Source organism: Bacillus rossius, chromosome 2 (assembly GCF_032445375.1).
Source record: "Bacillus rossius redtenbacheri isolate Brsri chromosome 2, Brsri_v3, whole genome shotgun sequence".
Lineage (NCBI taxonomy): Eukaryota > Metazoa > Arthropoda > Insecta > Phasmatodea > Bacillidae > Bacillus > Bacillus rossius.
Genome location: NC_086331.1, coordinates 31,830,667 through 31,974,845, shown reverse-complemented (window position 1 = coordinate 31,974,845; position 144,179 = coordinate 31,830,667). Strand labels below are relative to the sequence as shown.

Genomic DNA, 144,179 nt, shown 5'->3' with positions numbered 1-144,179 from the left:
TTCAGGTTAATTCTGGGATGTTGTTTAAAATGACCAGTTCACAAAAGCTTCTACAGTTTCCCTGAATAATTATATAAAGGAAAGATGTTTTTTTTCGGATTCATTAAGTGATAGGCAAAAACTTAAAGTAAAAACTCTCTAAGATGATTTTGCTATTGGCTCACTACTCATTTGGACGTGTCTGGGCCAATGAGAAACCCTCAACCAAAGAAGTATCGAATAACCGACAAACGAGCTGAGAAGACTCACAAGTCCGCTGTAAATAAACTGGTGTTATTTACCCGAGTATATAGAGGACTGTGTGTTCGCTCCTGAAGGTTATCGAAACCACGACATTTATAAGTATCTATGAATACAGGAAAAATTTGCTGATATTATTCGCGATACGCTGGAATTGAGATACGTGTACCAGTTTACTATACCTGCTATTGGTTCACATTTTATCTGGCGTACTGTGAACCAGTGAGAAACTCTTAACCAGAGAAGTGTCAAATCAGAGAATAACAAGTATAGAGGTCTCATAATATACCAGCAAATGAACAGGTGGCATTTGTTCTAATACGCAGAGGACTGTGGAGTCTATCCTGGAGATCACTGAAACCGCGAATCGTTTCTGTACCTACCTATAAATAAGGGTGTTGCATGTATCCGTTCCTAATTGCCTGACTATTAGAGAAATTTCAATATACCCATTATTTAAAAATATCTCATCATTTTTATAACATTATTTAACGTGTTCTATGTTTAAAATAGTGCAAACGCCATCAGTTTGTGGTATTTTCGGAAGACAACCACTGTTTTTAATACCTTCTTAAAGCGCACTTTAGCCTTAAAGATCTTTGAAAAGTAAATCTTAAAGATATCTGCATATTTGTTAACTTTCCTAATAGTTGCAAGCATCCCCACAAAATCGCTGATCCATCTTTTCTGGAAATGGCGAGTAGATTGCATCCTTACAAACATTCTTGTTACCCTGTGATGTAACAGAACAGGGTTCACTGGGCTTGCCTGGGAGTATCTGTGTTGTCGTTGGGTTGTCCATGTTATCTGTTCAGTATCATCGTTGGGTTCTTCTGTTTGTCGCTGTTTTGTACAAGATTGTTTTTGTCTTTTTTTATTGTTCTTTCTGCTACTCTCTTGTCGCTGTTTGCCCACTATGTCCGTCTATGCTGTTAATTTTCTGTGTGTATATGTGTTTAATTTCTTGACATCTGCCAATTTTGGTTTTTTATCTGTGTGTTTGCATATTCATGACAATGGGATTTATTCAAAAAAATCTATAAACAGATTTCTTACTTTGGAAATTATTTTTTTTCCTTGAAACAATACCATAGCATACCATTTTTTATGCATAGATTTCCTGCAAGAAATTATTTAATTTAAAATGTAATTTAACTACAATTAAAATGTTTTCGTATAATCTCGATATAAATGGTCAAAACCTACATTACCATACAAAGCTTTCGGCCCTACTCATTCAACTAACATCCAGGAGTAAAAAAAGAAAATCTTTGAGGAGAGAAAAATAGTGTTTAACCTTTAAAATATTTTGATGAAAAAATGTTTTTAATTGAATAAGTTCAGTTTTATTAGAACTAATACACTGCTTGGTCAATGCCGTACATATATTTTTAATGTAATTTTTTTGGTAAGAGATCATAACACTTTATTAAATGGTATTATTTTTTTAACTTAACGTATTATTTATAATTATAAGGTTTTTAACAGCAAAGATTTTAAACACTAAAAATCAGAGTTCAGTGTTTAAATTCTAACTGACCGGTAACAATTTATATGTTAACAAACATTCAAACATTTGATACACTACAAACTTTCTTACATCCCTTTGATATCATTTTATTAAAAAATAAAGCAAGGTTTGAGTTAGAATATAATATAATCAGTGCAACCATTTTCAATGCTACGTTGAAGTAACGGAGCATCAAAACCTAGCAAATGAACGCCTTTTTAAGATAAAACAACTACCGCAATAATAAATGATATATTTTTAATTTTACCAAAAGTTCATATAATGTCTGCATATACAATTTATTAACTTTCCTAATTTGTTATTAAAACACATTTCTTCCTTTTCCCTTATGGTATATCAACATAATTGTAATTTAATTTAGCGTTTGCATTTGGTTTCCACAAAGTTTGTTATTGAAAAAAATTTAATATTAATTCTTAAACAAATGTAAGTTAGCTTAGAATTTTTCTGAAAGAATAATTTATTTGTACATTATTCTTAACTACAAAAAAAATTATTTCATGTCATTTTACATAGGCTATTAGTAGAGACCTGTAAAATTCGCGGATTCATTTCGCGATAGGATAGAGTCCAATTACTTTTGACATTGTTTTACTTCAGTGATTGGGCCACAGTTTATCTGAAGGAATCTGGGCCAATGAAAAATCTTTAACAGAAGAATTAGCGAATCACGATCATTCCAGTCAACAGGTGTTACAAGTCGGTAACCAATTAGCAGATGTAATTTGCACGAGTGCATAGAGGATCATGGAGTCTATCCTTTAGGGATTTGAAATCGCGAATTTTACAGGTCTCTGGCTATTAGTTGGTAGAAGTTTGAAATACCATATTCTTTACAAAAAATAAAATTGTAGACTGGAAAAATTCGTGGTTTCAATGACGTCTACGATAAACTTTACGATCCCCTAATACTCGGCCAAATGCCACATACTATTGGCTACTGACTTGTGATACCTGTCAAATTTGATGCTTCCGATTGGATACTTCTTTGGTTGAAGGGTCATCATTGATTCAACATCCTTCAGATAAACTGTGATCCAATCACATTTAAACAATATTAAGGTACATATGTTTGGATTCTAACCAAATTTTAAATGAATCCGCGAATTTTTTGGTCTCTAAATATAATTAAAACACGGAAGTACTTTTTTATTGTGGGTAAGGAAGGAGGCACGGAAAACAAAATCTTATATGTTAATACCCTCAATTATTAAGGATAAAAAACTGAGAACATTTGTAATGTGTAGAGACCGGAAAAATTCGCGAATTCATTTCGCAATAGGCTAAAATACAAATAGTTATACCTCAGTGCCGCCTCTGTTATTGGCTCACAACTCACCTGGATGACTCTGGGCCAATGAGAAAACCCCTGACCAAAGCTTTATCGAATCACAGGCTGCTACAATGGGACGTCTCACAAGACAGCAGCCAATGAGTGGGTGACATTTGACCGAGTGTACGTAGAACTATGGAGTTCATCCTAGAGGTCATTGAACCCGCGAATTTTTCCGGTCCCTAGTAATGTGTTAATACTAAACGATAAATAAACTAAGCTATATTTTGGCATGAATACTTGGAAATGCATTCTAAAAATACACAGCTGAAATATTTGTAACTATGTATAATTTTTTTCACTTCATTGAAAAGAAATAAACGTAAGAAATTGTATTTTTGATTTAGTATACAAGCTATGCATTGCTTCGTAAGTTAAATCGTTTCGCCAAAGAGAAAAAATATATATAAAATTTGCAATTTGTACAAATATAAGAATTTTTAAGCTCACTTATGTCTGTTTTTCTTTACCTCTATTAAAACTTCGTATTTTTCTTTTTCTTTTTTTTTAATGCTTTCAATAATTATATTTTATTATAATTTTTCCGAATGAGAAATTCATTTTTTAGGTTTGAAAAAGTTTTTTTTTCACGTTTTGATAATGTTCTTGCTCTAATATATTCCCAATTTGTTTAGTTATTTAACCCTTAGAATTTAAGTGAGAAAATTTTACATTTTCTTTTTCAAGTATAATTTCCTTTGCACTCTTTTGATACAAGAAGCCAACTTCATAACGATTCCATAACCTAAATGGTATGTGATAAGAGCGTAATTTTTTTGTGTGATCAGCTGAAATAACTACACTGTGTTTGCAGAAAAAAGAATTAGAAAATCATTAAAACGAAAAATATTTTTTATATTTATTTTTATATTTGTTCATATTTCTCAATGAATATATTAATCAATATGAATGACTACATAATAATTTTTAAATAATCATGAAAATGTCTTTTTTAATATTTTATAAGTATTTTATGAAAACCTACCTAAATAAAGAAGTAAATATAATATATACAGTTCAATCTAAATAATGGACCAAAATTTACTGTTCTCAACATAAAAACTTATTATTTTTATGAAACTGTCTGCTATTTCAAACTGTAAATCTGAAATGTCACTTAAGATGGTGAAAATTCAAATGCGTTTCCAAAATACATTTTATTTTCTTACAAAGTTCAAAATTTAAATAAACATTTTCAATAAAAGAATATTTGGCTACAAACAATCGTATTAAATAACACTAATTATCAATTATCATTAAAAAAAATTAGTAACAAGTCATTGCATAACTGAAATAGTTTCATAGACAGTGTCAGTTATCTTAAAACTATTCATAATTTACTGCATTCATTTTTTAAATTTTAATCTCACTATTCGTGAATTGGGCTTTAAGGCAAATTTTCCAAGATGGATTTCATGAATTGAGAAAAAAATTTCCAGTATGTCTGCGTACAACTAAAACATTATAAATCCGACCAAGATGTTAAAAAATTGTTTGGTGTCATAAGATTTTCCTTCTTATGACTTTTCAACAATTACGTAGAGAAACTTGTTTTGAAGTTATTTACAATAAAACTGCAATATTACAAATAAAATATTTAGTTTTTGTTGCCTCCACAAACAATTTTTCCTTCAATTAAATGTGTTTTCTGACGACAGCATTTCACTAAGGACTCGGTCTCCTACACTTCAGCTTCTGCATGTAAGTAATTTTGCAGTTAGAAAATTTTTGGACTAAAGTTCTAACTCAAATGAATATAATGACAAGCAAAAGAAAAAGAATCAAACTAAAAAATATCAAAAACAATTATTACTAGGGACCGGAAAAATTCGCGGGTTCAATGACCTCTAGGATGAACTCCATAGTTCTACGTACACTCGGTCAAATGTCACCCACTCATTGGCTGCTGTCTTGTGAGACGTCCCATCGTAGCAGCCTGTGATTCGATAAAGCTTTGGTCAGGTGTTTCTCATTGGCCCAGAGTCATCCAGGTGAGTTGTGAGCCAATAGCAGAGGCGGCACTGAAGTATAACTATTTGTATTTTAGCATATCGCGAAATTAATTCGCGAATTTTTTCCGGTCTCTAGAAAATCATAACAAGTAAAAAATATTTTTTAAAATCAATATAATGTAGTCGACATGTCTTCTGCTAAAATAATTTCCGAAATTGCATTTGATCTCATGTCCTAGAAGTTATAAGTAGAGTCACGGAAATTTCGCGCATTCATTTAGTCGCAAGTTAGAATGCAAACCTTCACACTCTCGCACTGTGATCATGATTGGCCCGCAGTTACTTGGACACGCCCCTCTATGACCTTGAGCCAACGACGCCCAGCTAGGAGAAAAGTAAGCGAATCGGGTAGTGCCAATTAACGAGGATAAACATGCTCTCGCTAAGAAATCAACCAATGGGAAAGCAAACATGGGTTGAACACACCTACTACCTTACATTCTTCTCTGAAGCCAGACGAATCTGCGACATTTCCGGGTCTCTAGTTATAAGTCATGCAAGCAAACACTATGTCAACGGACCGGTGTAACATCTTGATTTAAGCTTGATTTTTTTAATAAACACAATTTCATCAACGACTTACAGACCGGAAAAATTGGCGGATTCATTTCGTTATAGGTAGAGACCGGTAAAATTCGCGAATTCCTTTTGCGATAGGCTAAAATACAAATAGTTATACCTCAGTGCCGCCTCTGCTATTGGCTCACAACTCACCTGGATGACTCTGGCCCAATGAGAAACACCTCACCAAAGCTTTATCGAATCACAGGCTGCTACGATGGGACGTCTCACAAGACAGCAGCCAATGAGTGGGTGACATTTGACCGAGTGTACTTAGAACTATGGAGTTCATCCTAGAGGTCATTGAACCCGCGAATTTTTCCGGTCCCTAGTTATAGGTAGAGACCCGACAAATTGGCGGGTTCAATGACCTACAGGATAGACTCCAATATCCTCTACACACTCGGGCAAATGCCAACTGTTCATTGGCTGCTGACTTGTGAGTCGTTTCGACTGGGTGGCCTGTGATTCGACATTTCTATAAGTGAGGGTCTCTAATTGGCTCTCAGTCCTCCAGATTAACAGAGAACCAATGACAGCAGCAGCACTAAGGTATAATTATTTGACTTTTAGCATAACACGAAATGAACCCGCTAATTTTACGGGTCTCTAGTTAAAGGCCAAAATGATAACACTTGTACCTCTGTGCTGATTGTGCTATTGGCTCTCAGTTTGTCTGGAGGACTCTGGGCCAACACTGAAAGAAATTTTTGTATATTTTACAAGGAAAATCCTTGGAAACCCTGTTGCCAAGGATATTACTTGTAAAACTACAAGGCAGAGCTTTGTACCATGTGCGATTTTGCAAGGCTCTGCCTTGTAGTTTTGCAATAAATATCCTTGGCAACAGGGTTTCCAAGAATTTCCCTTATAAAAGTACAAATTTTTTTGAGAGTGAATGAGAGACTAGCAGCCAAAGAAGCATAGAATGTCAGGTTACCCAGCTGGCACTTCTCACAAGTCAAAAGCCAATGAGCAGGTGGCATTTTCTCAAGTAAGCAGAGGATTGGATACTCAGTTGTAAAGGATTAACATTTGTAATGAATGGTACAAAACTGTCTTTAGTTGACCACTGAAATTCCAAGGTTTCTCCTTTTAAAAGTACAAAAATATTTTACACTGCAGTGATCACAAGCATTTTTCCAGTCACTATCAAAGACGTAAATAAAAATGATAAATTTTATAGCTATCGTAATCTAGTAAAATGGCGGAAGGGTCTGCAAAAGGGTTCATATGTAGAGACCGGGAAAATTTGCGTATTCAATTCATTATATGCTTAATCGAAACACCTGTACCAGTTTATTTCATCTGCTATTAGCTCAAAATTTATGAGGAACATTGTAGGCCAGTGAGAAGCCTCGACGAGAGAAGTGACCAATCAGAGACTAACCAGTAAAGAGGTCTCACAACACACCAGCCAATAAACAAGTGACATTTGCTCTAGTATGCAGAGTATTCTAGAGATCATTGAAACCGCGAATTTCCACAGTCCCTATTCATATGTGGTTTTCGTACAACTGCTACCACACTGATGAGTAAACCAAAATCAAGAAGCACACAAAATTTAAAAACAAGTGTTGATTTTAAATTTAAAAAAAAATTGAAGTGTCCGATCAATGTGATGAAGAAGGCTGTTACTTACTAATACGTTCAAAGTTTTTCCTACCAGTAACTTCATATTTAGCCCATCAAGCTGTCCATATTCAGGCGGTTATCGCTAACACTGCAACCCATATTTGCCACAAGAATTGCTACATTTTCAAGAGAGTTATATGGCTTAACTTTCATTCCAAGCTCATGTACAGGAGCGTGCATATTTTGCGAAGAGATTCCGAGACTAGCTGAATGTCAAAACACTGAGGCGTCGTCTTGTTTTTCGTGATTGGGAAGGGTTTATTTTAGGTGCAATTCGATTGTTACACCAACCAATCACAGTAATTAAATGCGAAAGCAAACGCGTCCAGAGTGGCTCGGTCAAATAAGGCAAAACATCTCTCGCAGACGGCTGCCAATTACAAGGAAAAAAAACCGCGGGTGAGAGTGTACATTTTTGCAGTCTAATAGGAGTTCAGAATTTTTTTTTCGCGAAACACCTGTCCCTACTTATGTATGTTTGCCTCTGAGAAGTAAGTATTTCGGAAATCCACTCCGCGTTTATCTGTTGCACGTGTGTAGTCCCTTGCAGGACCAGTATTAGGGCAGGACAATATCGGGGTGGGTTACCAGGCCACAGGGCAACGGTCAGCACACAGTGGCTCGCGAGCCACATGAGGCTCTTTTCCTTCCCTTGGCGGCTCTGCCAATCACTGCGCTGCCACATGACACACAAAAAAACAATTGCCGAACGAAATGAAACGGCCCAATCACAAGGCATGTCCCCAACCTGTGCTCGCACCTACCATCGTACCGCCCGTTACCGCATTCGCCCAGATACTTGTTTATTTTAATAACTAGAGACCTGCAAAATTCGCGGTTTCGATGGCCTTCAGGATAGACTGCGCATACCCCTGTACACTCGGGCAAATAACGCAAGTTCATTGGCTGCCGACTTGTAAGTCGTCTCAGATGGTTTGTCTGTGATTCGATCCTTCTTTGGTTGAGGGTTTATAACTGGTTGAGATTCGTCCAGATGAACAGTAAGCCAATAGCAAAATTATCTAAGAGGTATATGTGTTTGAATTCTAGCCTATCATCGAATGAATCCGCGAATTTTGCAGGTCTCTAGTAATTAATTAAAATAATTCAGGTTTCATTGCTTTATCAGTAAAGCTCTACCAATGACTACCATAATTTTTTTTACATTAACTTGTTTTTTTCCTTAAGTAGCCTTTATTTTTAGGACTATTTTGAATTTGTGAATAAAATATATGGAATTTATTATCTTAAAATTCCATGTGGAGACAGAGAAAATACATGTTGCGGCTCTCTCTAAAAAAAGGAGTATCTGTTGACTTCATATAGGCCTATGGCTCATGTCACTCGAAGGTCTGCCGGCCCCTGGCACAGGGCAGTGGACACGCCGTTTCGTCGCGACTTGGAGGAGTTCAGGGAAGAGCTGCAAGGAGAGGCTGAGGCATCATTGCCACCCATTCATCCTTGACCCTTCGGCTAACCTGGGATTGACTCTTGAGAATCCCCAAGCTTAGAAGTATCAGAAGGCATTTACCCAGGTCTGTGACTCCTCTGAGACCTCTCAGATAACCCAGGCAGCCAGTTATCTGGCCGAAGTACATCCAACTTATTCTTAGTTGACCAGGCCAGTCCTCCGAGAAGCAGCACAGTAGAGCAACTCAGAGGAGAATGTTCGAATCCTTGGGAAGACACCGGTATACTGTCTCACCAGTTCAAATTTAACTAATGGTTTAAATAACTAGGGACTGGAAAATAAATCGCGATTTCAATGACCCCTAGGATAAAATCCACGATCCCCCACATATTCGGGCGAATGCCACATGCTCATTGGCTACTGACTTTTGAGACCTGCCAACTGAGATGCTTCCAATTCGATACTTCTTTGGTTGAAGATTTTTCATTGGCTTAAAGTCGTTTATATAAACTGTGAGCCAATCACAGAAGCAATATGATGGCACGTGTGTTTGAATTCTAGCGTGACGCTAAATGAATCCGCGAATTTTTCCACGCTCTACAAAAAAAAAAAAAAACATTTAAAAGTCAAACCCAAAAAAGTTACGATCTGTAACATTTTTTTTATAATTTCATTTTAAATCGACTTCGGTCTAGAATATTTGACATATTTTCTTGTGAGTGAATGTTTGTGTTTAGATCGACTATTAAGAAGACATAATCTTGCAAAAATAGAACTTGCCAATAGCCTACTTGCCAAAATTTATGGAGTTTAACACCGTTATTCAAAAAATATTTATTTTTTAAATAACATGTACGTTCGATAAAACACTAGAAGGACCTCGTTTGAAATATGCTCGAACTTTATTGACAGGATGCGTTTCAATAAGTGAAACACGTTGATTTAAAAGCAAACTACTGGATGTATTCACAGTTTACATTTCGATACTTCATTCACTCTGGAGTACATTTATAAAATAGTTTTATTTTGATCCACTTTGTTGATGTTCCTCGAGGTTTTAAACTTAAATAAAACACCTTAGCTAACTTGTTTGATAATTTTTATATAGAGAGGCTGGAATGCATATCATTATGATTGTTAATTGTGTACTCATTAAACCTCTGGTGGTATTGACGCGCCCCGAAGGTCAAAGAAACCAATAACAGCATTACAAAATTCAAATGACCCAACCACATGCGATTCGTTCGCAAGCGAAATGTGCCAGCAGCAAAGTACAATAGACAAGACTTATTGTTATCCAAGTGTGTGGAGTTAATCCCGGTACTAAAAAGACGCGAATATTGCAGATATTTACAACGAAAATAACTCTTTCCCCCGCAATACTTTACTCTCTGTTTGGCTTAACCTAGGCTTGTTTTGAAGTCTACCAATGTTTGTTATACACACAATAAAAATTGGTTTATTTTACACAGCCAATGGTTTGTTGATACAAAATTAAAATCTGTTAAAAATTTGAGCCACTGCTAAAATATAATGGCGTAAAGCAGAATTTTTGTTTGGCGTGTACACTTACATAAAAACATTTTGTAGTGTCATGAAAACAATGTTAAACATTTTTAATGAAGAAGTTAGTAACTATTGCAATAAAAAAAAGTTGTTCTATAAGACAAATATTGTTACCTTTAATAAATAACCATGTAAAAAATTACCAAGAAACATTTACTAGCATTTTTATATGATTATTTATATTTTTTTTCGCTGTTTTATACTTTATATATATATATATATTGGAAACCTTTGTTGTGTTATAAAATGTGGCGTTACACTTGAAAATTATTGTAGTTCGTGGAGATAATTTTCAAGATGAAAATCTGGAACTAAATCTTAAAAATTAAGTTTCACTTAAAGCCATATAATTTAAGTTTTACTTAAAGTCATAATATTTTGTTTTATATATTATGATGTTTTATAAATTTCAATAAAACAAATTTCGGCTTTCAAACCAAGAGATTATTTTTTTCGAAAAAAAAAAGTTTAATTTTATTGGTGCTTCCATAAAACATCAAATAAAAATTCCTGAATGTGTTATTCACATTCTTGAATCCTCAGGCTTTAAACAAGCACATACGAATGTGGACATAAGCTTTCATTTTAGTTCTTGGTTTGTGTGTATTTCAGCTTTGCATGATGATTCTGTTGATAGTTTCTCTTTTCTGACAACTTCCTCTGGTATCAATGTAAATTATTTAATGTTTTCCAAACTCAATAATACCCAGCATGAGTCTTTTAATGATAGTTAAGTAGTTCAGAGAGCTGCTATAATAATGTATCTTCCATAACCGTTTCAAGTAAAAATTTTATATTTATATTTACATTTCTGTAGTATCCAATTAGTGTACCATGCAAAACGTTTATGCCAAGAGAAAAAACATCATATTTTTAACCGATAAATATTCAGTATTTCATGACTCCAAAATTTGCTACTATGGTAATCTAAGCGCTTACTTAATATTCTTTTTCCTTTACCCTCACTGCATGAAATTTAACATGCAATTTTTGACAAAATATCATCAGACAGAAAAAATCATTTATTCAGTTAGGTACCATTAACGTCATGGGCTTGAAAATATTCTCAATTTAGTGCCGATTATATCAACCACCTTTCACCACTAAAAATGTATATAGGTATCGCCAGGAGTAACATTCATTATCTACATTTCACTTCAATATTAGCTGCCATCTCATAACCTAAAAAAGGTTTTACTACTGTAGCTTAAAACTATTGACAGTTTTCTGGTCGTCTTGAATAGGTATGGACTAAATACCTATGTTTTGTTCAGCTACATGCACAGAAATCGCAAGTAGAACTTCTTAAGTGTGATTATATTCTCAAATGTAGATTTTAAAAAAATTATAAATATTTTAAGAATACATTTTTTACTGTCATGTCACTAAGGTATTTAAAAGTTTTCAAAAATTTCCAATATTGTTGGATGCACGTATAAGGAATTTATATTTTCGTCGAAACTAACTTGTTGTTGGCTCAGTTACAAAAAGGCATTTATTCGAAAAAAAATTATGAACACTTTTTTCATATTCTGACATTGTAGAATGAACCAAAAAAAAAATTAAATGAAAAGGGTATAGTTTTTTTTGCTGTCGTAAAATAATTTAATTTAAAACTAAATTTTTATGTCAGATAATATGTCACTTTGAAGGGAAAAAAAATTAATTCACTAAAGGTATTCGGTATGGTCGTTATTGAAAAAATAACTGCCTCATTTACGTATGTTATTTTTCAGTTTCTAAAAACTTTAAAACTGAATTCCAGTAATTTGTTTGGATAATAAGTACATTTATCAATGTATTATTTTCATTCCAAGAAGACATATGAATATTTATGACATAGGTTGCTAAGTATATATACGATAAACAAAAATTTAATACTCTCAGTTACCTGCTTCTTATTTGCTGCTAGCTTTATTCTAGACGTACACGAGACAATTTTTAAATTAAATACCTTGCAGTTACGTGTAAGAATTTATTTATTTTTACATATAAATGTGCATTTTTGATAAATAAGAATGCTATGTTGAGCCTTAAGTGACATCCAGTAATAAGTGGAATTTTATTTTGTGCATGAAAGTACACGAATAGCCAACTTGTAAATAATATTCGGATTGGCGCAAAGAGTAAGAGAGATAGTGACTACACGTAGTTATTATTAGAGACCCGTAAAATTCGCGGGTTCAATGACCTCCAGGATTGACTCCAATATACTCTACACACTCGGGCAAATGCCAACTGTTCATTGGCTGCTGACTTGTGAGTCGTCTTGACTGGGTGGCCTGTGATTCGACACTTCTATGAGTGAGGGTCTCTAATTGGCCCTCAGTCCTCCAGATTAACAGTGAACCAATGACAGACGCAGCACTAAGGTATAATTATTTGAATTTTAGCATAACACGAAATGAACCCGCGAATTTTACGGGTCTCTAGTTATTATAAACGCGCTATATTTTTTCTTCAGAATATTAGTGTTCGGTTATAGAAGGTTTATTAAAAGTATCCAAGAAGTAACAAAAAAAGTCAAAGAAATTATTTTTTCAGTTGAGAAAAAAAAATCTTTCCACTTTTTTATATACATATATTTTTTTTTCTTATAACTGTGTAATTTAAAATGTACCTCTTTAATTACTGCCACAGACTGGTTTTGCCAACTTAGTCATCAATTTTCCATCGTTTTCCTTTTTGCGTAAAATATTTGACAATTTTTTTGTTGTAAATAATAACGAAAAATCGTTTGAAAATATATTTTTGTTTCCACTTAACTTACGATTTCTTAGATTTTTAATCCTCTGCATTTAGTCTATCAACGTCATATCTTCTTATCTCTGCCTATATTTTTTCAAAAGCCTTAAAAACATCGTATGTTACATTAATAACTGAAATCATGTTTTAAATTAATTTTGTTTTATATATAGTTGTTAAAATAACTTTGACCTTATAAGGAAATTTCATATTCACACATAAACAAATATATGTGTGTATTTTAATTTCGCTACGTAAAAAGTCTTTAAAAAGATATTTTATAGAAAATATATTTTATAGACTTTTTACGTAGGGAAATTAACCACGTAAAATTTTACAAGGTAAGTAGGTGCCTACATGTAAATTGATTGTCAAACACAACTAAGTTTACAATAATAATAATAGACTTAAAACCAAGAAGATAAAACCAATAACAAATGCATTATAGTACCAATTAAATAAAGAAATCACTAGCAAGTATAAAACATAATCACGAAAATAACGTATTTTATAGTAACATGATATAACGTATAAAATATTTAAAATGAAATTTTAAAAAATTACATTATTACAAACAAATTAAAAAATTAACCTTTTGGATTTACTATATTCTACGCATATCGTACTGCTGGAAACAAAAATTTATAAATCTCATTTTTATTTATTTTCTTCTATTCTAAGACAGTTAATTTCTACAAGAAATATTCTTCCCGTAGGCTAATGGCAACGGGATTTCCTACGTCGTTGGTGAAAGTGCTCATAAAATGAGTCGTGTCAGGGGATTGTGGTTCGAAACCGCAACCTTTGTCAAATGAGCGTGACGCAAAAAGCGAGCAGTGCCTCCAAGGAATACCATTGGGACGGAAATAGTTTGCAATTTTTATTCAATAAACTCAATGTATTCCAGAGGACACAGTCTCAAATACACTATTTCGATTATCCGTAACGGTTCCCTGAAATTACTCTAGTCAAATTATTTCCACAGTTTCCCTGAACTGTGTTGTGGCGTTTATCCGTGTCTTATGACTTCGCTGACCATATAAATGTTAGTAATTAGTGTGTGTGCTCTTAAGTAATTGAGACCATAACGTGAGTTTAAGCTTGAAAAATATAATTTTTTGTCGTCTATGTCCGCTGTAGACCAAATTACGTCTTTAGGTCGGGTTATAAACTACGCAGAGCGCTATAGCGCAACGCAAATTTAGTTCAACTTCCAACATTCTTGCATTTTGGCATGCGTTTCCGACGGCCATATTTGATAGCAAGCGTTCCAAAAACGTTTTGAGATACAGACATTATGTGTAATTTAATTATGTTGTAATTTTTTTTTAGATTTTATACATCAAGTTTACACGTATTAAAATTTCACACCGTGATAGAAAATAACTTAATAAAATCAAATAATTTGAAAATTTTATTTTTCGGGATGAATATGAATTATAAGAAGAATCTCAGGAGGAAAAAAGTATTCTAATGTTTTAATTAATTAAGTTAAAGGGTTGCGTGTTCCGCTGATGAACCCGGCATCTGAAGTCTCCGCAGCGAGTAAGTGCGTTTTGCCGCTGAGGCGCCGGCCAGCGAGGCGGCCATTCCTGCGGAGCTAGTACCAAGCGGCGCCGCTAGGTGGCAGCACCGGGCGGTGGAGTCGCGCTGCACAAGTCCGCGCTGGCGGGCACAGTGGCGCCAACGCCGTCGTTGCAGCGAGCGACGGTAGCTACCACGCGTCTTTTCGTGCCCGTTTGAAATAACCGTAACCAGAAGCGTAGCCACAGCCGTAGCCGCAGCCATGATGATTTTTTTTCCACGGTACGATCGACGTGATGAATAACGGATGTTTTCGTTTCTTTCAAAATCGGACTTACCTTAAAAGTTATTCTAGGAATACCCGACTAAAAAAAAAAAAATATTTTTTTTTTTTAATGAATAAATTGTTACAGAGTATATTTTATTAGCTAAATTTTTAAGGAGATTTTTTTTTAGGTTTAGCTAATTTTCTCGCGTGTTGTAATATAAAATACAAATCCATCCAACGCATGGGAACTACTAGGGTGTGGTCAAATAAATTTCAATTTTATTTCTTATGTATATTAGTTACAGTTACGTGCGCTTATGAAAGTGAATTGAATGTTTAATGAATTAGGGGTGAATCTTGTCATTATAATTTTTAAAGATATTTTTATGGGTGTTTGTAGCAAGAAACAGTGTATGTAAGGTAATCAACTGATTTTATTTATTCATAAGGTTACGTAATATTGCAGTTTTGAAACGACATTTTAGAGGTAAAACAACTGTATAATTTTACTTCGTCTTCACTAAGTTTACTCATATGTGTTCACTTCGAACTATACTCCATCTAGGTAGCCTACCTGCCGATTTATCGTGCCGAGTTTGATTATTAAAATCTGCTTCAAATGACTGCTGGATAATATGTTCTTTGGCATGCAGTCATCCTTGAATCGTGAGGCCTGTTATTAATTGAAGGTAGTACGAAGTCTCCAGCTGTGGATAATTCTTAATTAAATTATATGATAACTAGGGAAATATGCAACATGAAAAAATTTTCCATGTGACATGTTGCAGCATGTTCGTATATTGCTGATATATTGCTCACATTGCGAGGGTAGGCCTAAGTGTTTCATAAAAAACAAATGAGCTTGTTACCCAAATGCTGTGAAACACCAAAGCGAATTTACTTAAAGTAGGCCCTAATCAAGATCGTTTAGCGAAACAAAACAATATGTAAAAGCTATGAAAATGATTAGTTATAAATAAATAGCGAGCTTAACTATAATTAAGAAACGATTTTTTGACAACACATTAGATGAACAGTAGATTTGTATAAACAACTATAACATTTTTTTTTCTACAAGCTGCGCAGTTTGATCATAAATGTACATAGATAAAGAATTACATATCATCTCTTTTAAGTGGTGTAAATTGATTACATGATTACGTAACGCACTTGGACGAAATCAACAAATATAACGCACTCTTATTTTATGTTTGTTGAAGCCGTTCCAGGAGTATGCTATGCTTTATTGAAGGTGATAAATTTACTCTGGGTCTAAGTTATATTCTAATTTTTCGTTAATTTCCACAACACGTATTATTTTAATATAAACATTTTGATATGCATATATATATATATATATATATATATATATATATATATATATCTTTTGAAATGATGATAAAACAAAACATACATAAAAAACGAGACTTTCAAGACCACAGGACTCCGAACCACTGGGTTACTGACTCACCAGGTCACCACTCATAGACATGAGTTAGCCGAGTTGTTTGCATCGAACCCATGAACCTTGCCACGCCTTAGTAATCAAAGCTACCGAGGATCCCCAGTATTTTAGCTTAACATTTCATTGACACTTTTTTTTAGTTTTTTTAGGATAGGATTACTATTGTGTTAAGAAATCTTACCTATATAATTCATGCCCTAAGTATAACGTATTTCTATATAAATTTTATTTATGTATTCAAATATAATTGAACTCAAATTTTGGGCCACAGTTATTAATATGTTATTTTAATGATTAATGCAATAGGGAATTTTGATTAATACAATTTCTTGGACATACGCATTTGCAGTTTCGCACTGTTTTTCATGGGAAAAATTCTAAAATGCTAAATAAGTAGAGACCTGCAAAATTCGCGGATTCATTCGGTGATAGGCTAGAATTCAAACACATATAAGTTACCTCTTAAATAATTATGCTATTGGCTAACTGTTCATATTGGCGAATCTCAACCAATTATAAACCCTCAAGCAAAGAAGGATCGAATAACAGACAAACCAGCTGATACGACTTACAAGTCAACAACCAATGAACTTGCGTTATTTGCCCAGTGTACAGGAGAATGTGCAGTCTATCCTGAAGGCCATCGAAACCGCAAATTTTGCAGGTCTCTAAGTTACGCAGCCGATTTTTCTTTTTTTTTTAAATTGAAAGTAATACATTTGGTCCAAAGGTTTTTTTTGAGTCGTTGTAGACTTTCTAGAGTCTTAGGTTTCATTGGTTGCTTAAAGTTGTTTCGTTCTCAAGACGATGGCCTTGGGTTCGATTCAAAACCCTATCTCTCCTCAGTTTTTAAACACCAATTCTATTTACCGATTTGTTCAAACTCCTAGAAGCTACATCTCCTTGAGCGTGAGAATGCGACCTGAAACCATACCTATAGCTCATAGCGAAAGATCGATAGTTTATTCGATACATATGGTTGGGACTATTTAGTTCTCTAAAGGAATGGGCTTCTTACATTTATCCAAGCCAGCAATGACAGAAATGTGAAAAATAATTTTTTTTTATAAAATCTTAGTGAACAGCCATGATTCCTAGCGGTTACTAAATTTTACTACAATATGAGTTTTATTGTAAAATAGCTTTATACTTCCATGCCCTTTCGATTAAATCTGAATTCCTTACTCAGTTATTCATCAATAAAACAAGTTGCAAAATGATCAATAAAATTAATTGTGTTGTGGTGTGGCGGGTGTGGTGAAGAAAAATAATAATTTTGCGTACTTATTATTGGTTATATTGCTATAAAACACAGACAATTGTATATTTTCAACACAAACTAATAATTGTTTTAGCCTATATGGCTAAACAAATCTTCACTTTTCTTACAAAATATTATGTTGGCCTAATCGAATCATACAAAATTAATTTATACACCTTATGAGATATAGGCCTATAGTTGAATTGAAACCATGTATTTTTCAGTCAACGAAACAATTCCTACTATAAAATATTTGTTTGTGTCAACGTTATGTTTTTTTTCTGCCATATACAAACAAATTTAATGTAAAGGCAAATAAAAATATCTCTTTGCATGGAAATACGCAACGCTTTACCGGTGGGTACGTAATTTCACGTCAGTAAATTGGAGGTCGCACTTAGCTCGTCCAACTGTGGTGACTCTGGCGCGAGCTACAGCTTCTGTAAAGGTAGTCTGAAGTACGCAGGTATAGTGCGAAAGAAAGAGGGTAGGTTAAATGGTGGGAGTAGCTGAGATAATTGGCTAGCGTGTACACTTAAAAAAAAAATCTCTACTTTTACAAAAGATTCCTTTGGAAACCACTTGCTTGAGTATTTTTTTTTTCTTTAGCTTAAGGAAAGTTGTTATTACAGCGCTCACCGGAAGGGTTTTTGGTGAACGGCTAAAAAACTTATTTCAATAACCCTTAACTTCACCATACAGTCGTTAATAAATAAACATTGTCCTGCGCCCTGCGTGAACACGCGAACTTCAAACTAGAAGTAACTTACGATGACCAACACACCACTGATGCCGACGAACGCGCTATTCATGGATGCATTTATTCTTATATAAACAATAATGCATCATAGGACAAAATAATCCAAAAGAATAATAATATTGTTATAAAAGGTACCTAACTGATGAATAATATACACAATTTATTTTAATATGCTGGCGTTTATAACGGCAAAGCTGATATTAACATACATCTAACTTATTTTAATAATATTAGGAAACAATTTTTTTGTGTACATTTGTGGTACATGAATAATTTTAAACACAAATTACTTGAAATATAGATAAAAGTAATTTAATATAGAAAGTAAATAAAAAAACGTGTTTGAAATATTCAAATAAACGGCGCTGTGTTAAAAGTACGCAGCAAAAACCTTTTTCTATTGTATACTGTATAGGCCCTACTTAAAACCTGTGGGGATAAAAACTTATTAAAATCACCGTATTTATCGTGAGTCAAAACCATATAATTAAAAGTGATGAGAAGAAAGTTATAACTTATAAGCCATTGTAAGGCCAATACGGAACAATAAACAAAATTAACAGACCCTTATAGTTGGTGGAGTATACAATGCAGCATTTAATAATGATTATATTTTGATATTTAAATGAAAGGGTACATTGAAATGCTTGTTCTCAAATATTTCTTATTGAAGGGCGTTATTGCTGAAGCCTGCAATAATCACGTTGGGAAATAAAGCATATGGCATGCTGCTTGCTGAATTTCGTCTCGCTATCCAAGACAAACGACAAGTCCGGGCCAACAAGATGTCGCGCAGAATGTACACGAGAGAAGAGAAATTGCACAAGACGTCCCTTGATGAATGTTTAATTTTTCTCTCCCCCCATTTCTTTTTTTTTTTAATTTCCCCGAGCGAAATGGAAGGTATATGAAAGAATTATAGCAGGATAAAGAGGACGGTGTTGGGGGAGGCAGAAAAGACTTCTAGAAGCGATAGTTGAGGGGGACGAAAAGAAATGAATGGGGAAGAGTAAAAATGGAGGGGTGTAAGGAACTCGTAGAAGGGAGAGCCGAAGGAAGGGAGAAAAGAATTATAAAAAAAAAGTTAAAGAGTTCAGTTGAAAAGAAGGTTGTGGAGGGGGTAAGTCGAGTGGGGTGGGTTCGAAAAAAGGGGGGTGGGGGAAGGGGAAGAGTCGGAAATGTTTTTATTGATTGGTGTCGTCAGAACCGACGCTCAAGAAACAAAAAGAGAGGGGAAAATATCGCGCTAAAAGAAGAAAATATGAGATTAAAAATAGCGACCATCTTTTGTATGATTTGCAGCTCGGTGCTAAAACGACCAACGTAGCCAGTGTGTGCTGAATTACATACTATACTATTAAACAAAACTGGTGTACTTATTACGCATTTAAAGACTTTGGGAGATAAAGTTTCGTAAAGAAATATTTACGTGAGAAATATAATTTATTTTTCCTTTAGGGTAGAAACAACAGTACACAGAGCATCCACAACTATCTATGAACTTCAACAAATAGCTTTTAAAATTTTTTGAAGTAAATGCGTACTTACTACCAAGAGCGAGACGTGTGTAAAATAAATTCAGATGGAACGCTTGCCTGATTTGCAACCCACAAACAAAAAATTTTTTTGTAGTAAATGCTTTCGTATCAACTAATGATCACATACATATAATATAATATAATATTAGAGATATTAAATTCATCTAAATAACAACAATCTTGCTTAGATAACATTTGCTTTAGCTGCCGAACCAGGTAAAGATCAATATAGGTAAACTTCTGACCACTCTGCAGGGTATAAAACAACTTTTTTCATCGTCAATTAATATTTTGTAAAAATATTCTCTAAAAAATATTTAGAAGTCTGAAAAAGACCAATTATTTGGTAAAAATAATTTGGCAATCAATAATAAACTACTTTATGGACAGACATTAGAAAGCATTTTTTGTCAACACAAAAAAAAAATTGTTAATGCTATAAATGTGCTGACAACAAAATGTTTTGTAGTGCCCGTAAAATGCTTATTATAAACAAACAAATATATATTTTTCTTTTACTAATAAAGGTCTTGTTGAGATTACGAAATGTATTTTTTTATAACCACAAAATAATTTTTAAGATAATATTGTTTACAAAAACATATTTTTGAGAGGCCACATTTCTTTTTTAGCGTGACAGAAATTCATCGCTGGCATTCGCCCGAGTATGTAGGGGATCATAGAGTCACTGATACAGCGAATTTTTCTAGCCCCTAGTCATTACGCGTGCATTAGGTTAGCTATGAAATACAGTATATAATATATTAAATAAGGGTGGTTACAGTTATTTATAGGGACACCTGTATTTCGCGAATACTTTTCGTGTCAAGGTATTTCACAAAATAAGGTAGCTTTTCCCCTGTTGTTATTGGCTGAGGTCGGTGAGAGGTGTCGTCCCGCTCTTGACGGGGCCAATGAGAATGTGGTCACCGTACTGCTGCACCCTCACAATTTGCCATGACTAGAGACCTGCAAATTTCGCGGTTTCGATGGCCTTCAGGATAGACTGCACATACCCCTGTACACTCGGGCAAATAACGCAAGTTCATTGGCTGCTGACTTGTAAGTCGTATCAGCTGGTTTGTCTGTGATTCGATCCTTCTTTGGTTGAGGGTTTATAACTGGTTGAGATTCATCCAGATGAACAGTAAGCCAATAGCAAAATTATCTAAGAGGTATATGTGTTTGAATTCTAGCCTATCACCGAATGCATCCGCGAATTTTACAGGTCTCTAGCCATGACTCTTAGAAAAAGCTACAGTGTTTGTGAAATACCTTGACATGAAATAAAATCGCGAAATACAGGTGTCCCGAGTTATTTATATATACCTGAGAAATGCGTTTTATTTTGGAGCAACACAATGAAATCCACACTCTTGTAAACAAACAGGTTGCTACCACATTTACCATTCCCAAAGGATTGTATGCGATTGGGTCATTTGAATTGTGTAACGATGGTATTGGTTTATTATCCTTCAGGGTGTGTCAAAATTACTTATGGTCCAAATAAAACGCGGTTAAATTGTATAATGGTATGCTCTTTATACCCTCTTTCCGAATTATTAATGTAAATATTGCAATTCTCTATAATTTCTAATTTTTTTTTTTGGCTGCTAAGTGAAAAATTATCTTGATCACCACAAGCTCATATCTCTTTGTAATGAGTCTGTAGTTAAGGCTCTGGGTTAAATTAATCTCTACGTCAAGTGTTTACTTACTAGAATAGTTGGTAAAAATGTTTTATGATTTCGTTTCAAAAATTAATTTCCGATTTTTATATAGCTCACCACAATTTCCATGAAGTGCAATTGTGTCTTATTTTATTTTGATATATTTGTTGTTTCGCGCAAATGGAATCTGATGGTTATGGCTTTACGTAAGTAAAAAATAATTGTTAGAAATATTTGCAAACTATGGAAGTTTTTCGCATTATTTTCAGCGTTTTACATTATGTGGATTCTGTTCGCAATGTAAAAACTTTCGGTGCATTTGTAACTATTTGTCATGCGGTTTTTACGTACATGGAGCTATACATAAAGTTACTACGGTCGTGATTTAAACATACGGCTTAAACATTATGACAACAAATCTCTAAACGTGTAGATAGAGCCTGGGCACACGTAACATATTATACCGTTTTCCAGTATAATTTTCTAACAAAGAATTGTTCACAGTTATGTTGGCCTTCAAACTTGAGAAATTTTTAGCTCATTTTTATGTCAACATTATGTTCTGTTGGAAGTCAATGAGAAAAAAAATATACGATATTTTATAGGAGTAAAATAGGGGTACCTTTTTGTTGATGTATGTTTTTGGTACCACGAAACTCACGGAACTCTTTTGTAAACTACGTGTTTATAATGTTTCATGTTCGAAAAATTTCTCTTGCCGGTTTGTAATTTTGGTGACTGCTTCCGTGTAAACCCATTGCAAAACAGCCTGTGGCAAGTTTGCCTGAGTGGGATTCGGAAGCCAAACTAAATTTGGGGGAACGACGAACAACAAAAACCTAAATCTAAACAGTTAATTTTTAATTACATCTTAATTTGTGAATACTTCTTAAACGAATTAAAATATCTACAACCCCCGCAAGAATTTTCGCAAAATTTAATTTATTTCATTGAATTATTATGGTTAGAAAATTTATTTCCCATGCATAAATACACGACAACTACAAGTTTAGCGGTGGTTATAGAAAATTGTCAGTTTATCATTAGCCTTTCGCTTAGCGTTTCATCATAAATATTTTCTCTGTAATTAGTGGTAAAAGAGTTGTTCAGCTTCAACTTCAGAGCACATTAGACATTTTTAAACTTAAATTTAAGTGATGAACATACATCAGAAAATTGTTGGTCAAACTCTGAAATATTCAGAATAAACATGTAGATATAAATATATAAAAGTAAAAAAAGGCTTGACTACAATTCATTTATAACTCCATAAACGTGAAACTGTCCATCGGTTACCACTTGTGTAGTTTTCTGTAAAATATTTTGATTTTAATTGAATGGAGTTAGCACACACAAAATCAAAACGACTGAGTACCATCAATAATAGTTCTTAAAATACGTCATATTAATAAAGACCCGCATACTTCGCGTTGATTTGTGGCTCCAGGTTGGACTCCAAAAGCGTATGGATATTCAAGTCGATGTGCACTGTTCATTGGGCGCTGCTGTCCGGGCCGCAAGTAATTTGGCCAGCTGTCTGGTTGGACAGCGGAGTCTGGCGTGAGCAGAGCTGGCAGGTGGGGTCGAGCAGCTTCGGCCAGCGCGGGGGAAGGACGAAGGACGAAGGACGTAGTAAAGGACACCTCGTCTGTGCGTGTCGCCTTCGATTGCCTGGCCCGCTATCCAACGAGTGCCTCTCCGAGGATTCTCACCCCGCAGGACACATCCCCAGGGACGGGTGTTTTTAGCGTAATAGAGGAGGGGGGAAGAAATCTCAACTTTCATTAGACTGCTGGAAGATGCACGAGCGCCAAAAGATTCTTCCTTAGAACTGGCAGCCGGCTGCAAAATAAGCCGTTACGCTCTTTGTATGTTATATGGAACTCTTTGGCTTACGCGCATATGTCAGGCCTGCCTTGGCTCGTGCGCAAATAAAGGGGCGTGAACCGGAGAGAAACAAAACCAATCACTAGAGACCGGAAAAATTCGCTGATTCATTTCGTGTTGTGCTAGAATCCAAACACATATACTTCCTACTTGATACTGTTATTGGCTCAGATTTTACATAAAGGAATTTTAGCCAATGAAAAACCTTCAACCAAGGAGTATCGAATGGGAAGCATCCCAGTTGACAAGTCTTACAAGCCAGTAACCAATGAGCGTGTGGTATTTGCCCTAGTATGTATGGGATCGTGGAGTCTATCCTAGAGGTCATTGAAAACGCGAATTTTTTCAGTCCCTACCAATCACCGAACACAAAGTTTTAAAACAATGATATTGTAAATTTTTTTTACATGCACAAATTCTGGTTCACACTCTATTTACTATTATAAAGACTAGATTTTATTGTTTGTCTTTTTTTTAGCCCAATTTTGTTTTTAAAACCTAACAATTGGGTGTTAGTGTTTTATTTTTTAGTTTTAGAAAAAGATGTTTTGAATTCTTACTCCACAAAAATTTTGTTAAGACCTATATATGCTGCAGTTAAACGATAAAATAATTTGTTAAATTGTTCTAAAACAGATATCTACATTCAGAGCAATAACAATAAATAAACAAGCATTTGTGGTTTAAAAGTTATCTAGTAAAATATGCTCAGTAAAAGCAATTTAATTAATTAATTTTTTTTCATCCAAGCACTTTAGTACAATTTTTTTTGTTTGAAAATAAAATTCCTTCAATTCAAACATTTAATGATCACTAGGGGCAGGCATTGATCGCGAAAAGATATGAACACTTATTAGACTGCAACAAGGTATGCCCGGACCTGTGGTTTCTTCCTTGAGATTAGCGGATGTCTGTGAGAGAAGTCGTTGCCTTATCTGACCGAGCCACTCAGGACGTGTTTGCTTCCGCACTGAATCACTGTGATTGGTGTTGTTACAATCGATATGTACCTGGAAGAAACTCACCCAATCACGGAACACAGACGATGCTACAGTGTTTTAACTTTCATCTGGTCTCGAAATCTTTTCGCTAAATCTGCATGCCTCTAATTATTACTTGTTTATAATTGGAATGAATCTTTAGTTAAATGCTACTTTAAACAATTATATAATTTCCACTTCGGTGCTATATGGTGTATTAACTTGCATTTCGGTGATATGCGGTGTTCTGACATGCTTAGAGATTCGGAAATTTCGCGGATTCTTCTGGCCTCAGGATAGAATTCAAAGTTATAGATGTGCTCGACCCATGTTTACTTTCCCATTGGTTGATTTCTTAGCGAGAACATTTTTATCATTGTTATTTGGCACTACCTGATTCGCTTACTTCTCTCCTAGCTGGGCATCATTGGCTCACGGTCGTAGAAGGGAAGGTTTGCATTCTAGTTTGCGACTAAATGAATCCGCGAAATTTCCGGGTCTCTATCTATAGAGAAACCTCAAATACGGTCAAAGAGATGAATACGCAAACACACCGAAAACACGCCAAAATCATTTGATGTCAAAAGTTAAATACAAAGACAGCACTAATAACACAGTAAGTTGACAACGGGGAGACAGTTGCGTGCAGATGTCAGTTCCCGAAAAGTCGTAGAGGTTTTCTCTTAGGTAGCGTACTGTGTTCATTTGCGTTGTCAAGATTTTCTGTTTAGTATATTCGTCGGGCTCGTATTTTTTTCCGTTGTGTTGCCCAAAGTCGTTTTTAGTGTTTACTTACGAGTTTTTGTTGCTACTGTCTCGTAGTTGTGAACATACTGTGTTTTTCTGTGCTGTGATTTATTTTTATTCCTTACACGGAATTATCTGTGATATATATTCATTCAACTTTTGAAATTAGCTGATTTTGCTTGTTTTCTGTGTGTTTTGTAAATTAATATCACATTTTGTCCTTGATTATTTCTAGGACATACAGTGTAAACTGGCAATGGCGTAGGTGTCTAATTACTAGGAAAAGAATGAAAAAAAATTCTGCTTCTTTTCGGGAAAAGGTTAAAATTTAAAACCATGTTTTCATTTCTTAAATGTTTAATTTCCTTCAGTAAGGACTGGAGAAATTCGGTGGTAGAATGGCCTCCAGGATAGACTCCACAGTCGTCTGAATTACGTGAAAAAATTCACCTATGTAATTAATTATTGGCTGCTCACGTCAGCAATATCTTTTTCCATTGGCCCAGAGTCCTCCACGAGTAATATGGGCCAGTTACAGAAGCAATCTATTAGTATAGGTGTTTATATTCAAGTCCATCGCGAAATTAAAACATGAATTATTCCTGTCATTATCCTTCAGTTAAAGTGGTGACTGCACCGATAAAAAAATCTTCTACAAAATATAGTTAAATCACATGCTACCCACCAAGAGATCCTCATAATATTAACAGCCAGTTTTTAGGTACCAGAAAAATTCGCGGTTTCAATGACCTCTAGGATAGACTCCACGATTTTCTACATACTCGGGAAAATGCCACATGCTCATTTTGTAATCTAGCATATCGCGAAATGAATCCGAAATTTTGTCAGCTCTCTACCAATCATCGCTTGACGTCGGTTGGGCCGAGTTTACAAAGGAATGTGTACTCAGTTCCTCAAGTCATTGGAAATGCGAGACTCTACAGTCACTAGCAAGTATGGACCGAAAACGTTCGCGGATAATTCGTGACATGCTACAATTAAAATAATTGTACCTTTGTGCTGCTTCTGCTATTGGTTAACTGTTAACCTAGAGGACTCTGGACCAATACAAGACCCTCAATGAAAAATCTATCGAATCACAAGATAGCCTACCCAGCTGAGACACCACACGTCAGCAGCAAATGATCAGAGAATATTGCTCAAGATCGCAGAGGACTTTGGAATCTATCCTACAGGTCAGTTAAACCGCAAATATTTCTAGTCCCTACTAGTAGGAATTGTCTTCGTGTCTTTGAATATGCAACAAATAAAAAACTTATTTCCAATTTAGTCTAATGTATCGGCTGTTAAAAATTGACGCCTAAAAGCTTTTTTTCTTTCAGTCTTCTGTAGAGACGAGTCCAGGCGGTAGTGTTTTGCAATTATTTGGCGCGCCAAAAAAATTCTGAACACACATCGTGGCTCATTCTTACTCCTTAAGTTGACGGGAAAATTCTTATAAGGCTGATTAATGTTTGAAAGTTGTTCACAAACGTTCTTTATAGGATAGTGACCGCAATCCTATTGGGCGAGACAATAGTGGGAACAGCTACTCACGTCAATCGTAGCCATTGAAAGAGCAAACACAAAGTTTTTTAAGTCTGAAAGGCAGTTGAACGTTTCAAAGGAATACAACTGTCTCCATGCATGAATAGGGAATAAAAAACTTTATGGGTTCAAAACCGTCGAGAATACAGCATGACCATTAAAGAAGGTCCCAGATATAAAATTTAATAGTATCAACTGTAAGCATTGTAGAGTTTTGGTTAAATGTCACAATTAAAGAGTAACTCGAACTTTGAAAGATTTGTGCAATGGGAGTGCATGACTTGATGTAGGCTTTTGGACATACGCCATTGCTTAGCACATGTATGTCTGCAGAAGAAAACTACAAAACAACACAAATGACAATAAACACAAATTAAGCAAAAATTGCTGTTGTCAGGATTTAACGCCACACAATATTCAACAACAGGAATATGGTCAACAAACAAGGAAAAAACAAAGAAAAATGGACTAACAGAACGGAAAAAAAAACCACAAATGATGACAGCACAAAAATTCCGAACCCAAAAAGATTCAACAGAACAGTTGAAACGAGACAAAAAACACAACAAAACGAAAAGACGAAACAAACACAATAGTTTTCCAAAAAAACAAAAAGAGAAACGAAAAAACCCCCACAAATGATGACAGCACAAAAAATATTGAACACACCTGTGTTTCCGTGCCATGTGCGTCTCTGCCTGAGGACGGGAGCAGATAGCAGTTCCCGAAACGTCGCTTGTTTCTGTTTTAGAAAACTGTTGTGTTTGTTTCGTCTTTTCGTTTTGTTGTGTTTTTTGTCTCGTTTCAACTGTTCTGTTGAATCTTTTTGGGTTCGGAATTTTTGTGCTGTCATCATTTGTGGGGGTTTTTTCGTTCTGTTAGTCCATTTTTCTTTGTTTTTTCCTTGTTTGTTGACCATATTCCTGTTGTGGAATATTGTGTGGCGTTAAATCCTGACAACAGCAATTTTTGCTTAATTTGTGTTTATTGTCATTTGTGTTTTTTTGTAGTTTTCTTCTGCAGACATACATGTGCTAAGCAATGGCGTATGTCTAAAAGCCTACATCAAGTCAGTAACTCGAACATTTTTAAATACGCGCATGTGCGAGTATTGCTTTGTTGTTTTCTCGCCTGCAGCGCCACCTGCGCACAACCGGTGACTCCTGAACGTAATGCGTTTTGTGTTTCGAAATTTGCTAAGAGTCCATTTGTAATTTCAGTTAAACGTTCGTTTCTTTTAAAGTTTAATTGTGATCCCCCATTTGGCAAAAACTTCCGCCGATGGTCGAGACGACAGAGCTCTTTTTCGCTGGCCTCCACGTTCACCTGACATAACGCCATGCGGTTTTTTTCCTTTGGGGCTTTATAACAGATCCTGTGAACGTTCCACCGCTACCTAATTATTTGTCAAAGTTGAGACACAGAATTGAAGAGGCTATTGCTTCCGGAAGTTTTAACCAAAGTGTGGGAAGAATTGGACATTTGATTGGATGTGCGCAAAACTAACATTTTGAACATTTGTAAAAAAAAATATGTAAGTGTACCTTCAATTTGATGGACGATTTGTTGTAAATAGTCTAAATTTAAACTGTTATAATATACCATTTACATTGGGAAATTTTTTTATTGACATTCAGTATATTCGCACAACCCTGTAGTCTGTTACACTGAGAATTACAACTGCAGAATTTGTGTTTTGTGCTTGTCTAGATTGTAAAGTTTTGTACTTTTGTCAAATGTATCTCGTCATAGAATAACGATTTGTGTGACACGTCTTGAAGGACTGTAGTCCATTGCCAAACAACTAAAAAACAGCTTACCGAAAGTGAAATTATAGCAGTAGCCAAAGAACACAAGACATTGAATGGATTATGCACACCTTTTTGAGGTCCTGCCTCAAACAAACAAAAAAGTGTGGATTTTGCACATTTAACTCGAGAGTCCTTAAACCAATACAATTGCTATAACTAACTACAGCATGTCAAGATTTAATTTATACGGTTTCCACACACACGAGGCATGGTTAGGGACTGGAAAAATTCGCGGTTCCCTTTAAGATAGACTCCACGAGCCCCTACATACTCGGGCAAATGCTACATGCTCATTGGCTACTGACTTGTGAGACCTGTCAACTGGGATGCTTTCGATTCGATACTTTTTTGGGTGAAAGTTTTTATTGGCTCATAGTCCTTCAGCCAATCACAGAAGCAATATGAAGGTACATAGGCTATGTTTGGATTCAATCATAACGCGAAATAAATCCGCAAATAAATATAACTTTTATTTATTTTTATTTAATCTGTCATATCATAACCAAAGCCGGAAATGTTCGCGGTTTCAATAACCTCTAGGTTAACTTCCACAATCCTCAGCTTTCTTGAGAAAATGCCACCTGCTCATTGGCTGTTTTCTTGTGAGATCCCTCAATTGGCTAGCCTGCGATTCGATGCTTCTTTGGTTGATGGCTTCTCATTGGGCCAGAGTACTGCAGATAAACTTCGAGCCAATAGCTGAAATAAAGCAAAGGTACACACATTTGTATATTAACCACTATGTTTTTGCGACGGCACGTAGGCGGCCGCGAGCACGGACTCGCGCCGAGCACGTGTCACACGACGCGGGCGACAGGCCCCGCCCACCCCGCGCGGCCGCGGGACAATGGCGGCGCGACCCAGGCGTGCGTCGAACCGAGGACACACGCGGCCGGGCGCCATGCCGCGCGGCCCACGTTGCTAGTGGCAACAGGCTGCGGCGTCTGTGCAGGATCCCTCGGGGAGGGAGTGGCTGGCGAGCGCAGGATGACGGCATGATCCTCGTGGTCGGTCACCGGTTGCCACCGCCCAATTCAACACTTCTGTACACCCTTCTGAACAACTTTACTTCACACGCCTTTTAACCGCACATGAAAAACTTTCTATTTAACCTTTTTCTTTCCTTTTCACAATTTTTCCACGAAATGTTTCAAAAACGAAACCACGCAAATGTTAACATTTGTACGCATAGTCCATCACATAGGGGCAGGCATTTTTCGCGAAAAGATCTGAACACTTATTAGACTGCAACAAGGTATACCCGGACCTGTGGTTTCTTCGTTGTGATTGGCAGCCGTCTGCGAGCGAAGCCGTTGCCTTATTTGACCGAGCCACTCAGGACCCGTTTACTTCCGCACTGAATCACTGTGATTGGTGTTGTTACAATCGAAATGTACCTGGAAGAAACTCACCCAATCACAAAACACAGACAATGCAACAGTGTTTTAACTTTCATCTAGTCTTGAAATCTTTTCACGAAATCTGTATGCCCCTACCATCAGTAGGCACTGGAAAAAAAAATCACGAATTCATTTCGAGATATAAGCTAAATTAAAAATATACCAGAACTAAAATTAAGAATTTAAAATGAAAACATAAACCCACAGAGAACAAGCCTAAATCAGCTATGCCAAACAGATAAACCCAGCGATGTGCCTAAACAGTTATTTTGGACAACACAACGACGACAGCACAGACGAACACTTTCAAATTTAAATATCTGACAGCACAAGGATTTCGTAGAAGGAATTTAGTCATGAAAAACATAATAACAGCACAGATGAACACAGTGGGCTAAAAACGACGACACAGTTACAACAATAACAGTAAATACAGGCATACAACAAAACCTGTACAACGCAGCAAATATACGAACACACCGATGATGATAAATAGATATTATCTATGGACTATAAACACAACTACAAAAATTTTGACGAACACAGTAGGTTTCCTATGGCAAAACAGTGCAGAACTGCAATGGCGTGTGTCCAAGAAATTGCATTAAATCAAAATTCCCCATTGCATGAATCATTTCAATAACAACGTAAATTTCATTTACCTTCTTGTACCTTTGCACTCATCTTATATTGGCTCACAGTGTATCTGGAGGACTCTGGGCCAATGAGAGACCGTCAACCAAAAATGGATTGAAAAACAGGCTACACAGCCGAGTTATCTCACATGTCAGCAGCCAATGATCAGATCATTAAACTAGCGAATGTTTCCAGTTTATACTAAGATAACATAATTATGACAAAATGATTTGAACAAAATTTTTTCACCAATTAATATTTTTCTGAGGATTTACCTATGCTATAGGAAATAATGGGGTTTCATTTGCCGTGGAGTTGTTAGAAAATAGATTTAAGTCTAGTTTCAATAATATGGTGTTATTTAATAATAACCAAGACAAATCAAACTGTTTCTGTTTCCGGAATAAGTCAGTAAGTTATTTTATTAAGTCGGGAAGCATATTTTAAATGGATGTTTCAGACATCAAAATATTTTTGGCTTGTACAATTTTATATCCTTGCTGTAAGCTCAATACTAGTAGATATTTTTACCTGTTAGTAACAAACTGTTTCCAGTAACTGAATGATATCTGTGGGAAATATGTTCAACAACATAGCTATTGAGTACAATTTAAATATATCTTAAATCCAATTCTCTAGAAATAATTTAATGATATTGGTATTGAAATCCAATGGCTCAATTTGTGGTTGAGAAAGAGCCTTAACTATATCCATACTTAAAGAACTATTTTTCAATTTCACAGTATTTTAGATACATATTTCTATATAGTCGGACGTTTAAGATTAGTGTTGGCATTAGATTCAAATTTCACTGACTAATATTGTAGTGAGAATCTGTATTAAATTTATATCTGATTTCAGCAGTATAATAAGAACAATTTAATAGTCGATATAATTATTTACAGTACCTATTATTTGTGACCAAATGACAAGCAACATATTTAGGTTTCTTTCAACTAAGTGACATAAATATTAACATAAAGTTACGCTCTCTAAGCATGAACTGGCGTTAATATTATTTTCTTTAGTAAGAAAGTATTATTTTTTACGGGAAAAGCAATTTATAATAATTAATAATATCTAGCATGGATAGGTATATATCGTGATTCTGTGGCTTTATAGCTTGAAATTCGCTTGAAACTTATTTGAGAACCATCTTTGAAGTGAAGCTTTTTTACGCCACGTTTTGCTTCAAAGCTTTAAAAAGTTTGTAATTCAATGAGAAAAGGAAACCATTAATTAAAAATTTAGATATAGGCTTGTTATAAAAAAAGGTTATTTAATCTTCTATGGACAAATATTAATTTTTTTATTAATTATAAATTTTGTAATAGTAAATTATAATCGATCTGAAGAATAATAGAATCAACATGGTTTAAGGTTATGTGATGCAACTTGCTTCATATTCAACAGGTCTCAAAAGCTGTCACTTGCAGCGCACCTAATGAATGAGTAATGATGTTTGCCTACGAACACGGAAAACCAGGTGGCGATGTTTGAAAGCAACGTTGACAGAACAACGGTGTCACGGGGAAACGCAGACAATTCATGAATGACGCATCAGATTCGAAGGACCACCAAACGCGAGACTGGTTGGTTCGGACTGTTTTTTTTTTTTTTGCCGTTGGCATGACGCCGTGAGGAGACCAACTGGAGCGCGTGTCCGAGCAATGCGACGTACGACCGACGGGCTAATGACGATCCCCGCTAATGAGCGCGATTGGAACCCGCGAGGCTTCGCCGAGGCCTCTTCATCTGCGCGTCGGCGACCCTCGAACGTTGCAAATGCAGTCCGTCCGCAGAAGAATGCCCCAGCTATGGAATCTAATGGCATCAACCGGAAGCGTTGCGGAGTGCCGGTTCGAGGTCACAGTCGAAGAGTAACACAAAACAGTTTTCAGATGAGCGCGTGCTTGCAGTGCCACCTGCGCAAAATGGCGACTCCTGAGCGTAAAGCGTATTGTGTTCTGAAATTTGCTAAGCTCAGCATACGTTTCGTTTAAAGTTTAACTGTGATCCCCCGTGTGGCAAAAAAAAAATTAAAAAAAAAATTAAAAAAAACTTTGTCGATGGTAGAGGTCGTTAGCTTATTTTTTGCTGGCCTCCACGCTCCACCTACACCTGACATATCGCCATGCTATTATTTTTTCTTTCGTGTCTACGTTCTAATGATTTGCCAGTGGAGACACAGAATTGAAGAGGCTATTGCTTTCATTAGTCCGGACGTGTTAACCAAAGCGTGGGAAGAATTGTACTTTAGGTTGGATGTGTGTTATATAACTAAAGATGCACATATTGAACATTTGTAAAAAAAATATTAGGTTAGTTTACCTTCAATATAATGTATGATATGTTGTAAATAGTCTGAATTAAATTGTTATAATATACCTACCATTGAAACTGGGACATTGTTTTATGGACATTCTGTATCTATGTCACGTGCATTGCTAGAAGAAGAAGTAAACTAAGGTTTACCCGGATTAACTTAGCAGTATACAAGTTTGTTGGGTAAAGTCCGAATAATCATTACAATAAATTTGAATACGGCGTTTGCCCGTGCACACCTATGTCTACCCATCGCTGACTGGGCAATGTTAGGTGTTGCGTAATTTCCGAGCACGTGGCACACGACGCGCGGCTGCCGACATCTGCCACGCCCTCAGTGACAGCATGGCGTCCGGACAGTGCGCATGTGCGGCGCTCCGTCAGCAATTTATTAAAAGTTTCAAGATTTATTGTCCATGAATTCATCGCATTGCTTTTACCTACTTTAACAACGGACAGTATTTGCAACTAAAATTAACGTAAATGCAATTATCGAAGAAATGTTCTCAAGGAACCAGTTTCCTGTTTGTCAAGATAAACGTAATAAGACTTCAATTTATCACCCGAAAAAAAAGTTTACGACGACTTTAAAATGAACTACAAAGTTGGGTAAATGCAAGGCTGCCATAAAATTCTGCAATTTGGAGTATCACGGCATTTTTATGGCTCATAGAACCATTTCTTTGTTATTAATAACATAAGTACAATTTTATGAAAGTGCTATTCTGTGAACTATTAACATAATTATAATTTTGATTAGAGTTTATCACAAATTTCATCATTCAAAATTCTTTAAATAGCTATGGTTAGTTAAGATAAATGTTTTGTCGGTCATTAAATTTATTAATTATTACATTAAAGAAAAGTTATCAATCATTTGGATTTTCTTGGTTTTTCTAACATTACCCAGACAGCATTGATTAGACCTAGGTGTAAACGGGTAAACGCCGAATTAAAATTTATTTTAGTGATTATTCTGACTTTACCCAACAAATTTGGATAGGCCCTACTGATAAATGGTAAATTTAGGTTTACTTCCTCTAGTATTACTCTTAACATATATAGTGGTTAATCACGACAAAATATTTTGAAAACACTTAGGTATATGACTTATGGATGGTATAAAGTTATGACATCTGAAAAATTCGCGTGTTCATTTCGCGATAGGGTAGAATCCAATTAAGTTTGCCTTTTTGCTGCTTCAGTGATTGGGCCACAGTTTACCTGAATGACTCTGGCCCAATGAAAATCCTTCAACAGAAGAAGTATCGAATTATGAGCATCCCAGTTAATGGGTGTCACGAGTCAGCAGCCAATGAGCAGATGTCATTTGTCCGCGTGCATAGAGAATCATGGAGTCTATTGTTCACTTAAATCGCGAATTTCTCCTGTCTATTCTAAAGTACTTCCCATGGCTGGTGTACGCCTTTAAAGTTGCAACGCAACAAAATTGTTATTGTATATAAAACAGAAAGTATTTAAGATGGAACACTGAGCGTCTGTATTACGTTTAATTGAATAAAGTTCTTCAACGGCTGTACATTTTTTGGATATAACCAATTTATTTTATCAAAATAATTTTGAGTAACATTCTAACTTTTCATGTATATTTGTGACGTGTTACTACCCAAAATTATTTAACTAAATATTTTTTTTTACAGCTACGATTAAACATAATCAAGACGATCGTCGATCAGGTTCCATCTTAAAGAGTTTCTCTATTATTCAGAATAAAAATGACGTTCAGCCCCAACTTGAAAGACGTATACACGACCTGGGAAGCACTTCAGACCGCAAGTCATATAGCGGTTCCCTACTTATTTGGCTGTGATGAACCTGCAGCCAAAGTTTATCAGTCGAATTAAGAATTATCCTATTCATTATTAGGGACTGGAAAAATTGGGGGTTGATGACCTCTATACGCTTGCTTCAACTATCCTCTGTTAACTCGGAAAAATGCTTCCTGTTTATTGGCTTTATCTTGAGTGAAAACGTTTGGTTACTTTAACCATGATAACCTTTACAGCGTGGTGTTCAAACGCTAAAACTTTCGCAAACACAGCCGCGTATTATTCCTATTTTAATCAAAAGAATATATATATATATATATATATATATATATATATATATATATAAACACAGCACAGTTGTTACCATAATCTTAATGGAAGTTCTAGTTTTGTATGGATATTCAGGAAATTTCACGGGTTATTTTGGTGTCACGGTTAAATTCATAGTACTATACCGACATAAGATTTCCTAATGGCTGGTATGTTTACGCAGAAACTCTCTTTAAAGTGGTTCGATGTGATTCGGCCACTCTACTCCTTGTTGGTAGTCGACTGGCCATAATCGTACAGAGGTGCGTCCAAACATTGGTGATCGAGTCATCAGTGCAATGTTAAGGTATACAGGTTTGCGGTCTCGCTTGTGACAAAAAGAATCCGCGAGATTTGCGGGTGTCTATAGTTATGCAGTAGTTGCGGTTCCATTGGTCCATTCAAGATCGGCAATCTTCTCTCCCCGGCAGGGCCAGTGATATGGTATATTTTACAGACATGACACAAGAAATTAATCGAATACCAGTTTAAGGTATAATTTTTATTTTGTAGGTGTATCATCTCTAGCGACATCAAGACTATAAGGACAACTATTTGTTTGGCAAAATAAATATCATTAATGTGAGTCTTAAATTAATTTCGTTGCTGATTTACTATTGGCACAAATCCCGTTCCTACTACGGGAAACATTTTTTTTAATGTGCTATCTTTTTACTTGTGTATTTTCTCTGATCTATATATAACTAAATCAATTTAAGTTATTTAAAACAGGAAAATTTTCTGACCGAACAGAGCAAATTTTATTTATGACTAAAAATTTCTTTGCAGATATATTGTTCAAATATTTTTTTTTAATGTACAAGGCGGAAGTTCCGTATGATTCAAATTAGGATATGATAATATATAAGAGATCCACGCAGTAGTTTTGTTTTTATTATAAATTATGTTTTTACATTTTACCTGCTTTACCATATGAAGCGATGCATCTTAATATCGAAATGTAAAGCTATAATCAATTTTAAAAATTTAACCATTCTTAATGCATTGAAATAAAAAAATATCTGTTTCTTTAACATGAAAATTAATTTTAAATGAAGTTTCTAATCATTCAAGTTTTGCTTACTTGAGTATAAGTTAAATGCTCTGAATATGTTCCGCTGAGCGTTGTAGTTCAAACACAAATTTTAATTTGTGGAAAATTTGGATAGATAACCTTTACCTCTCAGAATTTTCACACAGTTAATAAAATTTTACGTGACTTTTCAAACCTTAAATGAAGGTGAAATAAATATAAACTATATAATTGCTATTGGACATTCCCCACGAATCTATGATATAATAAATACTATATTTGTTTTAGAAACCAGAATGTATTAATGTTACCTAGTTGTATATGTAGGTTAATAACTTCCATTACAGGATTAAAAAGTTATTTTTTAAATTTAAATAAAAAATTGATTCATATAGCCTATTTTACATGAACTTATTTTAAATAAAATCGACGATAAACTTAATGTTCGAGAAAATATTGTGCTTGGTCAGTGGCTGTATGAAGAATTTTTCAAAGTTGACAAATTTTTATTTTGGCTAAATTTTCAGAATTACGTTTTTTTTTGTTTGGAAAACCGGATAAAAATCTTTTGGACGAGTTTAATTCAACATTGTAATTGGTTAAATTTTTTTTATTATTTTGGTCAATATATTTTTTTTTTTTTGATCAGCCGTTAGATTGTTTCACGAGCTTTGGCGTAACGGGATTTTCTTATTGGCGTCTCCTCATGCCTTGAAGATCCAGGCACCCGTTAACGATACAGATATTCCAATCAGTGGAGTTCAGGTACAAATGTCTTTCAGGGCTACGGTAGGTATTTGTTTTAGATTCAGTGGTATAGATTTGTGGGCGTCCCAAACAAGGTACAGTTATTTAAATTAATGGAGCTAAACGGTGAAGCTATCTTCCCGCTACGACCACCTGTTATTTTATACCTGCCGTTATTTGCACATCCTACAAAGGTGAAACCATTTATATGTGTATTTTTTCAGGGCGATAATCGTGGATGATGCACGGGTTTGTAGTTCACCAGGTGCCGGGAGTAGGTTATATATATATTTTTTTAAAAGGTAGCCACCCATTACTTTTTTTTTCTTCTCCCCAAAATAAAAAATTACATAGCGGCACGTGCCTTTATGTTACTTTTATCTTGTCGGCGACTCCCCTCCCCACATCCATCTAAGGGTGATAGGCGCTAGGCCCACACACGCCGCCACAGTGGGCCAGGGGACGAGGTCAAAGGAACCTTCAAAAAAACCGCTACCTTTTTTTTGCTGCCACTCTCGTGTGTATGTGAGGGGAAGGATTTTTTTTTCTCAGTGCGTCCCTCCACAAAAAAAAAAGACCAAGGGGGGACTATTAACAACTGCGAGAGGTTGTTTGTAAACTTTTATCGTGTTTTTATTACAGCCAGTAGTTCTGACAGGTTGTTAAACCCGAAAACACTTTAAGGTGGGCTCCTGTATTGTATATTATGTCGTGCACCGCTTCCATGAAAATATTCGTGATACTCCTCAAGATTTATGAAAGCGGTTTCAATAGAATAGTGTTTAGTATCTAAAATTATTTTATTTCAAAAATTTTGTCTTTTTTTTCTCAAGAATATATACCTACATATCCATCATTTTAGCATAATTTATTTTTAATAACTGTTTATTTAAATACATTTTTTTTTTATAATTTTGGAAACAAAAATTGTAGGCCCTGAATTTATATTTCAACGCTAGCACGTTGGTACCTCTGTCGTGAAACTTTTCCTTTATCTTGATAGCAATCATAAACGAATAAAATCTTGGTTTTGCTTAAATTGAAAAACCCGAGTTTTTGAAAATTAAAAAAAAAGTTTTTTGTTGTTGTTGCTCTACTAAAATAAAGAGATTAACGTCACCTAAAACCAAAATTTAATTTAAGATTGTGAACCATACGTTATTATACTCCAGTACGTGACTTAATATTAAAATGATTTAGCCTTTATAATAATAATTTATTTTTTATATTACTACTTAAATTAAATTCGCCAAGAAAAATATTGTAGAAGATAAATTGCATGGGGAAACTACCCGCTTTAGTTCATTTATTGGCCTGAATCTATAAATTTAAAAAAAAAAAAATTTCTTCGTCTAGTTGCCTAGTTACCTGTTTTCGATCTGGCAATATCGTACCTCGCTGCTTTGTCAACTTAGATCAGATTAGTTTCCAAATTTATAAATGTTTGGAAGTTTAGGGATATTTTAAGGACACGCAAAGCATAATTCCACTGAAAAAAAAAAACCGGGTTTACTAAAAAAACTGATGTAATTTCAGATTTTATTTTGTAGCTTTTGGAGTCCAGGATGAATGAACAATCCGGAAGCTATCCGATCCGTTTTGAGCCAATGAAGCACAGAGAGATTTAGTTTGCAATTGTGATCTGCGCATTACTTGCAACGGTACCTTGAAAAACAAAATAAAGATTAAACTACCAGAAATAGCTAGATATATTTAAAGCCCTCAACACGATGTGAAATTTTTAGAATGTATTATGAATTAAAATTTTATCAACAGCAACCTACCTCAATATGACTGTAATAGTTATACCATACCGCTCTATTTACAATAGAGGAAAATTTTTGTTCTTACTGATGTACTAAATACCTAAAAGAATTACATAATTTGGTATTATGTAAAATGCAATATAGCATCAAAACTAATATATGGTTTTATTTTAAGCCTATTTCCTTCACCACAATAAATTAACTTTCAGTTAATTTATGAAAATTTCGGTTGGACTACTAAAGACATATTTAATGTTGTTTCCTGATTATTTATTTTCCAATATTTTTTACAGTAAGGTTTAGAGAATATTTATAGTAGTGTGAAATATTGAGACCGTTAATGCATGCACGGATAGAGCCTGCACAACGTTTCTGCAATTAATTTCATATTCGTTTCATTTTGGAAACAGATTCCGTACTATGTAAACATAAGTCATCGTAAAATATTTTTAATAATCGAGGGACGGTTATTATTTTTTTTTTTTGATCCAATACATTTTATTAGAACTGCAGTAAAAATATAATTACTATAAGAGGTTTCCCTTCCCCCCCCCCCCCCCCAATCCAAAAAAAATTATTAAATTATTTTTCTTCGAATGTGTATACTTGCATTTTACTGACCATAATAAATTTTAAGACAAATATGAGGTGACTTAAAGCAAAGCGACTGCAGTCTTACTGTATGAGCTAACCGTAGAAAAATTTTCTCTCACCGATTTGAACTAGATAACTACAGATTCACTTAACAATGTGGGGCCATCTAGATTGCAAAGATGTGTTCATTTTAAATACACTTGGCATTGATTGGATAACGATGCATATGACACGCCTTCAGGAACCAGAAGGCCGATGACCACCTCCAAATCACGTGCCCATGGAGAGAAAGTCGATCGTGGCAGCAGCCAATGAACATCGTCTTGATAATGCACATGTTTGTGGAGCCTATCCTGCAGCCAAAAAATAACAAGTTTTCAAGAATCATATCTTTTTGCGGTAGGCTAAAACTCAAATCGTTATACCTTACTGCTGCCTCTGCTACTGGCTCACAATTCACCTAAATGAATCTGGGTCTAAGAGAAACACTCAACCAAAGCTGTATCGACACAGGCTACTACGTTGGGACTTCTCACAATACAGCAGCCAAAGAGTGGGTGACTTTTGCCCGATTATACACAGAACTGAAAGGTCAAAAACGTTCAACATTAACATTCCCATTTTAACGCGCAATAAATTTTATTTTGCCACAGGAATGAAACTGTCACGTGGTAAAGAACCATCTCCATTCCGCCGGGCTGTCGTTCTCGAAGCAAATGAAACCACGCCTGGAGACCATATAAACACACGTACCTCCATATTGCTTATGTGATTGGCTCGCAGTTTAACTGAAGAACTTTGAGTCAATTAGAAACCATCGTCCAAAGAAGTATCCAATCGGAAGCATCCCGGTTGACAGATCTGACTAGTCAGTAGCCAATGAGCATGTGGTATTTGCCAGAGTATGTAGGGGATCGTGGAGTCTATCCTAGAGGTCATTGAAACGGGAAATTTTTCCAGCCTTTGGTGATAGCTTTTTCTTAAAAATATATTTAACATATAACTAAACAAATCAAAACATGTCATGTAAATTTCCTCAAATTTGACAATTCTCAAAAGTATGCATCATTCTGACCTCTAAATTTTTCTTCCAAAAGAGTTTGTAAATAACTTAATGTGATTATTATTGTTCGTGAACTAACATAATGTGATGCTTTACCAATTAACGCTGGAGATATGAAATGAGTAGTCAACTGCTTTTGAGGACTTTAAAATATTTTATATTTATAGAAACTATATTGTCACACTGATAAACGAGTAGGATACTACGTTTTTTGAGCAGCATTTACCAAAAGTATCATCTACAGAATAACTCGATACACAAGAGTCAGCCATGTTTTATAACAGTTACATGTATTGCAGGAGCAGTTGTATGGTACAAACGATACATATGTCCCTTTATTAGATATTAGAAATGCAATTGTATTTTGGGTACCTAAGTTTGTTTTATACAACCAAAGAATTTTCTCTGTGCAGTTACAGCCAGTAAAGAAATAAACCGGGTATCAAAGATTTTGAGGTATCTCCCTGGGTAAAATGGACTTGTTGCACACATATTCCTATTTTACTTTAATGGCATTACCCGTAACGCCCTGGTCTAACATAAGCCAACAACAGTGTGAAAAATCCTGCAACGTAATTCGAACAATGGAAAGTAACAGTCAATTACTGGTGGCAGGTATTTTTCGCAAGGATATCAGAACGCACATTAGACTACAGTCAGGTACCTCCGTGCGAGAGGTTTCTGCCTTGCGATTGACTGCCGTCTCCCAGAGAATCCGTCGCCTTATTTGGGCGTGGCCATTTCAGGACGCATTCGCTTCCGAGCCGAATTGCTGTGATTCACGATGCCGACAGTGGACACGTATTTAAATAAATCTCTACCAATCACGAAACAGAGACGGTGCTACAGTGATCTAACATACGGCTAGTCTCGAAATAAGTTCGCGAATAATTTATGCCCCTGCCAATCAGCATTTTAAAATAGTTCGATTATGCTAATTTAATCAATCCTGGAGGAAAAATCACCAGCGGAATACAATGGCAAGCTGTGATCGGTTTTGTGGGAAATTGTGACGCTTACTTGGTTGCCCGTTGCAACGTGAGTGTTAGATTTCATAAAAATATATCAATCTTCTGTTTTAGCATGACTAAACGAGTTTTTAACGATAAGAAAATTTTACTGTAAAAATTTATGTGCAAGCTAGGTTTTTCTATTAATTTGTACATTTATTGCGATGTCGTTTTAGAAGTGAGCGTTGTTTTACATAAATTTTCCAGTCATTTAGATGTAGTGTAATCACGCTATTAATCAAGGCAAGTGTAAACAATGTACGCACATAATTTGACATTTGTTGTAACCTAAAATAAAACTTTTACCAAGCAGAATTGTACTGCGGACTTGCGTTTGACATTTAAAATTCAAATCTTTTCTAAAAATTTTCAGTTTTCTATGTTTTTCTGATATCTCTTCAGGAATTTTTTTTTTTTACCTTGACTGAACTATTCGTCCAAAATCCATGAATAATTATATTGTATGCCACTGTCTCAAATTACCTAGCTTTGGTCAGAAGTAAAATCCCAATATATAGATAAATTTATATAGCAAACCCACCTTATGTTTACGAAAAAATTGTTATCTAAAATTGTCTTCCTTGTGCGTGAATTGTTTGCGTAGGACGTTTGATTTTATTTTTAACGTTCAAAACAAATTCTGGATTTGATTCCCTGCGAAAGAAAGGAACTTAGTATAATCCAACTCAGAAAATTAGTTACAGGACATTTTATATCTTGTAAACGTGGATTTAAGTGCTTCAACAGAACTAAATTCCGTGTTTTCGAATTGATCTGCTTTTAACACCACTCAATTAAAGTATATGAAACTCCCACGCTTTCCTCAAATGACCTTTGGTAAAATTATTTAACCGAAAATAAGTAAATTTTAGTTTCTCGCTACGTAACGTTGCTTGCTTTAAGTGACGTTATGGGCCCTTTACCTTGCCCCCTCGAGAACAAAATACAAAATACCAAGGATCTTAAAGTAGGTGGTCGCCTTAAAAATAACTGTTGTTTTGCTGCAGTACAAAGCTATTGTCTGTAATGTAAGCTGTGGTGGTGATTTCTAATTAATCAGATTTCGTGTTGTGTATAGTACGATTTAAGATTTAGTCTGTTTTTGGGAAGGGTTGGAGCCGGCTATATGGCTCGCATCTACGATGGATGCCCTTTTAACGACTCATCAGGGTGGTTAATGGGGCGTTCAGCTGATGGAAAATGTTGACTGCAGTATCGAGACTAAACCAGCCAAGGCAGTGGACTGTTACAAATATGGTATGTCGGGTAGCAAGAAAATGTGAACACTATTGGTATTTTTCAGTTGTATTGCTCTGCATTGATATTATGAGACATCCGTGTAGATTATAAGTCACTTTAAATAAATACATCCACGCATTTGAACGCCAGATTTAAAAATAACCATTATCATATATTACGCAATTAACACTATAAGCTTAATACGCTTGCTTTTTTTAATATATATATATAATACACGAAAATAACTACTTAAAATGACTACTGGAAGAATAAAAAAAATTATAATTTTGTGGAAGGGCAAAACTTAAGTAGAATATTCATTACAGGCTCTTACGCACAGTGAGAAAAATGATCAGTAGTCTTAATTTGTTTGAGTGATGAATAATAAATAATTACTTTTTAAGCAATTAAGTTAGTGAACAATGTATTTTAGTAAAGTTTTTTATTTGAACTTATATTTTCAAGAACCAACAAAATATTCTATCAGCTCAAATTATTATTTGAGTAGAATTTAATTAGGTTTTTATATTTACTTTATCAAGTAATAATTAATTATTTTTGTTATTTCTGGTCTATATTATTGGTAACTATGTATACATACACGTTGTGGACTCAAACCATCCTATATCTCAGTGCACCCAAATACATTATGTGGTAATTCTCAAGCTTTACAGATTGAGTAGCTACTATGTATTACAGTTGTGTGAACAAGATCTGTACACGACTTGAAGTGAACATCAGTATACTAGTACGACAAATTAATTGTTATTCGTCATCTCCACAGAGAAAATAGTTTTTCCCTACTTAGGTAGTTAACATGTGCCTGCAAATTAAAAGAAGTCTGTATCATTAGAATATAACTTTGGAGGATATTATGTTTGTTTTTTCAGGTCTAAAATCTGGATGAATAATTAATAATAAAAAAGTAAAAACAAATCTTGTATCAATTATGTATGACAGGAACACGTTCATTTAAAAATATGTGCTTTTTACCATATTTGCTTGGATATTTCTTAAAGGAAGTTGATGTATATAACATTACTGGAAATGGCTGTCATAAATTTTGTCTTGCTAAAGTGAGATTTTTAACATTTTATAAAATTATTATACATTCATCTTAACTTAAAAGCATAAGGTTTTATTTAAGTACACTTGAATTAATTGGTTAAATAATTCTTTGAGATTTTCCAAACAAAATGGATAAGGATGAAAAAAATACATGTTGGTATTTTAACTGATTTCTCTACCCAACTGAACGCAAACGGTTTGCTAAAGCTAATTTTTCTCTGAATACTTATTAAAAATATAGGTACGAACTAATTTATTTCTAGTTCATATAGTTTTACACAGTATGTTAGTCACAGATCTATTTATGTTCATATTTATTATCTCTAATAAACGCTTTTAAGTCCGTCGTGAAACTTGACCTGTTTATTGACAACATGTAAGGCAATTTGGTTCTTTTTGGGATTTTTCCTGGTATTTAAATTAATTCATTCGAAAAAAAAAATGAAACTGCATTTTGTTTTAAAACACTGTCGGGCTAAACGTTAACTATTTATGAAGTTAGGCCTATTTATTGTTTCAACAATTTATGACCGAACAAGAAAAAAAGATAAATAATGATTACATTACGTCTAAAACGCGTTATTGTGTATAACATAAACCCTACAAAACTATATGTGTTTATTAAAAGCTATTTTGATTTCAATTGTCAAATTTTGTGAGGTTTTCGACATCAAAATGCTTTTAAATCATCAAATTTTAATTTAACCAATTTTACTAAGACGTAACATATGAATAATACGATTTATTAAGTGAACATTAAAAAACATTATTGGTAAGTATATCACAAATGAACGTGTTGTATTTTGGCTGGTTAAATTTTAACTGTTAAGCGGTTTTGACTCGATACACGCACCACGCAATGATTTCAGTACTCTCTCAATACATTATATTACATCCAACACATTGTTTCATATGAAATTGAGCACATAAAAAATTTACTTCATGGAATAGTCGTGGCTCTATCAATACGTCTTTATATGCCGTAAAATAGATCCAATCATTATGCTACGTCTTAATTGGAAGATACTTTTTTGAAATGATAGGCTTGAAACCAATGAAAAACATTTAAAAGAATTAAAAAAAAACGTAGCTCTTACATATATGATAATGTTATGAGTACCAATACTTAGAAGGAATTTGCACGTTTAAGCATTGTACTTGTCTAATTCTTGTCAAAACGACATTTAAGTCGCAATTATTTTTAATCTCGTACTATCTATCAGATAATTTGAATATAATGTAATGAATGACTTTCACTGGTTTATGTAAAAAAAAATTGTATCCATTTTCAAGTTTAATACTTCGAAGTATAAATCCAAAATGCTACAAACTACCACGTAAATAAATAAAAAAACCATCTGACCGTTAAAACAGACCCGAAATTATCACAATACATTTTTATGTAACCGGATAATTTTCCAAATCATGTGTGTTTGTTTTTTTGAACACAGGTTTACTTCCACTCTTTCGACTAATCCAAGCAATCAGAGCGAGCAAAGCTAAGAAAAAAAATTATTTTAGTTTAAAATATTTTTCAGTAAGGCAGGCAATCAACTAACTTTCAATGGGTAAATGAGAGTTCTTATTCTTCGCGGGAAATATAAAAATTAAAATTTACTTACTCTCAACATGATGTGCTTACATGTGGCTATCAAAACAACTTTGCGTGACGTCATAAAGTGAAAAATGTCTACGTTAATTGCTATGAACTGAGCCAAATCATATTTCAAACAATAACTTCAATAAATAAGTCCGTAAGATTAATCCTGTAATGCGCCTAACTATTTATCTTAAAATTCTTATCGACCCAAGTTTTACTTGCAGGGCAATATAAAACAGACTGAGCTTAGTTGTATATTTGGTTTATATACTATTCCTGAACGACTACTATTTTTGTATTAAAATATTTAAACCCTTTTTATGACTTGTAAGTAAACATTCATTTTGTTTCGTTCCAAATCTGATATCAACATTCGTATATGTTGTTTGTGGTAAAACTTTTTATTAAAAATTATAATAACCTTTAGTTATAGCCATCAACATGGTGTGTTTTTTTTAATTTAGTTTGATCATAGAACATGAGGCTTTTATAAATGTGTCAAACTGTGGTAATATCCGAACAGTAGGAAAATTTTAAAGAAAATGGTAAATGATATTATAAGAATGTTTAAAGCCCCAAAATGTTTATCACGTGCATATTTTCCAAGTGTAAGTATATTGAAATTTTTAACAGTATTTGCAAACTTGTTTTCAAAAGAAAAAATATATATTACAAATTCTACTAGTTGCAATAACATTTAAATGGCAGTTTCACTTAATATGTAATTGAAAATATGTAAATCAAGCATGCAATTATTCAATGGCTTTTTAAATATAATATTTTATTAACTCTTCGCCCATAATTTGTTGGTAAATAAGTTTGAGAAAATTATTGGTAGCTATGATTACAAGCCCCCATGAACTTAGTTCACATTTTATTTAAAAAAATTCTGTAATTATTCTAGTAGACCCAGTTTCTGATCAATCTTTAACGTATATCCGTCAAGACAAAACTAATCATTATTTCTGATATAAGAGAAATGAATAATTTTTAATAACATGATTTTACTGTCAAAGAATCTCGAAATTACTGCAGCATGTTCTTCAAATCTCTAGTTTTACATATAACAAAAAAACTATAGAAATGATAGTTTTTTATACTGCATGCCTACTACTACCAAAATATAAAAAAGACATATTCACCTAGGCTAAAAGTGAATGTTTTGTCTAATTATTTCTTATTTATTTAAGTAGTGGTATAAACTATGGACTTGATATGAAGATATTTTTAATCATGTTAAATCAAAAATCGTAATACAAATTTGGTTGCATAAAAGGTTAGATATTTTATGGTGTCTACGTATCTTCACTTAAAACATAGTCCATTTTTTAATGAGAATAGGTAACAGTTTTTATGTCACTCATACTCGAAATATTACTATAAATTTTTTTCTTTGAAGTGCTAACCTATAAATTCTTATATTAATAAACAACTTAAAATTTTCACAAAACATGAATCAGTTGAAGAGATTAAATTTAAAATCTTCCTTTAATTTTTCAGTTTGTCATTATTATGGTGTTTATTATATAACATGTGGTGTAGATAAGGCATTAAAATGATATTCTATGTAAGTATTGTACAACTGGGGATCCGAGCACTGGCTTCCGGCTGTGGATTGATGATTGTTGACATTGTTCCTCCGAGAGCAGATTCTCGTGAGGTGTCGGTGTCCGCCATCTCGGATTGTGACGCCACGCGGCTATATTGGATGACCTTTGTTCTTGACCTTTGACCTTGACCTTTGACCTCAACTCCAGCGGCCATATTGGATCCACCATCTTTAAATCGAGTGTCCCGCTCACCAAGTTGAAGTTTTAGTAATGTTCGTCATTTTTAATTCTGATATCATGTCCGCCATTTTGTTTTCGTCTGCTGGAGGCCATCTTGGTTTTTTCTGTTCCGCTGGAGGCCGACGTCTATGTTTCTGCTTTACATTACCTGGTCTCGTGGACCGAAGACACTTGGCCTATACATACCTATAGCATTATACATGAACTGGTTGGAATTTATTTCATGCATTGAAAAAAAGACAGCCATATTAGGCATCGCGAAAACGTATTTATTTCATCGGACAGGTTTCTTGTCTAGAGTTATTGTTCGTAGAGTAATGGATTAATAAACTCCACGGGAAACCGAATTTTAAATTTATTTTAAGCTTTAGTTATCATTATCACTGGTCGGAATCAAACCAAATACGGAAATCTATCACGTCAATCATTATACTAATAAGTGATATTTTGATGAGTTTTAGACTTTTTATCTAATTTATAGGTCAATAAATACAAATTTTCAAGATGGTGGTCATAACGACTTACTACTGGCTGGTTGGCTAAGAAACTAAGCTGGTCTTATGACTTTTCACCATATTTTATTGAATGAAGGTATTTTTTTACATAAGATTAAAATTTATTGTATCGATCAAATAGCGAACCAAGGACATGAATCGATAGAATCAATCAGTATATTAATTGCAGATTTTTTAATGAATTTTGGAATTTTTCCCGAATTTATAGCTAAATAATTACAATTTGGCAATATGGTGTCCAAATTTCCAGATGGTGGATACCGTGAGAAATGACTGTCTGTTAATAAATAATACTGCACTCTAGTGGATACGAACTAAACTAATATGGCGGTAACACACTCTAGCCATTGGCATGTGTACCTACTATGTGACACTAGCGCTCCTAGTAACAAGTATTTAAAACAAGAAGGTGGAGACGTCTTCTAGCAGGCGACGTGTGTTAACTAGCGCTCCTGGTAGCGAGTACTGAGAACATTATGGTTGTTCTTTCCTTGGAATGACGATGCTATTATTCCTTCGAATTAAAAAAATTACAATGCTGAATATGTGTTACTTTTTATATACCTTATTTAATTCTCATTCCGGTAAATGTCTCAATGGCCGTGCGGTTAAAGGCGTATGTTTTCCAACCTGAAGGTCAGAGCTGTGATGATTCGAATCACAGCGCTTCCAATGTATTTTACATAAAATATTAAATTTAATAAGTCGATAAAGGCCATGCCAGCTCTGATAGGTAATGGAACATCGACCTTATGTGATGAGACAGAGCGATGCTGGCGCTCTCTAGGAACAAACCGCATAAACAAAGACATTGGTATCCAAGATGGCGGTCTCCAGCAGAACATAAAAAAACAAGATGATGGATTCGTCGTCATCCAATATGGCGGCCTCCAGCAGACGAAAACAAAATGGCGGTCATGATGTCATAATCAAACATGATAATCATTACGAAAAGTGCATAATGGGTGAGCGGGCACTCGATTTAAAGATGGTGGATCCAAGATGGCCGCTGAGGTCGAGGTCAAAGGTCAAGGCCAAGGACAAAGGTCATCCAATATGGCCACCGTGACGTTACAATCCAAGATGGCGGACACCGACACCTCACGAGAATCTGCGCTAGGAGGAACAATGTCAACAATCATCAAACTACAGCCGGAAGCCAGGGCTCGGAGCCTCATTAGTACACTACTTATGTAACAACAATTTGATCTCTAATTCATCTAAACACTTTAGTGGGTTATTTTACAAAAATGTGTTTGTGATCACCTCAAACTAATTTTAATTAAATCATCGTAAGATATTTTAAAACTATCTAATTTTGCATGTTGACATTGACATTCAGATTTCTATGTGTGGCTGAATCAGCCAAGGATTTCTGTTAATTTTTATATAATAACTGCTACCTTTTACCACCGACTTTCTGCTCCCTAGCCTTTGCATGTAATATCTCAGGAGACGTGGTAGCTTAAGCTGTGTGGCGTTATATGGGGTTTAAACTAACCTACGGTTAACACCAAAACACAAAAATCTATTGAAAATGTTACATGATATTTAATTTAAATTTTGTCTAATGTTACATTCTTTACTCAATGTATTCATTATCTAAATATTAACTACAAATACTTTTTATATCTTCTATTTTTGTATAGATTTTACATTTTATATTTTTTGAATTAAATAACTATTTCCATCATTAAAGTACGCTGTCATTTTTTGTTTGCAATTTTTTTTTAATTTGACTAAAGCTTATAGTGATATATATAAATTAATCAAGTCTAGTAATTTTTAGTAGATATTATAGTTATGCTTATTTTATAATTCATGCAACAGAATCACCAAATTTTAATTGACGCCACTTTAAGAATAAAGGTAATTTAATGCCACGAAAACTAAAAATATTTGATTTAAGACATGGAAACAACCAAACGTTTTTAGTTACAATAACATGTTGTGAAACATAAGCAAAACAATAAGAAGTCACTGAAAGGATGAAAGTTTGTATCTCATCTTGATGTTCACACTAACTTGATATTTGGTGTTGAGTTCTTTGAAAGTCTACATATGTTATTTACACGTAAAATTTGACAACAGTTAATCTTTTAGGAAGGTCCAAACAAAGTAAATTTAGTTATAACTGAAATATTTCTACAAAAATTTGTGTGTTCAATGACCTTCAAGATGGACTGCAATACACTCTGCACAATCAGACTAATGCCATATGTTAATTGTCTCTCGTCTTTTGAGATGTCTGAATTGAATCTCCGTCAATGAAATACTACTTTGACAGATCGTTTCTTATAAGCTCACAACCCTCAAAATAAACTATACCCAAACGTTGAAGTAGCAAAATGTTCCAATGGTTTGAATTAAATCCTATTGTTTAATACGTCCTAGAAGTGTTCCGTTTTCTAAAATACAATAAATGAAAAAAAAAATTATTCAAAGCAAATCATTTACTACCTACTATCATACTGCGAGAATATATAACTGCCCTGGACATAAAACGAAATAGTATCCTACATATGTGACAGCCAATAAGTAGGTACTAGAAAAATTACCTCTAGGATAGGCTTTGCTGTCGTATTGCATACATGAGCGAGTATTCCCAGCTCATTGGTTGCTGACTTGTGAGGTGTCACAGTTGGGTAACTTGTTATTCGATACTTCTTTCACTGAGGGACTTTAATTGGCCCAGAGTCCTCCAGGTTAACCGAGAACCAATTGAAAAAGCAGCACAAAGATAAAATTATTTGAATTTTACCATATCACGAAATATCCGCGAATTTTTCCGGACTCCGCCAATAAGGAGAGGGAAAATTAACATGTGGGCATGTATAAAATGCAATATTGTAATATTTATAAATATTTTACGGCGAAAAAGTTACAAAAAGATGTTAAAAGTAAATAAAAATAATAGACAAGTATTTATTGTAAAACCCACTCTCTCTCTCTCTCTCTCTCGAGAGAGAAAATTTTATTGCGGTATTACTTGTGAAAAATAATTATCAGACGTTCTGAGAATTTTTGCCCAAATGGCCGTACTCTCGTCGTAGCAGTCTCACTTGTTAGCTTCGGTGGCATACAAGAGCGCGTGGTGGCAACGGTTTTCGGAAATGTTATTTTAACTGAGCAATTCCAACTTCCTATGATACATATTCGTGATGTATATGAACGTTTTCAACACTTCATTTATCAGCAATGTCGTGCCAGACAAACAAATGTTTACGAAGACACTGCATAATATCTATGACTACATTTTATAGTTTCTAAATAAATGGTTTATTGTCTAGACAATGACATGAAGGTCATTGATGTGCCTTCTTTTCATGTTTTATGCTCATGTTTTAATGCATTAGATTTTTTATATTTTATAAGTTTCAAGACAGGTAAAATGTAAAAAAAAAAAAATTATAAGTTCTATACGAGGCTTCACGATTTGTTTGCCTATTAATTTCTCTCCAGGCTCAACCTGCCTATGTATAACAAAGCCACTTTAGAGAGCATATTAGTGGATAACAGTCCATCCTTGGCGGGAAACACGTGATTGAACAATGAATTCTTTTCTTTGTTTGGTAACTGGCTCGTCGTCAAGAGGTGTCAAGAGCACAGTCATGAACCCGAAGCAAATGTTTATGTGCTTTAATTCTAAATTGTTTAGCAATGAATACATTGAATAGTCGTGGCTCTATCGATACGTGTTTATATGTTGTTAAATGGATTGAGTAAAAAATATCAATAATATTTATTTACAGTTTCAGTCCAAACATATCATTTAATTTTTTTTAATTTTATTTAGTAATGATCTTAACCTAATATTATAATTTTTAAATAATAGCAATATAGAGTATAAAGTCGAATAGCGTGTACAACTTGACACCACACAGCCAATGAATAATTTACTCCATGTATCATTGGCATGTAAATAGTCTACTTCAGTGTACGAATGGGTTAAAAGGGTTAACAGAATGTTTTTATTTATTTTCGTCAAAAAAAAATTAGGGCTGATTTTTAATTTTCAAAGTGACGGAACGAAATATAATTTGGTGCATGAATCAGCTCTCAGATACGGTTCCAGCGGTTGAGTGCAGATTTAAGTGCGGGACATAACGGAAGAATGAGGAATCGAGGGAGGAGGTTATTCCTAAGCAAGCTGCCCGTGGATGAGATCCATCATGCCACGTGGTGGTGGGTGGGGGAGGGGGGAATAAGATGTCCAGCAGTTTTTGGAGGCGTCTCCGGAAAATTGTGAGCTCTTCTGCGTCCATTGTTCGGAAGGAATCGGCGCCCCGCCGCGGGCGAACTACGTCTCAGCCTCCATTCTTCCTCTCAAATAGGTTTCCCGCGCGGGGAATGGACGAGCGGTACACATATTTCAAGTGACAACACCAAACGCTGGCAGAAGGAGGGGGGAGGGGGGACCTTCTTTCTCCGTCGCGTCATTTGCTTGGAAATGGCCTTGGCCCAGCCTTTAATTGCCACTTGTAGCCCCGTCGCGGGGCGCGGGGGGTGCGAATGGGCGAAGGAATAACGGCGGGATAGGGAAAGGGCGCGTAGGAGGGGAGGCAGACGTCGGCGATGGCAGGAAGCACGACGGAGAACGAAAGGAAAAGGTGAGATTTCAATAGGCGAAAGCGGAATAATAAATAATGTAAGAAAGACGGAGAAGGAGGGGGAAAAAAAGCTCTCTCTCTCTCTCTCTCTCTCTGCCTTGGAATACTTGGCCTAATGCACGTCCACTGGCACACAAACATTTCCCGTCGCTCCCCAGCGTTAATGAGCTGTCTGATCGGCCCCGTCAGCAAACTGACGAGGCATCGCGCAGTACAGAGCGGCCCGCGCTGATGGCGTCTCAGCCGGCGCACGCCGTGACTCATCGCGACCATCCCTGCGCCTCGCTCACGTGGGTCGAGCTGATCCTGCACTGGCTGCCGGGCAGAACATTTGCCAACTACAACCATACAAATTAACAAACAAATGACGCGGTATTTGGTGGATTTTGACGTGACAACGTCTAATAAATCGATGAACGCCGGCTGCACGCACGAAAAAGTGTACCGTTACGCACATTGTTCCGTTACGCTGTGTCCCGTTACGCTCATTGAACGCTTGCGCCGCATCTATCTCTCTTCCACTCGACTGTTTATAAAGTGAAGTGAAAAGTTAATGGGGTTTTCATTGCTTATTACAACAACAATTTCGGCAATAAAGGTTAATTATTCTTGCATTTTAAAAATCTGATTACTAGTATAATTTCAAGTATTTATACTTTTATTATTAAAATAAAAATGATTCAATTTTATTCATAAAGTATGCAATCATTTCATCAATGTTTTGTTATGACGTTGTCACGTTAAACTATCGTCCGTGAACCGTCTTTACAGACAACCAATTTTTTATTTTTTTTTTTAACCTGTACTTTCACCTCCATGCGGCGGAAAACAAGGATGAACCACGACGAGCTATCTTCCCCGCGCGGGTTGTTTCTGACGTCAGCAAGCTTTGGGACTGAGTGCCAAGACCGCGTCATCACCATCAGAAGGTTACCCTCAGAAGAACTACGATGTAGCCGATTAAATGCATTTATTTGCCTTTAAAGAAAGCCTTCTAGTCTTCTGCTCAAAGGTCACGCAAAAATCGCTGAAAAAACCGTTTTATTTGCCGGCCACCAAATATTTTTAGCATAAAAAATTCTATATCTTTTGATTTGACAAAAAAATCAACCATTTGTATCAGTGACAGCAAGATTTGCTGTACTAATAGGCGAATTATACATATATAATTTGGTAACAGCCATATTGTTATGGAGTACGTTACATCCTGTATTTAATCAGTGTATAGGTTGTATTTTAATAAACCGTTTTTACGTTAATATTTTTTTTAAGAGATTGGCTGTCCCTAAAATAAATACAAATATATTTATATATAAATTTACGCGTCTGGGAGGAGTAAAAAATTATGCTCCTGTGAATGGACTGCAGCAAACACATGAGCTGATTCATGAACGTGCAAAAAATATATAATTTTCACGAAAATACTAAACGACCAATCTCCATTAAAAATATTGCTAATTTCGAAAGCAGAACAACAGACACCACAACAAGGACTTTAGGCCATGTGAGAAAACTGCGGGGAAATGCGATATTTGCTCTAAGTATGGATGTGACCGAAACACAGACCGTTAAAAAAAGAAGCTTCATGGAGCTGTAATGACGTAGATTACGAGGCATGCGAGCTCTAATTACCTGCACGCATAATGCATGGCTCGCAGCTGGCGTGGACCACTCACGTCTTCGTTGTCCGCGAACGTAACTTCGTTTCCGAGCCGCGAAGTGACACAAAGCTCCGTGCATCTGCCAGGGAAGACACAGGCGGAGTGGTAGACAGCGTAGGGAGGGGAGCTCATTGTAGTTGTGACTGCCGCAGCCACTCATTAGCATCATCTGCCTCGCAGCATCGCCTGCCGTTAATTGATGATTTTCAATCGCTTTAATTCCCCTGGCGCGACCGGCGGCAATGGAAAGAAACCGTTCATTTCCCTGGAGCAATCACCCGTGGCTGGATGGTAGATCCTGAGACCTGGAGGACATGAGCCGCAACTGTTATTTCAACTAATAAGGGAGGGCAAGGGGAAACATTCTCTTAGGTTCCAATTATTTTTTTGTGAAAATTCAATCAGCCGCAAGTTCGATGGTCGAACCGAACTACATTGTATAAATTCTTAATTCACGTAATAGCTGGTTTGAGGGTCGTGACTTAAATATGTTTTTTTTCTTATTTACGCAAAATATAAATATTTTTTTATAAATTTACAAGCAAGTGTTTTGTGTTTTATTATTCCTAAACGCATATGTTACATACGTATAGAGTTTGTGTGTCATTAGGGGTGTAAAGGCAGGTCTGTTATAATACGTATTCATTATTTTGTTCATGATAAAGTTAAGGTTCAAGATAGGAAAAATTCGCGGATTCATTTCATAATATGCTAAAATTATAAAAAAATATATTACATTTGTGCTTCTTCTGCTGTTGGTTCACGGTAAACATGAATGACTCTGGGTCAATTAAAGATCCTCAATGAAGAAAGTATCGAATCACGAGCTACCCAGTTGAGATAGCTCACAATTTAGCAGCCAATGAGCAGTGAATATTTACTCAATTATGCAATTTTCCTTAATTAATAAATAGTAATATATTGGCTACAACAATGTACAAACGTTATGTATTTTTTAAAGTTTTTTACTCATTTTCAAAACAATTTCTTACGATGTTGTTTGTCTGAAATAACAGATTACCAACCAATTATAAATATTTAAAATAGGGCAGTTTTCTTTTGAAATCATTTTATAATCCGCAAAAAAAAATATAATTGACGATTATTTTCTGCAGATTAGAGAAAATCAGGTTATTATTCATTTTGAAAGTTTTGTAGTAATGTGGTCTTGAAAACGTTTTGTACAGAATTGTTTTTCGAAAACTCTGTCGCTGTTAAGAATATTGGTGTTATAAATACATGGTTGTTGGGTAGAGGAAAGCTAAAACGTTTTCGGAAACATTCTGTGTTCCTCCGCCCTCATTAAAAACATTTTATTTTGTTGTTCTGGAGCGAGTTAAACGCAGGCACAGGACTGAACGCTCGGATTCCAGCAGACCCGGGATCGAGCAGTTACCCGGCCATCTTGATTTTGTCTCTTCGGGAAATTTCTCTAAATCATTCCAGGAAAATACTGTGCAGGTAACAACAATAGATCATTTTGGGATAGGGAAAAATTCAAATCCTCGGTCCTATACGCTGATTCTGCAGTTGGCGCGCAGTTTATCTGTGGAGGACTCTTGGGACAACGAGAGACCGTCAAACAAAGAACCATCGAGCACAGTCTAACCAGGCAAGACATTTGAGAAATCAGCAGCCAATGAACAGGTGGTATATTCCAGAGGAAGCAGAGGATTGCGGATGCCAGTCCAGGGGCCAATGAACCCATGAATCTTTCCAGTCCGTAGCCATGACAGATACCTTACACAGCCTACTTTTTTTTTCTTTATATCCTAACCTATCTTAAACTAGGTGTATTGGTTCGAGAGGGGTCTAGGCTAGAGAAGACTCCAAGTCCAAGTGCGTCTCAGGCCGAAGCCTTGCAGAAGGTCTAGCACGCGTCATGGGCTCACTGGGGAGTGGCCAGCCACGGCAGCCAATGAAGCAATGAGCATCTAGACTACAAGAGCACCGATGGGCGGGGCAGAAGAGGCTCCACGGTGCTGGTGGAACAGCGAGCTGGGACTAGCTGCACGCCCCGGCGTAGTTGCGGCCGCCCGAGAGGCGCTCAGCGAAAGTAAATAATAAACAAAAGGCCGCCGTGGGACGCCGGGGCTGCCTGAAGAACTGCTAACCACTCGCCCATCGACCCGTCGCCCATGAATTATTCGCGGCTGTTCCGCCGGGGGCGACTGTCAAACCACGCCTAGGCAGGGCGTCGGTGGTGATTGAGCGCTTGACAGCTCGCCTTCTTTCCCGCCGCTTGTTTCCCGCCGAGGAATCGACCGGCGTCGCGACTAAACAACTGCGGTCGAAGCGGGCAGGTATACTTCCTACGCACCCTTTTTCACCTCCTCCCCCTACCCGCTTGGGCACAAACAAAACCGCTAAACGAAATCCTCACACTCGGGCTGTTAAACGTATTACGCACCTCTTCGCTCGTTATTTATTTACTGGCATACCGCCAAGTCTACATCACTACATGACATAATTGTTAAGTACTTTTTTAAACATTTGAACTGGCTCTTTAATTAATTAAAAATTTATATATACACGGAATGTTTTTGAAATTTTAAGAGTTAAGTGATATTTTTTCATTCTTTGTAAAAACACAAAATGAGTGTGAACCGGCCTAGTGCTGAATTTTGTTAAAATGCACACAAAATTAAATAAATAATTAAATAAAGACGGCAGACACATGACGACACGTACAAGGTTTACAGTAAGCGGCTATAATAATAGTTATAATAATAAGCAACCACCCAGCATTTGCCTGGAGTTATTCCCGTGGACTTTAGTAAAAAGAAAACCGGAATTCTGAATGTTTGGGTTAAGACTAAACGCAAATCCTTTGGAATGTGCGTTTGGCTTCTTCAACTGCACCACCTGGCTTCAGCGCCTAGGATGGTGATTTATAGGCTGAATTTTTTTTTTGTGTAAAGCTTGTCTGCAATGCACACTCATTTTCTTATATCCAGTCTGGATGTCCAAATGAAGGCCTGAATGTACAAAAACTCCATCCCCCTTTATTTTTACTTTTTTAACTTTAAAGGTGTTGGGGTAGTCTATATTCAAAATGGGGATTGATTCTACCGTTGCGTTGACCGCCATCTTGAATTTAAGAAGGATTAATTTTTGTTAAATAACTCTGCCCTTTTTAATATTTGCCCAAAATGGCAATGACTAAAGTGATTGGTCACAACAATTTTTACTGCACATTCGCTATTTTTCAAACTAAACCAGAAAAAATAGGCGAACTATAATTTTCGCACTTTCTCGTTTATTGTTAACTTTAGGGCATAGACAAAAATAAACAAACTTGTAGGGAAATTATTAATCGACAATTTTGATTTTAGCCTTTTTGTACTAGGATCAACGTGTAAGGTCCCATCGTGGGTCATTACCGCGATAACCACTGCCGCAAGAGCCGCGCTTGAATCGTGCTCACGAAGATTTCATGGAAATGTAAAACGAATTGCAAAAAAAAAAAAAAAAAAATGAGCGGATTTCGTAAAGCAGGACTGGAATGTTCGATCTTACTCCAAATCTCCAGCAGAGTAACTTAGGAGAATGTTGCGGAAATTTGGCAGATATATACTTGATCCTGACGATGATGAAGGAATAATGGACAATCCTGCACAATTAAGATTCAACACTGACACTCCTGTAAACGAACATTTCTATTTTTGCGAAGATTAAACCATCCAAGTTTATATGGCAGGACCATCGTCGAAAAACGTAAGTCAAGTAGTTCGATTCTGATATCACGTCGCAAATAATCCTGATTTTAAAACCTAATAAGAAAAAAAATTGTAAAAAAAGGGGGAGGGGGATACGACACTCGGATCCTTCATTCACACTTGGAAGAAACAAAAACAGGATTCCAATTAAAAAAACTCATAAGGTAGGAAAATGTCAGCAAACGAAACAAATTGGCAAGTGGTAATAGGTGGGTTAATCATACTGGAGATACCCGTCAAAAAGAAGTGCCTGAAACTCTTCAACTGTAGTGTGAGAAAAAAGAGTTTATTTTTCTTTCAAATAAAAATAATAACAGTTACATTTCACAGAAAGACTTGCAGAATTCGAACTTTTCGCATAATATCAATCTCACATTTCATTTTTTTACCGCGTGCATTGTACCTAAATATTGACCCCAGAAATAACGTCCAATTCCAAATTGTCAATGGTATAATTCCCTAAATTTTTGTTTATATTATTATATGTTAGTTGATAATAAACTAAATAATGCAATAAACATACATCACCATTTTTTTAGTTTTAATTCAAAAAAAAATGTTATCCCAGAGTACAAACTGTTACAACCAAAGTTTTAAAGGACTAAATTTCCTACAACTTAAGACATAATTTTTAGTCAAAAGTTTAAAATGGCTGAGTTATTCAACAGAAACAATTCCACCTGGGATTCCAGATGGCTGCCAACGTAATGGCAGATTCTGGTCACCATTTTTAATTTAGACTGCCACTGGCACCACCTAATGGTTAAAAAAAATTAAAAAGTGGGAGTAATTGTACCTATACCTATTGATAGTACATCCCGAATGGGCTACTTGATAATCTTTTGAATTGCAGCCTGTGTATGTCCTGGATATTTTTTTTAAGTGTCGAATATGCTAATTTCGCTGATAAGTTCCGATGAGAAAATAAATGTTGCAGATCAAGACGTGTAATGAAGACTATCAATCAATTCCCCTTTTCCCCAACCAGGAAATTACCATCCGTTTTAAAGCTATAACGAGCAATGTCAAAAACACGCGTGTCTCATTACCCACTGCAACTAAATTTTGCAATAATTTCACAACGATTACGCCACTTGAAAAGTATGCAAGTAGAACGTTTCGAATAAATATAAAATAATGAGCTTACGGCTGCAGAGCAGGCTTAAAAGCACCCCTCCCCCCTTCCATAACCGTATTTCTTAATGTCAGACTGCGGCTTTTGTTTCCATCGCAGTCAACTGTTTCTTCACTCCACTTCCCTTCACACCCATTTCTCAAACTTCGCCCTTTCTTCCTATCCTGCCGCCCATTTTTCTCCTCCGTATTGTTTTCCTAAGCATCCTTCAATATCACACGCGCCATTATTTTTTACTCCCACCCTCGCTATTTCTGTTTAGATTAATAACCTCGCTTTTTTTATTCAGCCACCGCAAAGTTCGACTTTGAGTCTACGAGCATTCTTTTCTGAAAAAATAGTTAATATATTATTAAACATAATACACTTTGATACTCAGGCACAAAGTTGATGGATAGACAGTATTATTTGTAATTTACAATGTTTTAAGTAATAAATCATTTCAATCTTCCAAAACTTTCTCATAAACAAATTAAAAAAAATGATAAAGTAGATAAAAATACAAAAACTTGAGAATGGACTTTTTAAAATAAATTACTATAACATTGTTAAAGAGAAATTCAATCTAAAAACACATAAACTAATACCAAGTTAAGGCTTGGTATCACACACAACGTTGGTGTATTTATGTTATAATCATCACTCCTATTTGAGAGCTTTTCTTAAAAATTATTTTCGAAAGCTTAAAAGCAGTGAACACGCTATTGTTCGTAATTTTAATCAATTGCATGGCCTTTAACTTCACGAAAACAACGTTTAGGAAATACCTATATAGTCTTGTGACGCGCTAACTAAAGTAAAGGAGCTTGTACTATTTTTATTTATTACATTATGTATACAAATAGTGATTACCAAAAATTTACTAACAAACTCGGCACGTGAGAGCTAATTTAATGAGTTTATGATATACAAGCCTCCCATATTTAAATAACTGATTTTAGAGAGTAAATACTCTTGGAGCGTAGACAGTAACTATAAAACTCTTAAAAACCACTGTGAACCAGGAAAATTCCACTGGAAAAATGTTAAATCTGCTCAATTTTTAATCTGTGTAGGACAGTTCTAAGAGTTTTTTTTTTTTTGTGAAATTCAACTGATTGGCAGTAGTCATAATAGTTTCGTATTTAGAGTGCGAACAAAGTATGAATAGTTGCTTTATGACACCAATCAATCACGAACAGAGCTCAAATACGCACGGCGTGTTATATTACTGTACTACACCAAATTAATTTGAGCAGTGGCGAATCAGTGGAAATTGATTTGAGACATGCAGGGCATAGCTCCAGTTCAGCCATTCTAATTTCGAATTTACATTTTTTCCCAAAAATTCTCCAGGTAGGCCTAAATGAATTGGTGGTGTTTATTAGAGGTGAAGTCTGATTCAATTACAAATTTCTTCCACGCCTTGGTCGCTAATGGTATTTTTCTATACAAGACGTTAGGCTATATAAATTAATAATAAGTTAGTCCTAAATTTCACCACCAAGCCTAAAATAACTTACCTGAGAGTTGCGAATTCCTTCAAATTTGTAATAGGGCTATAGGCTATCAGAGCCAATTAATGGTAAACTTAAGCGAAATAAAGTATTTTATTTTTAGTAAGTACTTATATATGTGTGGCGTTCATTCACAAAAAAAATCATTTTAGAAACCTCTAGCACCTTCATGAGAAATTTATTTCTGTTTTTCATCTAAGTATAAAGCATATGGTTTTTTTATGAGCAGAAATTGTTAGGATCGTGGTTTTCATAATCGTTTTCGTGCATGCTTTTCTGCCCCTAACATATGCTTCTTAGGACTTCGCAATCGATTAAACTTTAAGCGCAGAATAAAAAGCTGAAAACAACATATATATATATATATATATATATATATATATGTGTGTGTGTGTGTTAAAATAAAATGCTAAGAGCCAGTTCATTGCTTTGGCGTAGATGAGACCAGATGTTGGAGTTGAGAGCCAAACATACTCTTAGTGCTCCTAAGAGTTTTAGACTCGTACTTACAGAATAGTTCTATTCCGACTGTTATCTGTATCGAGAATTTGGTTTTTACGTGCATAATATTACACGAAATAGTGGGCAAAAGTATTTCAAACCAAAAGTCAATATTTGTATTTTATTTTAAGTTGATTAGTTTCAGTTCAATAAATTTTCCTCATTCAAAACTATGATGGGGGGGGGGGGGAGAGAGGAAATGTGCTAATACGATATCTAATGCCACTAACTTAACTCAATTTTACAATCACACGAGATTTTTGTGAATATCATTAAAACATCTTTTTTTAAATTTTAACTAAGGAAGTACAGCAGAAACCCGTGTAAGTATTAATGAATTACTTGTCACGTGCTTTTATCTTTGTTCTCACTTAGTCGATTTTTATGAGTTTTGATATCTTAGTGCTGTCAGAGGCGCGAGTTTTATAAAATGTTCATTACGTCAGAATTGTTCACAAAAAATATTAACAATTAACTAGAGCTAAAATAAATATCACATTAATGTAAAAATATAGGATTATATAAAAATAATATTTCCAATACAATTATTACAGTATAGGGTGTACATAGAATAAAAGAAAAATTTTCAAAATGTTAAAATATATAAATTTATATTTATCTTTATAATGTATTATATTGCAATAAATTACATTAATGTGTATTTCAAATTAATGTTTAGAAGAAGACAAAATATCATGCTCAAAACATTATTGTATTTAACTAAATAATTGCTTAACTAATTTTAAACAAATTTAATGTTAATATTTCAAATATAGTTAGGTACTTAGTATTTCTACAAAACAACAGAACTTGGCGTAGACACTGAGAATACAAGCAAATAGGGAATTTAGTAAAAAAAAAATAGTATAAACTGAAATGTTTTTTAGACTCTGTAAGACTTATAACTAACCACCTCAAAAAAATTTTTAATATAGTTATTAAAAAATGAAAAAACTAAAGAAATTGATTTTATTGGACAAACAACTCTACTTTACTTAGGCGTTAAATAACAACTTCATCAGTAACGTAGAGTTGTTAAAAGTATAAAATTATTTTTAATAAATAACGTAATGTTTTAAAATGTTATAAATACATATTATATAAAATAATGTAAGCAAAATAGTTTAAAACTTCTTTTAAAAACTATTTAAATGAAATTTTTAAAAATATATTGTTACAAAGTCTTGAAATTTTTTTTTTTTTTCGTTATTTAAACGATCTTAAATAAACCTTCAAACCTTGGTTAGTTAAAAAAAAAAACAAATAAATATTTAATTCATAATATATAAATAAATTACAATATATTTAAAGGCTTTAATGTTTTTCAAATAATTTTCCCAACTATAAATTTAAACGAGTATTTTACTAGGTAATAAATAATTATTAAGAATTATTTGGACTGCATTGAATTGCGATTTTTTAATTTTCAATTCATGGTAATGAATTCAATGATTTTTTTAAATAAGTAACTGTTTTCAATATAATTATAAATTAAAGGGTACTTTTTGGAAATAAACCATTTACACCCACACATAATGAATAAAATAAAAAAAATTCTTGATCTTTATTTCTGAAATATTAATCACTGAGCTGAAATAATAAAATAGCGTCCTACTCAGATACATGGATGACTTTGATTGAATCAACAATCAGTGTCTCAAAAATTTTATAACAGTAATTCAATGAATTAATATTTTGCAAAAATATTTAGAAATATGACTTTAATTACTGATTTTAAAGGACTAAGAGATAATATTAAATTTTTCAGTTAATTGTAAAATAATTTTTAAAAAATTCTGATTGAGAACATAAAAAGTGCAAATTTTTCCCAAAGGTTTTAGTCCTTCAGAAAGAATCCAGTTTTTATAATATCATTTCATAAAAAAAATCAAATACAAATACTCGTCAGAAGCAAGCTGTCGGGGCGGACAAGTCCAGGCGAACGCCACAAACGGATGGATTTTAACAGACTTTGGAGCGATGTAAGATGCTATGGCGAGCGATCTTTTCCTTTTTCTTTGTGTTCCTCCTGTGGCGCCAAGCGCGGACGGCTCGGGGGCGTCGTTGCGCATGCGCGGTCGGCGCCGGTCAGGCCCGCGGGGGGTGGAGGGGGGAGTGGGTGGATCGATGCGGACGTCCTCTTCCGCCCAAGACGCCCGAAACACGCGCCGAGACGCCGCGAGTTAGCCGCGCCGCCGCCAGGCGGCTCCACCGGCGCCGAATGGCCGACGCCGACCGCAGGTAGGGACGCTATTTTCGTTTCTCTTTTTTTTTCTTTTTTCTTTTTACAAAAATTCCCATCGCCCTTAAGTTGGCGCGCCTGGACTGAAGGTGCGGATTTCACCTGCGCATCCTTTCGCGTCGACCTCACGCGAACTGCCGTACCGAGATCGTAGCGCGGGCGAGGTCCCGATTAACGTTTTGTTGCGAAAACCTGAAATATCGATACGTAAGTCAGAATTTATGACTGTAATAAAATTTTCAGTTAAACCCGGGAAGCTACAAAAAAATATTCACTCTCATGCGAACAAAAATTTAAAAACCAAATTCAACCTTTGAAACAATTTTCCTTAAACCAAAATTAACAAAAACGACGCCTGGATATAATTGTAAAAAAATATATTGTTGGGTTACTGGAAAATAGTTTGTAAAAAAAACATTGTCAACAGTGAGCCAATAAAATTAAAGTATAAAACCGTTTTAATTTAAGATATTATTTATTTGTTACAGAAACCTTTTGTCTTTTTAACTTAGAAACTACAAAAATCATAAAATTTCATGCCAATGAACTTGCCAAATTTTTCCCAATAACCCCACGATGTTCTTTTTATGTTTTTCATTTAAAGCTAACAGGTAAAGCGTGCTGTAACATTTATGTCAATCAAAAAATGAAGATAAAATTTGTAATTTTACCTTCGTAGACAACGATATCCGCGTGTTTCACAATTATTAGTCTATTTTGAAAATAAGATATCTGTCTCATTAAAATATAACTTTTCAATAAATGGTACAATAACAAAAAATTAATTGGCCAGCCAAAATTTACAAGTAAGTATTTCTTTTTATCTCTTACCAGTGGCGAATCATTTCTGAAGAAGTGTGGAAAGCAGGTTCTGTCCATATAAACATAACACATTCAAGTGAAATACGAAAACATACTATTCACATATTTTTTAAACAAAATAATATATTTTTCTTAATATGTACGTCAAACTTAATTACATGAAAAAAAAATTAAGTAAGATTATGTAAAAATCGTTCTTTTGGGAAAAAATACACTACATAAATAATGTTTAAAAACTAACCCGAGCTATTTAAAAAACGAAAATTCCACCATCGTGTAACCCGGAAGCGAATGCAAGCCGCTAATAAATGAACTAATGATAACTATTAGCCTATTCCGTCGTCAAGGTGTTTTTTTTTCAGACGGCACCTGAATCGAAACCGGTTTCGAACGGGCGCTAGTTACCTTTGTTAACAAAAGAGGGTCGGGGAAAACCTCCCTGCTGGCCACAAACCTCAGTCGGCACAAAAATGTCAAAGAAGCGGTCGACAATGGCGACCGCGGTTATTGGTCGCGACTTGCTCCCGGGAACTGGAGGTGTCCAGTGGTTGGCAGCCCTGGCACGGCCAATAGCGGCGGAGGTGTTGCGAAACACGTGGCCAGCCGCGAAGCTGGGTTCGCACGGCGTGTAGCACGACGTGAGTTAGAAAGAAAAAAGAAATGGCAATGAAAGGCACTGCCCGGCGAGAAAGGGAGGGGGTATTTGGGGGAACGCACGTTCCACAAGGAACTCGTGATGGTAAATCAGTTCGCGAATGCCTGCTCGCAGGGGTTTTTAATTTTTTATTCCCCAAAATGATTTACTACACATTCTCTTCCATTTGAAATTGGTTGACTACACAGGATGATTCTGAATTTGACCCAATAACTTCCGCTGCTGGTTCAAAACGATAAAATCAGTGGAACACATCTATATGACTAACAGTCTGAAGTGCTTTCCAAGGCCGGTAAATGTCTTTGGATTAGGAGACGAGCAACATTTTCATTAAAAATCATACATAAGTTATTTAAGATGAAAGCAATGAGGATCTGGATTATGTTTAGTTGAACGATTTCCTGCAACCTGCTGTGAATTTGGTCGCTTTCGAAATTTTATTTCGTTGAAATAATCGCGGGTAGTAAGACGTCACAAAAAAATGTAAAAATAAACGTGATAGTTCCAATTGTTTAAATTGTTTTTTTTTTGCGACAGCCAAAAATTCGCGAATGATGTAGAACTTCATTCAATCAAACATAATCCAGACGCTAAGTGTTATATTTTTAATACTTTCCTTATTATTTACAACCAAAATTGTTCATAAGCCCCAACTTCAAAGGCATAAAATCTATAAAAAAAATCTAGCTTGCCCACTAACAAAAGGAAAGTATCTGGAAGCGAACGAAATGCGAAGTGGTTCTATCTCTCCACGAAATGAAATTCTGCGTACGCTCTTGATACTAAGAGCGTCTTCCGAAACAACCTGCACCAGCCTTGTGAATCTCTTCAGACCTTGAGTCGTAAACATGCTTTCAACTTATTTTGTAGTGGCGAACCTGCAGGCGAAGTTTGTTGGCACAATTCAGACTCATTATGTTTAGGTTACACCTCATTCCTCCAGAAAATATCGATAACGGATCTTTCGTTACTGGACCGACAAATATTTTGACGTCGAAGACGTAAATACTAAGTTGAAACCATTTCATTTCTTTCGCCTTAATTTCTGAGTGTGACCAAACCGAATGTTTGATTGGTAATGTATATATATATTTTTAAGTAAACCGTCACGATATTATCACGTGCGCGATTGCCCTCAAGACAAGTTAGCCCTACGACATGGAATACGAAGTTACGCCCGTGTAGCACGTAACGTAGAAGTATTAAAAACAACGCACTGTCGACCCACAAACTTTGTAGAAGGGGGGGGGGGTGAGTAGGGGGAGAGGGGAGAGCACGCAAAATGGTTTCCTCGCATGTTAAATTAGGGGGAAAAAAGTAGGGTTGGTGAGTGATGAGGGGTCGTAGGGGGGAGGAGTAGGGGTTAAAAGTGGGAGGGATGAAAAAAAAAACAGCACTATCGATAAAAAAAAAGAAACTGTCTCCCTTCTCCACCATCGTGCAAGCCACGACACTGTATTGTTTCACATTCAACAGGAAGTGGGAGGGTTGCAGACGTGCGGCCCCCTGATGAAGGAGGGGGGTGGAGAGGGGGGATATGGGGATGGGCAGGAATGGGAAGTGGGGGGGGGGGGGGCGAACTACCGTTGCGACTTCGACTTGCCATTGGGTCACTGTAGCGAACGGTCTCGATAGTGTTGAGTAACTTGTGTGTGTGTGTGTTTGTTGGAAGGGGGGGGGGGGGGGCTGCATTGTTTTGGGAACCAAAATTCGTTATACCCAACCTATTTTTTTTTTCACTTCTGTTAAATATTTTTTTTCACACATCATTTTAAATAAATTCATAACATAACCACATTTAATTGTTTATAAAATAAATTTTCTACCAAACAAGTAAATATTTATTTGTTTTAAAAGTACTTAATTTAAATATTTACGATATTCAAAGCATGCTCTGAAAGTGTGTGTATGTAGTTTTGGATCAACCATTCGTACCTATGTAACATTCGTCTCTTAATTCTTTATTTTGAGTATATTTTTCATAAATAAATAATTAAAAATTATATTTTTTTTCCAAAACACAGAAACCTTAGTTTTTCAAAGATTTTGGGAAAATATAAAATTTATTGAGTTTTGAATGATAAACCAAAAATAAAGTGTTTGTAGACGAAGGCTATATACAAAATGTTAATACAAAATGGTATTCTACGCGATTACGTGCTAGAACGGATATAAAAATTTGCCATTCTTTTCATAAAAACTGAAACAAGGCCTGGTTCGTAAGAAAAAACATTTTCTAAACAATGAAATGTGGCGATATTATGAACTTATTTAAATTCATGTGCAAAAATACGAAATATTAAAAGCAAAATAATTTAATATACTACCGTGCTAATATAGGGGCAGTATAGTATATATTGGTTGATATTATCATTATAGTTATCCTGCAGCATACAAAACTATGGTTAAAATATCACGGCAACATGATTTCTTTATACATGAGATTTTTAATTATTAATTATAATACATTACATGCCACAACGCATCCTTGGTGTACTGAAAACAATATTGCACTTTTTTGACATGCCTTGCCTTAAGTGGCTCGACTTGTCAGGGGTTAGGTTGTGTTAGTGAGTCAGGATGATAAGTGCGACGCTTGTTGGCGATTCAAGTGCGGAATCATCTCTAAACGCAAGCTGTGGGCTGGCGCGCAGTCTTCTCGTCGTGCATTGGGTGACTATGATATTTAAGCGGGAACCACAACATTATTTATGGTGGAGAAATGAAGATAAAGTTGTATTAAATGACTCTTGAGAGGTTTCAAGAATCTGTACGGGATGTTTCATGCCTTAAAAAATATTTGTAAAACACGTGTTTTAGGTATTTAAGCTCTCATAAATATACAGTTCAAAAAATATATATACGGTAACTGTACTTCTTATTTGTCCTCCGAGCATTCTTAAAGGCTTATATCGTAAACAGACCCCACTATGGATATCTTGAACAGTTTTGAAATCGCATGGATTCTTCTGAAGCTCTGCACATCGTATTTGTGCCCGGGTAGACTGAGGCTCTTAAGCTAAATGTGTTGATAAGGAGATGGCTTGACAACTATCCTATCATACGCTGATAACCTGATAAGACTCACAGTCAACAACAAAAAATTTTTTTTACCAAGTTAATATATTTTTATTGTTAATAGGCACTCCATTATATATTTTAGGGACACAGAAAAAATATTTTTTATTAAAAAAAATATTAGGGGCATAAATATAAAAATTGAGACTCTCATTAATGTCACTACGTAGACGCTACAAACCTATTGTGTTTTCACCACAAAATATTATTGTATTATGTATACTGAATATATATATATATATATATATATATATATATATATATATATATATATATATATATATATATATATATATATATATATATATATATATATATATATATATATATATACATACTCGTAATAACAAAAATGTTTTTTTTACCATAAAAATCTTTAACGCTGACCTATGAAACACAGATACTGGCGTCCTTACTGATATAAAAATATTCTGAATACGTATATGCTGGAAACACTTAGCGTTTTGACCAATATTTCTGATAAGTGTACCTATATAAATTTAAAAGCATATTTTTTTTTTACTTGTATATAACTTTGGAATGTTATAAACAAAAAATGTTTAAATATTGAAAACATTTTGCCAAGTTAAAGTTGGTGTCCGTAACGTTAGCACCATCTCTTGTGGTCAAAATAAGTGGCTATGTTTCATTTAGCAACTGCTTATTAAAATAGTCAGAAACGCTAATCAGCTAACGCGCTAGTGTGATAGTGATACAACAACCGTGTCATATTAATTTCTCTTAAAAATGCTACATTGTACAAATTTTTTTGTATTTTTTTCAAGGAAAATCCTTGGAAACCCAGTTGTCAACAATATCACTTGTTAAAACTGCAAGGCAGAGTTTTGTAAAATTACCAATTGTAGAAAGTTCTGCATTGTAATAATACAAGTGATATCGTTGGCAACTGAGTTTCCAAGGACTAATCCTTGTAAAAGTACAACAATTTTTATAGTGTATTGTGCCTCTGTGGTCTCTATCACTAATCTCCTGCCGTAAATGCCAAAATCGGCGAGGTCTGGTGGTTGTAGAAAGTCCTTTTTGCACGACTCATATTCAGGTGCACCAAATTGGTGTAATTTTGACCCCAATGTTCAAAAACTGGCCATCGCATGGCACAATTTAAAATGCGATACATATTTTCTTTTAAAAATGAAATTACACAAAGTTTAATTTTATCACATCTGTAAACATATAATCTGAAGCTATAAATAATTTGTATTTATTTTTACATTATATATTTTTGGTGAACCTCAAAATTTATCAGAATCAGAATTTTCAATACATATTTTTTTCCTTTGAAGTCAATTCAAAAAAAAAGAGTAATGGCCTAGAATTCGTGAATACAGCCTTGCAAACAGAATGTTTTTACTGCTATAAAAGAGAGTTGAAAGAAAATTTCTCTTTTGCTGAGAGAGATAATAATATTGCTAAACGAGATTGGCACAGCTTTGAGTATGTATCACCGGTGGCTGTGCGAATTGTGATTAACTACTGGATGTTAAGACCAACTCAGTCAGAGGAAGCACATGCGTGCGAATTCTTGCGGGATGAAGTTTTTACTAACACGGACTGCAAGAACAGGTTAAGTGTGTCTTCAGGTAGGCCACCGACCACTAGTACCACCCCAAGCATAAACAAAAAATAAATAAGTTTTATTTAATTAAAAAGAGTATTTTGACGTGATAACGCCTTATAAATCGACGAACGCCGGCTGCACGCACAAAAAATTGTCACGTTCCGCCTGAGCCGAGAGTGCAAGAACCGGCCAACCACCGTGCGAGAAAATTTTCTATAATATCAAACAGGTTAAGGCGGGCTTTTTAACTAATTGTTGGTGATTATATTTAAACAAATTATTTCAATTAAATTTGCAAAAACTGTAAAATTTGAAAATTAAAAAATTATGCAATTTTTAATCACTGTTTTCTTATGACGTTATCACGCAAAATTATCGTCTGTAAACCGACTTTACAGACAACCCCCCCCCCTCCCCGCCCCTTTTTAAGTAATATAGCTATTATATTCCTCGTATTGCATGCCACTTATATGTGTGAACTTATATTTTTTTGAAATTCGCTATAAAAAACCTAGAATTTTTTAAAATATTTACTATACATTTACGTATTGGCCACTTTTAAAAACGGCCACTTTTTTTAAAACATTTAAATGGCCATCTTAAAATTCAATATATCAATACTAATGTATGTGTTTTCAAAAACAAAGGTACAGCTAGATAGTCATTTCTTGTATTATGTTGTACGGTTTAACGCTAGAACCACTTATTACACACTGGTTGAAGTAAGTCACTTGTTCAATTTTGGAACCATGATAAAATAATTGTGTTCACCCGCGTAAAATTATATACTACTAGCTGCAGTACCCGGCTTTGCCCGGGCTGAACACCGGGTGATATATTGTCCGCGAGTTACAGCAAAATGGATAGCGATATGTCCAGTGTGGTGGACATCAAGAAATGACACATAATTACTGTTTGTGTATCTGTGACCTATGGTTTTCTGTTTACCCATGGCGATCGGTTGAAAGGTTTAGAAGTTGATGCGCTACAGCGCCATCTAGCGGCGAGTTACAAAAAAAATGGTTAGCATAAAAACCTTCTCCATGATGAAAACACTTCGATGTGCCAACTTTCATGGCGATCGGTCAAACGGTGTAAGAGTTTATCGACGACATACATGCCAACATCCAATTTATATATATTCTTATATTTCGAAATTTTGGGGCTTTCACTTTTGCGGAAAGTGGATGCTCAGGACCTCGAATGGTTTGGAACACTCCATCTCGAAAGAACAGATATTTGAAATTCCTGAAATTTTCAAAATTTTGGGTCTTTGTTCCCAGAGGGGGTGGGGTTCGAGGACCCTGAATGGCTCGAAAACACTTAAAATCGAAAGAGATAGATTTTTAAAAAATTTTAAACTTTCGAAATTTTGGGGCTTTAACCACCTGGGGGGGGGGGGGGTTGACGCTAAGGACCCCGAATGGCTCGGAAACACTCCAAATCGAAAGAGATGTAAAGAAATATAAGAATGTAGGGGCATTTACTGTACTCCTATCTACCATAATAACAATATTGACAAATAGAAAGCTTATTACCTAACTATGAATAATTATCTAAATAAATTAATAAATAACTCTATGTTTAAGGATTTACGTACATACATAATATTAAACTTCAAACTATACACACCAAAAAAAACTAAGGATGTTTGTGAAACTAGTTTTTATTTGTCATAATGATTAAAACATTTGTAGGATTTGTTTATATGTAAAACTGTGGTGGCAATATTCCGCTTATCCAAAGGAGTATAGAAATTAATATAGATATCACTCCCTGAACACACCACATCTCTTTGAATTAAGTAAAAAAAAAATCATAGTCCAAAATGAAACAAAAAATATAAATAACAACTAATTTGACAAAAAAAAATTATACAACTGGAATGACAATGTTAACATCCGCCTGACATTTAATAGAAGTAGGTAGGTAAGAATATATATATAAGAAATTAAATGAAATTAAAACATACATAAATAAAATTATCTCACACTCAACCAAACATAATGTTTAATATGAAATAAAGGAAGATGGCAATTACACGTAACTATTCTAATTAATAAAAAAAATCAACTTTCCTGAAATAGTAAAATTCAAATTTTTCAACAATATATTACATAATTGATAAATATTTCTGGTCTTCGGTCTCATCAGCCCTAAGACTCTTGACGCTCAGCAGATAAATTATAAACACTAAACCAAACTCCTTGCAAATAAGTAGGTAATGTAAAAAAAAGATAACAATATTGACAAATAGAAAATATTAGTAGGCCCTACCAACCTATGAATAAATTTCGAAGAAATTTATAAGTTTAAGCATTTATGTACCTACAATATATTAAACTTGAAACTCTCCACACAATAAAAACCTAAGAATGTTAGTGAAACTAATTTTTTTTATTTGTCATAATACCTAAAATACGTATGTTTCCAAAATGAAACAAAGTATAAATAATGACCAATTTGACAAAAAAAAATTGTACAACTCGAATGACATTGAAAACATACACGTGAAATTTAAAAGAATTATGAGTGCCCTTGGTTGGGAGAAAAAATATATATAGAAGAAATTAAATTAAAAAAATGGGTGCGTGTACTTAGGTACGCGCATGAGAAGTTATACTTATTTGGCATCATTAAAAAATAGTTTTTAATTGCATGCAAAAATATTGCGTGGAGTCCCTCCGCGTGGAAGAAGTGAAACTTCGTAATGTGGAAATGAAAATAGGAAGGGGTAGAAATTGATTTTTAGTGAAATCATATTGTATCAAATCAAACTAAAAAAAAATAAAGGAAATAAATTTGTAACGATTCATAGATTGATCTTCAGAGAGAGAGAGAGAGAGAGAGAGAGAGAGAGAGAGAGAGAGAGAGAGAGAGACCTATTGAATGTCTATAAAACTAACTTTTTTATGAGAGCAGATTTTCATGAAATAAATCATGAAATCATTCAACGATAAAAGCTGTTTATTTAACCAAGCGGACGGGTTCGCCCCAAGGAGAAAATTGACGCGGCGAGACCTCGTGGACATAGAGAAATGACACACACTCACTATTTATGTGTCTATGAAACATGATTTTTTTCTGCAATTTAAATTGTAATATACAAAAACGGTATTGAAAATTGAAACAAATAAGGCGACACTACAAACTGTCAAGATATATTTTTTTCTTACTCTCTTCTTAGTTCCTTACAATAGCAAAACGTAACGTAATGGCTTGAAAGCTATTGCTCGGCAGACATAGAGGAATGACACTAACAGTTTGTATATCTATGACACACATTACATAAAATTAAGATATATATTTTTAACCCGTCTAAAATTTATTTTTTGACGTGACAACGTCTAATAAATCGATGAACGCCGGCTGCACGCACGAAAAAGTGTCCCACTGCGGATGTCCCACTACGGACGTGTTCTGTTTGCTCATTGTGCGCATGCGTGGCATCTCTCGATCTCTCTTCCACTCGATTGGAACAACCATCGATTTGACTTTTCAATCATATTTTCGTCGTTTGAATTATTAATATTATGCAATTTAACGATCGTCCACCGATTTTCAGCATAATCGGTACGGTTATTTAAAAGTAATGTTGAAAATTCAAATACGTTTTTAACCAACAATGGTGTTTTACAGTTACACATAATAATTAAAATTACACACGGGATCTTTTGCACAATGTTTTAAAAAATATTGTAACACATTATAAATAAGTTTGGTGTATTTGGGATGCGTATTTGTTATAAAATTGTGTTAATTTTATACCCCTACCGTGAACAAAGTTTTTATAACTCTTAAACTAGAAGTTATCAGTTCGAAACCTGACAGCTGCGAAATTTTTTTTTGTACTTGTAAAAATAAATATGGCGCACGCAACATTTCAAAAGTAATAAATATATTTGGATTAATGAATGCAAATAAAAGTAAATTTATTAATTCAATTGCACATTTCATTTCACTCCTTTGTATCCATACAAAATAGTGATAATTCAATAAAAATGATTCAATTTTATTCATAAAAGTATGCAGATGTAGATTTTATCATGAAAAAGATTGAAAAATTAAAAAAATTCCTTCCTCAAAGAATATAATATTTTTAATGCCTAAATGGTTTGGTTGCAAAAACCTATTACGGCTCAGTCTCAGGCCGAATATGATATTTCCTTTTCTTCTGGATCAATCATTTCATCAATGTTTTGTTATGACGTTGTCACGTTAAACTATCGTCCGTAAACCGACTTTACAGACAAAAGATAGCCTATGTACATCCCCAGGATATAATCTATCTCCTTGCCAAATTTCATTACGATCCGTTCAGCCGTTCAGGCGGGAAAAGGTAACAAACAAACAGACAAACAGACAGACAGACAGACAGAGTTACTTTCGCATTTATAATATTAGTAAGGATTTTCCTTCCGAGATCACGGGCGGGATCCTGTAACAACAATCAGACTATATTCAACAAGAACTCAGCACAGGATAAATAATATATTGGTTTTTGTTAAAACATTAATCGAAATTTGTAACAATAGATTGTTCTGGAAAGTAACGAAATATTTATAGGTGTAATAGAAAAATTAAACCGAAAATTTTTCTATTGTTTCTATATTTATGTAAACAAATCGATGAATTCATAGAAAAATAATACTTTTTACTGTTAATTTACCATTTCAATTCGAAGCTTGATAAATTTCGCAACAGCTTAGAAACATTGTAACAACAATTAAAACGGTCAACGTCTTTAAATAAGAATAAAAATTTGTGCTGTGAGATTGCGGGAAATATTAATCGTTAAACAAATATGATTCCAATAATCGATTTTTTTTTAGCTTATGTTAAGGTTTTAAGCGATAGAATAATAGTGAGCAGCTCAGCCCCTAGCCTACGCCGCTGCTAGGTATGACGCGACCAGCCGCCCTGGGATACGAGCGGCCGAGATCCAGACCTCAGGCACTCCCCTCCCGACAAACAGTGCCCAGGCATCTCGGCCCGGCCCGAAATTGGTCGCCGCCCCGCCCGGCCGTCTCGGACAGTGCCGGCCACCTGGCCGGGGTTCAAGGGTCGTTCACTGACCCTCCGTGCCCCCTCCACCGCCCCCCCTCCCCCTTCCCGACTCGATGGCGGCGACTCCTACACCTGGCATCTCGCCTCCTGCGTGATTTCCCCGAGCCGGCCTGCGCTGGGCTGCTGTCACACGGTCGACACTCACCTCCCTCATGTGCAGCCAGCGATGCCTGTGTTCGGCCCCTGCCAGTCACTACGTCAATCCTCACCTCCTGTTTACCTCCAAGTCACGTCAACACTGACCTCCAAACTGCCTCCAGTAAATTCAAAGTTAGGCCCATGTCACGATGTCAATTCGCACCTCCCGACTGCCACCAGTGATGTACTCATTCCCCATCACAATGTCAACACTCCCCAGCAAACTACCTCTAGTTATTTTGGTGTTCAGCCCCTGTCAACATGTCAATGCTCGCCTCCAATGAAGTCGGTGTTCGGCCCCTGTCATAAAGTCAACACTAACCTCCAAACTTCCTCCTGTGATGTCGCTATTCAGCCCCTATCACAACGTCAACACTCATCTCCAAACTGCCCCCAGGTGATGTCAGTGTTCAGCCCCTGTCCTGTCAATCCTCACCACCAAATGTCCGCCAGTAAAGGCAATGTTCGGCTCCTGTCATCACAACGTCAACACTCACCTGCAAACTTTCTCCATTAAAGTCGGTGTTTGGCTTCTATCACAAAGTCAACATTCACCTCCAAATTGCCTCTAGTGAAGACGGTGTTCAGCCCCTGCCACAATGTTAATACTCACCTCCAAATTGCCTCCAGTGAAATCAACATTCTGCTCTTTTGACAATGTCAACCCTCACCTCCAAATTTTCTCCAGTAAAGTCTGGATTCAGCTTCTGTCCTAGCATCAATAATACTCACTTATAAACTGCCTCCAGTGAATTCAATGTTCAGCCTCTGTCACAAATTTAATCCTCACCTCCAAACTGCCTTCAGTGAAGTCAATGTTCAGATCATTTAACATCACCTTTCTCTTCCAAATTTCTTCCAGAGATGCCAGTATTCAGGCCCCGTTATGTAATTCCTCACCTCTTAAGTGCCTTCAGTGAGATCAATATTTGGCTCCATTTACAATGTCAACTCTCATCTCCAATTTTCCTCCAGCTAAGTCGGTGTTCGGACCTTTTCACAAACGTCAATACTCACATCTGATCTAGGCTCTTGTCACAACGTAAACGATTCCATTTTTGTCGCGCTAAGTAAAGTTGGTGATCTGCTACTGTCACAACGACATTTATCTCCCGTCCGAACTGCCTTAAGTATCGTCAATTCTTAGTTGCTGTCGAGATGTCAATCTTTACCTTCGAGCGGCCTCAAATATAGTCAAGGTCAGCCCCCTGTCAGTACGTCAACTATCACCTACAAACTGTCTCACGTAACATAGGTGTTCAGCTCCTATAACACCATTAAGCAACACTCCAAACTGTCTTAAGTTATATCAGTGCTCAACCCATACTTTGCCCTTCAAATTTTACCAAGTAACATTGGTGCACAGACCACGTCACACTATAATGTCTCACATGTGAACTGCATTAAGTAACGATGGTATTCGGCCACTGGTTCACGATAATTTCATCTCAATCATCTTAAGTAAAGGTTTTCACCCCCCTTCACAACTTTATCTCTTTACCTCCTAACTAACTCAAGTGATATCGGTGCTCAACCCCGGTTAAATCATTCACAATCGGTTCAAAACTATCAAAAATGTACCCCTAAATTTACATTGTTTTTTAACCCTTGTCACGCAGTATTGTTGATGGGAACTTGCTACATTGCCAACATTTAACATTTATCAGTTTCCAATAAACATTGTTGCTTCTGACACAAAATTAATCCTCCCCGACAAACTGCTTTAACTACTTCTATTTTTAGACCTCTGAGTCACCAGCAACAATAAACACTAAACTTCTTTACATAAAACCGAATGGTTGTTGTTAGTGATGTTTTAATGATATAATTTTTTTAATGGGAATGAATTCTGCCGGTATTTAAAGTGATTTTAAGCTAATCTTGTACATATTATTTCTGAGAAAAGACGGGTCGCAAAAGTTGAAGTATAACTAGCAACCCGAGAAAATCCATCTCTTCATAGCAACGTCCGCTACGGCACACTCATTTAAAAAAATGACTTTGTGATCCTCCATTAACATTCCTTTGTATTTACAAGTTAAGATGCGAAATGCACGATCACAGCAAGAAAACAAATAATAAAATATAAACTATTTTTTTATAATTACTCATTTGCTAGATATATATATAGGTTCATTATTTAAAGGTTAATATATTTCCAACCAGCCCGTTTATACTTATGTCAAACATTTTTTTATCAGTGAATGTTCTTAGAAATAAGATTTTTAACAATATAAATTTCTTCCGTTTGTCATTGCTGCCAAACAAGTTCGCAATAAACACTGTTATTGTGCTATTACTAACATGAAAAATAAGATATCTATTGTAAAAAACATTATGAATATTTTACTGCAATTAAATCAAGTAAACCATATAATTATTAAGTAAGGATATGAATATAAATGTTTCTTTTATTATAATTATATCCAATGAAAATTCCCTAGGGTCTTCAAAAATTTATGTGTTGCTAAAGTCAAGATTCAAGTTTATATTACAATAATTCATTTCGGTAGTAGTAAAGTTTTTTTTAATTATATGCCCAAATATTTTAAATTGTGACTTTGACATATACAGTAGTCATGTAAAAAGTAAATTGCTTATAAATGTATAAAATACATTTTTTTTTGCTAATTAAGAGGAAATTATGAGATGTAAATTTTTGTTCATGTTTTTCAAGATTGCTAAATAAAGACGCTTAATTCATTTGTCTCTTAAGTAATTGAAAATTTTATGGATGATATTTATTTTATTTAAAATAGGTCTACCCTTTGCCTATTATTTATATATCAAATATTACTTTTTAAACATATAAATTGTGATTTTTTAAATAGTTTGTTTTTATTATTATTTATAAAAATTACTAATATTGTGTTCCTGGGTTAGTAAAATTGTGTTAATTTGATTTCATAAGTATTTAATTAAATTATATGTGTCATGAATTATAGGAAATTTTTATAGATGTTATTATAATTATGTATTTGAGATAAGAGAAATACTACAGTTAATTTACTTTATTCCACTAAATCACTTTTTTCCGGGAAGACTCTCGTGCTGTTTTAATTGTGAATCATGAACACAATTCTGACGGCTCCCACGAAGGTGCCCTAGAACAACTGCGTCACGTTTTTGAGTTTTCGCTTTTTAACTGGCGCCGTTTAAAGAGTTTCTCGTCTAATTGGCCGAAATGGGTCCGGTCGCTACGTTTCACGAAAGAAATAAACGCCTTATAAGTGGCGACGGGCATCCTCCGTTTAGTATCTCGCTAATATTGATCCAGTGATTATTTGCAGACAAAAAAAAACACTAAAAATTGTAGTGATGAATGGCACAGCATCAATTATGCCAAAAGGCTACTTAACACGCAATTTCGAAATGAGTTTTTATTAATCACAGAATATAAAGGTAAACAATCAACGAATGATTTTTTTTTTACTTTATGAAATTATGAAAGGCATTTAAGTAATTTAAAGGAATTATGATTAAATAAAACATGTGCCACCCCATTTTGACCGTTTAAAAATCATGAAAAAATAAATAAAAATGCAATGACTGTCTAAAACTGAGTGAAGAAGCACTTTTGGATATAACTACGAATTAGTTAATATGTAACCAAAAATTATACATTACATAGACCAGGTTGCAAATGTTAATATTTAAAATAACATAATTATTAAATGAGACGGTGATTTTAATGATCTCAATACTTTTCTTTCGAATTAAGTTAGTATATTTCTTCTTTGATTACGGAAAATAAGAGGACGAAATTATAAATCATAGCCTGCAATGTGTGTTTTTTTTTTAAATCACTAAAAACACTCTTCAGTTAGTTATGAATTCGAACTTTTTATGTACGAGTAGATGTTCATTGTTTTCAAAAATCTTTCACTGATTTCGTTAATTATTCAGTAATTAGATATGTTTTCAAAAACAAAGTATAAAGTAAAGTAAATATACTTTTAAGTAAAAAAAAATATATATGGCGACTTTTAAATCGATTTTTGACTTACGCAAGCCAAAAATTTTAATTTACTTTATAATTTAAATTTGGTTTAGTGATCTAAAATTCTTGCTAGTTAAGTCTTTCAATCGCCACTTTTATTGACGTTTTATTACACAAACATGATCAGTTTACTAAGAGAGCAAGTTTAACTGAACTTCAATTCTTCTCATTGTAGGGTAATGCGTTGAATTACATGCGAATTTAGTTTACAGATTAAAATAAAACTACAGAAATATTCTACTGAAATAGAGGCTTTTAACAGGCACTTGGATTTTCTTAAATATATTTTGTGTATATATTTTAAATTTATACAGACTAAGTATATATATATATATATATATATATATATATATATATATATATATATATATATATATATATGTTATTTTGATTATCAGTTAAAAATTTATATTCACATTTTTAAAACTCTTTACAGTGAAACTGTTAAAATTGAAATGATAAGAAATTGAAGTTATAGTTTTATCTGAAAACGTAGCCTACCATTTGATATTAAAATAAGTTTGTCGTAAATTATATTATATTTGGGATCACATCCATTTGCTTTTAACATATAAGCCTTTTCAAAGAGTTTTTTTTTATAAATCCAACAAAAAATTTGTAAGAAATTAATTTACTCTAAAAAACCAAGCATTTATTTAAAATGCCACCATATGAACAAAATATATTAGAAATAATGTTTTACTAAAAATGTATCAAAAATTGTTTAGTTAATGAAAAATTTATAATAAAGCAAGGGAAATTATCCTTAATTATATTTTAGCAACCATAATAAATTTTGCATACAAATAAAATTTGTAATTTTGGCAAAAATTGTCTATTAGTTAATCTGTTACTTATAGTAAATTATTTTGCAGCATTTTTTTGTTATAAGTTTATTTTTAAAACCTTAAATTCGTTCATTACACTAAGACTGTTAAAAATAATTCCTTCTTGCATGAGGTATAAGTTTTTTTTACAAATTATATACATAGAGAATAGGTAACACATGCAACTAACTAGCATTTTATACATATACACAAAACGTTCCGTGGTCTATAATTGTAGACGATATATTTATAGCTGAGATAAAAAACAAATACTTGTTTTGTACGAGAAAATCAATACTTTATCACGCGTAAAAGATAAAAAAAGCGATCAAAATTGTTCTTTGTAATGATAATATATTTTTGGACTAAGCTTTCGCTAGACTATTATAATATGAATGTAAATTTCATTGAATTTTGATTTGAAAAGCAAATATTTATAAAAATATGGTATCGTTTTCGTCCTATTAAAAAAATTGTTCAGTATAACTCGTAAAAGCTGCATTTTTCCTAAACATTTTTTTTAAAATCTGAAATTTCTTGGTTTGTGGGTTATATCCTCTTTGAAAGCGAAGGTTTTCGGTGATTTATCGTATAAACTTGACGATGGCGAAAGCAATTTCAACCGAAACGTCAATGAAACTTTTGCATTCGGGCGGCTAGAATTCACAAATTGCTCGAGAGCCTGTGATTAAATAGTATTTTTGAAACAAGATTTGGAATTTGTTCTACCCTGACTGAAATGTGTGATACGTCAAATGAATAACACTTAAAAGCTTTTAAAAAATCTGTATCAGCTTTCTAGCATAAATTGCTGCATCAAAATAAGCATTTTTATATGTAGAAAACATTGATATTTTTGCATAATTTCCTGTTTCTCGTATCTATAAAAAAGCTTATCAATGAAAATTTTAAATCATGATTTTTTTTTTGTTTACCATACAAACATTTCAGACACAAAAAAAATTAAGAGTCTGATTTAAAAGTTTTTAAACCTAAAGTTTATTTCATACAAAAAAACCGTATATCAAATCAACTTTTGCACATGTGCCAACTTAACACATCCAACCAGACCTTTTAGCGAAAGTTACAAACATACCAAATATTTAATTGTACTATAATTTTTTTTATTGGAATGTACTCTATTATTTGTTCAAACAAATAAAAAATTTTTGTAGCAGAGCTCTTAAACTTTTACGATTTGACAGTTTTCATTTTTTGAGAGAGTAAAATATAGTTTTCAGGCGGGTGGAAAATAACAAATTTAAATACTTCCAAAAAACTATTGATCAATAAATTTAACGATAATGATTTATTTTGATGGTTGCTTTCAAATATAATGAGTCACAAATTCAATATTAGTCATTGTTAAGTTAAACGTTTTGTAACTCAGCCGCAATTAAAAACAGATAAAAGTTTTCTAGTTTGAATTATATACATACTACTTTAGACCACACAATGATAACTTCTTTTACTAAGCTCTCTTACAACAGTTATCGAAAATGCCTTGATAAACGTTTAAATTTATATCTTAAACACAGCTACTGAAGAGAGCTTTCATTTAGCATTATCAAGCTAAAACTTAAAAAAAAAAAATGTTGTCTGATTCTTTTAATTATTCATGCAATAGGGAAGATTCATTGAAAACATTTTTGTGAGATATTCCTCTATGTCCTGTTAGTGATGCTAAAGGTGGCTATAATGTTCATCCTACATATGTCATTGCTGGTTTTCCCTGTATGTCATATTTAAAACAACAAGAATGATTAAGAAAAAATAATACGCAAACACCAACCAAAATAAGCCAAAGTAAATGTATAGAATCGCGCGGATCTCTATATGCTGTTTATGAATTGAACATTTGATCTGGTTCTTTTTGTTTTGTTTTTCAATGTGTTTGTGTAGTCCTTTGTCGTGTACATTCTTGATTTATCTGTAACATACAGTGAAAGGTAGCACTGGCGAATGTCCATTAAAAAAATTTTTAAACCGTGCAGTGTGCAGTTAAAGTCAATGCCCCTAACTGTAGTTGTCATTTAATTATTTTAGTTTTGGATAATATTTAATTAAATATAAGGTACTTAAATCCAAAGAAAGTATGTGAAAATTGTTCCTAATGTTTCCCCAGGACCAAATATTTCATAACATCAAATAGGAGAAAATTCTGTCATATAAGTTTGTTAATTTAATAATTTGAATTAAAAATCCTGTCTGTTGAAATGGATTTTGTGCCATATATGGCCAACTTAATTTTAGTATTAATAATTTTTAAGTAGTTGAAATGTCAAAAATTATTTTATAGTTTTTTTTCAGTGCATTATAACTAGGTTTTAAACAAATGTTCTTTTTTATGGTTATTGTGCCTAGTAGAACCATATTTAAACAAAAGTGTTTTTTTGTTATGTTAGTTAATTTCATTTTTTGGTTATACATTCCGTTAATCTTGCATTTTCTTCGACCTTTCGTATTAGGTTCCTACGATTATGAACTGTATAGAGTACTTATAAAACAAATTAAAAATTCAACCTTTGTATTTTATAAATTTTTATGTGTTCTAAAGTAATATTGCCTTTTTATGAATTTTCACGAAAAAAATTATTTTTGGAAGATTGCTTTATCTAAAATATCAAATTTAGTCCTTTAAAAATAAGATATTTTTCAATTAATATTTTCAATTATTTCGAAGGGCGAAATCTTTCCTGTGAAATCTGTAGAAAGCACTATATTTAAGTTTGCCGTAGTACATTAAACCAAATAACCTTCAGTAAATTTTCATATAATATAAACATATGAATGACCTCGGTATTTGGGAACACATATTTGTTCAATCACATTTTCAAATAAATTCTTCAAATAATTCAAACTAAATTCAGCAAAAAACGGTGCGACAGGGTGGCTAAATGTCGAATTATTTTTTGATGCTAGAATTCATAACATGGATTTATAAAACACTGCACGTAACAAATATAAAAAATTTACTTTTAATTCCGGAACATAGTTCTTATTTATTGAATACTTATTTAATTTTCTGAGTGAAAATTAGCTTACATGTATCTGAATGATATCTATACCAACCAATAAAAATTTTGTGCTATATGATAGAGCAGTCGTGAAACTAAACTTGTTTCAGCAGAGATATTTATTTTGGTGACGTAATGAGTATTTTCCCTGTTTCTTTTAAAAAATCTGTAACTATTAAAGCGTTTTATTTTTAATATGAATTATGTGATCATTAATTATAAGTGGGAATTTATCTAGTTGGCTAGAGGGCAACTGTACAAGCACAAAACTACGTTTCATTATTTGATTTATAATTGAAGAAAATTTGAGTTAAATGATAAAAATATTTAATAAGTTTAAAATTTAATAAAAGAGAGTAGATAAATGAAGGAAGATATTTTAAAATAAAAATTCATAAGTTTGCATAACATTTTAAAAAAATGAGAAAATATTCTTAAATATTATAATAGAGATTATGTAACGCCATGTTTACGTCTTGTAACTAGACTTCACTTAATTTCACTATAGTTTTCTATGAATTAATGGAGGGCTCATAAACAAAAAAATATATCATTAATTTTACAGCCTTTTCATAATAAAATATTGACGTCGTAATTCTTTAAAGCGAATTTCTTTAATTTAAATTATATTTTTAATGCGTTAGCGGGGGTTTATATACTTATTCAAGATCAGTCATACTCGAAACTAGTTTCTCTTCACCATATTCACACCTGCTTCTTCAAACCAGGACCTCCCCTTCAGGAAGACGTCGTAGTTCTTCTCCGAAACCCCTACCATGCTGCAGCCGAAATTCTTTCTTAGAATGCAGTCTTCTTTTCTTCTAATACTACCCTTTTTTTGACGCTGCACTGAACTACTTCACTGATGATGAAATTTCACTGTTTTTTTAAGGGTTATTTATGAGGAGGGAAATGGAGTGGGGCTCTAATAATGACGAACGGATGGAAATAAATTCGTTGTTAACATAAACTGGTTAATTCGCGTTAAATATAACACTCCGTTGCACTATTCGCGGAAGACGACAAAAGATTTCACATTAGAAAAAAAGAAGAACTCCCGACTGGAAAAGTAATTTTATTTTATTTTTTTCACCGATCACGGACAATAACCAGGGGGGGGGGGGGGGGGGGGGGTGGGGGCAAGTGGACCCCCGAAAAACCGCTGCAGTATTGTGCCGCGGCCCGTGGCGGACTACCCGGTGAGACATTCGCCCGAAACCAGTCCCGTCTGACGCCGACTCGCGCCGGTCCGGTTTTGGGACTTACCCTTCGCGACTACCAGCGAGGCAGAGGGACAAGGACGGAGAGAACGAGAGAGATGTACACACACACACACACACACACACATACATATATAAATGAATACCCAAGTAGGGTAAGAACATTTTCATAAAAATTCTTCCATCCTCGCTCTTCTTCTTGTCTACCTTCGAGCTCTGTGGTCCACTTCGCCTTTCCTCCTCGTGCCTTATCTGTTTCCCTAACCGGAATGCAGCCCAACCAAAAATAAAATAAGAAAAAAAAATTGAAAATAAGGAATGGAAAATAAAATTGCTGCCCCCCTCGCCGCCGGTTCTTTCCCCGACAAAACCCCTTTCCCCGCTCCCCCCTGGCCGACTCTCACACTACGTGCCCGAGGTACTCTTAACTTGTAGCGTGCATTACCTTCGTTCGCCCCACCCTTGTCTCTCCCATCCTTCAATTCGAACCCCCCCCCCCCCCCCCCCCGGGCCCCGAGACCACGGTAACCTTGTTTGACCCACGCCGTGGGTATGATTCGTGTGGCACATGTGTGGGTCGGCCGGGTAACTGGTCATACCGGTATGTTTTTTTCCATTAGTCCCCCCTCCCTCGCCCTTTTTCCTTTTTGGCCCTTTTTCCTAACTCTTCCTCCGCGCGAGGGCATTGTCCGAAAGCTTCAATGTCCGCGGGGCGCAACAAAGGGATGTGTGTCTGAATAGTGGACGCGAAGGAAAAGGGCCTGACGGATTTTCGAAGAACAGGAGGGGAGTAGAGCGCTAGGAGAGAGAAGGGGGGATAGTTTTCCCGTGCGTACCTAAGCCGCGCCTTGGGGTCTCGTCGGGGCACGTGGCGAGGCAAAGGGTGCTTTCCGAAACAGCCTGGCGCGACGCGTGTTTCGGAACGCGCCCTCTTTTCAAGGCCCCAGCCTGCCGGGGCGCACATAGCTTCGCAAGAGACCACGCGATTTGAAAACTGCTTTCGCTACCTGAGTGGAGTCTGCTAACGAAAAGCATTCAAGAATACGCTAAGGGTGGATGAGTAGTCCTGTTTCCGTATTAATGTTAATTTTAAATTAGTGAAAACTTGAATAATATTTTAGACATGAAACATCCGGTACATATTCTTGAAAACACCCAAGGGCCTTGCATTACACTTTTAACATCATTTCTCAGCCAAATAATGTTATACAGTAGTTACCAATCAAATATCATAGTTGCCCTATCCGCAAGACTGCGAGCCAGTTCAGAGACTTGCGCTTAGAGACGATACAGCGCTAGAAACACTAAGGAGAGTCGCGCTTATCATTTCGCCTCACTAACAGATCACACACATGTCTAGGTAAGCTTCTTAAGGGGGTAGCGTCCCCAGCTGCAGAAAACACTGACTATCAGTTCGTTTCGGATTCCGTGGTCAGCTCTCTCTCTCTTCCTTACACCATGTTTTCAGCCGAGGAGAAAAATATACATCTATTCGACAGCGAAAATTCGTTTGTACAAGGCAAATAAAAAATATTTTTGCTGTAAAAAATATTGTTAAAATACTATATGAACAAAATTGATTTTGTACACGAGAAAGAAAAGTTTTTTCTGGCCCAACATAATCATTCCAACCACAAAATATTCATCCGGATCAACTCTCTACATTTAATATTTTTTTTCAAGGCTAAAAACAAACTAACCTTTTTCTCGGTGTTTGAAACGTTAAAAATATTCATGTGATGATAAAAACGCGTTTAATGACAGTCACTCGGACACTGGCTCTTAAGTGATGCGAGGTTCGACTAGCTTCAAACAAACGAACCTCGTCGTCACACGTGTATGAGGCGCTAGCAGGGCAATACATAATGTATACGTGTGTATGTGGCCTTGTTGTAACAATTTATTTTTAGTATACCTCCCTCTTAATGCATTTAAAAATTTATTTTCTAATAGGCCTAGAAACGTGCGGTTTTTTAATTTTTTTTTTAATTTTGAAAATCTTAATTTCATTAATTTATGAGTTATATCCCAAAAATAAAGAGTTTAAATCATTGAAAAAATACCACACTAGTAATAGGCGCAAAATAAATAAAAACTCTATAATTTTAAGGATGAGATCCAGATTTGGAAACTTCATACCGGCGGCAAATGGGAGGAATATCTTTTGCTTGACAAAAAAAATTAAATTTTTGTTTGGTTTTCGTGGACAATTTTTGTTGGCTGAGCAAGACATACATTTTGAGAACAAATGCATGTTTGGTTTATCAAAATGTATTATTTATTTCAGTAAAAAATGTCATTTTTAAGATATTGTGTTAGCTTACTATAGTTTCAACCACTTAAATGAACAGACATTTGTTTGTTTTTTTTTTTTTTTTTTTTTTTTGTGAATGCCTACGCACTTTCTTTCACGAGAATAGCGATTTATCAATATGTATATCCTTCATCTTTTCGATTTGACAGTATTTTGTATTGAAGTTTTAACAACAGCCCACACTTTCAATGCTGTTTGTAAGGTCTAATTCTGTGAAAAAAATTTACAAACAGCTCATCCCCAAAAAAATTATTAAAGTGATTTTTTCCTGATTGAGTTATTTATTAAGATGTGTAAAAATTACTAGCACATAAGTGTCTAACCTTACTTTCATTACCTAAAGATTTTTTTTTTTAATAATTGACTTTCCGCAGTGATTCTTGATCTGACCTGCTATTAAAACATTAAAATAATGCATTACTTCAGTTGTAGACGTAATTTTCATAAAATTAAAATAATATGCATTTTTTTTGGCATAAAGACTTGTCAGAATACGACTGTTAACATTTATAAATTCTTGAACACTTATAAAACCTAATCATAAGATTACATTTTTTGTAATGTATTACCAATTGAAATATAAACAGACAGAAAATCTTTCAGACATTAATTTTATATGATATTTGAATCACTTCTTGCCATAGAATATAACGAAGTTGTAAGTGAATGTGTGCGAGGCTACGTCACGGCGTCACATGCGCGTCTGTAGGCGTCCCGACGCCGTCCCGGGCAGCTGTGCGTGAGGGGTGGGGGAGGAGGGGAAACGGGAGGGGGAGAAACCCCTCTCGTCACACATATGGTCAAGGGAGTCATTCACCAGGTGACCGGGTAAAGTCCGTGACGGCAGGCGGGGAGGGGGTAGGAACGGATGGATTAAAAAAAAAAAAGAATATTAACCCTTTCGGAACCATACTGATTACGGCCCGAGCGAGAGAAAGAGAGAGAGAGAGAGAGAGCAAACACCGCCGACCAGTCTCGAGAGGGAAGCGGTCCAACCGGTTTTCCCTCGGCCACGGGAAAAAAAGATAATGGGTGGAGGGGGGGAAGGGCCGGATCCTCTGCTTAGCGACCCTTCCGCGTCCTGTGAGAGCGACCCTTGTATTGTCTGGACCAGCAGGCCAGCGGCCAGACGCGCCGCTCTGCCCTGGGCTGTCTGCTTCGCGATAACGCGCGGCCAGCACCGTCAGTCATTTCACCGACAGTCATCTAAACTTCAAGTTACTTGACCGGCATTCGCTTGACCGATAGTCATCTGACCGCTACCGACAGGCAGTATGGCAAGTTTTTAAAACGAACGTTGTTTGACGGGCAGTCATTTTACCGTAACCGACAGTCATTTTACCATCAGTCATTTAACCGACAGTCATTTAACCGAAAAGTTATTTGACAGGCGGTAATTTACCGACAGTCATTTCACCGACTATTTATTTGACCGACAGTCGTTTGACCGATAGTCATTCGAGCGTAACCGACAGGCAGTATGCGAAGTTATTTAATCGAATGTTATTTTACCGACAGTCATTTGACCTTAACTGACAGGTAGTAGACCAACCGTCATTTAATTGAAAATATTTTTGACTGAGGGTCATTTGATCGTCATTTTAAAGTGGTATTTTTTTTGACCACAGTCATTTGACAGACAACCTGAATATTTATGTTCCTGAAAAAAAAAAAAATTGTCTTAACTCTGGCAACAGGCTGTTGACCGAAAGGCACTTTGTCCATCGTCTTTTATTCGAAAATTATTTTTTTTCCTGAAAGGGGTTTTTGACCGACAACCATTTTCCGTCAGTTCTGTCAAATGACTATCGGTCGACTGTCTGGCTGCCGCGGGTTCGTGTCGCCAGGGCGCTGGCGCGAGGCTTCCGTTAACTTTGCGAGCAACGCTAGAGAGCGAACACGTTGAAAAGCGTTGAACAACGAACATTGACAAAGTAAAGTGGCAAGACGTCACCACAAACTGCAAGTTGTAAAACTGGGGAAAGAAAAATAGTTCTTCCTTGAAAATATTTTGATATTTCATGCGTGGCTATTTTATTTTTAAAAATATTTGTTTTACTTTGACTGTGCGAAAATACAATATACAACTTTACGCATTAAATTTTACAATAATATATACGTAAACGACATTCAACGTTTTCAGAAAACTTAATTTCAACATAGACGGCAGAAACGCAATCCAAAACGCACTAAGTGATTTACAAAAAAATATTCTCAAATATGGTTGTTTAACATTTTGCTCCTTTCACTTCTTGCGTTTCTGTGTTTTTTTTTTTTTTTCATTTCTAACGAAAAAATTAGCTAGCGTAAAAGAGTTAGCAGCCGCACACTAACTTTATTCAATCAAATTCCGGATAAGCATTTCCGCAAACAAAACATTATGTTTTTCGAGAGATATTGTTCTTGTCATCTCAGGAAGAGTAGAAAAGAATTATACTAGGTTTGCAACTATTTGTGATTTTGAAACTGGTTTTGAAACTTTTTTATATTCAACAAATCCACGAAAAAAAGTTTTTCAAATAGTTCCGAAAGCATCCTGTTAGAAAATAAAAGCATTAAACTATAAAACGTGAAACTTCATGACAGTTATGTACTCTGTTTGTAGATTATTTTATAATTTTGTGTTTATTCTCACGATTTTAAGGATAATCATAATTCATTAATTAAATTGTTTGTGAACGTTTGTATTAATTAGATTTGTTCTCGTATATTTAGAAACGTAAGGGTAAATTTACACTTAAATCCTTGCTTGAAAACCGAGCATGAAATTGTGTGGATTTATGCAGTTTTTAACCCACAGACTGTAAAAGGCTTTGCTTTATAACAAATATTGTATAGTATAACATTCGTAAATCAAAAATAAATTTGCTTTCATAAAATAAAACCTACAAAACTGAGGTTTACGAAATTTTGAGATAACTTAACTATTTTTTATATACTAATGATATAATTAGACAAAGACTACATACAGAAAACTTGTTCAAATCTGTTTACCACGCGGTATTATGGTTTCCATTTCATGGTAGGATTAAAATATTTACTTGTCTTTAAATTTATAAATACACCATTAAAATAACTTTTTAATGAACTATAAACAATATTTGAATCTTTTTTTTTAAATTGCTACATAAACACGAAATCATAGAATAAAAAAATGGATACTGCCCCTTGAAAATCTCATGGTCGTAGACCGATTTCGAAAGATATCGCACGAGAGCGGAAGTTGTAGAGTCGAAGAAGGGCTGAGTGGAAGCACGTTGTTCGACCTGGCATACATAGTCATCCTCGACGGTTCTAAGCCCAACTTCTTCACGGCGCAGCTGACTAACCGCACGAGAGGTCTGCAAAAATGTAGCCCCCTATGTTCTTCTGTACGCGTGTAAAAATTCACAATTCCTTAGTATTATAAAGAATAGATCATATAGGTAACATGAAATGGAAGACATACTGAAAAAAAATTCGTAACATTACATTAATAAAGGTTTTTTAATTTTAAATTTTTGTCGTTTTTTTAAACTATTACAGTTGGTAATTTTTACACAAATGTTTAAAGAATACCAAAATGTGCTACAGGCTTCGTTAAAAAATCGCGAAATTTTATCTTTTACTAAAAAAACTAACTGGTTAAATTACATATTTGTAAGCATAGATAAAATTAACCATACATTAATTAATTAAAACATTAAATTAATGAGTGTTCGGTTTTTACATATACTGTAGGCGTATTTGTAGGTAAACACACACGTCATATTAAAAGAACAAAATATATGTCAGTGTACATTTTCTATCATCGAAAGAACTGCAAAAAATATTATGCATTTTTAAATTAATACTGGAAAAACCCCTTTCAATTTAAATGAATTTACTTAAGCGGTGTTTAAGTTGATTCATAATTTGTTTATGTGCACGATTGTTGAGTGCTTAAGACCGTAGATTAACTACCCAAATATAGTGAGCTCGATACTTCGCTGGTGCACTCAGATTGTTATAAAAGGATACTTAAATACTTAAAGTTGATAAAATTCAAAATCTCTTGAAAAATTCACATGGTTCATTAAAATCTATAAGCAAAAATTGGAAATATATATATTTTTTTTAGAAATAGAACAAATGAACAAGTTCATTGATAATGTACACTCAATCAACGATGGAGTGAAATCATCTGACAGTTGTGGTAAAAAAAAAAATGCAGGCATATGTAAATTGATATAATTATCACAGAGTAAAATACACCAACAACTATGTAATTTTTTCTAAACCTTAGCAGTTTCACTTTTAACACTTTTGATAGCATTTTCGCTTAGACACAAGAATAAAAATACATCAACGCCTGTTAGTGTAAAATTACAGACTGTGCCGACACATATATTTTGTGTAAAATTACAAAAAAAAAAAAAAAAAAAAATATTTCAGTGTTTAGGATTTGTCAGGTTAAAAAAATCTTCAAGATAGTAAATAATCGACGTCATGTAAGTTCTATCAAAAGTTTCTTGGTTAATAAATTATTAGTAAAACCTGAATAGAAATAAATTGCAGTAACTGTGTTTGCTGATTTCAAGATTAAAAAATTATTAACTAATAGTTATAGCTATTAGCTCAATATTGAAAACCTTATGTGAGCATATATTTTGAAATTTTATTGTAAAATTTAATTTTTTCCATTTGTTTGAAAAGAAATCTACGTGTTACGTTGCATATGTCTAGTTTGAACACAAACAGATGAAACGCGTGTAGCCATTGGACTTAATCCTGTTTAATTTCGTAGCGTATCAATAATTTCACCATTGACGCGCCTAAAAAAGTGAAACCTGTAAGAAAAAAATCGAGAGTGCTAAGGTACTGGCTGGTGCATTACACGCTTCTTCACCTCTACGAGCAAGGAACTGAATAAGCTTGCAGTAACTTCGTCAGTGGTGCGTCTCTCTGGGAATTCAAGTGATCCCCAAAATTTTAACGATGAATTATTAGACCATAATGAAAAACCAAATTTTTACTAGAAACCTATGAAAGTTTGCCTAATGCAGCCGTAACGATGTTGAATACGCCGAGAAAATTCTTAGCTACTATTTCATTTTTTTTACTCCTTATGCCCCAAAACTATAAATTCAACAAAACATGCGCATATTTATTTATGTAGCTATGACCGTATCTACAAAAAATAATTTTTATGGGTATATTATACAAAATTATAAATAAAATATGGACTCGGTCGAGTTCATTAACAGGCCAAATTGGGCTAAGATTTTAGATTTGAGAAGGCTTTTTTTATTGAAAATCTAAAATTCACCTTAACTCCCGTACAATTAATAATATTGTATCCTTGTGCGGTTATTTAATACATAAAACTCTTTGATGTCTTTGTAATTTTTGTCATAATCAGCTGTCGATGATCTTCTCACATCTGTAAACATGATGAAAAGCGTTAGATTATTTTGTGGTTATGTCACGTAGTTTTTATGTCTAATGGTGGCATTGAATCCCCACAACCACCAGAAAAACCCGCTCAAGAATTACATAAGCTATAATAAATGAGCTTAGAATTTGAAATATTTAGTCAATAAATATTTTACGAAATAAATTTTAAAAAAAATTAAAATTTATTTTGCGTTTATAACTGTTTACCTAAAAACTCTAATATCAGAACGAGCTCATGTCTGCAAAAAAAAAATTCGATTTACATTAATGCACAGTTATTGTATTCTAATGATCACACACACAACATATTCGAGTTTTTCACTCTAACAACATACTGACGCATTCGAAAATAAAATGAAACTGACTTGTTCTCACCTTCTGGTAACTTCCCGTCCGCTAACGTCTCCACGCGCACGTCGTAGTAAAGCAATCATCGATTCCCCCATTTCCTTCATGATACGTGCGCGATGATCATACCCAGCACTGTACCACCACGTGCTCCCACTTCGGTACGAAGGCCCTACACGCCTTATGTCTTCCGTTTCAGATGCGTAAACATCTTAGCTCTCGGTTAACGGCATCTGGTAGGAGTAATTTCGTAAATATGGGACGGAAGTCGATGAACGGAAATGTTCCCAAAGATAACGGACCCACGTGTAGCAACATGAACCCGTACATAGTAACTTTCGTAAACATTAGAGGACATACCAAACGTATTTATGTGCCCAATGAAACATAATTATAGTGAAAATACAGTGGAATATATTTGTTAAACTAAATGAGTCACAGTAAAGTGCAATCACAAGCTTTAAACTACCAAATATATATGAAATTACAATATTTATAATACACATTCTCCTTAAGAATTCTGAAGATGCTTAGTGGCATGTTGTCGGCCTCCGTGGCGCAGTCGATAACACACCGGGCTTCGGTGCGGGGGCCCTGGGCTTGAATCCCGGGTAAGACATGGATGTAAATTGTGATGTCATAATACGCCAACAATCACAACTCCAATTTCACAATGACTCGGGGTGACATAACAATACAACGTTAAGGGGGGAGATGCTTGGCACACTGGTGACAGTCAAGACTTTGTGTGCCATCCATGTTTAAAAAAAAAAAAAAAGTAGCACAGCGGTAGAGCGCTCACGTGGTAACCACCAGGCCCGTGGCTCGAATTTCGTCTCTGGATATTATTACTTTTTTTTAATAACCTTACAATATCATAATACATTTATAATGTTGAATCAGATCAATAAGGTTAACCTTTGTTTGTATGAAGTATTTATAGACTTATTTCAGTCGTTTAAGCAAAAACAAAAATACAAAAATGTACTTAGTGTTATAATAAGTGTTTTAAAATATTTCACATTAATATTTTAGTAATGCCATAGAAGTATAACTTCTAACGTGTGTGGAAACTTTATAGTATTATATGTTTTTTGATGTTTAACAAGATGGAAAATTTTTTAGTAAAATTCCTTGGCGATAATTAGGTCCAGAGCCCAGGTTTTATCGGAACCGTTTCTAATAGTTTTAAATTTCCGGTTGTTTCGTACTGCTAATTGCTATCTGCGTTTGATGTTGCAAGCAGTGTTTACGATTCAAACAGTGAGTTCTCGCGGCGGGCGCAGGTGTGTGGTTCGCGTCCACAAATTTTGATATTTTAAACGTGTCTATTTTATTTATTAGTTTATTTATCAGGCTCGGCATTATTTTTAAGACTTCTTCGTTAAACTTCGTGTCCTAGTTTCGTATAAAAAGTTTATTTGCAACATGAACAACACGAGACAACATGATTTTGCTCGTTATCGAGGTTGGCTGTTTACACATCACCAGAGAAAACGACAAGACTCGCTCACATTTCTTTATTCGCAGTGACCAACCCTTAAGGGGCCCGCCTACCTGGTCACAAAGACGGTGCGCAGAGCTTCAGGAAAAACAACGCGATTTCAAAACTACTCAAGATATCCTAGTGAGGTTTGTTTACGAAAAGCATTTAAGAGTTCGCTGAGGCCCGAAAGTACTTTTAATTTTGGATCATGTTTTTAAACTGTATTTCTAGAAGAGTTAAAATGGCTAAAACGCATGTTTTCAGAGTAATTTTTAGGCGTAAAACAACCAGTACAGATGATTAAAAGCACTTAAGGGACTTCCATTACACCTTTATCTTCATTTATCCGCCATATAATGTTGCGGTCACCGCTAAAATTTCACGGTTATCCTGTGACGACGAGAAGACTGCGCGCCAATTCAGAGACTTGCGCTTAGAGGCGACACCGCGCTAGAAATACCATCGAGCGTCGCGCTTATCATCCCGCCTCACTAACACTCATACACCCCTGACGAGGCGGGACCCTTAACGATGGAACCACTTTGATGCGACGGACGCAATGCGAAGGGCACGATGCTACAGCAAACTAGTGAGCTATCGTAAACAAGCTATTTTTAGCCACGTGACAAACCGAAACAGACAACTAGATATTAAATGTATCTTGCCAGTACACTCGCACTACATATGCGACAGCTGATAGTGTTGAAAAGTTGGTTATTTCACCCGTTAGGGAAAAGTTTTTTAAAATCCAAATATAATAATATTTCGGCGAAATAATTGTACGTGTACATAATTAAAATATTTCTTAAAACGATTTTCGTAAAACAAAACACTCAAAAGTATACAAACTATAACTGTAATACCTGTGCTCTAGTTTAACCATCATTCAAAAAAAAACATTCTGACGCTCATTCTGACGCAAACGGTCGTGTCCACGAATTACGACGCGCTGACGTGATCCCAGCACAGCTCCCGTTCTTCTTATTCGCTTTGTTCGTGCTTCCGGATGGCCACATGTCTTTGTTTCCGACAGAACTATGGTACAAGTTAGTACCACGAAGTTGGTCACGCAAGTTATTTCCTAAAAGACTTTAAACATACGATGTTCCAGAGGCTTGTAGGCTAACTTCTACAAACCATTTATATAGCGTGTCCCAAAATTCACGCTTTTAATCATTTTGATAGAAAAGGAGGGTTTTAAATTAAAAATTGTAATTTTTTTATTATTAATAAAAAATACAATATGGGGTTATGTATGGCATAGAAAAATTCACGCAATAGGTATGTAATTGTGATAGAAAACACAGGTTTTTAATTTAAAATGATACATTTTTATTTATAAATGTATGGAATAGCATATCGGGTAAATGGTCTACACTGCTTTGCTGGCGCTTATGCAATCTTTTGTTGAAATTTTCCATGACCGTTTTGCATAAATGTTGCAGAATTTCGTTGCTCGATGTTTTGTATTGAACGACTTGTTGAAGGACAGCCAGAATGTCTTAGATCATTAAATTATCCAGTATCCATTAATGTTTAGTTAATATTTCCGCAGTTGAATTTAAATCACTCTCTCTGCCATATTTTGCACAAAAATTGCGAACTGTAGCTGTCAAACCTTCATTATTTTTAAAATATCGCTCAACAATGAAAACGCGTTGTTCTTTTGTGTAGAGCTCCAGTTGTACTAACCCGGAACTGTCAGCTGTCACGATGTTTTTTTTCTTTGGGAAAACTTTACCGCAAAAATTGTGCGCAATTATATTCTTGCGTAAATTAAGGGACATCATATATGTCTAACCCACGGTGACGAGATGGTTAAGTCCTCGGATCTCTTGCAGCCTACCAAGCTCAACAAAGGTTTTTGATTTTCTTTTGTATATGAATACCTATTGATCTAAACTATGTATGTAAAAAGCGTGTCAAAAATATTTAAATCATGTGAAAAGAGTACTGAGTACTAGTGCGCCTATTTTATATACCTACATCCGAAACGACGCAAAAAAAAGTTGTCGAATGTAATAAAGAGTATTAAAATATTGAAAATTCCAACCAAGAATTACTGAATTTGATTTTTGGTGGAATCAAGCCAGGATTCTTCACACGTGGAAGATTTCGCTGACGTTTTCGTGGGCCGGTGGGTTTTCCTCAAGGTGTTTTCGTTTCCCACACTAATTCATTCCGTTCATTCTCCCTGATAATTTTTTTCATTGGTTTCTAACACACTGTTATTCTATCTTAGTAGAATATGCGACGGAAGAAAAGAATTTTTTTGCTGTAGACTACAAATTTTTAATGTTTTTTTTTATTATTAGAATAACAAGATTATCATTGTTGATTCATGTTCAACGTAAGTGAACTTGACGACCGCAAACATACGAAGAAATCCGTAAATTTACCAATATTCTTGGATACTTTGTAACCAGAGTACTTTGTAAATTTAATTTGAAAATTCCTAACAGTGCACAATCGATGTCATGACACATGGCTCTGGACCCGCTAAATCTGTTTCCAACAGTCCTGAAATACAAACAGGAGTTTATACAAATTAATGTTTCACGTGTTCGATCAGTTAGCTGAAGGTAGAGCTGAGTGGTAAGTCTTGAACTCAGGTCAAATACTGGTTATTGTAATGTTCCTTCAACTCCATCCACTGCAGAATCGCCCAGTAATGACAACGTCTCTACCCGGAGACACCAAACTTCAGACACGAGTATTAAGACATCATCATCATCATCAAAGTTTTTCATCTGGTTACTAGGTTGTGGTTGATAGTGTTAGAAAAAGTAGCGTGGGTCGTTAATGGCACACACACGGTGTGCAGAGCTGAAGAAAAATAAAACGTGATTTGAAAACTTTTCACGATACCACAGCGGTGTCTCTGTTCGAAAATCATTTAAGTTACGCTGAAGACGGATGAAAAGTTCAGTTTCCGTATTTATTTTTCAAACAGTATTTTTTAGGAGAATGAAATAGGCTGAAACGAGTGTTTTAAGGATAAATTTTGGGCGTTAAATACCCGGTACCGATTACTCAAAGCTTTACGGGACTTGCATAAGCCTATACGTTGATCTTAATTTCTCCACCATATGCCGTGGTTATTTGTCCCGTGCACGACGAGAAGACTGCGCGCCAGTAGAGGCGACACCGCGCTAGAAGAACCAGCGAGCGTCGCACTCATCATCCCGCCTCACACACATACACTGAGCTGATTCGCGACGATTCCCCCTGGCGACTCCAGTTAAGTGCACTAACTACGAGAAGATGAGTCATGTACTTCCGCTGCTATTAAAATTACGGGCTGGAGTCTCTACGCAAGAAGAGGATAAAGGAAAAAAACTTTGTTTTAGCCAGTCTCGTTCTCGCAAAAAAAAAAATTGAATTAAGTGACGAATCTCGAAGAAAACATTTTAGCACCTTTAGCTTCATCCTAAATCCAAAATCTTTAAATGGCATATCACAAAATTACTTATCAGACAAATGGCTGGTGTTGATTAAATTTACACACACTGAGTTTTCCTTAGTTTAATATTACGTGAAATAGCTGCCTGTGACAGAGGAAATTTTCGGGAACAGTTAGGTTAGTTTAAAGACAACATTGTATTTAAACCAGGCTTAGAAAAAATTTTCCCTGAGGTCAAATAAAAAAAATTTCATGTCAGTACTTAGTGCCTTGTTTTTAAGTAGTTTGGTAGTAGTGCACTCACTTGTCATAAGCAGTAAAGTAATTATAAATATTGTTTAAAATTTCGGATTGTTGTCTTCTGTGAGTGCCGCAATTTTGGGTGATACAATTAATATTCTTGCTAACTTAAAATTAGTAGACAATGCGGAAATTCTAAAATTCTAAAAGTAAAAACTGTTTCAAATCAAGTAGATTTGATTAAAAACCAGTTGAAATAGCTGCACTGGTTAAGATGAAATTTTGTAAATTATTTTAGTGACTAAGTGAAATATATTATTGGGTATAATTTTCAATTATTTTTTAGTATTTTCACGCCTTAAGGCACTAATTATCATCAAAATGCACAAATTTGTATATATAAATTTAACGGAGTTTTGAGTGAAAAGCAATTTATTTGTTGAAAAATTATTTTCTTCGCATTTAACGTTTTAAATAGTGACGGATTTCCACAAATATATTAATTTTTTTATCTTGTTATTATGTGTGTATGTTTCTTTTAATTTTATTTCAGCTTGTTTATGAATTTATTTTTACTTTTAATAAGCTAGTAGAGCTACACAGACTGAATACACTAGACAATTTTCCGACCCTCTTAAAAAGGCTGCGATGACTTTATAAAGTGGCAATGCAATGTTTTTGGTCACTGGGGAAATTCATCGTCCCTTCACTTGCCAACGCAATTCTCCCTCACCCTCTTCTCTTCCACACTCTATTTCCCCTTCCCCTGAAACTCCGTAAACCAGTCTAAGCCCCGTTACTTCCTTTCGAATGGATTAATGATAAGCGTTCGTTTATGCGACAAATTTATTCCCTAAACGCTGGTAGTGACAAATGAATCTAATGTTAAGTTTTATTGTGTTTAGTTATTATTATTTTTGTATTTTTCAGGTTGGATAAATGTAAGAGAAGGAATACCCTCCTTAACGGATTCAAATAAAGCTGGAATAAATAAGTTAGTTAATGTGTCCTATGTCTCAGTACACAAAAAATATTTTCTTCTAGAAAATAATGCTAGATTGACTCTAAAATACATAAAAATGTTGCATAGATTAATTTATTGTGAGAAATTAATCATATGACTTTGCGATTTTCTGAAAACTTTAGGTTTTTGTAACAAGGCAGTTATGATGAATTTTTTAACATAGCTTGGCATTAGCAGGCAAAATAATTCATTTAAAGGTTATTAAGGAAAAACATTAATTTGAGCCACATTTAGACAAATACTTCCTACGGAAACAACTAAGGATAATTTGCCATCTAGGTAAGTGAACATTATTGGTCACCTAGCACTAGTGCCAAACAAGTTGGTAATTTATTAATGTGTTGCCTTCATTAAAGCGTCATTTTCTCAAAAAGTGAATAAACGTGAATTAAAGCAGCTTATGGAACAAAAAAAAACATTTGTCTTAATATTACAAATTAATTTCAGGTCCGTTAGCAAAATTGTATTATTTATTTTTGGTTTCAAATGTTATTCTAATTATTTATACTATAACCTATTGCTCTTTAAAATATAATGCTTCGTATTACAGACACAATAGTTAAAATATAATAACTTTTTGTAAACGATTATCGGGGGGATATGAAACATTTAATTAAATATTTCTATAGTTCCAATATTTAATTTGTAACCACTGATGTCTATTCAAATGGCTTTTGCGTGTAAGATAAAAAGTTTACGTGATATTAATTATATTTTTTTTCTTATAAGTTAACAACATTTTAACGTCTTAAATCCACGGGAACAAGTTGTTATAGTGTAAAATGGATTACTATTCATACTTCGTACATTTTACCGCCAGACTGTATATATAAGGGCTGCAGCCACCTTTATTTTGGAACACTCTAAATTATAAGCTGATATTTAGCAAAAAGATGTCTTAACATCCGTACATCCGATCAACAAAAATATGTTTGGTAAATTATTCTATGTGTACCCAATCTGTTAATGTCCCTAGTGATCTGATGAGTGCGATAAATGCTGAGTATCCGATGGATACCAAGTAAAACTTCAAAATTAAGGAAACATTTTAAATTTATCTTTTTGTACCCATCAGTAAATCTTACATTTCAACAGTGTTTTTAAAAGTTTACACTGCTATCAAGTATGTTTTCAAGTTTTCTGGTTCTGCAGTCTTGGAGAAGCGACGAAAGTTCGAGTGTTTTAAGTTGAACAGCATGATATTCTAACGTTATTTCTATCTCTGTTTGCAGTTCGTTGACCTCATCCTCGCGATGAACCCGTGTTCTCGCCGTGGGCCAACGATCGCGCGCGGCTGTCGGTCAAGTATGCCGCGAAAAAGGTTTTTTTTTTTCTTTTTGGGACGGTGTTAAGGGGGAGAGCGGGAGAGGGGGAGAGAGACCAGTAGGACGAAGGACTCGCGGTGTCTGGAAGAATGTCGGGAAGAGGCGACGATGTGAGGCAGCTGCCTCCGAGGGGTCAAAGGACGCGGCGGGGCAAAAAAATAAACAAATAATAAGTGCGGAATTAGAAACAAAAGCTCCGCCCGGAGGCCCTACGGAGCAGGAAGTTTTCTCACGAAGGTCAAGGATCTCCCGGGCCTACCCAACCCGGCACCACATTTTTTTTTGTGTATGCTAATAAAGAAGGAGCAGCAGGACCCTTTGTGGGCAACCCCTCCCCCTCCGCCCATCAACACGTGTTCCTTCTTCCCGGCCGATGACCAGCAGGTAAAGAGAAGCCCGCTTCCTGCCGTGGAAACCTGAACGTGTTTGAGCGGGAACCTCAACAAGCTGTGCCGCGCGGAGCGGTCACCAAACTCTGCGTCAACCGACCATTAAACATCTTTCACGTCGGTCAGTTCAGGGTCGCATTTTACCACCCGCGTCACCAGCGCGTTCTATTTTTGGCATCGTTGTGCAGAGGGAAAGAATGCGATTTTCGAGTTCAAAAATACCGCCACCGTTGCCCTACGCGTGACGCAATTTGGACCCCGGTGCATTACGTTGGGGAAAAAAAATGGCGTAGCTCTCCTGCGCTCTTGCCGACCCGATTGGAAGCTCTCGCGGTCGAGAGCCCTAGCTATTGCCGTGTGGGCGTAACACATCGAACTTCGTACTCGTACTTTACTTGAATTGCTAATTTTTATTGAATTATATTTTTTCATTTATTCATGTAACAATGTTATGATTTATTCGTTTGGTTTTTGTTTATACATTATATTTAATTTTAATAAAGTGATATTTTTAACTTTCATCTTTATAAAACTAATGTAAGGTTTCTTAGGTTATATTTTATATATTTACTTCTCAGTTATTACACATTTAAAATTTGTTTACATTTGTCAAAATACCGCATGTAATTTGAAGTGACTAGATGCACTCACATTCAAGCTTGCTTTCGTGAGTGCTAAATTTCCTGGTTAATGAAGTAATATTGTTAAATTGTAATAAAAAGGTGAAATAAAAAAATTATTATTAAAAAATTATTATTCAACAGCGGATCACCAGAAGCTACGCGTCTTACAAGTGTGTGATCTTTGACTGAGGGTCGGGCGATGGCCTCCCGGTTTTAGACGCGCAGGGTCCAGAAACGGTATTGAAAGGACTTGAGCAGCATCCTTTGACGCACCGGTCTCCTTGAGGAGCGCACGTGATTGAGGCTTTCGTGAGAGCACCAGCAATCTAACGGACTCTAGCGGCACTGAACAGTCTCGGAGCTCCCACAGTCTGTGACTGTGACGAAGGTAGGCGACCAGACCAGAACAACAGCATCCACCAAACAAAATTTGTGAACATATGCCAGTGATATTTTACACTGCATGTCATAGAAAAACCTCAAGGAAGGACAACATAAAAAGAGGGCGAACAAGAAAAAATCAACTGATGTCAAATGGGAAATGCATAGCCTGCAAAAATAAATCCGTGGAAGAAATTTAGTCATAAAGCACAGATGAACGTATTGCGGTGACAACGACGAGAAGTGACGACAGCAGTGAATACAAAACAACCTTGGACAACAGAGAGACGCACATGCGAACCCAGCGATGAAACTGGGCACATATTCTGGACAACACAACGACGACAGAACAGAAGAGCACAGTAGGTTTCCTAAGACGTAGACAGTCGCGATGATTCAAGAACTGACGTGCTTCCGTCATCAGGCACAGACTGATTGCCGACAATTTTGTTTTTCCTAGCCTAAGTTAATTCTAAGTGTGTAGGGGAGGGTCCAGGTTAGGGGAGGACCTAAGTGTGTCTCAGGCCGAAGCCTATACACTCTACCATGCGGGTTTTTAACCATGCAGGACAAGGGCGCGTGCATCGTGTGCTTATTGGGGTTTACTGGCCAGCCATGGCTGCGATTGGCGCCATGACTGACGCCCCATTGGTCGCCTAGCTTAAAAGCTAGCTAATGTGACCCAGGTAAAACCTGCATAGACACAGGGAAAACCCTGGGCCGGTTCATGCGGGGATCAAATATCATGCATTAAGCAAGCAGGTTACTACTGGACAAGAGGGAAGAAGGGTCCAGGTAAGAAGAGTTGGAGGGGCTGAAAAATCAACCATGCTGGAGTTGGGTGCTTGGGCCTTGCGGCCCGCATTTAAAGGTTGGGAACTCCTGGGTTATTATTAACCAGGGGCGCATGCGCCCCCAGGGGCGGGCGACTTCACTCGTCGGCCCAGCCACAGCTGCCCAGGCAGCCACAGTTAAAACAGAAGTGGGCAGACGAGCCAGTAAACTGGCTCGAACTGCTGGCGCTCGGAGCGAAAGGCAGCCTGACATTGCACCATCTTCATCTTCCTTCTTCCAGTCAACAGCCAACGACCTTTCAAGCCAGGGTGGGGGTATGTCGTTCAGGCGAATGAAGTATCTTGCGAGTCGGACCCTCTTGCCCCCCAAATTCCCGGGTCGGTTGAAGGTCGCGCCGCCCAGGCTACCACTGGCTCCAACAGGGCCCCAACTTGAAGGCGCCGCCATCTCTTCCTTCAGAATTCCGATGCTGTTCAGTTCCGTTGCGCGCGCGGCAGTGCACAGCTCCGCAAGTTCCAGCCCGCAGTTCGTCTACACTTCGCATCCAGGGCACATCGAGCTCCCCTGCGGTGCCTTCGCCGACGAAGCTGCTTTCTGCCGCGCGCCGAGCTACATTCAGGCTACTTTTCACCCCGATAGCCGTGATAACGACTCCACAGGCCGGCCATTGGTCCGCGGACTGCTATTGGATATTCACAGCCACCCCAGCGAGATTGCAACTCTCGAGCTGGGATCCCGTATCCGCCACCCGCGGGACGCGGTCGGTAGCAGTTGGCGCTGCTAGGCCGCCTCCCGTACGCACACAAATCCCGCACGCACTGCCAGCCTTCGGTTACCCAATAGGGCGCAGGGAACTCCCAGCCAACAGCCCGCGAGAGAGATGCGCACGCCCCGAGAGACGACCGCTGACGATTGCCGACACTGGCAATCAGGGGTTTATAAGCCCTCTCCAGGCGCGGACTGACAGAACACTCCCGTGGGGCATCACTCTGTGCGTCACTGGTCGTTTAGTGCCATCATGGGGTGCGTCTGTTTGTCGCTGTTGCCCAAGGTTGTTTTCTGTTTGTATTTACTGTTATCGTCGTGTTCAGCCCACTCTGTTCGTCTGTGCTATCTAGGCATCTAACATTTGACATCAGCTGATTTTGGATTGTTCTCCGGGTAATTATATATTCATCTTTGTTTTCTTTATATCATACAGTGTAAACCAGCAATGGTGTATGTCCACGAAATGGTTTTAAATAAATCTTCTTCGTTGCAAGAATCGTTTGGAGAACGTAATAGCAGACCCGAGTGGGGAACCGAAGCCAGAGAAGAATATACGGTGCGCCTGAATTAGCTACAGCGTGGTTTAAATCCGTCTTCATCAACGAGCTATGTTAATGGTGTGACGTGCGTGGCGTGCTGTGGTTCCTGTGTCCCATTGGCTGTGCACAATCTGCAGCACGTAGAAGACTATTCTCGTACACCACTGCGGGCTTCGCCCCCTACACAGTCTACCATGTTATATTATTTTTAAGATTGCGATAACTGTGTTTTTTCTAACGTTTTGAATGCGCCGTATAGTATAAAGTAAACATTAACCTTGAAGTATGAAACGACCGAAACAATTTTTTAACAATGTCCCAATGTAACTGCACACTTAAAACCCAAATGCCTTTTATAGTTTTTGAAAGAAAATTATCGCTCTAAGACTGAAAAATCTTCGTTAGTCAGTCAAAGAGGTGAAGATGCGCCTGATGGAAGCTTCAAGGTGGACCTAGTGATGAGCGAAAGGTTAACACGCCATACTAACAACCAAATGGTCTTACGTTCGATACTCCGCTTTTTCAGTCGGATTGTTAAAAGGGTTTACTTGAACAAGCAAGGGTGTTTAAAAATCATTCGAATGTAGCTTACACACTGCTAATTTACATATAAAAGCTACAAATTTTTTTTAAGTAATACAGACTGACATTTTCATTTTTAATGTAAATTTTATCACAATTCAGTAAATATGCATTTGTAGTAAATAAGTACGCATACATATACAAATTAAAATATTATAGAGTAAGGTCGGAATCACAGCACTTCCAATGTATTTTGCATAAAAAATTTAAATTAAAATTTGTCGATAAGGACCACAACAACATTAGCATGTCATTGAACATCAATCTAGCATGTATGAGACAGAGCGATACTAGTGCCCTCTAGCAAAAAAAATTCCAAAAACAAAGATGACGGAATCCAAGATGGCGGCCGCCAGCAGAACATAACCAAATGTCGGTCGTGACATCGTCTAAGATGACGGCCTCCAGTAAACGACAACCCGATGGCAGCTGTGTCGTCATAATTTTTACATCAGTTCCAAGATTGCTGGCATGTTATTAGAATTCAAGATGGCGGTCGTAACGAAAATTGTAACATTCGGGGATTGGGCGCTCGGTGACAAGATGACAGAATTCAAGATGGCGACTGGGGTTAAAGGTCAGGGTCAAGGTCAAATTCAAGGTCAAGTTCATCCAAGATGGCCGCCGTGAGATCACAATCCATGATGGCGGTTGGCACCTTACGCACCTCAGCCATTGAAGTCAGGCGCAGGAGGAATAATTATATACTACTCCTAACATATTGATCGATCGTCTGAGAATGTTGCTTCCTTCGTTTAGGGCAAGAAACTATTCACACATCAACGAAGTACCCTACATACTCAAGAAATGAGAGAAGCTGGCTGCATTAAATAATGTCTTGTTTTACATGCTTGTGTATAAATTTGAAACTAATTAATTTAGGAGTTGAAAACTGTTGTTTTATTTTTTAAAATTATATTCCTAAAGAGACTAATTTATCGTAATACATTTAACAATAATATGTAAAAATCGTCACCAATGACAAACAAGACGAAGAGTAATATTAAAGTAGCCTAATTACGGTAATCGTAGCAAGTGTGAGCAAAATAAAATGTAATATATCAATTAGAGGAAAATGTAGATGGTGCCATGCAGCTAGATGGAGCTGGATACTATCGTATCCTGAGATCGTATCCTACCGATCGTACCATACTGGTGGGATCGTATCCTACTTATGGGATCTTATCCTACCGTATCCTGTGAGTCATATTCTGCTGATGCGATCGTACCCTACCATACCCCGTCGATCATATCGTACTGATGGGATCCTATCATACCGTATCCTGTCGATTGTATCATCTTTATTGAATAGTATAGAACCGTATACCGTCGATCGTATACTACTGCTGGGATCTATTCTACCATATCCTGTCGATTGCATCCTACATCGTATCGTATCATATCCTACTGATGGGATCGTATCCCACCATATTGTTTTCATAGTGTCTTGCTGATTCGATCGTATCCTACTAATGAGAAGGTATCCATTTAATGGGATCATATCCTACTGGTGATATCGTATTTGTTTGATGGTATTTTATCCCTACTAATGGGATCATAATCTACCGATTGATTCGTATCCTATCGTATCCTATCGTTAGTATCATACTGATGGGATCGTATTCATTTCATAAGATCGTATCCCTTTGATGATATCGTATTTTACTTAGTTGAATGTTTTGTACATATACATGTCATTTTTGTTTAATGTTTGTATTGTCAGTAGTATGTAAAAGGGGCTCCGGGCACAGGGTTCAGGGTGTGGAGCGGGAGCCGTGGAGCCGGCCGATTGCTCTGACGTCACGGCGGCCATCTTGGATGACCGTGACCTTGACCTTTTACATTCAAAATGTTCCAACATTTGCCCAAATTTACCCAAAAATCGCCAAAGATCGCCAAAGTTTCCATTTTTTTTGGAAAACATTCCGTAAAAAATCCCAAAAAATTTCACAATTCAAAAATTAGGATTTCGAAAAACATCAATATACTTTTTGCCTTAGAAAGAACACAATGTCCTAAAAGAGGCTTAAGCATCCATGTCTAAAGCCTCTGACAAGCCTCTGACATCATCTAGGATTATGAACACCAACTTGGATTATGACATTACCGTTAAAATTTCCGTTACGGTCACCATCTTTAAAAAAAAATATTTACTATCCAATTTTTAATGAAAAAAAAATTAAATTTCATAATACATTTAATTAATATAATTTTAATAAAAATATTTTAAAAACATACATTCACACCATGGAGCTCGGAGTCCTCGGTTAAAACCCGATGAGAGCAAAAAAAATGGGGACCGATTCTTCCTTCATGGAAGCCACCGGCAGACTACTGACCTCCTACCACTTATGTCAAGATATATATCGTCAACCAGTATGACGTCATGTCCGCCATTTTGAAAATCAGTAATTTATATGTTAGAAAATCTGGAATTTTTTAAAAATCACTAAAAAAAATAATCAATCGAATTGAATAATAAAAAATTAATAATATATTACTTCAAAACCACTGTTATACATACCATTAAAGTCACCATCTATGATTATATAAATGTTGCATGCTTCGTTACGCCCGCCATCTTGGTTGAGTTCGAAGTCATCGTTACAATTTTCGTTACGACCGCCATATATGGATTCTATTAATGTTGCATGTTTCGTCACGCCCGCCATCTTGAAAATTCGTAATTTCAATGCTAGAAATTCCGAAATTTTTTTTAAAAAAATTTAAAAATTGCCTACTTCAAATGTTTAGTTACTTAAACGATTTCGGTCCTCAATTCGATTTCCGGTGTGAGTAAACCAGTAATTAATTAATGTATTTAAAAAATTCTCAATAAAAAGTAATAAAAATGTCTTACACCACACCCGACATTTTAAATTATGTCACCACTGTATCAATTATGGTTACGGCTGCCATCTTGAAAATCTTTATTTATTATCCGATTTTAATGAAAAAAGTTCAAAATTCATCAAAAAATTAACTTATTAGAATACTGATTGATTAGATCGATTCCCGTCCTTGGTTCGAAACTGGTAAGAGCAAAAAATAAAAAACAACAGATCCTTCCTCCACGGAAGCCAACTAGACTGACTTCTCACCACCAGTACCAAGGTATATATCGTCAACTGGTATGACATCATGTCCACCACCTTTCCTCCATCCCCTGGAGGCCACCATCTTGTTTTCGTCTGCTAGAATGTGCTTACGCCCTGTTAGTATAATTTTATGTTCACCATACCTTTTACCTCGACTGTTGGCTTTGAACTTTGACCTTGACCTTGAAATTGGACCTTGACTTTGTACTTTGACATTAACATTGAAATTTGACCTTGACCTTGAACTTCGACCGTGAACTTGGATCTTCAAATTTGAACGTGAACATTAACTTTGACCTTGAGTTTGAAATTTGACCTTGACCTTGATGACCATCATGGATCCAACATTTTGTGTTCAGTACATGCTACCAGGAGCTACCACCTGCCAACATCTTGTTTTCGTCTGCTGGAGGACACCATAATGTGTGTGTACTCGTCTTATAGAGTACATTACCATCATACTAGTTTTATTCTAACCCGCTAGAGTGCAGCAATTATTTATTATTACTGAGATGCCCGTATCCGGAAATTTGGGCGCCATCTTAATAATTCGTAATAATTTAGCTAGAAATTCGGGAAAAATTACAAAATGAATTAAATAAATTAATATCAATATACTGATTGATTCGATCGATTCCTATCCTTGGTTAGATCCCTGGACGATACAAAAAAAATAATTTTATAAAAAAAATAGTAACTTCAATAAATCGTGTTCAAAATCCTAAAAGAGGCTTAAAATCATCTACTACCATCATCCTATAAGCCATTACGACCGCCATCTTGTATATTTGTATTTATTGACTTATAAATTCGGGAAAAATTCCATAATTCACCGAAAAAATAACTCATCAATTTACATATTGAATCGATGTATTCCTGTCGTCGTTTTGCTTCTTGACCAGTGCTAAGTGTAACTAAATATTAAATAAATTAAATTTTTTATTCCATTACCTTTCGCGGAGTTTATCAATCATTCACTCTACGAAAAACATCTCAAGACAATATACGACAATGTTCGATGAATTAAATACGATTCCGATAAGCCTAACATGAAAGTCTAGTTTTTCGATCCTTAGAATAACCTCTAAACTGTTCATGTACAAAGTTATACATTGGTACATACATACAGACCAAACGTCTTTGGACCGCGAGACCGGGTCATAAACAATGTCAGATGTATAGACCAGTCATTTCCAAACCTCACGACCTTCTTCATCGACAGCAAAATTATATTCAATTAAACCAATGTTTTTAAGCTTACAAGAGGACCAAAAAATCCCATCAAAAGGAAGCACATTTTTGGAAGCACAATCAAAAAGGCAGCACATATTGGAAGCACCAACAATAAAAGGAAGCACCATCAACAAAAAAATAGCACATTTGGAAGTACAATGAAAAAGGCAGCACATTTTGGAAGCACCATCAACAAAAATGAAGCACATTTTGGAAGCACAATCAAAAAGGCAGCACATTTTGGAAGCACCATCAACAAAAAGCCAGGACATTTTGGATGCCTCCGTGGAGGAAGGGCCCGTCGTCATTGGTTTTTGCTGTACCTGAGAACTCGTAAGTGCGATTTCATTAAAATAGCGAATGTTCTCAGCGGTTTAGTGGAGGTTTGTAAATTGCAGTGTTTAACATTCATGTTTCCCGTTGTATTAAAATAAATAAATTTTAATAAGCAAGGCTCACCTATGTTAACTGTATGTTTGTTAAGTTGTCTGTAAAAGCAAATTTTCTCAAAATTAAATATTTAAATTTCTATTATTATGTTTATTTAATGGTAGGTAAGATAAATGCTCGAGTTGAATAATTTTGCACCTTAGAAATCCCAATTTTTTTTTGGGAACACCTCCTGTTTTATTTGTGAGTTTTGTGTTCCTCAGTAAAGAATTTAACTAATTTGTTGTAGATTACTTGCAGTTCAACCTTTCCCAATCCGGAAAATAAATCCTGCAGACGCGCATGATCTTTGGACAACACAGTGATGCACAGACGAAGCCAACGATGAAAGTAAACAGATATCAATCTCCCCCATTGCAATAACCATTCAAAGAACAATTTTACTTGGTTAAGTATTGCGTTTTTAATGGTTTAAAGCATTCTCTCAGGTTCAAGTGTGGCACCAGACCTCGCTTACTTTTCTCACGTGGGCCAAATATTTCATCAGCTCTCTCTCTCTCTCTGCGGCCGGTGGGAACGAAGGAATTAACCATCGCAGCTGGGCGTTTCGAGCCGACTACTGAATAGGCAATTTGTCCGTCTCCTTCGGAACACACCCGACGGGGCAGACGCATTCTCGGCGCGGCAAATTATATTTCTAGCCAATTTCGTCGTGAGTGAACGCGTTCAGAAGTGAGGAGCTCCCCCCACCCCTCACAGCGACAGGATGCAGTTTTATTAGCATAACCGCTTCAAGTGGCGCGGCCGAAATCACGATCTTCTAGAACAATGTAGATTGGTGTTGTCAGTTATGCACGTAAGATAAACATTATTACAAGCATTTTTTCTTCTAACTCTTTAACCACCAGCTCGTTGAGTCGATGGCCCGAGGACACAATTACCTACTTCAAACTAGTTCAATGAAGATAACATTATCACTAAAATTACCTGAGTGAACCCATTAAAGCTATTAAGATTGAACTTGTAACATGTGGTATTTTACGTGACATTATTTTTAGTTTTGGTTTTTGAACTCGTTTGTTTGAAAGATAAAAACAGCATTTCTCTGTAGTGAGCAAAATTTACGGTAAAATGGTTGAAATTGCCAGAGATGTGTTGAATCCATCCTGCAAATGTACTGCGATGTTCACACTTAAAGATTCAGACAGAGTGTAATAGTTTTATACTTAAGATATTTCAACAAGTAGGCCTACATATTTAGCATTATTTGTTTTTAACAAAAATATTTTTATATTTTTTTTAAAGGAAACCATTATTAGGGACCTGATATATGACCGAAGAATAAAAGAGGATAGAAAATACACGAAAATTCTGAATTGTACACCAACTAGTCGACCCGCGCGGAATTCCGCAGTGCGCACCAAATCGTTTTGTGTGGCATTCCATTCTTTAAAAATTTGGGAAAAATGACATTTTGAAGAAGAATAGAAAAAGTAAACGGGTGTTGGTACAAAAGAAGACATGTAATTGAAAAAATCAGTACAAATAGCTGTTACACTTTTTTAAATAAGTATTATATTCAAACATACCAATATTATACCCGTTTACAAAACCTCTTTAAATACATTAAATGGAAGTTCAAAGTTCCTCAATTTTAATGAACCTGCAATGTGAACAAAGCATTCATTCAAGTAGTGAGTATTGTGACTAACTGATGCTATTAGAAGTAAATGTAAGAGTTTATGTTTGCAGGTTATGTTTGGGATACAAAATGTCAACATTAATTTCAAAAGTACTTACTTATAAGAAAAGTCTGACGTGCTGGATGTTTTGGTTAAGTGGTTTTATGGTGGAATTTTTTGGTTAAGTTGAAGATTTCTTTATCATAAATTCTGTTTATTATGACGGAAGTGCAATTAAAATACGAAATATGTAAACGCTGATGTTTCAAGTGGATATCCGATTCGATATTTATCGAAAAATCGACGTATCCATTAAAGGACTTCTTCTTAGATGACTTTAAATCTCAAACTTAAGAGAAGCGATACATTTTTAGAGCATAGGTCTATTTTTCATTATTAGCCGGTACAATAAATAAGCTTTAAAATGAGGGGTAAAGCATGGAATTTGATAAAGGAATGAGGGAGATCTCGCGAACCGACAGAAAAACAGGCTATAGAAATAATGTATGAGTGATTTGAACAAGAGCAGAATAAAAAAAACACTTTAAGCCTCCGGCTAGGCAACGGTTGTAATATTTTAGTATCTAAAACATCGCTCTGATTTTTAAACCACCCCAACAACATTTGTGACATATAGTCGTGCCAGTCGTGTAAAAACTATGGGTAATTCAATTCTGTGTATATATAGTAGGGTCAATAAGATACGCGATTAATAAGAGATTTGAGCACTGACGCTTTCATTTCTTTGTTGATGTTTAACTGAGATCGAAGCCACCAAATCACGGATTTTTTTTTTGTTTCTCAATAAGCGTGAACTTGCACGTCTCGCTACGGGCGATCAGTTTGGTAACTGCACACGTGTGCCAATTAAGATGGTTCATTGTTGTCCTGACAACATATCAAAGAAATAATGTTGGTTGTAGACTATATGATACCTACCACTATAACAGTATGTAAATAATTTATTGTTTTTGTTAATTTAAGGCTGAATGTGGAACGCTTTAACACCAATCAAGGCAGGTTATGTCACAAAAGTAAATGGTTTGTCTGAAATATATCTGAAGAAATGATCATCACTAGCATTGTCACAGTAAAAACAAAAAGTTATATAATTGCTGTATAGCACTTCAAAGTTTAAAAAAAATACAGTTTCCTAATTTCTATCAAATTCCGTTTTGCAAAGTGTCTGTATCTGGTCACCGGGGCAATGGCACACAATACTGAAATCAGGATGAACGTAAACTATTCTCAGCCATTTCTAAAAAAGAATATGGCACTTAAAGTTTACGTACACAATTCATTCAGCGATTTTAATTTAAAGCCCCCAGTTTCTTGTCGCATAAATAACTCGGATATTTTGTTCATTTCCCTTCACCGTTGGGCCGAGACACGGCAATAATGGTCAGGAGCGCTTGGAAAACACGCTGCGATAATGGAGGAAATGCCATAGCAAGCCGGGGCATAGCTTTCTCTCCGCGTTGCAAGGGTTGGATGGGGGGAAGGGGGTGGAAGTGTTCGTTTCTTCGCTTGCTTCGCGTTTGGCCATCGTCTTCTCGGAAGGTCGTAAAAAACATCCAACGTTCGCTGGGCCCAGCCTCCCCCCCCCCCCCCCTCTTTCTGATTCAAACTTCCTGCCGCACAGTCTTAAGACGTCTCGCAGAATAAAACAGCCTGATTTAATGGAGGGACACTAAAGACGAGGAAATGGTTTAAAAAGAAGTGAATCGAAGAGAAATTTTCAGGAAAAAACACAGCGTGCTTCTCGGGAGGAGACTTCGTGAAGATGAGAAAAGAAGTGTGATGGCGTTGTGCCGGGGGAGGGGGGGATGGAAATGTTTTGTACGAAAGAGAAGAGAAAATGGCGAAGTTGATGGCACGATCACCGAACAAATGAAAACAAAAGAAGATATATATATTTTTGTTTCGTTTTTATTTCGTCGCGAAAGCCTCGTAGCACTTCGCCCTGTCGCCCGGTTAAACGACTGTACGTTTTGTAAAATGTCAAGTTCTTGCAGGCATTTAAACTGGAACCAAGTAACGGCTTTTTAAAACCTTGAAAGATAAAATGGCGTGACTGCCCCAGTTGTTTCGTTTAAAATGCTCTCAGTATAAACCATTTTGTATCAAATATCTGCTTAAATTTTCCACAAATAGGGAAATTTACAGTTTCTTAGTTGCTTTTATTACTTTATCGTTTAACTTAAAAATGATGTATAAAAAACAATTATGCTTAAAATAACTATATTTATTTCAGTGTTTCACATATCGACAAAAACTTTTATAAATAAAACCTAATTGCGTTTTAATAAAATATCTATCATAAATTATTTTTGCCTGCGTCTATTTCACAGAAGTTCAGCCTTGTTGCGGTAGTAGTAGTCCCACTAACTTAATCTCTCGTTTGGATAATCTATTATTGGATTCTGGTGGATGTGAACTCAAGTTTTTTTTTTCGTAAAAAGGGGAAACGTTACGGAAAAACTGTATACCACATGATTTCATGGTTGCAGTACATATTAGGACAAACATACACATTTGCTATTATTAGCTTACTAAAAACTAATAAATAATAACTCATTTACCATAAAAATCATTATACTAAAAATTACTTATACTTATATTATGAAATTATTTAAAGTAACGCAAACAAAAGAAGCAATACAATAGTATATAATAGTAGATCCAGCGGCTAGGATTTAAGGTGTGGTGTGACGGTAGTGTAAGCCGCCATCTTGGATTCTGACGTCACAGTGGCCATCTTGGATGACCTTGACCGTGACCTTAGACTTTGGCTTCATAAATTTCGAAAAATTTACGCAAAATTTACCAAAAAACCCCGCCAAAACCCGCCAAAATTTCAAGTTGTTGAGAACAAATTTCGGTCAAAAGTATAAAAAAAAATCGTATAAATAGAAATTTTCCTATTTCAAGGGGAAAGTTACCATTTTGAGGAAAAATTTACCATTTATTCCTGAAAAATGTCAAAGACTTGACAATTCATACAAAAAAAAACTGCTCAAGAGTCCTAAAAGCAAGCCGCCCTAGTCCGCTTATTTCATGACCTAGAGAGGATTTATGGATGTCATTTTGATAGAAAAGACGAAACCAGTTGAAATTTTCGTTACGGCCTCCATTTTAAAAATCCATAAGTCTTATTTTTTTAAACTACAAATTCTGAAAAAAAATTAAAATTAATAAAAAAATTAATTCTAAAAATTTAATAAAAAAAACTGCATTTCAAATTATGATGCCATGTCATCCACCAACAAAAATTGTAATTATTTTCCGAAAAATTGGGAAGAATTTTAAAATTAATAAAAAATATTTAATAATATATTTTAATTAAATTGTATTAAAAATACTAAAATCATGGAGTTCGGAGTCCATGGTTAAAACCTAGCTAGGTCAATCGATTTAAAAAATGGCCACAGATCCTTTTTCCAGGAAGCCAACTGCAGACTGGCCTCCACCAAAAATGCCAAGGTATATATCGACAGAAAGTATAACGTCAGGTCCACCATCTGGTTTTCGTATGCTGGAGGCCACCATCTTGGATCCGACATACTGTTTTCGTCTGCTACAGGAGGCTACCGACATGTTAGTTTAATTTTTACCCGCTAGAGTGCAGTAATTATTTATTGCCAGGGCGCCCACATCTTGAAATTTATCGGCCATATTGAAATTCGGTATTTTTTTTTGCTAGAAATTAGAAAAATTCACATTTTATCAAAAATATCACTTGTTAAAATAATGATTGATTCGAACTCCTTAGTTCGATACTTGATCAACGAAAAAAAATTATTTTTTGGGGGGAAATAATACAAAATTAATTAAATATGGTCACCAATCCAAAAAGAGTAATCAATTCTTAATTTACCAACTAACAGTAGATTCTATTCGATCGATTCTAGACCATGTTGCAATACTTGAGCAATGTAAAAAAGATAATTTAATTAAAATATTTAAAATACCATAAAAATGACAGGTTCAAGAAATAAAAGAACAAAATTACAAACAAAATGTATTACATGAATTCTACACTACTACATGAACACTCACAGAATTTAGCAATCTGAAAGACATTTAGATCTGCATTGGCTTGAACTGACTAATATCCCAGCTCCAAAAGGTTTAATAAAGACAAAGACAAGCCAGATACTTTTCCTACGTAGTATTTTACTTCCTGACAGAATTTTTCGATACCATGTTTAACGGACTGCTTCACATCGTTGGAATTTTAAATGGGAGTAGTCATTGTCATGAATGCGCACTTATTCACTTGGTCCTCGAACTGATATAGTTTACCATACACGCAGTCCAGCCACAGGTTATATTTTTTAGGTTCGTATGTTGCAACTTCATCAGAAAGAGGATTGATTATGTCCTGTCTGATATCATCAAGGAAAGTACAAATGTTTTTGACTCACTAACCGTATTTAGATAATAGTAGACTTTCAACATTCCACGAAATCAGGTTGCGCCAAGTGGATTCCATTATAATTTAACTTTAATCTTCTTGTAAAAGGCACTTAATTACTCTGACAGGAAATAGTGCTCTTACCTTATCTTTAATGTCAATTAGTCCTAGCCTGCCAGCACTTGTAGGAAAGTAAAATTTTGTTCGGGCGACGTGGAACATATATGACTTCCATAGACACCATCCTACATACATGGTTATACGCGATTGTAAGATTGGTGGTAGTGGAAAGGTGTGAGCTAGATACCAATAGATAGCTTCCTTGTACTATAATTAGGGGCATGCAGATTTCACGAAAAGATTTCGGGAATAGATGAAAGTTAAAACACTGTACCATCGTCTGTGTTTCGTGATTGGGAGAGTTTCTCCCAGGTACATATCGATTTGTTACAACACCAATCACAGTGATTCAATGCGGAAGTAAACGCGTCCTGAGTGGCTCGGTCAAATAAGGCAACGGAATTCTCTCGCAGACGGCCGCCAATCACAAGGAAGAAACCACAGGTGCGGGTATACCTTGTTGCAGTCTAATAAGTGTTCAGATCTTTTCGCGAAAACTGCCTGCCCCTAACTATAATCTATCATGCGTCCTCGGCATGTTGCTTTTGTGTATTCCCAGTTGTCGTGTATTGTTGGGTTAGTCGTTAGTAACGTTCTTGAAGGTGACCCGAGTATTTTAATTTGCTGTATCGTTCGGAATGTCTGAGACGTATGACCATCACTCTCGTCACTATAAAAATGTAAAATCGCACTCTTTTGATTGTTGATTCGCATATTTAAGACGGCCTGAAATGCGGCGACGCAGTTCACAATAACTTGTGTATCTCGGGTTGAACGCACCGCACGTGTTACATCGTCCACGTATGCTGTCTCCACTAACCGGCCACGCATGGGGTGCATGGTTTGTAACTTGTCATCTAGCTTCCTACAAAGGAGCTCTTGTCCAATAGCAAACAAGATGATGGATAGCAGACATCCTTGCCGGACAGATCGGTTGATTTCAATAGGAGCACTGCCAAACCCATTAATTTGTACAAACCCATTAATTTGTACATGTGACCTAGCTTCCATAAATTTTAATCCAGTTAATTACAACTTCCGGAAAATCCTAATGATGCATAACTGCTAACACAAACTCGTGGCTTCTTCTGTCAAATGCTTTATCAAAGTCTAAATGCATAACGGCCGTGTTTGTTTTTCTAGTTATCGCGAGTATATGCTCTTCCCTGAGCGCACTGATTCTATGAATAATTGTGTAGCCGGGTATCACACAGTTTTGACCGGGAACAATTACACTAGCCGTGACCCTCTGAAGACGTTTGGCGAGTACACGCATGATGATCTTGTAGTCTATTACTAACAAAGTTATTGGTCAATAGTCTGTTCTTTGAGCTGAGGATCGCATCATAGGCACAATAACAATAAGACTTTCTTTTAGTGAAGCACTCAATTCCTCAATTTTTTTAACCCAACGTACCACGTCACAAAAGTAATTAGCAATATGTCCCAATATGCCCAGTATGTATGGAGAGTTTAAAACCAAAATCATCCGTCCCTGGCGATTTCCTAAGAGATATTTTTTTTGTACTATTCCCGCAATTTCTACATTTGTTACCGGTAGTTTCAGGTGTTGCTGTTGTTCGTGACTGAGGTGAATTCCTCAGTGTCGTAAAGCCAGGGTAATAAGTTGACTGTGTGTATCTACCCTTTTGTACATATTTTATTAGTGGGTATGTACATGTACATTTTTGTCATTGTCACATATTTTCGTGAAGAGAGACTGACGGTGCATGTGTTGTTCTTTAATACTCACAAAATAACTCGGTTTCTCCAGTTCGCCTATTGTCAGATCTCGCAAAAGCATTTTCCGGTCAAGGTTAGTAGAGAGAGGTTGCCTCGATCGCTTGCGCATCGTTCTGCGCATCGCGTCACTTGCAGCCCCGACTCGGCTTGCCAGCCCGTCCGCTCCTATCAGTTACTTAGTTTACAAGCACATCTGCTCGTAATAACGTGTCAAACTACAGCGTAATGCAGGGGGAGTTATTGTTGTGAGGAGTTAAATTGAGAGTGCGTATGTTATAAAATGTTAGTGTTGCTTATATCATAAGTGCACAGGTACTTCGTTAATTATAACTAGCAGGCAAAATGTTAAGAACACAAATTTAAAGTGAATCTGTTTTGTTAGGCTAAACGCTGTTAAAAATTGTATTTTAATGCCAGGTACGCGGTGTACAGTGGCTGTGTGTGCAAATAGTTTGGTAAAAACAAAATTTTTACCTGAAACAATTCATATAAAAAATCATCGATTCCCACGTGATGATCATCTGTTGAAAGTGTGGGTTCAGAAATGCCGACGTGATGGTGAGTGGTATCCAAAAACAACTTACATATGTTCAGAGCACTTTACAGATGATGATTACGAGCCCGAATTGAAAGCTGAGTTGTTAAATACATGCGCTAAAAGACGTCTTAAACCAAATTCTGTACCTTCATTAAAACTTGGAATTAAAACACCTGTAGAAACATTGGAAAGTCGTGTGCGCCGAGAAGACCGAGTTAAATGCAGGGAAAACAAAAAAAGTTATGTAAATTAATCGTAGATTCAAATGAAAATGTAAGTGAGGAAGAAACATGTTCTTTTAGTCAGTTAAAGCATTCAAAGTCTTGTTCTAACAATGACTCGGTTGAAATGCTTAGGAAGGAAATCCAAATTCTTAAAGAAAATTTGTTTCTTGCTGAAAGAAAGTCACTTTTAAATTTGGAAGTCACGAAAAAACTCAAAAAAGAAAACGTAAATATTAAAAACAAACAAAAAAAACAGTTCTTCGTTAGAGTTCCGCATGCGGAATATTCTTTCAAGTGTTTTTTTTTCTTTTCAAAAAATCAAATTGACTTATTACTTTCGTTGAAAAAAGAGTAAACTGGACCAATGAGGAAATAGCTCTCGTTTTCACTTTGCGTTATTTCAGTAAGCGATGTTATTTATTTTTAAAACAGAAACTTAACTTCCCATTGCCTGGACTTTCAACTCTTCAACGATGGGCCTCTTCATTTGACATGAGAAAAGGTATCCTAGTAAAACATGTTTGAACTTTTGAATGTAGCACGTTCTTCGTTGCTAGACTTCGAACGCATTGTTGTTCTTTGACGAAGTAAAAGTGAAGAAAACGCTCGAGTATGATGCAAAAGAGGATGAAACGATTACACGAAAAACTGCTCTATTCATGTTAGAAATTTATTTTTAATCTAACTTCAGTTTATTTATATTGCAAACATTCCCAAAACGTTTTAATGAGCTATGACTACTTTTATTAAACATTAAGAAATTGATATGCAATTATTTTAATATTATAATCTTGCTGATAAATAAATACAAATAAACCACTTTGTTTACTAGTTACATATTAATAATATTATTTTTTTTTAAAATTCATGGATTCATCATTGATATTTTGAAAATTTTTACTGCCACTGAAAAAATATGTTGAAATTAATTATTCATCCTTGTTTTCAGTCACAGCATGTTGTCATTTGAAAAGCATATCAAAGCGATTATAATTAACAGTAATCTACAAAGCATAAATGAAATACTATAAGTATTGCATATCAGACATGTGAAACGAGCTGAGCTGATAAGAGAAAGCCGTCAGTCAGCAGGTGTAGTGTTACGGCTGGGAACAGCGGGGCTGCAGATGACGTCAGAGCGGAGTGTCGGGCTGTCTACATTGTTCTTATGGGATCGAGACAACCTCTCTCTACTAACCTTGTTTTCCGGTCTCTTAAAATCTGACACTGCATATTCATCATTTTCCGTTCCACTTTTCGCATTTGAATTAATACCTCGTGACCTTGATCCATATATTCCTGCAACTCATTTAACATTTTCTCTCGAAAATAAAGAGTTATGGTTTTTATTCCGCTATGTTTTTCGCGGGAATCTGAAACAAATGCCGCATGTTTGGCTTGAATGAGTGTTTCCACCACATTCCGATATTTGCGTATCTATTCCGCCGGTTTCGCCATGTGTCCAACTTTCTCCGGAAGTCATCATTAATTCCAGGCTCATAAAAAAGCTTCGTATTTTATTTCCATAATTCTTTCCTCTGTACGAGACCATATTAAAAGCTTTATATGTAATGATAACCATGTGGTGATCACTTATAGACATGGGAACTACACGATATAAAACTACGTCTGTTTTATAGCTTTACCGTACGTAAAACTTGTCAAGCCATGTCCTACTGTTTGTGGTGGCAAAGTTACAGAGGAGTGTGTTGTTGTGCAAGACGGTGATGACGTCTTCTAGATGTAGTTTTCAAATTAAATTTTGCAGCGGTATATTAACAGGATAAACTCCGCCGACGTGATCTCGGTGGTCCATAATGCAATTGAAGTCCCCTCCGAGCACAAGTCGTTGATTAGCACAGTTTAGGAACGGCAGAATGTCAGTGTTGTACAGCATATCCAGTTCTCGCCTTCCTTGCAAACCCTGAGGGAGCATAAATGTTTATACTTCTGAAGTCCCGTAAATCTTCCGACATTACACGGCCGTTAGGTTGACAGGTGTATGTTTTCTAGTTCGAAATCCGGTCTCGTAACAATTGCAACTAACATTTGCATACACATTTTAAGTTGCGGAATTTATTTACTATTTCTGGTACGATTTATTGAATGAGCAAAATGTCTATCGCATTCTGGTTCATAATTCTTTCTTAATGCGGCTAATTTCTCGCTCGCATACTCTCGGCATAAGTGAAGAGTTGCATTAGTTTGAGCTGCAATTATAATATTAGTTTATTTTATTATTGTTATTAATTTTGCGATTATTCAGTCTATTAATGGCCCGTTTCGCTACTTCCAGAGATTCCAGTCGACTCACACGAGGGCTACACGGATGGCTAGCAATCTCTCGTACCTTCTGACTGCCGCGATGCTGGCCGTTCAGCCGGGCGCTGGTCCCCTCCTCGCCACTATTACCTCGCATATCCTTGTCCTGGTGTTGTCGGTTCGTGTCAGGGATGCCACTGTCTGCCGCTGAGACCGGCTGATGTCGGCTCGTGTCCGGGATGCCACTGTCTGCCGCTGAGACCGGCTGTTGTCGGCTCGTGTCCGGGATGCCACTGTCGGCCGCTGAGACCGGCTGTTGTCGGCTCGTGTCCGGGATGCCACTGTCTGCCGCTGAGACCGGCTGTTGTCGGCTAGTGTCCGGGATGCCACTGTCTGCCGCTGAGACCGGCTGTTGTCGGCTCGTGTCCGGGATGCCACTGTCTGCCGCTGAGACCGGCTGTTGTCGGCTCGTGTCCGGGATGCCGCTGTCTGCCGCTGAGACCGGCTGTTGTCGGCTCGTGTCCGGGATGCCACTGTCGGCCCCTGAGACCGGCTGTTGTTGTCGGCTCGTGTCCGGGATGCCGCTGTCGGCTGCTGAGACCGGCTGTTGTCGGCTCGTGTCCGGGATGCCACTGTCTGCCACTGAGACCGGCTGTTGTCGGCTCGTGTCCGGGATGCCGCTGTCTGCCGCTGAGACCGGCTGTTGTCGGCTCGTGTCCGGGATGCCGCTGTCGGCCCCTGAGACCCGCTGTTGTTGTCGGCTCGTGTCCGGGATGCCGCTGTCGGCTGCTGAGACCAGCTGTTGTTGTCGGCTCGTGTCCGGGATGCCGCTGTCGGCCCCTGAGACCGGCTGTTGTTTACGGCTCGTGCCCGGGATGCCGCTGTCGGCCCCTGAGACCGGCTGTTGTTGTCGGCTCGTGTCCGGGATGCCACTGTCGGCTGCTGAGACCGGCTGTTGTTGTCGGCTCGTGTCCGGGATGCCGCTGTCGGCTCCTGAGACCGGCTGTTGTTGTCGGCTCGTGTCCGGGATGCCGCTGTCGGCTGCTGAGACCGGCTGTTGTCGGCTCGTGTCCGGGATGCCACTGTCTGCCGCTGAGACCGGCTGTTGTCGGCTCGTGTCCGGGATGCCACTGTCTGCCGCTGAGACCGGCTGTTATCGGCTCGTGTCCGGGATGCCGCTGTCTGCCGCTGAGACCGGCTGTTGTCGGCTCGTGTCCGGGATGCCGCTGTCGGACCCTGAGACCGGCTGTTGTTGTCGGCTCGTGTCCGGGATGCCGCTGTCGGCTGCTGAGACCAGCTGTTGTTGTCGTCTCGTGTCCGGGATGCCGCTGTCGGCCCCTGAGACCGGCTGTTGTTTACGGCTCGTGCCCGGGATGCCGCTGTCGGCCCCTGAGACCGGCTGTTGTTGTCGGCTCGTGTCCTGGATGCCGCTGTCGGCCCCTGAGACCGGCTGTTGTTGTCGGCTCGTGTCCGGGATGCCGCTGTCGGCTGCTGAGACCAGCTGTTGTCGGCTCGTGTCCGGGATGCCACTGTCTGCCGCTGAGACCGGCTGTTGTCGGCTCGTGTCCGGGATGCCGCTGTCTGCCGCTGAGACCGGCTGTTGTCGGCTCGTGTCCGGGATGCCGCTGTCGGCCCCTGAGACCGGCTGTTGTTGTCGGCTCGTGTCCGGGATGCCGCTGTCGGCTGCTGAGACCAGCTGTTGTTGTCGGCTCGTGTCCGGGATGCCGCTGTCGGCCCCTGAGACCGGCTGTTGTTGTCGGCTCGTGTCCGGGATGCCGCTGTCGGCCGCTGAGACCGGCTGTTGTCGGCTCGTGTCCGGGATGCCGCTGTCTGCCGCTGAGACCGGCTGTTGTCGGCTCGTGTCCGGGATGCCGCTGTCTGCCGCTGCGACCGGCTGTTGTCGGCTCGTGTCCGGGATGCCGCTGTCGGCCCCAGAGACCGGCTGTTGTTTACGGCTCGTGCCCGGGATGCCGCTGTCGGACCCTGAGACCGGCTGTTGTTGTCGGCTCGTGTCCGGGATGCCGCTGTCGGCTGCTGAGACCAGCTGTTGTTGTCGGCTCGTGTCCGGGATGCCGCTGTCGGCCCCTGAGACCGGCTGTTGTTTACGGCTCGTGCCCGGGATGCCGCTGTCGGCCCCTGAGACCGGCTGTTGTTGTCGGCTCGTGTCCTGGATGCCGCTGTCGGCCCCTGAGACCGGCTGTTGTTGTCGGCTCGTGTCCGGGATGCCGCTGTCGGCTGCTGAGACCAGCTGTTGTCGGCTCGTGTCCGGGATGCCACTGTCTGCCGCTGAGACCGTCTGTTGTCGGCTCGTGTCCGGGATGCCGCTGTCTGCCGCTGAGACCAGCTGTTGTCGGCTCGTGTCCGGGATGCCGCTGTCGGCCCCTGAGACCGGCTGTTGTTGTCGGCTCGTGTCCGGGATGCCGCTGTCGGCTGCTGAGACCAGCTGTTGTTGTCGGCTCGTGTCCGGGATGCCGCTGTCGGCCCCTGAGACCGGCTGTTGTTGTCGGCTCGTGTCCGGGATGCCGCTGTCGGCCGCTGAGACCGGCTGTTGTCGGCTCGTGTCCGGGATGCCGCTGTCTGCCGCTGAGACCGGCTGTTGTCGGCTCGTGTCCGGGATGCCGCTGTCTGCCGCTGCGACCGGCTGTTGTCGGCTCGTGTCCGGGATGCCACTGTCGGCCCCAGAGACCGGCTGTTGTTTACGGCTCGTGCCCGGGATGCCGCTGTTGGCCCCTGAGACCGGCTGTTGTTGTCGGCTCGTGTCCGGGATGCCGCTGTCGGCCCCTGAGACCGGCTGTTGTTGTCGGCTCGTGTCCGGGATGCCGCTGTCGGCCCCAGAGACCGGCTGTTGTTTACGGCTCGTGCCCGGGATGCCGCTGTCGGCCCCTGAGACCGGCTGTTGTTGTCGGCTCGTGTCCGGGATGCCGCTGTCGGCCCCTGAGACCGGCTGTTGTTTACGGCTCGTGCCCGGGATGCCGCTGTCGGCTCCTGAGACCGGCTGTTGTTGTCGGCTCGTGTCCGGGATGCCGCTGTCGGCCGCTGAGACCGGCTGTTGTCGGCTCGTGTCCGGGATTCCGCTGTCTGCCGCTGAGACCGGCTGTTGTCGGCTCGTGTCCGGGATGCCGCTGTCTGCCGCTGAGACCGGCTGTTGTCGGCTCGTGTCCGGGATGCCGCTGTCGGCCCCTGAGACCGGCTGTTGTCGGCTCGTGTCCGGGATGCCACTGTCTGCCGCTGAGACCGGCTGTTGTCGGATCGTGTCCGGGATGCCGCTGTCGGCCGCTGAGACCGGCTGTTGTCGGCTCGTGTCCGGGATGCCACTGTCTGCCGCTGAGATTGGCTGTTGTCGGCTCGTGTCCGGGATGCCGCTGTCTGCCGCTGAGACCGGCTGTTGTCGGCTCATGTCCGGGATGCCGCTGTCTGCTGCTGAGACCGGCTGTTGTCGGCTCGTGTCCGGGATGCCGCTGTCGGCTCCTGAGACCGGCTGTTGTTGTCGGCTCGTGTCCGGAATGCCGCTGTCGGCTCCTGAGACCGGCTGTTGTCGGCTCGTGTCCGGGATGCCGCTGTCGGCTGCTGAGACCGGCTGTTGTTGTCGGCTCGTGTCCGGGATGCCGCTGTCGGCTGCTGAGACCGGCTGTTGTTTTCGGCTCGTGTCCGGGATGCCGCTGTCGGCCCCTGAGACCGGCTGTTGTTGTCGGCTCGTGTCCGGGATGCCGCTGTCGGCTGCTGAGACCGGCTGTTGTTGTCGGCTCGTGTCCGGGATGCCGCTGTCGGCTGCTGAGACCGGCTGTTGTTGTCGGCTCGTGTCCGGGATGCCGCTGTCGGCTGCTGAGACCGGCTGTTGTTGTCGGCTCGTGTCCGGGATGCCGCTGTCGGCCCCTGAGACCGGCTGTTGTTGTCGGCTCGTGTCCGGGATGCCGCTGTCGGCCCCTGAGACCGGCTGTTGTTGTCGGCTCGTGTCCGGGATGCCGCTGTCGGCTGCTGAGACCGGCTGTTGTTGTCGGCTCGTGTCCGGGATGCCGCTGTCGGCTGCTGAGACCGGCTGTTGTTGTCGGCTCGTGTCCGGGATGCCGCTGTCGGCCCCTGAGACCGGCTGTTGTTGTCGGCTCGTGTCCGGGATGCCGCTGTCGGCCCCTGAGACCGGCTGTTGTTTTCGGCTCGTGTCCGGGATGCCGCTGTCGGCTGCTGAGACCGGCTGTTGTTGTCGGCTCGTGTCCGGGATGCCGCTGTCGGCTGCTGAGACCGGCTGTTGTTGTCGGCTCGTGTCCGGGATGCCGCTGTCGGCTGCTGAGACCAGCTGTTGTCGGCTCGTGTCCGGGATGCCGCTTTCGGCTGCTGAGACCAGCTGTTGTCGGTTCGTGTCCGGGATGCCGCTGTCGGCTGCTGAGACCAGCTGTTGTCGGCTCGTGTCCGGGGTGCCGCTGTCTGCCGCTGAGACCGGCTGTTGTGCCGCTCCTTGGAGTGACGTCACCGCCGGCCGCAGTGACGCTTCTTGGTGGTTCCGTCTTTTTGTCGCACATGTTCGAGGTTAGCTCAGGGTGCTTCTTGACTGGTCCCGCGTGGCTGTCGATCTGGGTCTCCGTCCGTTCCGCGCGCGACGAGTCCGAGTCCCTGAATCGTCACCGCAGTGTGTTCTCGCCGTACGCTGGCTGCGATGTAAGGCCGACAACACCCTGCGGTCCTGCCTCGCCCCATGCACATGCACGGCTACTTGCGTCGTCTCGTGATTCCTGTCGGCGTGTGGTTTCCATGCTGGTTGTTGCCGCGTCTTCCTCCGTGTCGTCTGAGCTCATCCTGTTCTCAACAGCGACACGCAGACGTGTCGATATAGGAATATTTTCTTCTCCCGTTGCTACTGCCCGCTGTATGTGTGACTGTAGGTTCAGTGCCAACCGGTGGAAGAATAGGATTTTCACTATCACTACACCGCCTCTTCTGCGATGTTATTTTTGTCCCTCTGAAGTTTCCAAGGCCTAAGATGGCGCTGCTTCATCCCCGTCAGCTGAGGGCAGTCTGCCCGGAAATGACTTGCCTCGTCACAAACACTGCACGTTTTCGGTTGATGTTCATACGTCACGAAAGTTCGGTGACCGTCGACATACAGGTAGGACGGAATGTCCTTTAGTAGGTTCATTTCAACTAGTCGGACGCCCGTCTTCAGCCTGTATGTGTAGTTTCTATTCCAGTATGTGTCCTGTAGAGAGATTTTTGTGCTGTACATCGCCAACTTTTCACTAATACGAAGTTTGTCAATTTCTACCGGTAGATTCACAACACGGACTATTTGGGTTGACAATTCTCTTTCTATCTTCACCCGGATGATATTTACCCGAGTATCCAAATGACGGTGTAATTTATCCTTGAGGGCTACTGAATACGCGATTTCTTTCACTTTGTAGGCATTCGACTGTCTTAAGTTGGTATTCAAGGACTTTCGCGTAAGGTAGTGAATAAACATTACCTTGTTGGGATACAATCTTAACTTAACTCGCGGGCCGTATTCCATAACATGTCTAAACCGAAACCTAATAAGGGAGCAAATCGGTCGCCGTTTTAATAAAATATGCCCTTCCGCAAGGCTAGAAACTGGTTTCAACGAATCCTAGTGGACGTTTCGGAACCATCGATACAATTGTGAATGGAAAAATACTAGGGATAGAAGTCACCCCAAACCAAAATTGAACCGCTTTTATAATTTCCTGAATTACTGTTTAATTTGCAATTATTTCTTGTTATGACCATTATAGTGTACACAATGTATTCCAGAATAGTTACGGTATCATCAAGTTTCATTTGGCATAACAACACGCTTGTTACCTCCCACGATTATTACAACGTGGGTCCACCATCTGTATGAAATCAACGAAAAAGTGAACTCTGCGCATGCTCAAAATTAAGCAACAAATCGGCAAAGGACAGGTCACCAAAACCCGTTCACTAAAAATAAGGGACTGGCCCTGTCCTATTGTGCACTAGGAATACGGTTAGGGTAAATGTGCAACATATTCCAACACATTACCCCTTATTTCTGTGTCTTAGAATACCGTCTTTAGAGTCCGAATGCAACGTTGATAGTGAAGGATTTTAAAATTTTGTCTATTCAGACGATTCCTTGTTGTATAACTAAGTATATCATATAAACACAAAGCCATGTCCTCAGATTTTCAGATTAAATAATTGTTTGACACAAGCCCGAACACATCTCTGAGTTTAAACCTGTGACGTCTAGATTTGTTCGTTATTTGTTTCAAATTCGCCCGCGGCAGAGCAGGAGGGGCGAAGTGAGCGCACCTACCGGACAGCGGGCGAACCAACCGTCACGCGGGGATCTCATGACGTGTTCCGATTGGTCAATTCGTAATTTTGTTTTCTGCTATTTTGTAGATTTCAGTTCGAATGCATTCATCATTCACTTGTCTCGCACTATAAAATATAATGCGATACTGTTTATATAAAATTTATATAAAAGTTTTTTAAAAATATTTTTTATTTTCTTAACAGAATGTGTTGCTATTTTATAAAAATAATCACCTCAACACTCTAACAAGAAGCCATACCTAAAACATGAATTTTCACTACGAATGATTTCATTCAAATAAACTTTAAAATAACTTTTACTGCTATAATTTAAAATATTTATTTTTATAGGCAAACTATATGTATATAACAAGTAAATACGCCTTTTACTTTTAGGTTTTAAACCAACAAACGAATCAGTAGTTTTTAGATTTGTAATATTGTAGATTTAATTTTATAAAAAAAATACGAATAAAAAATGTACGGAATAGGTTACTAATTTGTTTACTAAATCGTATCAATACCACTTTGTCGACATAAAATGCCATTTGGGACAAGGCTAGAGCGTAAAGTGGAAAGGAACTCAAGGATATTATAGAGGTTGTCCTACTTTAGAATTGTCATCGAAATCTAAAATCTAAAATACTTTAAATGCTTAGGTATGTGGGATAACTTTAGTAAGGTCCTTGAGAAAAAAAGTCCAAAACCGTAGGTTTCCAAAAAGTCGTTACATATTTAATCCTTGTGTATGTGTTTCCGCTCAATGTGAGCCGTGGTCTTCTTCATTATTATTTTTTAATTAATGTTGCATAAAAAAATCAAAATAAATGAAAAAGTTCGGAAAAAGATTCTGATTATTTTTTTAGTTCCAATTTAGCGTGACAACTATATCTAGTGTACAATTAATTAGTTATGCCTACACTTCAGCCAAACAAAAGGAATGAAGTTATACAATCAAACATGCTAAACTTTTGGGGAAAACTTTCTTTGCATGATTTATGAGGCAAAAATTTTTATTCGAGTACATTTGACTAGTAATAATGTTAAAATTTTACTTAGCAAACTAGAAAAGAAATTTTCTTTAATTGGCCATACTTCCAAAGTAGTCAACAAATTAGGTTTTTACAGAATGACTAGTCAAATTCACCCGATTAAAAATTGTTTTCTGCATAAGTAATATCAATATACACACATCCAAAAAATGTTTAGCATGCTTGATTTTGACTTGTAATCAATAGAAGGATTATTTTAATTACGAAGAAAACAATTAGAGGGGGATTTAAGTGTTTTGAAAACGTTCCTCCAGCTCGAAAACTACGAAACTTTTTTTATTAATCACAGCAGTAAATTATTGGTCTATCAATTGTTCTCTGTTTGACATTGAATTATGGGGCATTTGTCCTTCAGCTTCCTAGAACTTTGATGGTGAATGTATCCTTCTCTAATGACATCGTTGTTGACAAGGCGTTTCAATTCAAACACAAAACGATTTGTCACGGAACTAACATGATTAAAATAAGTTCTTTTTTCATTCGAATACTCTTGTAATGATTCCTGATGGATTTTGGCCTGATAAAGTCGCAATTTGGCAAGCTTTAATTGCAACATATTATTTTTTCTCAATACTGTTAGATGAGAGTTCGGAAACTTCTTACAACTTTTGTAGATCTTTGAGAACAAACTTGTTTTATCCTTGCAACACATTAAAAAATGTAAGTTCAGAAAATTCGAAACCATTTGCCAAGAAATAGTTTTTAATACTACAAAAAAGTGTATACTTTAAATTTGTACAATCCATTCAATAGTTATTTTTGCAAATATGAAATACTTTGTTGGGAACAATACTGAATATTTCTTGTTGCGCTTACCAAATCTTCGCATATTTTCAAATTTCGATTTATGTTTTACACAAGAATAAATTTTTAAACCGTGTACAAGATAATGGCATATTATATAATAAGAAGGTTTCTTTTATTATATTATGGTTATTAATGTGTGCAGTCAATACTATTCAGGAAACGATTTACAAACAACTAAAACTATGCAATTACGAGGACAACACAAAGCATACATTTCTAGGCAAGAATTCGAACTTAGTATTACTGATAACATTTTTTTTGTAGCGAAACAGTTTTTTCATAATAATGTATAAATTTACAAACATCGGTAATTTTACAATATTATTTTAGTTTCGTTTACAAAAATATGCTTACAATGTATAGTCATTTCTTTTACTAGGAAAGGGCAGTTGGCGTCAGTTTGTGCAAGGATCTCTTTTAGCAGAGACATGTAAATTAGTTTAAGTTTAGGAAGTATAGCGAAGTTGAAATAAGTGCAAAACTTGAGTATGCGCATGTTTGCACGAAAGTTGCAGGTCCAAAATAATAATTAGTATAATAATAAGTCTCGAACGGTGGGCCGGCGAATGTCGCTGAACGGGTAATACATATAATAGGATATATATTGTAGCGTGTGAAGCATTCAATTAGCTTTCATGTAAACTCAAGCAGTTCATTTTTTAATGTTAATAATCCCCAACGGAGTTTTGAATGGACACAGACTTTGTACCAGTTATTAGGGTCCAACAAATTTTTGGAGCTAAGACTATGATTGAAAATATGCGTGTATATGTGTGTTAAAATTTTTATATAGGTATACATATAACTATACATACCTTGTTTTAAAAAAAATTGTCGTGAATTTTTATTGACAGCATTAACACTTTAAGTATAAAATGGAAAAAAATCGTAAGTTTAATAGTGCTGTAAAATTGGGCACATAAAATGTTTATAGCCCAAGTTACCATTTCATTTAACATGGATCTTTATTTTTTTTTCATTCTTGTTTAATATTGTAACGGAAACGAAGCATTTTATCATTTTTGAACTTTTGCAAAGAGAGTAAAATATTTAATTATTGAAGAACCAGACGTTACTTCTCAGTAAAAATGTGTCTTAAAATGACTAAGATATGCAAAATCTTGCAACGTGACAGTCTAACAATTTCCTCCGCCGCAGTATATTATATTCATTTTGAATACTCTCCTTCGCCTGGCAGCGAACAGATCTGAAGAGAAAAGAAAATGGCGAGAGAAGTTAAGGAAAAATGGGGAAAGAGTAAAATAGAGAACATTTCCCCTTTTTTCCCTTGAAGAAAATGCGATGAAATTTAATCAAAAATGTTTCGTTACCTCGCTTTCTCCATTTACGTTTTCGTTTTCGCTAAAACCGTTTCTTTACTTTACGGGCGCGTCTCTAGAATTCCATTCATTTTGAAATTACGAAAGCGGTCTTTATGATAGAAAACTGGCAAGCATCGCTGCGAAAGAAACCAGCCGGCAGCGATAAGAAAAAGACAAGAAGAAGGAGTAGAAGAATGCTTCAGATGAAACATTACGGAAGGAATCTTTTTGCCTGGCCATATTTTCACATTCAAATGTTACCCTGACTGTAGTTGATAAACTGGCCCTTACAGTCCTAGAACTGCAACTTACTGCATTGTCAAGTCGGTTACGTGGACTTAAATTATTTACTAATCACACACTAGATGTTTTTTTTTTCACCTGTCAAAAACAGAAGCCATCAATTTGCTTGGAAAAAAGTACAGGAAGATCGGTGATTTTTTTCTCAATCAGGTACAAAACATGTCCAAGGTTTACACATATTTGTTAGTTCATGCCTTATATGAAACCAACGGCATTACTACATATTCGTGTTGCAGTAATACTGGGTTTGGATTCTTTCCTGGGCATTTATGCTTTGTGTTGTCCCAGTACTTCCAATAGTTAAAGTTATTTGTAAACCGTTCCCTGAATATCTTTCCAGTATTATATGCCCGCATAATAAGCATGATACAAAAAATCAAATTGTTGAATATTTGACTATCTTCTACATGGTTTTAAAAAAATTTGCTTGAATGAAACATCATTTAATATATAATTATGCACTAAGTTTTGTAAGAAATTCTCAGTACTATCTCAAAAAACGTTTTTAATATTAGCAAAAATAACCATAGTCATATATTGTAAAATAATATGATATTTTTCTTGTAGTATTACAAACAATTTCTCAGCAAACGGTTTCTAAAGGAATCTTTCGTAATAGTACAGAAAATATTTTTCTCTGTAGGCCATGCCACTAAGCTACAAATTTCTTTTAGTTTTATTTGCTTCTTGGTCATATTACATTATATGTTTCATTATGTTTTGCTCTATACGACAATTTCGTAGGTATAATTATACGCAAGCTTCTTTTGGTAACTATATTTTCCTTTTTACTATTTTTAACATTTTATATTTAAGATGTAGTTTCTTTTCTTCAGTTCAACGAGTTATTCAGAAGTCGCAATTCCAGCAATATAATGTTTAATTGATTATTGTGTATCATGCCAGGTTAGGCTCCCAATAATTTGATTTTGTGCTGTTTTCTGCGATTGACTTACAGGTTATTCGGATGAATGCGATAGAATGTGTAAATCATTGTTCAGAGAAGTAACGAAAGTACGTCAAATTAGTTCAACGTTTCAAACTTAAGAAGCCAATAAGCGTTTGACTGTAAACTTAGTGTGGAATAAACTGTGCAGTCTATCCTGGAGGTTATTAAAACTGTGAAATGATTCCAGTCCCTACTTATGGGGACATTTAGTATTAATAATTTTATTATTTTGCACTTTTACTTAACAAACAGAATTAACGGCCTCGAATGTCATTCTTATTATCAGAGTAGCGAAGGTTTCGCTGATTAAATGGGCAGCAAAGTAAACAGTGAAGTTATATAAATCTGATAGCAGGCTTTCGCGACCATTGTCTGAAGTAACCTGGCTTCTGGGTTGTAGCCGCGTCCAAGGCGAATATATCACCGACGTTTCGGTCGATATTGCAGCCGCCATCATCAGAGTAGAGTTACCTACGGTAACGCAAGCGGAGACGGATCTCTTCCGTTGACGTTACTCTGTGCGACCAATAGAACCCGAGTGTTTGACCGCGGTGGTAGACGTGTTTAAATTTTCAATAAGTTCATTTTGTTTCCAGTACATGAATATCTAGCTTGTGTTCTATCATCGCTGTTTGGTTTATTTTATACACACACACACGTGTGTGTGTAAATTCTCATCGTGTTATGTTCCCGTACCTCAAAATTTTTCTGTTTAAAGAATTTTGCTTAATCATGAAATTCAACTTCATTGGTGGCCATTGGTTACGTTTCCGTGCAATTTGAAAACGACAGACTGATGGTGAAAGTAAATATCTTGCGGCTCCGTGGTCTGCAATTTTTTGACATTACAACGTCTAATAAATCGATGAACGCCGGCTGCACGCACAAAAAAGGATGACTCATAGCCCCGTTGCTCACATTGTCCCGTTACGCCGTGTCCCGTTACGCTCATTGTACGCTTTTGCCCCATCTATCTCTCTTCCACTCGATTGGAACAACCATCGATTTGACTTTTTCGAGGCACATTAAACTTGAAACACTCCCATTCGTTTCCTACTTTTCCTATCATCGTCCTATCCTCAACAGAATAACACAGATTGGAAGAAGTTAAATAGCAAACATGTATAAAAGTTAAAGTTAAAATAATCTCTTCGTTAAAGTAATAAACAAACTTGAATTAATGAGTGCAAAAAAAGTAAATTTATCAATTAAATTGTAGATTTCATTTCACTCCTTTGTATCTATACAAAATAGTGATAATTCAATAAAAATGATTTAATTTTATTCATAAAAGTATGCAATAATTTCATTAATGTTTTGTTATGACGTTGTCACGTTAAACTATCGTCCTTAAACCGACTTTACAGACAACCAATTTTTTTTTCCGTGTCATTGTGTAACGGTCCTTACCGACAGTTGTATCTCGTCGGGGTTTGATCATTTCATAACCAAACCGGCCACCAGTTGGCCCTCGACCGAACAGAAAAGGTGTGCCTGAACTCGCAAACTAAAAATTACGTTGTTTTCCCCCCCACGCCTGTGACTAAACACGCCCGAATGTAAGGCCGGCGTAAATCAGGCGCGCGGGAGCGCAGGGCACACAGAGGCACGCGACGCGAGGTGGCGCTGAAACACCTGCGGGGATAAATTTGCGAAATTGATGGCCTCGACTCTCGGGCGAGGTTTCGATAGAGAAAACTAACTGTAAACACCGTTGGTGGGGGGGCGGCGAGGGGGGGGAGGTTGTTTGACAGCAGGGGGGGCGTGGAAACCGACTGGGAAAACCTTTTGTGGGCGCGGATAAAGGAAAGAAGTTTAATTAAAATTTTCGGCGCAGTTCGCGGCGAGGGTGTCGCTGCAGTAGACGGGACCCCGTGCGCGATGCTGCCGAGTTGGCTCCCGCCCTCGTGACGTGGCCAACACGCCGAGGGCGGGACACGACGGGAAACCACGCATCTTTTCACGTGATAACGTCTTATAAATCGATGTACGCCGGCTGCACGCACGGAAAAATTGTCACGTTCCGCCTGAGCCGAGCGTGCAAGAACCGGCCAACCACCGTGCGAGAAAATATTCTATGATATCAAACAGGTTAAGGCGGGCTTTTTTTTAACTAATTGTTCGTGATTATATTTAAACAAATTATTTAAATTAAATTTGCAAAAACTGTAAATAATATTTGAAAATTAAAAGGTATGCAAATTTTTCGTCAATGTTTTCTTATAACGTTATCACGTAAAATTATCGTCCGTAAACCGACTTTACAGACAACCCTCTTTTAATTTCACAGACAGAACATAAATTTACCAATCCCTCTATTTCATAAAACAATATCTCAGAGATCTTTAGAATTTTTGCTTCCAAAAATTTTTGTTATTCTTCCTGGAAAACTAAAAACTAAAAATTATTTTGAAATAAAAAAATATGTTAATATTTGTCTAGATAATTTAACTGATGAAGAGATGGCTTTAGTATTTAAGTAAGTTTTATTTATTGTTATAACTCACTTTACTTAAAATACTAATTTTTATTGAACTATATTTTCATTTATTCATGTAACAATGTAATAATTTATACGTTTATTTTGTTTATACATTATATTTAATTTTAATAAAATTTATCTTTTTAACTTCATCTTTATAAAACTAATGTAAGGTATCTGAGGTTATATTTTATATATTTATTTCTCAGTTATTATACCTTTTATAAATGTTTAAAATCGTCAAAATACCGCATGTAATTTGAAGTAACTAGCTGCACTCACATAGGTACAAGCTTGCTTTCGTGAGTGCTAAATTTCCTGGTTAATTAAGTGAATATTGTTAACAAAGTGTAAAAAAAGGGTAATAAATTATTATTATCATTTTATTATTATATAAAATAATGTCACGGACATGTGACGTTGCTGGTTACCATCGGGTTGTCACTGAAGTTGCAGGAAAGTTTAATTCGCAAACACGCGGAGAACAAGCCTGTAGTTAAGGATTTAAAAAAAATTTCGCGGTTTCAATGACCTCTAGGATGGGCTCCACAGTCATTTGCGTACTTGAGCGAGTATTCCCTGCTCATTGGCTGCTGATTTTTTAATCATCTCAAATAAATAACTCTCGATTGGATACTACTTTGATCGAGAGTATTTTTTTTTTTGTTGGCCCACATTTATTCATATCAACAGTGAACCAATAGTAGAAACTGTACAAGGTCCACTTTTTGAATTCAAGCATATCACGGAATGAGTCCGTGAAATTGTCTGGTGTCTACCAACAGCAGCTGACGTCAAACGTCGCTACTAACACTAACTCTATTCTTGAACGGCTAAATTCTAATTTTAATTATTTTTTTATAAATTTTAATTTTAAAAAATGAATACTAAATCTTTTAATTAGTTTTATTCCTGCTTCCGACACCAAATGTTACCATCCGGGGGGAAAGGTCTGAAAAGATTTACCAATTAATTATCTAGAGTTTTATTCATTGACTAATATTCAAACTCTAGTTATATTACACAAATTGAACTGTATGTCCACAAATCAATCACGCTTTCAATATGTCCACAATTTACTCTACCCACTAGAGCTGGGTCCCTACACACAACTCCGAACCGGATCCTGTGGTCCCCGATGCACCAATCTTCGCTCAAAGAAACCCCTCGCTCGTCGTTCACTATCACTCCCCAATTGTTCGCTCTTAGTTAACATTGAAATGAAGAAAAAGCGCAGCGTTCGTCATACTGTTGAGACACGATTAATTGCAATTTTTATTGTTGAATCTTAAAGGTTGAATAAGCTGAGTAAGGTAAAAAAAAATTGTTTGTATTGGTATTTTCAGACTGATTTTTGTCGTTTGATAAAAAAAATCTAATATACATACACGTGCTTAGCGTTATAATTTGTGTTTTAAATTAATTCAGGTTACTTTTGTTTTAGTGTCTCTATTAGACTGGAAATTTTTGTTTAAAATATTTTAAAAGAAAGCGCTGCGTTTGTGATGTTTTAGAGAACCAACCAAATTTTAAAAACCTGTGACGCCATATTTGTCCCAACACAATTTTCCTGGATAATAAATTATAGGTATTTTTAAAGTTGCATTTATATCTTGTTATGGCTGTTCAAGTTTATTATTTCACTGCCATAAAGTTTACTTTGGCACGCCAATACTCTTAGTCCTACATCCCCCCAATGTTCGCGAAACATTCACGGGTGCATGTTGTCACACGTGGGTCCGCCATCTTAAACCATGTCACATAGTAAAATTGACTTTAATCCTAAAAAGGTTCCAGTTGTGTATTCCATTTTATTCTCCTTATCATAGTGCAAAAAGTCTTTAAAATTGCCATTTTGCCAGATAACTATGCGAAAAGGCTGACATTGTAAGTTCGGCCGCTCAGAAAGCGGGCAGGTTCGACCGTGTGAGTGGCTGACGGACTCCGCGCCAGACAGCAGGCCTACCCTGCACCTCGCTGCGCGGAGCTCATTACGTATTCCTTTCCGCGGGAGCTCAGATAAAATATAACTGACTCCTAGTCCCGGTCGCCGCGCCGCTCCTCTTATCGGGCGGCTGTTATCAGCGGGCCGCATCTTTCTTCGGAGCGCGCCCGAAGACGCGATGAGATCGCTGGAGCTCGTAATACGTGGCTTGCGGCAGGGCGAGTTCGAATTTTATTTTCCGAGCGGAAAAGAAGGGGAAGAAAAATAAAGAAAGTAGTATTGTTGAGTGGAATGTTCCTCCTCTTCCTGCCTAAATTATCTGGAGTAACGAAATATGTTGAGAAAATAATAAATCTCGGGTGGTTTTCTCGTTAAGGTAGCGGTCTATGATTGCCTCCACACCAGACTCACGGCTCAGTCTTACAAGCCATGTTGATTTTTTATTTATTTTTATTTTCTCATCGTTACTTTTATTTAAGGTTTGTTTACGTACATTTTATCACGCAACCTCACTTGCGTTCGCTGTTCTGTTACAAATATTTCTAAGTGATGATAATTATGAAAACTTTCGGGACTTTTTACGCCCATTATATTAATTTTAGTAAATGTCTGTTGAAAAACTTTGAGACAGATCAAAAAATATAAGGGAGCTACCTCGTTTTATTAAATTTACAAAAATTGTGCTAAAAATATAGTAATGACGAAACAATAGAAAAACCGTATAGCATGTTAAACCAAGTCTTAATTGTCAAATTTCGAAGAGAAATTAATAGAGTTTCTGTTGGTTTAAAATTATGTTGGATACAGCGCTTTCGAAAGAGTGTTATTGTTTGAATTCCGAGTAAATTAAAAAAAAGAATGCTATTTCTTCACAATGCTTTTTACCTCCAACCTAAACTTTAATAAACATTTGTAAATTACATTTTCTTTCAGCTAATTTGTCATCATTATTACACTGAAAGTCTCTGGGACAGTGGGAAATATATATTTTTTAATCGATTGCCAAAATTCCATTTCAGAAAATTCATAATAATGATAATAATAATAAATGAAATAAAAAATATTGTAATTGTAAACTTAAGAATGGTGGGTATCATTCCGCGTTTTAATATTGAATGTTTCCTGAACGCCAAGAAGTGTGGTCTAGAAAGAATGCATGCTTAAGGGAAACAGGAGCACCGTGAGAAAACTTCCCAGGCATAAAAAACGTCCTTTACGATTAACTGCAATTACGTAATTGGCGTTACGAATCCTACGCCCCCCCCCCCCCCACCCAAACAACAACAACCCATTTTTCTCCCGTCCTTTATCTAACGATCCATGAGACAGGCCACAAGACCTTCTTAGACTTCCGAGTCAAACAGGGGAAATTACTTAAATGACTAAAACAGCGGCCATCAATAGACACTAGACCAGTTATAGAGAATCATGCCACAGAACAGCCGTGACGTAGAATATGACTAGAAATATAGTCTTTTCTCAAGTAAACAACCTGAATTTTTCTTCGGCTTTCAAAATAAAATTACAATACTGCTGAAAAAGAGTATCGTCTAGATCTTTAAACCAACCGGAATAGTTATGTAAGGATTTAAATACACACTAAACTTGAACTAACCATTCTGGCTCCCACGAAGATTAAAACCACTCTTTCAGGTCTTCTTTCATAGGGTTCAGCAATTTCCCACTTTGAAAATTGAGTCAACAACACTTAATGGGCTACTGAAAAAAAGAAAAAAACAAAACAGTTTAATTCAAGTCTTCATACATGATCATTTCCATTCTAACCGAAGTGAGCATTAACTTTATTATGTTTATTTGCTTCCACCACAATAAGGAAATAATGTTTCTTCTGTTTTGGGTGCACAAAACCCATCCATCCTATCGTTAATTATATTCTTACTGGCTTGTAGTGGCCGTGGCATGTCACATAAATTATAGTCAACATCACGCGGGCATTTGGAAGACTTACAGTCGTTAAGAATACGGAAGTTTTATGATGGGGTCGTTATGATGAATCCCTAAAATTGGTGTCCAAAGCATGTAATTGTAATATTGCGATGGTATCCAGTTTTCTTTCTGCTGTACGGAAGTGGGACAATACCGTAGCCAGTTCTGCAGCCGGGGAGAAAAAAATTTCCATGCGTAGAAAATTCCTCGACCCGTCCGAGATCCGAACTCGTGAAATTTGGACTCTATAGCCAGGAGCACTAACCACTTAACCAATCAGGTGGCGCGACCTTTACCGACAAACAACAATATGCGCTTCTGCCTCTGTGGCTCACACTTCCCAAGCTCTTTTATTTTCTAGATCGCTTTTCTTAGAGTGCACAATGCAGGTCTCTCAAGAATTCACCAAGTAAATTTATGAAAATCTAACATGTAAACACTTAATATAAAATAAATCGCCGAGTAAAAAATTGCAGTCGCACCGGTTCAACTTCATCGAGGGACACCAGCAAACCAAAAATTATCTGGTCAGCGCGATAAATTTTGAATCTAAAATGGCGGTCGAAAGTGATGACCACCGTAACTAAGAGCGCTGTTTTGTAGTGGAGTGAATTTTAATTTCCAGGAAATATCATATGTTTAGAGGATTACAAAACCCACGGTATTCCAGGTCTGTACGAATTGCTGTTTCGCAAGGAACCTAAAGGATTTTCTTGCTAAGATTTGCAAGAGTCCAAAAAACTGCTATTACTATTTCATGTATGTTTCCGCGATATCGATCCAGAAAGTGGCACATATAAAGGCGAAGTTAATGAAAAAATCGACATTCTCGCTTATATCTTCAGTGAATTTGCAGGATGGAGTGTATGTTTAAGAAAGCTAGAAAGTGGTCAGAACTTTGACTATGTGTATTATGACTCAAAAATGCTGTTGATCGTCTAAGACTTCTGCTGGCTTCACTTTGTGTAGGAAACTATTCTCACACTAACGAAATATTTTCCATTCTCGAAAAACTACGGGAAGCTGGTTACATACTATGAGTCGAACCGGAATCGCACGCAAATTTCATGCTCCTGCAAGACGGAAATACCTTCGACGAAGAGTTTGAGAGCGTGAACTAGATTATTTATTCCTGGCGGACATTCTTGAGATAATACTATTTTCCCGAATGAAGAAGGGCTTTAAGTACATTTTGAAGGTCATAGGTGTGTATAGCAAGCTCGCTTGGGCTAGAACTGTGAAATCGAAGAAGGCGTCTAATGTAACCAAGGCCGTGACAGACATTTTGCGCGATGGACGTGTACCGTCGCACCTGCAAACGGATCTCTGCAAAGAATTCTACAGTGCGACCTACAAGGCTTTGATGAAGAAGTAAACATTACTCTACATTTAGTAATTTCAAAGCCTCTGTTGTCGAAAGGTTTAACACAACTTTGTGCACCAAGATGTGGCAGTATCCGGCTAATGAAAATTACAATTGGCTGGATATCCTGTCTAAATTGGTGAGTGAATACAATTCCACGGTACATTCTACTACGTAAATGAAACTTAAGGACGTGAAGGTCAATCAACTGCTTCGAACAGTGTTTCCCAACACGAAGAGGAAAGATCCACGTAAAGCTAACGTCGATCAGATTGTGCGTATCTCCAAGCAGAAAGGTGTATTCGAGAATAGTTTCATGCAAATTGGAGTCCCGAAATATTCCGTGTTTCGTGAATAGGAGCCTAGGACCTACTACCTCGAAGATTTGGACCACAAGCTTATTCGCGGGGGCTTCTCTGCCGAAGAGATTCAGCCTAGGATGTATCCTGACACGTAGCCCACTTGGTGGAGGATGTTCACAAACGAAGAAATGGATGATCCTATATCAAGTGGTGGGGCTTCGCACCTCGATTCAATTCGTGGGTAGCAAATTCAAATATCGAGAAACGCAAAAGGCTTTACTAATTATGCTTATTTGTACATGTAGTAAAGTATAAATTATGCAATGAATAACATTTTTGAAAATGTGTTGATTTATATCTTGCCCCTGTAACATTGACTTTTATGAAAAAAAAATATTAAATTAGGTCTCCTTTTTAAATCGATAATGGATTATACCGAGTACAGTTATCGTTTGAATTAATCACTATAGTAAAAAGTATTTTTTAAAAAGATTTTTGAAATATTTTTGAAATATTGAGTGAATAATAACAGATTTAAACATGGTGTCCAATATGGCTGCCATGAAGTCATAAAGTGGAAATAATATATGCCTTGGTAGTAGTGGTGGGTGTCAGTACGCTGCTAGTCCTCATGGAGAAAGCGGCTGCTGCTATTTTTAATCGATTGACCTCGCAGGGTTTGAACCGAAGACTCCAATGTTCATGACGTAAGTGCGTTTTTATTAAAACTGTAATAAAATAAAATTTTATAAATTTAACAAATTTTCCGATCTTTTAAATAATAATTACGAATTATCAAATTGGCGGACGTGACGTCATAATTCCAAATGTCGGAATCTAAAATGGCAGAAAGATCTAGAATCAAAGATGGAGGAAAGTTTTAAAAAACAAAATGTTAGCTTTGACGTCATTATTCAAGATAGCGAAGTCCAAGATAGCGGCCCAAGTTAAAGGTCAGGGTAATACAAGATGTCGGCCGTGACTTCACAATCCAAGATGGAGGCCTGCAACAAGGCACCGCCTGGAGAATCCGGTTTTCGGACCTACATTTCTATACTACTTTTTGATAACCTAAGGATAATTTTCCGCACAACAATAAATTGTGTCGTTGCAAAATATTTGGCGTTTCAATATTTCTGAAAATAGTTTGGGACAGATGCAAACCGTATTTTTTATTTAGTGTAATCTCTCCCTTTTCGGAGATAGACCCACGTTATTTTAAAACTCGTTGACACAGTTGCATTAAGTTTTTGACATTTTCATAAATACTTAACCTGACTTCACTACCATATGCAAAGTTACTGCCCCAAGCATGTTTAGCGCATAATGCATACTGTTTACCATATTCTTCTCCTATACAATAATAGATTTTCCAGTCTACAACATTGATAAGCGACTTATTAAAATTCAAGAGCAAATATCGTCACGCAATATTCATCGCACGCCCCAAAAACCATTTATTTCTTCACTAGAAATTCTAAAGTATAATAAATAGAGATAACTAGGTCTTAAGGAATTCTAATATTAACGAGGATTTGTGGGGAAAAAAAAAAACATCTCATCTGACATGTAAAGAAGGATTTATTACAGTGCAATTTTTGTTAGTTTATTTTCCTTGAAGGGGTTGCCTTAGAATGAAATGTTATATTATATAATATTTTTATTTCGTAGTTAATGAAACCAAAACGACTTAACAGTTTACCTTTCATATAAGCGAAATTTTTATTGAAGTTCTGTTATCACACCTCCACTTTAATTTGTGAATATGAAACAGTTAGTGCAACGTATTTATTAGTGATTTAAATTGTTTTTTTGCAAATTAATTCTGCAACTTAGTCATATATTGCCAGTAAATTTATGATCCTTCATGGATCACAGTTTTTAATAGAATTTTGTGTTATAAATAATATCACTGATTTTAATCACTGATACAGATTTACAGTGTGTATATATGTATGTGTATCTGTGTGTGTGTGTTTTGCAGACGGCAGACAGAGAAAAGTATACTCGCATTAGAGTGCAGTTTTTGCAATTATTATTGCATATCAATTACTCCAATGTTATGATCCATAGTAAGATTTATAAGACAGCTTGTAATCTGTACTAAAACTATATTCGCAGTTTAATATCCCACATGTGTTATTGCCTTGTGCACCAAGCAGGATCCAAACCCGGAGCCCCTCAGACCGTCGTTGTGCTGACGTCAGCAAAGCCCAGAGGAAGCATGTGACTGGTCATTCATATTTCAGTCTCTCATTGTTTCCAGGTGTAGGCCTAACTGTGGGAAAATTCTGGTTAGTTGGTTACAAATAATATGGTTCCCTCATTTGATTTTAGTGAGTTTGCCATTGAAAATACCGAATGGAATACTTTAAAAAATATATATATATATATCAAGCGAAGAAAAATGTACATATTCATCCTCTAAAAAGCGATAGTTCATTATGTCAAACATGTCAAGAAATTATACGGAGTGGTAGATTTAATTAAAGTGCAACTAAGGCAAAGTGTGCTTGTTTCGTTTGATACCCGTTAGTAGTTTACTCTTACTTTTGAGTAATTTTATTGCGTTGGCCTATTACTTTATTTCAGGGTTTAATTATATTTTATGACGTGATATAAATTCATTTAATAAATTAGTAAACATAACTTGCCTTCCAGAGGTGTTAAGAGACCAAAAATGTATTTCACAAAAGGCAATGTGGTGGACGTTGCCATGATCCGGTGAGTTTTAGCGTGGTACTGCTCTTTCCCTTACACGATTTGTTCCGTTTGCTGCTCGTTTGTTGCAGTTCCGCACGTCATCCGTCTGTCTTGGCACACTCATTTACAATTCCTTTTTTAACGGTCACCTGCTGTTTCTCGATAGACCCCTCTTGTATTGCATCGCTCGTATCAGTTGTTTTTTGCGATCTGCTCTCTAGGCTAGTTTCGAAATTTCAGCTCCCGACTCGAACGTACCGATTTGAATTCTTTTGTACGCCAGTAAGGCTTAAAACGTGCGGGAAAAAAATTTACACGTACGACTTTAATAATTATTCGTATGTGGAGCATGCAGACGTGTTTCTTTGAAAACATTGCTTTACTTAACTTCATAAATATAACTATTGTGCTATTTTGACTATTTAAGGACATATAATTTATTGGTTACTTTTACTTTATGATTAAAAAAAATTTCAGCTATTAGACTTTTATTTTGTATACTTATAAGATATTTAAAACTATTTTGCCAGGAGGGGTGTGGAAATATAGATTAATTTTAAGTCACTTTACAATTCATTTCCTAATATATATGAACAAATATATCATCCATGCCGAAATCTTTGAATGTACAACCTAGAATTGTGTTATAAAGAAAATAAATGCAAGCAATCATATTTTTATTATTTTTTAAGCAAAGAATTCTTATTTCCGCAAAAGATGAAACTGAAAAATATAAATATTAAGTGGTAATAAACAAAGTAGTATTTATTTAATGACTAAACTTTATGTGTTTTAATTAATATTTTATTAAACATCCCTTAGCGTACGTAGGCCTATGCTGACGGAGATGGTTTTGATTATTCTCATGTGCTTTATTGGTTTTCCAAGTTTAAGTAAGAAAGAAATATTTATCTTTATTTTCTCTTCTTAAAACTTCCGTCTTTCAAATTAGAGAGCAGAGGAAGGGAAACAAATTAAAAAACCTGAAAAGATGAAGATTTCAAAGAACTCCGCTTTCCTCCTTCTCTAAGTCTCGGAAGAGGAGAAAAATAAGATAAAACTGCCGAGAGAAAATAAATCTAAATTAAAAACTCCTCTCGACTTGGAACCAATCTGAAAGAACAGGGCTGCCAGCTACAGCCACACAGACTTGGAAATTGCATTCACTTCCTTGTGAAATGTTAGCAGCTCGTCCGTGCCGAAGTGAAGATCAAGAATGTCGTAACGATCATCTGTGCATCCCGGCCATAACACCGTGCCTTCTGTTGTATTTGCAGCTAACCACGCGTGGCCTTAACTCTGCAAACTTAGCGCGAAAACATTAAAAAAAATTCTGTTATCTATTAATACCACGGGGCGAAATTTGCAGTCATATTTCTCTTATTCAATGAGACAACGCTCGTTGAAAGGCTGAATTTTTCGAAAGTGGGGAAATCTGGTTGTACCTTTAGTGAGAAAATAGGGTTTCTTGGAGTACTCCTTTTTTCTCCTGTCATTCATTCCCTTGAACATTCTACTGTCATATAATCCCCATTATCGTCTCAAATGGCCCTGATTTTGAATAAATGCTAGGCCTATTAAGACATCCATTTATCACATTCGCTAATTTGCCCGATATTTTAGAACGTTTGGATATATATTATGTAGCTACCTAACATTTTCAATAAGTTTATTCAGTTCGCCTGTTGTTCATACAGCGTTTAATTTACGACAGTTGGCTGACAAGAAATTATTAATTTGTTACTTGAACACATGTTTTCAGAAGTTTCATGAGAAAAATTGATCTTTTTTAAGTTGATATAATGTTTGCTCTATAGAGCTGCTAAATCTACTACTTAATCAATACTGCAGGTTTTGTTAGATTTTTCCAAAATTTCACTTAAATATCTCTTGTCATAAAGGATAATAACATTAATATAAGTATTTTAATATTTTACTAAAATTGTAATTCAAATATGAAAGTTGATAGTAAAATCTGCACAACCAAATTTTTTATAAGACATGTCTGCCTTCTGTGCCAAATAATGCTTAAGGTATAGTTAATTGCTCTACGGCTATGTGATATGTGTAATGGATGTACTAAAGAGAGACATTTTGGCGAGAAAAAGTAATTACAATGAATATTTAATAAATGTGCACTGATTTTTAGCAGAATATTATCAACTATAATAAATTTAACGACTCGTTTTTTTTTACTGGTAGAATACACTTAATTTTGTGAAATTAACATATATAATGCTTCTATCTGAATTGACTTTCTTGCCTTAAATAAATAAATTTCTCTGTTTATTTAAAGCAGGCATTTTTCTTATTCCATGGAGATCTCTCAGCAGTTATTTAGAAATCAATTTTCATAAAACTAAATTTTAATTTTATTGTTGTAATTTTTGTTTCGATTATTTAACTTTTAATAACTATTTATTGCATTTCATGTGGGAATAAAGGCATTTGTAAACTCTTCAGGCAATCACTTTAAAGGAAATCCATTCTTTAAATACAAGTTATAAAAAGTATTGAAATAACATATTGGAAACAAATATCTGTTTTATCTACACTAAATTCCACAAGGATGCTAAAGAAGGATTTTATTTGTATTTTATTCAGTAATATCGCCAATCATTGTGTAATCATATGCATTCAACTAAAATATTATGTATAATATTTGTTTTATTATTATTTAGTGTGCTTTATTCAATCATAGGATTGTATTCACATTTTTTTTAAATTAGTAATTATTGTCTTAAAGTAAAGTTGAACCTATCATTTATTTATTTTTTGAGTTTACGTAAACATGTCTCGTTCATAAGGATTTTGCTTTCAACATGTATTTATAAAGTTATGTTAACATAATTGAAATTCCATTATTGATAACTATTAAAAAAATAATAAGTTAATTTTTTCAAAAATATTTAATTTAACGAATTCTAAATTATGTTTAACTTAAAAAGTTTCACTTATTCTCTTGGTAAAAGAAGATTTAAGCGCTTTTTCAGTTGAAAATTATTTTAAAAAAACTAGAAAGGTTAGCGAGAAAAGTTTTTGGAAGTAATCGAAAGAAGAGAAAAAGGAATTTCAAAAGGAAAGGGCATTTCTTAGTGACTCCAATTAACGGGAGGCGAAGAGGCGATTGAACGCGGTCTCCATAGAAACTATATGAGCTGGTAGGAGCAAGCGCAAATCTTCGGCCAGTCAATTGGAAGTACTGGAGTCCGTCGCCATTATTGTAAGAAATTGTAAAGAAATGCAGTTTTAGCTTAAATTAAGAAAGTAATATTTATTTAACTATATTTTAAGTATCCAAGGAATTATTTTTAAGTAATTCGTCGAATGTCTTTTTTTTTCCTTTTTAACTATTATAACTTATTCATTTCTTGGATACACATAGCCTTAACTGAACCACAAATGTGAAATTTTCCATGAATAGGGGATTTTTTTTTTTATAATTTATATTAGTTTAATTTATTTCATTTGGTTTCAAGACTAGAGACCGCGTCTTAACTCGATCGCATAGGGCTGGCTGTTTAATTGCCGTTAATTCGAATTAAATAGTAATCAAGATGCTGACAGGGTTTTACGTAAATTAAAAAGTCCTCCAGGTTGGCTTTAAAATAAACTATGCTCCAGTGTTATGAGAAAATGAAAACCTACAACTACTGGGAGACTATTTGGCTACGAAATAATCCAATAACGCCATTTTAAAGAAAAATAATTATGCCCATTTTCAAAACTAATTTTTTCAAACATTTCTCCTAAACACTCAATTGGTCATAAACAGTAATTTTTGTGTAAATCACTTTCAAAAATTTCTCCGCTATTAAACAACCATGGCTGTTTTAAAATTTCAAATTAATTTCCTAGATCTAGATGCATAAAATAATTTTGATTGTTCAGTCAGCGTAGTTAAGAAAACATAGTGTTAAAACTGTCATGAATTAAATTATGGAAAAAATTTACCTACATCAATAGGCCTATTAGTGAAGGAATATAATATACCTAACTTATAAGGCACACCAGGAACTTAAACTAGAACTGACGGTGAAAAATTTACTCTTATTCTATTGGTCTAGATTTTTTTTATTAAGAGAAAAAATACAATTTGCTGTCATCTGACGGAAAAATCCTCATGTCAACTACATTCTGCGTTATTTTTTAACCCAGTGCAAATAAATTAGTAACATACTATATGTTGGGACGATTTCAAGGAATATGTTCAGTTGCTGTAAAGTATT

At 36.4% G+C, this 144,179-nt stretch overlaps 1 protein-coding gene across 1 annotated transcript; it reads right to left on the bottom strand.

Annotated features, from left to right (window-relative positions):
* Window positions 1-55,758: 55,758 nt before the first annotated feature.
* LOC134528874 (aggrecan core protein-like) lies at window positions 55,759-123,271 on the bottom strand. The gene is made up of 4 exons (XM_063362540.1): window positions 123,102-123,271; window positions 119,661-122,983; window positions 118,573-119,618; window positions 55,759-55,995 (listed from the first exon to the last, which is right to left on the bottom strand). Exons 1-4 carry the CDS (start codon window positions 123,269-123,271, stop codon window positions 55,759-55,761), a joined length of 4,776 nt encoding a protein of 1,591 aa, XP_063218610.1.
* Between the last annotated feature and the right edge of the window lie 20,908 nt (window positions 123,272-144,179).

Bases quoted from the DNA above. Each gene is read 5' to 3' on its own strand.
- LOC134528874 (XM_063362540.1), bottom strand. From the start codon at position 123,271: ATGAGCTCAGACGACACGGAGGAAGACGCGGCAACAACCAGCATGGAA. The intron at 122,984-123,101 runs GTGACGATTCAG...TGCGACAAAAAG, and splicing joins TACGGCGAGAACACACTGCG to ACGGAACCACCAAGAAGCGT. The intron at 55,996-118,572 runs GTACGAGAGATT...TTTGTGCCCAAG, and splicing joins AGCATCGCGGCAGTCAGAAG to CGGGTAGGGGGAGGAGGTGA.